At 44.5% G+C, this 119,527-nt stretch overlaps 3 protein-coding genes, 2 long non-coding RNA genes and 5 other non-coding genes across 12 annotated transcripts; 7 read left to right on the top strand and 3 right to left on the bottom strand.

Annotated features, from left to right (window-relative positions):
- Positions 1 to 24,749: 24,749 nt before the first annotated feature.
- On the bottom strand, positions 24,750 to 39,519 carry BRI3BP (BRI3 binding protein). Its single transcript, XM_072600711.1, has 3 exons — positions 39,195 to 39,519; positions 32,449 to 32,551; positions 24,750 to 29,649 (listed from the first exon to the last, which is right to left on the bottom strand). Exons 1-3 carry the CDS (start codon positions 39,396 to 39,398, stop codon positions 29,192 to 29,194), a joined length of 765 nt encoding a protein of 254 aa, XP_072456812.1. The 5' UTR covers positions 39,399 to 39,519; the 3' UTR covers positions 24,750 to 29,191.
- On the top strand, positions 32,886 to 37,760 carry LOC140499377 (uncharacterized). Its single transcript, XR_011965422.1, has 3 exons — positions 32,886 to 33,871; positions 36,229 to 36,393; positions 37,602 to 37,760. It is a non-coding gene; the product is annotated as an uncharacterized lncRNA (long non-coding RNA).
- A 9,611-nt stretch (positions 39,520 to 49,130) lies between the features above and the next one.
- Positions 49,131 to 91,255, top strand: DHX37 (DEAH-box helicase 37). 2 transcript variants are annotated; one of them, XM_072600709.1, is made up of 27 exons: positions 49,131 to 49,368; positions 52,135 to 52,304; positions 53,229 to 53,341; positions 54,919 to 55,261; positions 60,001 to 60,149; positions 62,079 to 62,168; positions 63,268 to 63,364; positions 65,304 to 65,417; positions 68,427 to 68,528; positions 69,027 to 69,141; positions 69,972 to 70,067; positions 70,313 to 70,386; positions 72,202 to 72,346; positions 73,517 to 73,593; positions 74,841 to 75,073; positions 76,184 to 76,295; positions 77,985 to 78,091; positions 78,481 to 78,669; positions 81,422 to 81,546; positions 81,669 to 81,785; positions 82,744 to 82,919; positions 85,242 to 85,356; positions 85,577 to 85,714; positions 85,886 to 85,980; positions 86,100 to 86,173; positions 87,326 to 87,423; positions 90,704 to 91,255. In XM_072600709.1, the coding sequence occupies exons 1-27, from the start codon at positions 49,260 to 49,262 to the stop codon at positions 90,766 to 90,768; spliced, it is 3,438 nt and encodes a 1,145-aa protein (XP_072456810.1). In that variant the 5' UTR covers positions 49,131 to 49,259; the 3' UTR covers positions 90,769 to 91,255. The 2 variants fall into 2 exon arrangements, with proteins under 2 accessions (XP_072456810.1, XP_072456811.1); XM_072600710.1 differs by lacking the exon at positions 90,704 to 91,255 and adding an exon at positions 88,156 to 89,514 and having other exon boundaries at positions 49,154 to 49,368.
- Positions 75,042 to 76,185, bottom strand: LOC140499375 (uncharacterized). The gene is made up of 2 exons (XR_011965421.1): positions 75,970 to 76,185; positions 75,042 to 75,821 (listed from the first exon to the last, which is right to left on the bottom strand). It is a non-coding gene; the product is annotated as an uncharacterized lncRNA (long non-coding RNA).
- Positions 90,558 to 90,629, bottom strand: TRNAA-UGC (transfer RNA alanine (anticodon UGC)). Its single transcript has one exon. It is a non-coding gene; the product is annotated as a tRNA-Ala (tRNA).
- TRNAD-GUC (transfer RNA aspartic acid (anticodon GUC)) lies at positions 90,906 to 90,977 on the top strand. Its single transcript has one exon. It is a non-coding gene; the product is annotated as a tRNA-Asp (tRNA).
- A 3,663-nt stretch (positions 91,256 to 94,918) lies between the features above and the next one.
- TRNAF-GAA (transfer RNA phenylalanine (anticodon GAA)) lies at positions 94,919 to 94,991 on the top strand. The gene has a single exon. It is a non-coding gene; the product is annotated as a tRNA-Phe (tRNA).
- A 417-nt stretch (positions 94,992 to 95,408) lies between these two features.
- TRNAD-GUC (transfer RNA aspartic acid (anticodon GUC)) lies at positions 95,409 to 95,480 on the top strand. Its single transcript has one exon. It is a non-coding gene; the product is annotated as a tRNA-Asp (tRNA).
- Positions 95,481 to 104,451: 8,971 nt separating this feature from the next.
- TRNAA-UGC (transfer RNA alanine (anticodon UGC)) lies at positions 104,452 to 104,523 on the top strand. Its single transcript has one exon. It is a non-coding gene; the product is annotated as a tRNA-Ala (tRNA).
- Positions 104,524 to 114,330: 9,807 nt separating this feature from the next.
- On the top strand, positions 114,331 to 117,329 carry UBC (ubiquitin C). Of its 2 annotated transcripts, none has more exons than XM_072600707.1 (2): positions 114,331 to 114,421; positions 115,876 to 117,329. In XM_072600707.1, exon 2 carries the CDS (start codon positions 115,879 to 115,881, stop codon positions 117,250 to 117,252), a length of 1,374 nt encoding a protein of 457 aa, XP_072456808.1. In that variant the 5' UTR covers positions 114,331 to 114,421; positions 115,876 to 115,878; the 3' UTR covers positions 117,253 to 117,329. The 2 variants fall into 2 exon arrangements, with proteins under 2 accessions (XP_072456808.1, XP_072456809.1); XM_072600708.1 differs by lacking the exon at positions 114,331 to 114,421 and adding an exon at positions 114,892 to 115,141.
- The last annotated feature ends 2,198 nt before the right edge of the window (positions 117,330 to 119,527 follow it).

The following is a 119,527-nucleotide window of genomic DNA, read 5'->3' as shown; positions in this document are numbered from 1 at the left end:
AAAACAATCCTACCAGGATTGAAGAAACAATGGCGGTGGACTGGAGGTTCAAAGGTAAAGGGGTTCAGGGAGTTCAGTTTGGGCAGATGGACCCAGCAGTAGCTGGGGGTTAGACTTTTTCTAATTTTCCACTAAGGCTGAACTCCTTACACATCAGTCATTGTTAGAAGGATGCTACAACTTCTTTTTAGCCAACTTGAGGTTCTCTTTTGTTCTTTGGGTCATCTGTAATTTTGATTCTTCAGAGATTGTGATGCTCTAAGAGTTAAAACCATACAGTTTTACCAGAAATATGCTTTTGTTTAAAAAAAAAAAAAAGGTGGTCCAAGGAAGTAGCTTGAGATTCTAAATCACTGTGGAATTTCCCAAACGCTACTGAGATCACTTTCTTTTTATTATTCAATTTTGGGTTCAATTCTTCCATCTACAATTCCTGCTCCAGCTCCAGGTAAAGATATACAATAACTCCATGGACTGTATATTCAACCATATGTCATAGTTTGGACTAGGGGTGGGGAACCTGTGACCTTAGGGCCCTCTAGGTCCTCAAGTTCAGTCCCCTGCTTGAATCCAGACTTCACAGAACAAATCCCCTTAATTGTTCTGTGAAGTTTGGTTTAATTCAAAGTATGGTTTTTGAGGACTCAGAGGGCCACATGAGGCCTCAAAACTGCAGGTTCCCCACCCCTAGTTTGGAGAATACACATTTTATCCATTTAGTTTTTTCATACTAAGCTGATCTCCATGAAACTCATTGAAGAGGCTCTGCAATCTTTGAGGTCTTGATATAATCAACATGATGACATCAACTGACTGGGCCATCTCCATTCATCCTGATGAATATCTGGTCACTAGATCCAGATGGCTCAGGAGGAGAAAGTGACCTTTCTGGTGACCGTGCACAGCCTTCCCTCCCTCAAAACAAAGTCAAGTGCAAGTTATGTCGTCATTACTCTGATGTCATGGTCTTCCTCTAAAACGAAGGATGAATATAACCTGTCCATTGACCAAGCTGTCTGAGTAGGGACTCAGGTAGCTGGGTAACCCAGCTCATCCTCTCCCTTCTGTCCCCCTCTCCCTTTCCTTTAGGGTATACTGGCTAGATGTCTTCCCTTCCTCCCTTCCTCCCTTCCTTCCTTCCTTCCTCCCTTCATTCCTTCCTTCCTTCCTTTCTTCCTTCCTTCCTTCCTTGTCATTCCCCAAACCTTAAACCCAGTGCACTCTGAAGGCCATGGGTTGGACATAGGTCCCTGCCCAAGCTCCACTTAATGGCTGCCTTAGAGTGATTGTCAATAGTAATAGTCTCTTTTTCCTTCCCAGCATGATTTGGTTATTTTTTTTATTTTGCTCATTAAAAGGGCCATTCCCTGACTACTTCTTCAAGAGACCTATTCACTCAATAGGCATTACCTCCCTCTAAGTGACTACCTGAAAAGGCCAAGGTCTACCTTTGCATCCTGGGCCATCTCCAGTCATCATGATGAATAACTAGTCACTGGATCCAGATGGCTCAGGAGGAGAGAATGAGGCTGGTGACATGCACAGCCCTCCCTCACTCAAAACAAATTCAAGTGCAAATCATGTCATCATTTCTCTGATGTCATGGTCATCTTCCAAAATGAAGACAGTGTATGGAGGACCTTATCATTCATGAGAAATCTCTCTCCCATCTAAATTTTATGCAAATGATCCTGCATGACAGTGGAAAACACCTTTGGTGAACATAATGCTTTCAATTTTGTCTTGACACTAATCAATGGTATTACATGTGGTAGCCATGTCCTTCCACACTGGCAAAGAGACAGAATGTTTACTGGACAGCAAATGTTCTCACCTTTATTTGGATTATTGTAATAGCCTCCTAACTGGGTTCCTGACCTCAAGTCTGTCCTTTCTCCATTCAAACTCCACTTGGAGGCCAAAGTGGAAGCACAACTCTGTCCATGTTATCCCCCTAATCAATAAATTCCACTGACTCCCTCTTACCTGTAGTATGAACTAGCATTTAAAGTTCTCAATCTGATTCCATTTTCCCTTTCCAACCTTATTATATAGTATTGCCTTTCACACATGCTACAGTCCAGCCAACTTGGCCTTGTTGGTTTTCCTGAAACATTATACTTCGTCTACCATTTCCATGTCTTTGCCCAATTTGGTTCCCATGCCAAAAATGTACTTTCTTTACATCTTCAACCTCTTAGTTTCCTTCAAGGATAAAATCAAATACTACCTTTTACATGGGGCATTTTTGAATCTCTTCAATTTCTAGTGTCTTCCCCCCTTTAATTACTATGTACAGATTTATATGTGTACTACTCTGTTAAAATAATATCATATAAAATAATATAATATAATAAAATGGCCTCTAAGATTCACTTGGTGCCTTCCTCTTCAACACATCTTAGGTATTGATTTTTGATGAAAAGTTCTGAATTCCAATCACTCTGAGCCCCTAGTTAGGAAAATTCCTAAAACTTAGGCTTTCTGCCTAACCTTACATTTCTTTCTATTACTAGTTAACCTCTGACCTTTGGCAAAATTCATTTTACCATTCACATTTGGGTAATAGAACAGATTATATTAAAGTGTCTCTGGCTAGACAGACATTGGAAGAGGTTAGGGAAAGACTTGACCTTGTCTTGGGACTTTCCTCAACCTGGAGTCTCTTCTCTGAGATTCCTATAATGCCAATGTCTCTCTCTCACATTTCCCTTCTCTGTTGTTACTCATTCTTCCCTTTGATCTTGAATTCAGACACCCAGAATCCCTTTTCTCCCTCAAATCTGAAATAACTCCTCCCCTTTTATACAAAGTGATTATGGCAAGCCCCAGTGGCTCACACAATGGCTTTGATTGATTCAAGGAGGTGTACAGGCCCTGTTCACACTGGCTCTGATCATTTGATTCAATCAAAAAATGTCATCTACCTAGTCAAGTCAGCTTAACCAGATAGGGTGGTTTTAATCCCATTCTTACCTACATGTACATTTTGTTTCCTCCTATAGAATATAAGCTCCTTGAGGGTAGGCACTATTTAATTTATTACTTTGTATCCCTATTGCCTAACATATAGTAAGTGCTTTATAAATGCTTGTTGGTTTGTTCTCTAATAGCCAACCTACTGATAATAAGTCCTTCTGTACTTAGCTAGAACAGTGCTTAGACAAGAAATGTCCATCACCGGTACTGTTTTTCCAGTCTTCTTACACATTTCACCTTTCCCCACTCACTCCTCCACACCCTTGTGTATTCTGTGATCCAGTGACACTGGTCTCTTTGTCTTCTTTGCAGATGTTACATAAATTAATCATACCTTTCTCACCAAAAGAAAATACGTCCAAATATACCTGACCATTACTTAATTAATTTAACAAGTTGTGCAATATTTTGAAAAGAATGATAAAGGTCAGCTAAACTGAATGACTGTTGACCTAAAAAAACCACCAGTGAATGTATCTACAATCCAAGCAACATTATGCAACTGGAATGCCCACCCATACACGAGGTGAGTAGTAACTATTTTTAGCCAATTTAGGGCATCTCTAAAAGAGAGCCTAGATGAACAGAAATTATTAGGTTTTATTCTTAAATTTGATAACCAAGAAATCTGTGTTGTCCATTTGTCTGATTACTGAGTTGGTCAAATGTAGCTATATCATGTTCGCAAAAATCTTGAGCCTAATTCCAATTAGGGCTCATGGTTACCTGAGTTGAGGTATTCTGAAGGTAGGAAAATGTTCAAGAGAGAAATCAGAGCTATGGTCCTTGAATATTTGACATTTAAAACACATGGTAAAGTCTCTTGTATCCAGAATGTTTGGGAAATAAGATATTCTGTTTAAATGAATGAGTCATTATATTTACTATAAAATATTTTGTCAAATACACAATAACATATAGAGTTTAACACATGTTCAACATGCCATCAAATTGATTCTTCTTGAGAATATAGAAGGTCTTGGTAGACCATGCAGTATATACCCTGGTGCCATCATTACATGCTCAAACATCACTCGTCAGTTGTGGTTTGTCCTTCATTCTTGAAAAGGACCATGACATCAGGAAGATGATGTCACGACTTGCAGGCGAACTAGATTTAAATGAGGCAGGGCTGTGCAAAGTCACCAGCCTCACTTTCTCCTCTGGAGTTATCTGGGTCCAGAGGTAAGATATAGATCTGGATAACTAGAGATGGCCCCCCCAAAGACAGTAGGACATTTACGAAAGAAAGATTGATGAGAGGAGCAACTGATCAATTTGATGAGTTCCCCCAATCAGTTTGAAATTACAGGGCAATGGTTTTTATTGAAGAGCATTTTCTATGAGATACCTTTTCATCCCTCTTCAAACCTCCCATGACTTTCCCTCCCTCCATTCTCTTAGCTGAGAACCTTGCCTCATATTTTACAGAAAAAATGAAGACCATTTGTGGTGAATTCCCTTTTCTCCCCTCTTCCTCAATCTCCTATCACTCAGGTGCCTTCCACCACTCTCTCCTTGACCCCTGGTTTCACATGATGAAGTGACCTTCCTCCTTACCAATGCTAATTTGTTCAAGTGATCTCATTCCATGCTATCTCCTCCAGGTAATTGCCCCTTTCTATTATCCTCCCCCCCTCACTTATCTCTCCTTTTCTACTGACTCATCTCCTACTGTCTACAAATATGCTCATCTCTCCTCCATCCTGAAAAAAACCCTCACTTGATCCTTCCTTCTCAGCTAACTATGTCCCTAAATCTCTCCTACCCTTTGTAGTCATACTCTGCAAAAAGGCCATTTACAATAGGTGCCTCCACTTTCTCTCCTCTCATTCCCTTCTTAACCCATTACAATCTGGCCTCTGACCTTATCATTCCACCCAAAGTTACCAATGGTCTCTTAGTGGTCAAAGCCTTTTCTGAATCATCATTCTCCTTGACTTCTCTGCAGCCTCTGACAATGTTGAACCACCTCTTCTCCTTGATTCTCTCTTTTCTCCGGGTTTTTAGGACACCACTGTCTCTTACTTATCTGAGCTTTCTTTTTTAGTCTTGTTTGCTGGATTTTCCTCCAGATCATGGCCAATAACCACAGATGTTCCTCACGGTTGTATACAGGGCCCTCTTCTCTTCTCCCTCCATACTACTGCACATGGTGATCTCATCAGCTCTCATGGATTTAATTACCATCTCTGTGCTGATGATTCTCAAATCTGCCTTTACTGCCCCAATCTTTCTGCTAATTTCCAATCTCACATTTCTAACTGCCTTTCAGACATCTTAAACTCAGTATGTTCAAAACAAAACTTATTATCTTCCTCCCCTTTCTACCTTCCCTGTTACTTTAGTGGGCAACACCATCCTCCCAGTATCTCAGGTTCACAATTTTGAAGTCATCCTGGATTCTTCACTGTCTTTCACTCATCTGCCCTCCCACTATATCCAAGCTCAAGGATGATCAAAGTTTGAAGGAAAAGCTTGATTTATCCATTTATCCAACATATCCATGTGGTAGACTATCAGAGACAATGATGTGAAAATAAATGTCTATGGCTAGAAGTGTTTATGCCCCGAACACCATTTTCCCCATAAGCTCTATTAGGTTTTTAATTGTGCAATTTTGCATAGCTCAGTGATTTTTAGGATTATATATGTTTTGAGAGAAATATCTTGATTTTGAGTTTGTGTGGTAGGTTACTGTTGCCTAAAGAAACTGACCACAACATAAACGTTATAGAGGTAAAAGTCTCGGTTTTATCAAGCTTAAGCACAGGTTAAAGATTCCAAAAAATAACCCTGATCCTTGAATAGAGGTTCTGATAACTTTTCTAACAAGAAATTACATCAGAGAGACAGAAATAATTTTTCTCATATTGTAATCTCATACATTCTTTTAGGGTATAAAAAAAATATAAAAATAATTCTATGCTTCCTTCAATGTCATAAAAGTGGAACAGGTTTAAACAGAACCAAAATAAACTTAAATAGCCTCTATAAGTAAACTAAGTCATGTTACAGATTAAACTATGTTTAGAAGATTCACAATGAGGGGGAGAGATTTACATGCTTCAAAGTTAACTACAGTCAGAACCAGTAGAATTCTTTCAGTTAGCTAAGTCACCTTGGGAAGGAAGCTCAAATGTCCCCTTTTAATAAAAATTAAAAATATATTTAAAATAACATTAAAACAAATAAATATATTTTAAAGTGTATTATAATGAAAAACTTATCATCACACCTATGTTGCATTACAGCAGAACTAACTTACTTCAGTAACTGGTATAGACTACTAAAAAATGACTTGTTGGCTCCATTAAGAGTTGCTGTGGCCAAAAACAGCATCACCTGAACATTACCCTGGGGAGGAATCTCTCTGAATTCAGCTCGGGTCTTTAGGTGAAAGATACTCAGTTCTTTGCCAATTCCATACTCAAAACCTTTCCAATTTTATAGGAGGTGTCTGAGCTTGAACTTACTTCACTGGTATGACCTTTGAGAATGTAGGCTATGCCATCAAAATACATAGCTATACGCCATGGGGAGATATCACAGTAGGTCTTTAATAGAAGGTGCAGTATAGTACTGTGAAGAAATTGTTTCTTTAAATTTTCTGTATAAGTAGGGGACAGCCAGGTGGAGCAGTAGATAGAGTGCCAGGCCTGGAGACAGGAAGACTCATCTTCCTGAGTTCAAATAGCTTTAATAGTTTAATAGCTGTGTGACCCTGGGCAAGTCACTTAACCTAACCCTATTTGCCTCAGTTTCCTCATCTGTAAAATGAGCTGGAAAAGGAAATGGCAAACCACTCCAGTATCTTTGGGGTCACAAAAAGTCGAGCACAACTGAAACAAGTGAACAAGACCCTGGATAAATCACTTAACCCCATATGCCTCAGTTTCCTCATCAGGAAAATGAACTAGAAAAAGAAATAGCAAAGTATTTGCCAAGAAAACCCCAAATGGGGTCATGAAGAGTTGGATATGATTGAATAGCAAGCATAATAGGATTTTATAGTAATTGTTTCAACCTTATCAGCAAAGTAATAGCTTATTCACAAATTTCAAAAGTCTCAGCATAGAGACCTTAAGGAGAAAGAAAGATTTTTATCTTCTTTATGTTATCCCCTGTGGAGACTCATGTCCCCTCTATTGGTTTTGCCACATTGTCATTCTTTTTGCCCTTTTGTTTCATTAAATAGCTCTTCTGGTTAATAAACCTTGCTATTATCACAGCCAGATATGAGAAGAAAATTTGATTATTCACCTTTTAGTTTGTCCTTTTGCCTTTAGCAAATAGCTTGCAGGTGCATGAAAGAGAATTATTATAAACAGCAGCTATCAAGAATATTCACCCCAAATCACAATGAGATAACTGAATGCCATGTAGTACATTTTGGATTATGTCAACCAACTATCCAAGGCCTAGGCAAATTTGGGGCCATGGGCCATTAGAGCCAGACATTCAAAGCTTTGTCGATGACACAGGGCATGACACAAAGCACTGAATGTAGAGTCAGAGAATGAAGGTTCAAAATCTTGCCTTAGAGGAAGTCACACCATTTCTCCATAAAATCCATGGGTTAGGTTGTTGTTCAGTCATTCAGTCTGGTCTGATTCTTTATGACCCTATGGACCATGGTACACCAACACTGTCCATGGGGTTTTCTTGGCAAAGATACTGGAGTGATAAACCTTCTTCAGGTTTAATGGGTTGGATTGGATCACCTCCAAATTCCCCAATGTGGATGATACTACTCTCCAGGGAGGCACTGGAATAATGGGGGCGTGTGGTGTGGTAGTAGCTTCAGTGTAATTGGAAGATGTTGAATACAAATAAGGGGCCGGTGGAAGCATAAGGAAAGATGAGAAGAAAGTTTTGAAAAACTGTACGTTTACTCTGTTGTGTAACAGAGTTAAAATCATAGTGATCACATTATTTTCCAAATAAACATATACAATGCAATTTATAACTGATCAGTGGTCAAGTCTGTTGACAAGTCTTAACAAGCAAGTGCTGGTAGGTGAGCATGTAGCACATTGTTGGGAAGTCCAACATGCATCAGCAGGAATATGGGCCTGTAACAACTTATTTATAATATGATACTACATGGTTACATGAAGCAATATTTCATCATCAAAATTTCAATGCAGGGAAAAAACCCACAAATTTACAATAAATTATTAAATTTAAGATGCATCATTTTTAAAAAATTGTTTTTTGAAATGATGCAAATGTCAAAAAAACACCGGACCTGTTAAAAGGTTAAAGAAAGTAGATTTCCAGGGGGGTGCTGAGTAATTTTTTTTCAAAGGGCGTTGTGGGGTCAAATAAGTTTAGGAACCTCTGCCCTAAACCCTATCAGCAAATCTAAAATCGCTAATCATGGCAGAGGGGGAAATACAGTTTATATCTACTGTTATCCAGCCTTGGACACCACGGAACCAGAATCTGATGGTTTTTAACCAACATACTGTGGACAGTCAACAAGCATTAATTTAGCACCTACCATGTGCTATGTGCACTGAGGATTCAAAGACAAAAAAATTAAACCATCCCTGCCTTCAAGGGGTTTATATTCTAGCAGAGGAAGCAACCTGTCCATATATAAGTAGATACAAAATACATACCAAGTATATAAATGGTTATTTTGGAAGGGGAGTTGGGGAGGCCCTAGCTAGAGGCCTCAGGCTCGTTCTTTCTTCCAAAATGAAGGACAAACTACAACTATAAGGATAATAATAGGAAATGTTATTTGAGCTGAACTTTGAAAGAAACTAGGAGTTCCAAGAGATCAGATTGAGTAAAACAATATGCTAAGAATGTAAACACTAGTAAAAAGAAAATCCTTTCTTGCCTTCAAGGAGATTACATTCTAATGGGGAAACTGAAATTGAGGCCTGGGGGAAGAGAAAGGGTCTTTTGCCTAGCAAGGTTGAGAAGTTATCTGCCAAGTGAGCCAGGTTCGGAGGCTGTTGTTCCGTAGCGTCTGACTCTTAGACACCCCATGTGGAGTTTCCTTGGCAAAGATACTGGAGTGGCTTCTCATTTCCTTCTCCAGCTCATTTTACAAATGAGGAAACTGAGGCAAAGAGGAAGTGACTTGCCCAGGGTCACACAGCTAGCGAGTGTCTGAAACCCGATTTGAATTCAGATCTTCCTTCTCCAGGCCTGGTGCTCTATCCTCTACACCACTTAGCTGCCCCAACTGTATTCCAGGCATGGAAGATATCCACAGAGGTAGAGATAGCAGATAGACTGTCAAGGATGAGAAAGAAAGGAAACAGGCTATTATTAAGTACTTATTACATGTGCTTTACAAATATCATCTCATTTACTCCTCATACACATGGGATCTATATCCACATCTTACACTTGAGGAAACTAAGGTAGACAGTTATTAAGTGTCTGAGGCAGGATTTGAATGCAGATCCTTTGGGGCTATGTCCATTGGTTCTAGGCTGAGAGTCAGCAAACAGGGTGGTTTGGCTGTGACAGAGAATGTATGATAGGGGATAATGTGCAATATGGTGGAAAAGATTGCAAGCTGGATTTTAAAGGACTTTCAGTACCAAACAGAGCAGTTTGTATGGTCCTAGAGGAATGGAGCCCCCCACAGGACATTTTGTGGTCAGACATGTGCTTTAGCAATGTCTGCTTGGCAGCTATGTCAAGAATGGAGAGGTGAAAGATTTGAGGCAACAAAACCGATTTGGGAGGCTATATAGTCCAGGAGAGAAGTGATGTGCGCCATCTTGGTGTGATGACTGTGAGAATGAGGAGAAGGTGGTAGAGGCAGAATGCATGGTAAAGACAGAAGGAATAAGATTGGGTGACTTGATTGCTAGGTGGGATAAAAGAGAAAGAAAAAAGAAGGGTGACTGTAAAGACTCTGGCACCCTAAACAGAAATAGCAAGTAAGGAAGTAGGGTGGGTTTAGAGGGAAGGAAAATTCATTTGTGCTAAATATGGTGAGTTTCGGATAACTATGGGACATCCAGTTGGTGATGTAAAAAAGAGACTAGGGTAGGATCATAAGTATACATAACACATTTTATTACTTGGGGAAAATTTTTCTTAAGGTGTGAGTAATGATTACTTACACCTCTACTTTATTCCAGTCAATATTAATCATTTTAGAGTAATTCCATAGGGGTGGTAATTATTAATATTGTTGTTTATCATTTGTTATTTTTTTTAAACATTTTAAATTAATTAATTTATTTTTAGTTTTCAACATTCACTTCCCTAAGATTTTGACTTCTAAATTTTCTCACCCTCTCTTCTCTCCCTGTTCCCCCAAGATGGTGTGCAATCTGATACAGGCTCTATGTAAACATCCATATTAAATATATTTTCACATTAGTCATGTTGTATAGAAGAATCAGAACCAAAGGGAGAAACCATGAGAAAAAAGAAACCAAAAAAAGAGAGAGTAAATAATATGCTTTGATCTGCATTCAGATTCCATAGGTCTTTCTCTGGTTGTCCAGATGGCATTTTCCATCATGAGTCTTTTGGAATTGTCTTTGCATCACTAAGATCATCGTTTGATCTTGAAGAGGACTGGTGACATCATGAGGGTGATGTCTTGACTTGTGAGTGAATTGGATTTAAGTGAGGGAGAGCTACGCAAAGTCATCAGCCTCACTGTCTCCTCCAGAGTCATCAAAGTCCAGCGCCAAGACATAAATCAAGACAATAATAATAATAGGGAGATGGTCCCTATTAGTATTATACTTATCTATCAATGATTAGTGTAAGAATTACATATATTAACACATATTTTGCATATAGATTATAAATTCACTTGCTTGTTGTGAACCTCACTTGCTTAACCACAAGACTCTGACTAGAGGATCTCCACCCTTTTGTCCTAATGAGTAAGTGGCCAAGCCCAGCATAATGGAGATGACTCAAGGATATGGAAAATCTCTCAGTTATTTTTGATTGTCCCTCCACCCTTATTGTCCCTTTGCCAGGGAAACGGATCTATAGGCACTTGACCAACAGTACTCAACCAATGAGTAACCCTGTCTTCAAATTGCTAGCGCTGCCTATGACTCCATTACCCAACATGGGGCTACAGAATGGCCATTAGCTCTGCCCATATTTAGACATCCTCTAGTGGTCATTGACCATAAGTATGATCTGAAGTTTCTCCTGGGAGGTCAAGGTATAGGTCCTCAATCGGTGAGACCCTGTATTTTACTTTGCCTCTTCCATATCATCTATGTATCAAGCACTATAAAACTAAGGCCCTGGAGGAAGGGAGCATCTCAGATCGTGAGGCTGAGGTCTCATTCATTAAAGTGAGTCATGTCCTTTTAATAAATGATTATCGGCTCAGAGCTCTGCCTCAGTGGTTTTTCTTGCAGATTTGATGTTTTCACAACCCATAAAGGTTACCATTTATTGAATGTTGATCATAAAGAATATTTTAATCATCAAATTAAAGAAACTTTTAAAACAATTTTTCTCTTTTCAAAGTTTTTTTGGGGAAGACAATTGGGGTTAAGTGACTTGCCCAGGGTCATACAATTAAAAAGTGTCTGAGACCACACTTGAACTCATGTCCTCCTGACTCTAGGGCTAGTGCTCTATCCACTGTGTCACTTAGCTTCCCTCTTTTTTTCCTCTCTTTTTAAAAGTTGTATTGATGCCTTTTTTTTTTTAAACAACATTTCTGGATCTACACACATAAACACCACCACTTCCACCCCCTCCCCACCCCCACACTCCATTCCCAAAAGGATATCCTTCCTCAGAAAAAGATACAATTAACCAAAACCAACTGATTCAATGACCCTGAATACAATTAACTGTGGGAAAGCAAAATGGATGGAGCATTGGAACTGGAGGAAGTGCTGGAACTCAGTAAGGCCTGAGTTCAAATTTGACCCTAGAAATTTACCAGCTATGTGACCTGGCAAGTCACTTGACCCATATCTCAATGTCCTCATCGGTGAACTTGGGATAATAATATTATCTACTTCTCATGGTTATTATGAGGATCAAATGAGTTTTAACATCTGTAAAACATTTTGCAAACCTTAAGGTGTTATATAAATCAGAAATGAGATAACAATACAAAATTTCTTTTGAGACATTAGAATATGTCCCTGTATGTTCACCTATGAATTTGATAGATAAATCTGGAAGCTATTTGCATAATGAACTCATGGCAGCTGATGAAGTCACCAAGAGAGGAGACAGAGAGAGAAGAGGGCTCAGGACAGAGCTTTAGAGGACAGTTTGAGGGTGGGACATGAGTGGTCTTCCAGCAGAGTTGTACTCAGTGACCTTCAAGGTCCCTTCTTGCTCTAAAACTACAATCTTATGCAAAGAGACCAAGCAGATAGATGCTTAAGGTCCCTTTTGGCTCTAAATCTTGTGATTCTTTCATCAGGATCAGAGGTCTCATTTCTAAAAGAGTTTAGGAACATTTGAGGAGAAGATTCATTTTGTATTGTATTGTATCATTTTTCAGGGGTACACCTGGAAAATTGAAATTCTATTCCTGGCTCAAAGGGACCTAGCCAATAAGGAACCCAATCCTGGGAGCATGGGCATCTGGTGCTTCTGAAAATTCATGATGACTTGGAATGGAAGGACCCAGGTCTCCATTTTGAATTAGATCTGATAATGTTTAATATAAAATTTTGGAATAATCTCTTTGTTCTCTCTGAAGCAAACTCAGAGAATGCCTTTCCTATGTCAGCAAAAACCAGCCAAGGCTGACTCTACATTCCTTAAGGAGACCTTTAACCTAAGACACTATCTTGAATAATGGGACGTTTTCCATATCTTAATATTTGTAGACCTACACTATGTTATGGCATGTTAATGGTAAAGAAAACACAGACATCTTAGGTCGTAATTTCTATTGAACTTTGTTTACCCTTTCCTATGTCAGTTATCTGTTTAGGGCAGGAAGCCTACCACTTACTAGTGGTGGGATTTCCGAGACATATGTTTACCCAGCTTGGAATCCCAAGGCCTGAGCAATATTGCTTTGTTAATTGTCCTGTCTTACTGAATTTATGATTTGTTCAACTAGGAGAGTTCTTTTCTCACAGCAAAATGTATATAGGCCAGAAGATTTCTGCACTGGGTAGCCAGAACATTTCTGGCTCCATAATGCATTATGTTACTGTTGTCTTTAATAGGGAATTGATGAATTAATTAATTAAATCATAAAATGTATGCATTTAGCCATGTTGCCTTTTCTTAAACAAGTTTTCAGGTCAACAGATCCCAAGCGTACATACAGAAGACTCCAACAACTTTGACTCGCTCTTTTCTTCTTCGACTTTGAGTGAGAATTATAATAAGGGAGAGTTCAGATAAAGAGGAGCAGAGCCACAGAAGGAGGGTACTTAAAACTTTATTATCACTCACAAAGAGAGGAGGAGGAGAGATGCCAAGAGAGAACAGAGATAAAGTCTAGATGCCATTGTTAGCAAAAAAGAAGCCTACAGTGATCACAGTGGCTTCCTGAGGAGGAACCATGAACAATGGTTTCCCCACTCCATTAAGAGGTCAAAAGACCCTCAAGGCTCAAACTTATATAGAATTTTAGGTAAAGAACCAGAATTCAAGCAATAGAGTTCTCTGTGATCTGAAGTCAAGCCCAGTGAAATAAGGATATTTTCTAAATTATGTACAAGGCATAAGGACATAAGTGTGATGAATGAAAAGTTTGAGAGACAATTTCTAGTCAATTAGCTATCATTCTATTAATTATGATTAGCAAATAATTGATAAAATGATGTCATTTGGTTTTCTGTAGTAAATCAAAGTCTCCTCATAGCAGCTTCTTGACATTTATATACCCTTGTTCCTGACTGGCAGCAATCAACACTGATTGGTTAACAATTAATAAGAGGATGAATATTATTTTGAGAGGTGGTCTTGACGAGGTTTTGAGGTGATAGTAACCCCAAAATACCAACAGTTCGGGTCGTGCTCGAATAAATTCAACTCAAGCCTTCTGATAATGTTTAATATAAAATTTTGGAATAATCTCTTTGTTCTCTCTGAAGTAAACTCAGAGAGTGCCTCTTCCTATGTCAGCAAAGCCAGCCAAGGCTGACTCTACACTCCTTAAGGAGACCTTTAATCTAAGACACTATATCTTGAATAATGAGACTTTCCTTTTGTTAATATTTAATATAAATTTTAGACTTTAATAAGGGCCAAAGTTTGAATTAAGAAGAGTCTGGACCTAATAGTCTCCTTTGTTTAGAGGATGCCTTTTGATGTCAAGCAAATGGGACTCCCTTACTCGCTTATCAGACTCTTCTTCTAGCATCCTAGTGTGAAGAGAGAAAAACACAGATACCTTGGGTTGTAACTTCAGCTTTTGTCAAACTCTGTTAAGATAACAACTTCAAAGGCCTGTTTAGGACAGGAAGCCTGGTGGGATTTTCTTACCCAGCTGGAATCCCAAGGCCTGACCAACATTACTTTGTTAATTGTCCTGTCTTACTGAATTTATGGTTTGCTTAACTAGGAGAGTTACTTTCTCACAGCAAAATGTATATAAGCCAGAAGATTTCTGCACTGGGTAGCCAGAACATTTCTGGCTCCATAATGCATTATGTTACCGTTTTCTTTAATAGGGAATTGATTAATTAATTAAATCATAAAATGTATGCATTCAGCCTGTTGCCTTTTCTTAACCAAGTTTTCAGGTCAACACTTTTATTATCTATAGACATATACTATGTTATGGCATATTAATGGTAAAGAAAATATAGACATCTTAGGTCGTAATTTCTATTGAACTTTGTTTACCCTTTCCTGTGTCAGCTATTTCGAGTACCTGTTTAGGACAGGAAGCCTGGTGGGATTTTCTTATTATATGTCACAGAGACATATGTTTACACAGCCTGGAATCGCAAGGCCCAACCGACATTACTTTGTTAATTGTCTTGTCTTACTATTATGATTTGTTCAACTAGGAGAGTTCCTTTCTCATGGCAAAATGTATATAAGCCAGAAGATTTCTGCACTGGGTAGCCAGAACATTTCTGGCTCCATAATGCATTATGTTACCATTATCTTTAATAGGGAATTGATTAATTAATTAATTAAATCATAAAATGTATGCATTTAGCCTGTTGCCTTTTCTTAACAAAATTTTCAGGTTAACACTTCTTAAAGCCAAAGAAAACAAAGTTTATTAAAGATTCAACAAATTGGGTTGCCTCTTAAGGAGCCTAAGCATTTGTGATGCTTGGATTCACAAGCGGGCCAGATAGAATCCCAGCTAGACAGAGTCTGAGCTGGATTGAATCTGAGCACCTTCATGGAGGCAAGATGGAACTTAAAAACAGAATAGAGTATAGGAGGGATCTGGGGGGTGGTCTGGTAGTCCTGGGTGATGGGAGGAGGAATTTAGGAAGGGTCTTGAGGAAAAATCCAAGGAGGGAATCCAAGGAGGGTCAAAGACTGGAAACAGCTGGAGGCTATCAGGAGATATCAGACAATGGAGGGTTTGGGTGAGAAGCAGGTGGGGCAATCCTGAGATCTTGATAGGGGCAGTATGGGAATGGATACAGAGCTTAATGGGAGTGGTCGGCAGCCTGGGTAATGGGGTTTTGATGGGATCAAGAGTTGGGGGGGGTGCAACAGAGACCTGAGTAGAATGATAATGAAAAGCCCATGGGCTTCCTGAAACTGCTGGAACAAATGGGAAGATTAGATTTGAGTAAGAAAGGCCAGATTAAGTGGGAAGATTCAAGGGGAGCTCAAGGAGGCTCCCAGAGTCTGAACCCCATCAGGCTTATATGTGCCTCTGATCATGTCACTCATGGACAAAGAGACTCATAGCAAACCAGATTATTCCTGCCTCAGGCAATCTATACAAAATTATCTATCCTCAACCCAATCAGTGAACAATAAAGGATGGCAGGTTAAGAATTCCACCTTGTAAGACCTTCTAGTTGGGCGGGGTAAGAAGCGTGTACCCATAGGATTTAGACAGTCTTATCTATCAACAATATCTTTCACAAGGCCTGGCTATATAACCTACAGGGGTTTATTTCTGAATGAGGAAATAGGAAAGAGAAAATCTTAATCTCAATTAATAACTGGTTATTAATATAAGAGAGAAATAATAAATCATCTCATAAGGAATAAAGGGCAGGGATGGAGGGAACTTAATTCTAGCTATACCATTCAGCAAGAGGATTGGTGAAGGGGAGGAGAGGGGAGGTGGCCCAATCTCTGGGTTTATTAGCCTTAGTATTCATGCCCCCTGAGGGGGGTGAGACTATGCTAGTCACAAACTCTTTCACAAGAAAGAACTGCTTTGAGACTCTGCTTGGGGACTGAGGGTGGGTGAATACTTTCTCATCTGGAGCCACCATGAAGCTTGTGATAAAATGTATCTTATTAAACAAAAAAATTCCTTGAAAATGAATTTCACTCCTGGAAAGACTTATATGAATTGATGAAAAGTGAAATGAGCAGAACCACTGGAAGAATTTATATAATAATAGCAATATTGTAAAGACAAGCATTTTTGAAAGACTGGGGAACTCTAATCAGCACAATAACCAACCACAGTTCCAAAGGACTCAAGATGAAACATGCTATCCTCCTCCATATAAAGAAGTGAGGAAATGAGAGAATGAATTGAGATATTTTGGGGGGAACATAGCCAAAGCAGCGATTTGTTTTGCTTGTTTATACAAGTCTATGTCAGGAGTTTTGTTTTTCTTGCTTTCTCAGCTAATAGAGGTATGTGTAAGAAAGAGCAAAAATAGATCTGAAAATAAAATAAAATTTAAGTTTTAAAAAGTTTTAAAATGAAATTGAAAATTACATTATAAATGAAATGAGAGAGATAAAGGAAAGAATTGGAAAAGAAATAAAAGATATGGAGCAGAGAGACTTAAAAAGACAATTGTTTAACACAAGGTTCAAAATCTTACACAATAACAGACTCCCTAAAAATGGAAATAGCCTAAATAGAAGTTAATGATTCCAGGAGACATGAAATATTAAAACAAAGTTGAAAGATAGAAAAAAATAGAAAAAAATGTAAGGTGTCTAATGTCAAAAACAACTGACTTGGGAAACAGATTGGGCAGAAATAACTTAAGAATCATTATGATCTCTGAAATCCATAACCAAAAAAAAAAAAGAACCTGTATATGATATTTTTAAAATCATGAAAGAAGTATGCCTTTTTTTTTAGCATGCCTAAACATGCTAAAAACAAGAGGGAAAAGTGAAAGTGAAAAGAATACACCGATCAGCTCCTGAAAGAAATCCCCAAATGAAAACGCTCAGGAATGTCATTGACAAAATCCAAATCTTCCAGATCAAGTAAAAATAATGCAATCAGTCAAAAGAAAAATTCAAATATCAAGGAACCACAATTAGAATAATAGAAGACTTAACCTCTACCACTTTAAAGGAGTGGATAGCATGGAATAAGATATTCCAAAAAACTAGATAAAGATCTCCAACCAATAATGACTTTTACACAGAAAAACTGAGATAATCCTACAAGGGGAAAAAATGGATCTTCAATGAAATAGATTTTTAAGCATTCTTGATGAAAAGATCAAAAGCTGAAAAGGAAATTTTTAAAATACAGAGGAATCAAAAGAAATCTAAAAAGTTACTAAGTGAACAACTGGAAAGGATTTCATAAGGATGGACTGTTTGCATTTAATAGGAAGATGCCAACTAAGGTTCCTTTCAGAGCCTTAATGTCATAGGGATCATAGAAGAAATCAAATGAGATCAAAAGCCCAGGAAAGGTTTATTTTCCTCTGATAATGTTGAGAAAAGAAAGGAGAGGTGAAGGATACACTAAAGAATAAGGGGGAGAAAAGATAGCAGAACATATTATCTCACATAATTGAAGTATACAAGCAAAAGTCTATCCAAATGTAGACAGAGTGGGAGAGCAGCGTTAGTTGAACTGATCTAAACAGGACTGAACACACATGGGCATACACAAATACACATACACAGAGTTTAGTGTAGAAATACATTTGACAAGGAGACAGAAAGAAAAACAGATCTCAGGAAAGTAAGGGAAAACAGGGACAATAGATTCTGGAAAGTTTTAGTCATAGTAAGACAAATCCTAAGAGGGAAGGGGATTATGAAGAGAAGGTTGAAAGGACAGAAATTAAGAAAGAAGAGAAGGAAGAAGGGAAGGAAGCAAAAAGCAGGAAGGAAAAGGAGAGGAAGGAAGAAAGAAAGAAAGAGAGAAAGAAAGGAAGAAAGGAAGAGAAAAGAAGAAGCCTATAATAAAAAGGAGATAGGGAACAAAGATAAAATTATGATTTAAGTATAGTTTCAGTAAAGTTATAGGCTATAAAATAAACCCTCAAGAAACAGCAGTATTGCTTAAAATCCAAGAAAGGAAATCACAAATATTTTTAAACTATTTTCCTCCATTTGTCTCCAATATTGGCTTTTTCAAGTTATGATTTTTCCCCTCTTCTGCTACAAACACAGTACTAAGTTTTCTGACACTCTCTCCTCTCTGATTTTCCCTGGGGCTAGATTTCAAAGCATCTTAGCCTCTCTTCATAGTTCACCAGTTTAGGTCTCTACCCCACGTGAGAGTGGTTGGGGGCAGAGCTGGCTCCAGCTGAATTCAGGGTTTTTTTTTCCCTGAGGCTTAGTGAAGTGCTGCATAGCCCCTCTGCCCAGCCTAGTGTCCTTTCCTCTCATCCCATCCCACACTCTGTTCCTCAGTTCTCTGGCCCAGCACCAGAAGTTCAGAGCACTGCCATGCTGGTGCCATGGGATTGATTTTCTATAGTTTGGGTCACAGAAGCTCTGGGAATGGGGGAGGTCAGAGTGTGGGGTTGATCTCTACTTCAAAGCCAGACATGGGCCTGCCATTTATCTTTCTGTTCTTGTACTCTACTGCAGAGATATGTGGCACAGAATATTGCTGCTGCCAGGCTATCTTGACCTCAGGCAAATTCTGCACCCTAGAACCTGGATTTCCACAGCACAGAAAAGAGAGAGGGTAGACTGGAGTGTGGGAGTACGTTTTGTTTCAAACCCATGGATCAGGTTCCTGAGTCACCTAGGAAGGGTCTTCTGAGGAAACTCAAGGTAGGCATCAGTTCATGGTTTGGTGGTTCTTATTTTTAACCTTCTTTTGCATAGGTTCCTAAAGTGAGCAATACCGCCCCCTGTGGGGCACTGGAATGATCCTGGGGGTAGTGGCATTGAGTACAATTGTGAAGCATTGAATATAAATAAGGGGGCGGTGGAAGTATGAGGAAAGAAAAGAAGATAAAATTTTGTAAAACATTTCACACATGTTTTATCTGTTGTGTAACAGACAAAGTCATAGTGATTTCATTATTTTCCAAATAAACACACAAAATGCAAGTTATAATTGATCAGTTGTCAAATCCATCAACAGGTCTTAACAAGCAAGTGTTGGCAGGCAAGAATATAGCACATGGTTGGGAATGTATTGGCAGGAATATGAGCATGTAATCGCTTCTTCTCCCTCTCCCCTTTCCCTCTGATTTCCCTTCTGAATGAAATGTATTTCTTTATCCAACTTTGTGTGTTTGTGTGTGCGTGTGTATTCTTCTCTCCTTTGACCAATTCAGATGACAGTGAGGTTTAAGTGTCAGCTGCCTTCTCCCATGCCCTCAGCAAGTAGAGACATTTACTTGATAACCCAGATTATGTGAAATAATTTTTTTCTAACCTTCCTTTCCCTTCCCTACCTCTTCCCTTCTCATTTTTTTTCTTTGTAGAATTATATTGTTTTTCTGAGTAAGTTATTTTTGGCTACAAATCTATATCCTTTGCCTTCCAGAATATCATATTTCAACCTCTTCACTCCTTCACAGTGGTAGCTACTACATTATGTGTGATTCTGACTATGGCTCTCTAGTACTTAAAATTCTTTTTTCTGGCTTCTTGCAGTACTTTTTTCTTTGACCTGGAAGCTCTGGATTTTGGCTATAATGTCCGTGGGAGTTTTCATTTTGAGGTTTCTCTCAAGAGATAACCAGTAAATTCTTCCTGTTTCCATTTTGCCCTCTAAGAGATATAGACAGCTTTCTGTTTAGATTTCTTGAAATATGATATCTAAGCTTTTGTTTGGTTGTAGCATTCAGACAGTCCAATGATTCATTTTTTTTCCTCAGTCTGTTTTCCAGGGCAGTTGTTTTTACTATGAGATACATTACATTTTCTTCTATTTTTCCCAGTTATCCCAGTCTAAGCTCTACAAATTCCTGACTGCATTTGAGTCTGGGCAATAATATACTGCTACTTGTCTCAGCTATTATCGGCCAGCTGGAATGATCTGCTCGCTCAGAGTGAAGCAGCAAGTTTGCTTTTGGTTTGGGATTACTGCCTTCATTATTTCTCTGCAGGCTTCCATCTGAGATAGAATCTGAAATTGAGACCCAGCTCCGCCCCTGGGGTCTGAGTCACACCTGCCCTCTGCCCCCTTTCTCAGTATATTGCTCAGGACTCTTCTACCCAAGAATGCCATTCCCAGGGACAGGAATTTGACAGTCTGCTCTGGATCTGTGACTTGGAACTGTGTAGTAGATAAGTTGACACCTGTACCTTGGAAGGCAGGCTAGTTGTAATTTTGCAATATTCATTTTAATTGTTTTATGCTTTGATTTTTTTCCCCCATTTTCATTATCATGGTAATTGTGTATATTGTTTTCTCGGCTCTAATTACTTCATTCTGTATGTATGTATACATGTACATGTATGTATGCATATATGTACATATGTGATGAATATCCATCATATTCATTATTTTTTACAGCACAGAAATATTCCATTATCATCATGTACTGAAATCTGTTTAACTACTCCTAATCAATTTGTGTTCTTTATTCATGTCCAATTTTAGTCATGTCCAATTCTTTATGACGCCATTTGGGGTTTTCTTGGCAAAGACACTGGAGTGGTTTACTATTTTCCAGGTGCCATTTTCCAGTTCATTTTCCAAATGAGGAAACTAAGGTAAACAGGGTTAAGTGACTTGGCCAGTATTACATAGCTAGTATGTGTCAGAAGCCACCTTTGAATTCAGATCTTCCTGACTCTAGGTTCGGCACTGTAACCACTGTGCCACCTAGTTGCCCTTCCTAATCATTAGGCATCTACTTTGTTTCCAATTATTTGTTAGTGTTGATATATATACATATATATATATATATATATATATATATAGTCCCATGTATAGATATATACATACATATATACATACACATATATATGTACATATATATGTGTGTGTATATATATATATATATATATATGTAGGTATATATGAGACTATCCCAAGGAAGAGGAGTTGTAATAAAGCTGTAATCTCTATGTAAAAAGATATGAACATTTTAGCCATTTTATTTGCATAATTCCAAGTCAGTTTCTAAAATGGTTGTACTGATTCATAGCTCCACCAACAATGTACAATAGAGCCTCAGTTTACAAATTTAATTCGTTCTGAGATTCTGTCCATCATGCGATTTGTTCATATTGCAAAGAGAATTTTCCCACAGGAATTATGTAAAGTCAGATGATCAGTACCACATCCCCAAAAATATTCATATAAAAATAATTCTTTATAATTTTAAGTGTTTTTGTCCCTAATGCGCCTGAAATGCAATAGCAATGACAAGTATACCATATAAAGCAAAAATAAAATAAATTAACCTACATTTTACCTTTGAGAAGAGTCATGGCTGGTGTGAGGGAGATGAGAGGGAGGAGGAGGAGGAAGGATTATTGCTTGGAAGGAAAATCTTCTTCTATGAGAACACTGGGGATTTCAACTTTGGGAGTGTTCTCTCTTAGGAGCCTAACATCACTGCCTTCACTTACTTTTCTTTTTTTAGAATCATTTTCATGTTTTGACTCACTGATTTTTTTTCTTCTTTACATTCACTTCTGACTAGGAATCTAACAACACTTGTTTTTGACGTTTTTTCAGAATGTCATGGAAACGTGACATTGCATTACTGTCAAAAAATATTCGTAGCTCTCATTGCTAAAGCCTTATCTAGGTGATGTTTTTCAATAAAATTTTTTTGTTTGTACTGTGAATTTTTGTTCGTGCTGCAAGACAAATTTTGCAAGTTTTCTTTGTCCAGCAAAGCATATATAAACCAGGTTACTCATAAACCGAGGTTTTACTGCACTAGTGTGCGTATCTTCTCATAAGCCCTCCAACACTGACCATTCCCATCTTCTGTTATCTTTGCCTATTTATATGGTACGAGATGAAACCTCGGGGCTGTTTTGATTTGCATTTCTCCTATTTTTAGTGACTTGGAACATTCTTTCATATAATTGTGAATAGAGGGCAATTCTTTTGGTAAGTTCATATATTTTCCTGCATAGACCTTGGCCTAAAGGGGCCAAGGTCTCCCATTGCATCCTGGGTCATCTCCAGTCATCCTGAGGAATATCTGGTCACTGGATTCAGATGGCTCTGGAGGAGAAGTGAGGCTGGTGACCTGCACAGCCCTCCCTCACTCAAAGCAAAGTCAAGTTCAAGTCATGTCATTATTTCTCTGACGGCGCGGTCTTCTTCAGCAACAAAGGACGAACACAATACTTTGATCACTTACAGGGAATGGTTTTTGGTTATGTATACATAGATATTTGTGTGTGCATGTGCACTCTCATAGATTTTTTTATGTGTGTGTATACAAAGGTTTTTATTTCAATTATACCACTTCCCTACTTATTTTAAGTATGTAAATTTTATTTGTGCAAAAGTTTTTCAGTTTCAAGTAATCAAAGTCATCTATTTTATCTTTCATAATTGTCTCTATCCCTTGTTTGGTTAAGAATATATCACCCCCCCCCCAAAAAAACAAGAATACGTCACTCAATCAAAATACATACGATTTGTTTCTCTTCTAATTTTTAAATGTTGAATTTTGATGTTGAGGTCACATATGCAGTTAGAATTTATAGCAGAATATGGTGTAAGGTGTTAGTAAGACTAATTTCTGGCATGTTGCTTTCCAGTTTCCCCAGCAGTTTTTATCAAATAGGGAGTTCTTTTCAGGTCTATGTTCTCTAACTGTAGCACCTTCACCCCCTCCCTCCCTATCAACTTCGTTTATCCTTATCATTTTCAAATTAATTTTGGTATCTGGCTTGCAGTTCACCCTCATCGCTTGTCAGTAACAACCTTTCCCCCTTCAAGTCTCATTTGTCTTACAGTTTTCTAATGTTTTGTGTAACGGTGCCTTAGAGCCATCTGCATAGATTTCCTGTTCTTTTACGAGACCAGGGGTGGGGAGCCTTATTCAGCTGAGTTTGGATTGAGTCAAAGGGCTGCACCTGAGGACCTAGAGGGCCACGTGTCCTCAAGGCCACAGGTTTCTGCCCCACAACCCCAGACTATAAGCTCCCTGATGGCAGAAATGTTTTTATCTCAATATTTATTTCCCAGCAAACCTAGAGCAGTGCTTGTCACAGAATAGTTAAAAATAGGAGTTTTCACCACCATCCTGAAACAGAATTGAACTACAGATTCATGCATGGCTACCATTTGCACGATTAAGTATTAAGGGTGATACAATCCAGCAAGACACTTTATTAAGTGTCTCCTTGAAATCCTCCAATTCTAGTGTTAAGTTCCTACTATAATAATTTAAAAGGCCCCTAAACCTATGACTTTTGAAGAAAAATCTTGAGAATCAGAATTTGTGGGGAGAAGTGCTAAGTCTAAGATTTGGCCCTGATGAATTTGACGTAAGCCATAACAGCTTCTACGGAAGTCTATTGGACAGCAAGTTAACATCTATCCCATTAGCTACAGCTTTAGTGTTTTCAGGTGTGGTTGAGTAAATGCTTAACAGAAAGCCGAATGAAGCACCGAAATCTGAGATTCCTAAAACGCCTTCTTAGCAAACTAGCAGGCAAGTAAGATAAGATCTTCAAGTCATTTAGAGCCTAGCTTCTAGTCTCCATCTTCTGATTTTCATGTCCCATTCCTAGCTATGAAAAAATAGCTGCAGGAGTGATGGAATACATTGATGCTGATGTCCACCCACCCTGTTTCCCTACTCTTTCTTCTATCACTGTACAGGAGGGAGATCTCATACAGTAAAATAAATCATCTAAGACATGATGAATCCTCACCCAAAGCTGTCAAAACTGATGCTTGGGGGCTTCAAAAATAATCATTGCTGAACCACCTCCTCCACTTGAATGAAATATGCAAGACTTCTGGGTTATGTTAATGTATCCTTATAAAACAAAAATGTTCCCTCTTTGTTACTAAAAAGGAGTGATCCTTTCATCCACAAGAGGAGAGGAGAAATACCACACACACACACGCACACAAACACACACAAATGGGTTGTGCCACAACCACCCTATGCCAGTAATATACAAGGAGACTGGAGCAGGTGGCCAAAAGGGAATGGGGACTGAAATGTGATGGAGTAGACAGCTTGGGTAGAAATTAGATGGGAGTTGGCAGCAGTATAGAGGATTGGGGCAGTATTTAGAGTCCCAAAATATTTAATAGACACTTCTCACATTTAAGGACCCTTCTGTCTTCTTAAATGTTGGTTAGAATTTGGACTGGAAATCCCACACCTGAGGACAATCATTACATTTGATGTACTTCAAAAAAAGAACTGATAGAACTTCTCACCATTCGATCAGTTACAGTGTGTAAAAGAACCCAAGGTCCCCAAGGACAAACTCATGGAAATGCTGCAGGCTTCCAGTCAAGCAAAGCCATTTAAAAAATCCTTACAAGAGACTTACGGTAAACATTTATTAAGCTTTAATTTTCACAATATCTTATTTCAATTCTGAAATCAGCCTACAAATATTTCACTACATTAACATCAATCTGGTGATCATTTAATAAATAAAGGAATGTATATATACCTTTGTAAAAATAAGTTTGATATATTGAGAATTCCCAACAATGACAGTAGTAGACCTGATTCCCCAAGGGTCACATGCCTTGAGTCTTACACACATCACTAGCAACAAATCAAGTTGTTTTACAGAAAGAAGAAACAAAAACAAAAAAACTTCACAACTTTTACAAACTTAAATACTATCTAAATCTGCAATCTGGTGTAGGAAACAATATGAAATCACTAATATCAGTGCTGACAAGTGGTGTCATACTGAAAGACACGATTTCCAGTTAAGAATAGGGCAAACGAGGATGATCGTTTCATTGGATGTGGAAGGGTGCTAATCAACATTACCATCACAAGAATTCAATGAAACACTGGATTCAAGAGATTTAACACATGCGGTTAATTAAGGTGACATTACAGTAAAACCTTTATATTTTTAAAAATAGACATTTGATGTATGGTCAATAACTCCATTAGCTGCCAAATACAGAGAACTGGTATGGAATGCAAACCACAGTCAGAAACACAGCCTTCGAAAAGTCTAAATTAGTACCAGTCTATATTCCACAGGACAGGGCATCGACAAGGCATTTATTTAATAATAAAACAATCAGAAGAAAGCAATATTGAGGCTGATTTATATCAGATACTATACAGCGTACTGATTGACACCCAAAACCAATTAAAAGCACTGTATCACATCCGGAAAAAGAGAATTCCATAATCTATAAAGAAGAGGCGGAGCTCTGAAATTTACAAACTGCCCTAGAACTAGGTACTTTTGTACAACTGTGATGCATTATGATGCACACCCATAGCATAGGAGTTTTGACATCTTAAGCTTTTAACCCTAACACTTCGTAAGATGACAGCTGAATTTATAGTGAGATCAGCCAGTTTCAAAATCCACCAACAAGTATGAATCAGCAAGAGAGATATCCTTTTTCTCAAGGTCTGTTTAAGTAGGGGTGGGGAACTGAGGGGCAGGGGAGTGTCAGGCTGAGCAGAAATGAAGCAATTAAAGTTTACCCCTGACTGTTCTGGGGGCAAGGCAAAGCTTTTGAGAAATCCTGTTGCGAGAAGGCAGGTTTACTACTCCCCAACCACACCAATGGGACTGGAGTTGGAACCTAAAGCAGAAACAATGTGGGAGATGGGGAAGAGGGGGAAGGAGACAGACAGCAACAGAACTTTGTATGGAAAAATATATTTCAACATATTAAGGGGATGAACTCAGACATCATGTGCATACAATGGGACAAGCCAAAATTTGCACTGATGAAAAAAATTTCTCCCAAACACACATGGCAACTTAAGAGTTTATCAAGATGAACAGTTTGCATTTTATCTTGTTCAAAATTGCTACCCTTAGTAAACAGCCATCATGATATTGATAGAGTGGGGAAATTAATACTGATTAATTTAAAGTGGTCAGTTTCTACTTATAATAGCATCATAGTAATTCATTAGAACCTATCATGAGTATAATTTTTCGGTATTATTATCCTACGGCATTTAAGATATACAAAACATTGTTCAAGGTATGAGACACATGGTACAAAAATATATTTTTCCACATACAAAAGGGTGAGCTCAAAAGAAAAGTCTGGATGCAAGGGGCAGAGGGGAGTGGCTGTATAATGTCAGCTTTCATCCCGCTGGAGATCTTCTCCACAAAAGCCCCCTAGTAGATGAAAACAAGCCTGGGCCAAATGTCAAAGGTTTATATGCAGTATCTTCAACGTTCCTGTCATTAGTATCCAGGATTCTGATCGGTTTTAAAACCTTGGCAACCCTTTAAGAATGTTATCACGAGTTGAAGATTCTTCATTTAAAAAGAGAAAAGCACCTCCCTACTTGTATATTAAACAGCATAAAACTATACACAGATAAGCTTCCATAGAAAAATCCAACATAAACCTCATACTTCTTGCTCCTCAGAGGAATGGTGCCTATTACAGACTTGTGGTTTTTAGCCCCGGGTTCCATTTTCAGGGCATTTTCTGTCACACTCAGACACGCTTGTTCCCATATATGTACATGTACACACACACACACATCTAGCCCTGGGCTCCATTTTCAGGGCATTTTCTGTCACACTCAGACACGCTTGTTCCCATATATGTACATGTACACACACACAGACATCTAGCCCTGGGCTCCATTTTCACTCACACAGCCAAGCTTGTTCCCATGTATGTATGTGTATGTGTACACACACACACACACACACACACACACTCACCCCCTCCCTGAATCCTTCAAATTTACTAAAAAGTCAACTTCTTTTTCTTTCCTCATCTTGCTCTTTGTTCAGGAAGATACTTCTCATGAATTTTACTTCTGAAAAATGAAAAATACAGAAACTAATTCCACTGCAGAAAAAAAAAGTAAAGCACAGGAACCAACTAAAAAAAAAGTTAAAACTCAAGATATTTTGTAAATGACATAGCACATCCACATGTTCTAGGATAAGGAGGAAACCGAAAAGCGGTGAAGTATCTAAAGAATCAACAATAATTCCAAAAAGTAATTTGGGGAGGGTCTTGAAACCTAAGCAATGAATGAAAATGACTTCCCTTTCCTTCCCCTGAGCCCAACTCCCAGAGGGGCTGAAAAGACATGAGCAAGTAGGCTTGAGCAACAACCAGAACCATTTCAGTTCAGAAAATGTGTTTCTACCAAAACCCATAAAGATCAACTGAACTGAATCTAAATGAACACTTCCTGAACTGACAGGAAGCCAATCAAAGCAGCTTTGTGTTGCATTATGTGCAACTTAAAAATAGCAGTTTCATAAAATTCTCCAAAATGGTTTTCCCAAATGTTTGCAAAGAAAAAAAAAATCCCAGGAAGGATCACGTGAGGTTGTTCAATTCTGGATTCTCCAAATCATGACCTACTGCTCTGGACAGGACAGGTCTCTGCTTCTACCAGCTCCCCCCCTTCCCCAAGTCAGATTTCCACTTAGTGGTTTGATAGGGAAACAGCACTCTGGTAGTCAGGGAGGAAATCAGTAGGGGAACCACCAGCACCTTAGGGCACCTGGGGAAGCATCCACCGGGCCCCAAGATCTGGGGGAGCTTCTGTGCATACTTCCCTGAGGTTTTGTCTTTGTTCCAGTGAATTTTACTCAAGCTGATAGGGAGTCATAAGCCTGGGATGTACCAACTGGCAAACCAGAACACACTGGTGACTCCCCTACCAAATGAAGCACCCTCATATCCTCCTATGATTCCAACCTATCACCCTGTGGTAGCTTCTCCAGGGATCACCAAAAATGAGGACACCACAGACTTCAGGCAAAAAGCACCTAGAGATTCTACTATTAAGATGTTAAGAATAAAACTCGAAGAGCGCCTATTGCTGTCCAGTGGTCCTGAGGATACTTAAACAACTTGCAAGTTGTGTTACCTGCTGGGGTATTTTCCTCCTTTCGGAGGTCCTACGCAGGTCTGGATCAACCCAAAGCTTCCTAACAAGGCAGCCCTTAAAACCCAGACCTGCCTGTTGAGAACAACAACGTGAGCGCCATCTTGCTATTAAAACTTCCATCTCCAAGCTCCAAAACATTTCTTGGCCTGGTCCATGGATTTTTACTTTCTAAAACCCTTTGGAGGAAAATCCCCAGTTTCAAGTATGACAAAATACAGAGCAAATCCCAGATCTGCTTGCAAAAAGGAATTCTTCATTTAAAGGAGACTTAAGAAAAATGTAAATAATTTTTTTTTTCAAAAAGAGACTTGAATGGGGCAATGACAGTTCTAATAATTATGTCTGTTGGCCTGAACTCAAAGTTTTCTATTTGTTCATACATCGGTTGACAGCTGATAAACCAATTGTGGGCCCCCTCCCCCAAAGCTTACAATTTATGAGAACGGAAACACCTCATATGTGGAACCCATGGTGTCTTTTTAGAGCTGTGAAAGCAAATGTTTGAAATTGAGCTTCTCTAAAATGCCAAATTCACATAATCTTCTCCCCACTTTAAAGTTTTAATAGACTTGACTCGATCTGCCTTTATAAAAACCTTACAAAATATGTCTTTAAACACTTGAAAAAAGTAATTGTATGTTCTATGCATGGATAAATTTTTTAGTATACAGCTAATGTGGGTTTTATCATTTGAAAAAATAATTTTTTTTTACACAACTAATGGATCTCAGGGTGTCTCGGTGTTCTATGTTATTTTAAAATTCTTCTCAGCCTAAAGTTGTAATGTGGTCCAATAACCTCACAATGTGCTGTTTCGTTGCTTTGTAACTTTTAGTAAGATAGTGCTTTTTGATTTTCCAAGAGCTGGTGAAAAGTGATTAACCTGGCTTGTCTCATTTGTCACTGTCTCGATCAATGCCTTCGAGCACCCGGGAGAGGCGGATGTTGAGTAGTCTGATCTGGCTATCAAGATGGTCAATCTTCTCCTCCAGACTGTGACTGCCCAGGCTGAGGTTCGATCCGCCGCCGCCACCGCCAGTGCCACCGCTCCTCCAGTAGAAGCCCACAGGGCCCGTCATAAAATAAACGGCGACCACCAAGCAGAGGGGCAAGACTGCCTGTTCAGGCTCTCCTTCATACTTTTGCAGGATGTAGACACAGGAGAGGGCAAACAGGGTGACCCTCACAACCCAGAAAAAGCGACCAAACAGGACGTGCAAGAGATAGAAGAGAAATCCCAGGAAGAGAGACAAGAACCAGTAGGCTAGGAGGACAGCACCAACCAACAGCAGAGCACGGGTGGGGTTGTTCGCCACGGCTGCGGGGCTAAAATAATGCGTCAGATTGGAGGCTGAAAAACAGGCAAGAGGAGAAAAAAGGACTGAATGACCTGCAAGGGATGGGTAGGCTCCCCAAATTCAAATGCAGACACCAACAAGATGGGGCCAACCCCCTCCCCGGGAACTACCCACTCCCCTCGCCTAGACTGTGAGCTCCATGGGGGTGGACATGGAATCTCAGTCTCAAAGGCAGGTGTCTGATGGTGCCTAGTCTGACCCCTCCTCATGGTGAGAGGTCACTCTGGGCTATGCCGAGGAAAGTCCAACCTTGTTATTAACCCCATTTTACTGATTAGTAAGCAGTCACAGAGAGGAAGTTTCATGACCATGGCATGTAGTTAGAGACCTTCTCCAGGAAGTCCTTCTCCATCTTGATAATTTCCTATTTATCCCATCTGCAACTTGTTTGTGATATAGCTGATTGTGAGCTCCTTGAGGGCAGAGACTGTCTTTTACCTTTCTTTGTATCAACAGTGCCTGGCACACAGTAGGTGCTTAATAAATGCTTACTGACTGAAAGTATTAGAGGAAGAATTCAAACCAGGTCTTTCTGATTTAATTCCAGGACCAGCACTCTATCCACCATGCCACACTCCCATAATCCATTAGGCTGACATCTATCTTTCACCATATGAGGAAATATGAGCTATCTTGTAACACAGCCAATCGCAGTGTGATATAAAAACCATACACATACATATTGTGTATGTGTATGTAGATATATACATATATATATATATATACATATATATATATATATATATATATATATATATATACACATGCATATGTACATATGGCGGCTATGTGGCGCCATCATGGACAGAGCACAGGGCCTGGGATCAGCCTCATCTTCCTGAGTTCAAATCTGGCCTCAGATACCTACTAGCTGGGTGACTCTGGGCAAGTCACTTCACTCTGTTTACCTCAGTTTCCTCATCTGTAAAATAAGCTGAAGAAATGGCAAACCACTCCAGTATCTTTGCCAAGAAAACCCCAAATGGGTCATGAAGTGTTGGATACAACTGAACAATTATACAGACACACACACATATACATACACAATACGTGTGTGTGTGTGTGTGTGTGTGTGTGTGTGTGTGTGTGTGTGTGTGTGTGCTGTTAAACCATACTTGGCTGTTTCCTCATCTACAAAATGGGAATAATAACTTAGAGAACTGACCAGAAAGAGTTGTTGGGAGGATGACACGCCGCAATATAAATAATGCCCCTTGAAAACTTAAAAGACAATGTACGTTAGCCACCACTTTCATTAACTGGGATTCCCTGAGCACAAAATGACAGCATTGTAGGGAGCAGACAACAAGAGGACAGGAGCAAAATGGCTTAGAATGAAAACTCTGTACTCCAGAGAACCATCCCAACCAGAGAGTCGAGGTCTCTGTGCCTAGCATTTTGACCGCTGCTGACCCCCTTCCCTTTCCCATTTATTGACCATCCTCTAACATCTGAGTGAGAGGGCAAAAGGGGCTGGTGTACCACTGTTTCCATTTTACAAGTGTGAAAACTAAAGCCCAGGGAGGAATGAGTGGGGGGACAGCCCCTAGGCTTCTTTGGGGTCTGGTAAGTGATTTATCACTGGCTGCTCAGTAAGGAAGCAGATGCAGTTCCCTTAAGGTTCACGTAGCTGCTCCCTTGTCCCATGCAATCTCCTGTAATCAGGTTCAACTCTTCAGGGTTTGCTGGAAGGGATTTCATAATCTGAGAAGATGGTAAACACAGAATCTACATGGGATTGCAGGGAATTGCTTTATCTGGGTTGTCTCCCAAGAGCAGCTATTAAAGGTCTGAGGGGAAAAGAGAAGGCCAAAAGTAATCCCTGAATGAGCCAGACCGCTCTCCTCAGGGCATACCAGTGACCTGACTCTGAGGGACAGGGTCAGAACCCAGTTCTATCTGTCAGACCCACTGAGCAGCAAAACCTCAGAGTCATTCACTGACCGTTCTACAATTATTAAGCCCCTCTATTAAGCACCAGGAACCAGAGGCACAAAGACAGGAAGGAAACCCTGAAAAAGCCTACGTCCTACACCTATGTGGAGATAAGTCAGTAAAAGTAAATTTTTATAGGGGTACGCCAGGGAGGGCGAGCACTGTAACAACTCAGCTGAGCTGAGCTGAACCATGAAGGTAGCTAGCAATTCCAGGAGATGATAAGGGAGAGTGTTATAGTCAGGTACAAGGAAAAGCAAGTATTAGAGAGCATGCAAAGAGGAGAAGGGTGAGATCTGTGTGGACAGGCAGACTGGCACCAACAAGAGGAGGCTGTCTTTTGTACAGAGGAATAGATAACCAACTAGGCTTCTTGAGTACAGGAATGATATCCAGGCTTTGGGAAAAAGCAATACGCTCCATCCTGTGTGGAAGGAGAGGGAAGTGTGTGCAGGTGGGAAGGCTAATTAAAGGCAACTACTGCACAAATCCAAGTGAGAGGTAATGAGGGTCTGAAGACTCCCCCCACCCCGCTTTGTCCATCCCCGCCCCCACGAGCCCAAAGCAAATAGAGATACCAGCTACATATAGACAGATGGCAAAATGGAAGGGGCTGCTCATCAGGACACCCCCTTCCCAAGCCTGTCCATCAACTCAAGTCTCTGCTTCTACCACTAAAAAAAGCAAACCACAATACCACCTATCACTCAGTGGAAGTGATATAACCCATAGGTGATGAACAAGCTGTGGAATGTGATCAGAGGGAGTCAATGCTCCAGAATACTGGGACCTATTTCAGACTCTCCCTGATCCAATCAAATATGGCCAGTTATTAGAAAAGCTGGCATTCTACCTACCATCAATTCCAAGAACATCCAGCAGATCAGTCCAGAGTCTCCACAGCGTCTCCACTAAGATGTCCACTCCATTTACAAATCTCTCGGTTGACCTGGAAAAAAACTACAAAGACCAAGAAATAAAGAAAGAGTTAAAAAAAGAGTTCTGTAAATTCACTCCTCCAATTTCTCCCATCACAGGTCAGAGGGTGGACTGTATGCGAACTTCTGTTTCCTGCCCAAGATAAAAATGAGTTTTGGAAATGGTTGGGGGGAAAGGGGAAAACATAGACTGAGGACAGTCTTGTGGAGGGCAAGGCCAGAAGTAAACCCCTGACTCAAACAACATGGGAGGCAGGGAGGGGGAGAGGAGGGAGGAAGAGGTTATTCTCCAATGTGTCCTTCAGAGAAAGGTTACCTGTCCAAAGCTAAACTATGAACTTAAGGCTACTTAACGATTTTGAAGTAATCCGTTTCCTTCCCCTAACATCCTGTTTTGCTTCTTGTGTGGACCATGAGCTGGTTCACCTGGAGGATGTAATAATAAGACAGGGGTGTTGAAGGATTCCGAGTTCTTATGCTAAATAAAGACAAGGGGTTGACATCATTATCAATCCAATATGCTAGGTGGGCTATGCTCTTATGGGGAAGGAAGAAAGGAAGGAGAAAAGAGGAAAAAAGGAGGTACTTTGAAGGAACCCAAGGACCCTTTGAAACCACATTCAGAACAATCCAGCCACTGAAGCATGTCATCTTATCATCTTCAAATAAATCAGGTCTATCTCAAGAACTCATCTGAGACTACATGAAAAATCCAAGATGGGCCGATGAGCTGACACCCTGATAGCCAAAAACAGATTGGGGGGGTGGGGGGAGAGGAGGACGATGACTAAGTAGCCAGGAAGAATCCAAGAGGCTCACCACCTTATTGCCAGGAGTGAGAGACAACTCTTGCAGTGATGCACTGAGCTCAACCAAACCAGGAGTAAGGAGAAAACATGTCTCCTCAGCAAGGACTTTAGAGGAAAAGGGCTGGCAAAAAAGGCCAACTCAGCACGGAGAAAACAAAGGGTCCTTCAAATATCTAAAAGGTTGCTCCCTGTGTGGAGGAGGAGCTAGATTTCTTCTGTTTCACCAAGAAGACTGAAGAGAAAGGGAGGATCATCAGAAAGGGAAGAATTAGAGGAGACCACTGAGCTATGAGAAATACTATGAAGAATTCAGAGAAGCACTGAAAGACCTATATGGACAGATGCAAGATGAGGTGAGCAGAACAGCCGTAACTGTAACATAGATGGAAAGAAAAAACGAACTGAGTTCTTCCAACTATAATGAACAAGCCTGGCCCCAAAAGATGTGAAAATGCACCTCCCTTCCCTTCTTTGCCAAGGCAGAAGAACAACAGGCATTGGATTCTGTGTCTACCATCAGACTCAACTGATGTGTAAGTGAGTTTTTGCTGATTTGTATTTTATATTTTTTCAAATTCTCTCCCTCCCTCCAACCCCGTCTATCATCCACTGTGAAGGCAAGAAATATAATATTCATTATTATATATATGAAAACCTGTCTTTAGAAAAAGCTACTAACAGCACTTGCATAGTGCTTTAAGGTTTATCAGGCACTTATCAGTATGGGGGGAGGTAGGGAGAGAAAACCATTAATGTGGTCTCAGAGTAGACTATCAGCTGCCTCAGAAGGCAGTGAACAGTTTTCCCTCACTGGAAGGCTCTCAAGCAAATGAGGGAGAAGCACCTGTTAGGAATGCTGCAGAACACATTCCTGTTCAAATTTGGGTTGAACTAAAATAGTCTGTGAGATCTGAATTCTGAAATCCCTTTTGGGGGGTAGGGGTAGAATGAGGATGGGATTTTAAGGGAAAATCTCAAGAAATTCCCCATCCCACTACTCATATTCATTATGGATTCTATAGGCTTTGCTGTGTTATTAATACAGTAAAAAAATTCTAAACCAGCTACTTCCAATCTGATAGCTGAGGGAAATTTGCCTGGTCCAAAGCCCAAAGTACCAGTTAGCAACCTATTATACCCTTAGGGAAGAAAGGAAACTAATTAGGATCTTTTACTGAAAAGGAATGGTGGCCCAGACCCTGGACAAATCAACCTCTTTGGGTCTGAGTTCCCTCACCTATAAAATGATTAAGGTGGGATTTGCTGATCTTGAAGGACTGTTTCAAGCTCTAAAATTAGGCCACTTAAGTTGAGAAACTGCCCATACAGGGGTGGGGAACCTGTGCCCTAAGGCCACATGTGGCCCTTTAGGTTTTCAAGTTCAGCCCTCTAAGGTCCTGGAGGTTCCCCACCCCTGGAACTTAGCAAAAAAAAAAAAAAAAGTTTAAGGTCATTTGTCTTTTCAAGAAATACAGTTAGGGAAAAAAAAGCAAAGAAAAAAACCCACCGTTCCCAGTGGACTTTGGCTAGGGGTTGTTTTCTTATTAAACTTCTTGAGAATACTGGGATTTTCTGGTGAACACTGAGATCTTCAAAGGGATCAAGGGGACAGTCTGGGCCTGGTGTAATCAACCATCTAGATCTGGAACCTAAAGCAACCTAGCTCGTCGAGTCACTGCCAAGGTGAGAGCCAGGTTCCCAACCTGCTGTCTGACTCACGACAGTCATCTTGCCACCTTGGGCCCTTGTAATGCTGGGAGGGCTGGCACCATCTCTCCCTCTCCCCAACTCTTCTGAAAAATATTTAAGTACTCTCAAAGAAAACTGAGCTGTGGCCCAAAAAAAGTTTCACCACAAAGGGATAATGAGCCACAGAAGGGAGGTCCATCTCTGCCAGCCATGAAGGCAAACCTACCCTATGAACTTGGGAAGGACCAGCCAGATATTTGCTGTTATCTCTGCTGCTCACATAGAGGCAAGCCCAGGGCAGGCAAAGCCCTCCCCTCCCCTCCCCTCCCTCTCCCAAGGATTTTGCTCCATTAAAGACTCCTGTCCTGGAGAAGAAGCAGATTTTCATGACCATCTACTTACAATACTCTTTCCTTACAAATAAAGAAACCCAGATTTGGAAAGGGAAGTGTCTTGTTCAAGGTCACTAAGCCAAGTTAGCAGCAAATTCACTCTCTATCCATCTAACCTGAACCAACTGTCATGGGCTCCCAGTTCATGTCCTGTTCATTCCCCTTTCACGCCCACTGCCCGAGATGCCCAGTTTGCCCCCCTCTAACTCCCTTTTTCAGATTTCAGGGCCCCTTCAGGGAACCCTCGGATTTCTTAGGGCCATGTCTCCTTCTCCTGCACCTGGTCTCCTCCAGCACTGTGTCCCACTTCTTTGTCTCACTTGGCATGCGGTGCCTTGCAGGGCCATTTAAATGTTTCATGTGAACATGTGGGCTCTCTAACTAGATCACAAGCTCTGAGAGCATGGAACCCAGGGATAGGCTTGTTTGTACTACCCTTATCTATACCAGCAGCTAAAATCTACATATCATTTACTATACGCTAGGCACTGTGTTAAGCTTTTCACAAGTATTATCTCATAACAACCCTGTAAAGTAGATGTTATTCTTATCCACACTTTACAGATGAGAAACTGAGGCAAACAGCAGTGAAGTGACTTGCCCAGGTTCATAGATTTGAACTCAGGTCTTCCTGACTACAGGTCCACAGCTCTATCCACTGCCCTAAGCAGATGTTAAGCTCTCATTACACAGCAGTCTGGTATTGTACCTCGATGTCCTTTAGGCAGGTCCAAGGAATTCCCAAGATCGTACTCCTAGAGCTAGATGGAAGTTCAGAGGTCACTTAGTCTAAACCCTTCTTTTTACAGATGATAAAAGTGAGGCTCAGGCAAGTTAGGGGACTTGCACAAGGTCATACAGGCAAATAAGCATCAAAGGTGGGAGGTCACGTTTGCCAGCAAGGTCAACCATCTATCTTCCAAAAAAAGTCAGAAATCTTCCAAAGAAAGAAGTTTGCTGCCACCTCAAACAAAGTAAGTCAATTAATTCACCAGATTTCCAAGGGAGACATTTCTGCCCAATTCTTACAACTGGACATAGAGATACATCTCTTAAAAGTAAATATGTAACAGTACTCTTCCCCTGCAAGGCCAGTTCCATGACTCTAGACCAAACAGGAAGACAGAATGTTCCTATCAGACACACAGCTACACACACACAAAATGGCCGTGTATTTATAAGGTGTTCTGCAAACAAAGCACTTTACATACATTATCCCCTTAGAGAGTCTCATCAGACAGTTATCCCCATATAAAAGGGAAGTTAAGTGATTTGCTCATCTCAGTTTAAAGCATAGGATTTGAACTTGGGTCCAGCACACTTTATCAATTTCCAACCACCACGCAGCTACCTCCGGGGTTAACCAAAGCAATCCTAGTAAAGACCCACTAAATGAGCCTTAGTGGAGAGCTCAGGATCTACCACCATCCACTTTTTTTTAAGATTCAAAAATAAATGCATGTTCTGCCAAATGAGGTCATTACTGGAAAGTCAAAACAGCGCAAAGTGGGACTTTCTTTGTCCCGAACTTATTTTGACTTCAGAGACGTTATGGCCTAAAGTGGCAGCCCTGAGCCACAAGGACCTGAGTTCAAATCTCACCTCTTGACACATACTCACTGTGGACACAGGGGTAAAGTCACTGAACCTCTCAGGGTTTTGGAAAAGGTGCCAAGAATCACCAACAAACGGTGTTTCTCATACCAATGAAATCACAGGACAAGTTAAAGACAAAAACAAACTCTCCATTCCCTCTAGATTTGGAATCAAGGGATGCAGATTCAAATTCCAACCCTCCTATTTGCTAGGTGTTTAACCTTGGGCAAGCTGCTTCCACTCAGTCTCAATTTCCTCATCACAATAAGAGGGAATTGTACTTAATGCTCTCTAAAGATCCCTCCTATTCAATCAATCAGTAAATATTTATTAAGAGCTACGATCTGCCAGACACTGTGCTAAGCAAAAAGAAGCAAAAGACAGTGCCTGTGCTCAAGGAGTTTATAATCCAAATAATCTTTGTTATACTATGATACCTTCTACAAGCTTCAAAGCCTCCTTTCCCTTTCTGGTGAAGAAATTAACACCTAGTTCCACTGACTAGATACAAATTCTTTTGTGAAACAAACTAATGTTTTGAAGGATACAAACTGTTCATTTTCTCTGTATTGTTTTGATCCCTTAGGTTGTAAATCCAAAGACTGTATCATACTTCAGAGATGAAACTGGAAACCCAAAGACAGTATTATACTTCAGAGGTAAAAAGCAAGTCCTATCCTTAGGATAAGATTGCTAAGTGAAAGCTGCAAAAAATTCATACTCCCAACAAGGTCATTTGTTAAAAGGCTAACAGTAATGCACTTAGGGTCCTGGGAGGGGAGGGCTTCTAGAGATCCAGCTTCCCCCTCCCTGCCTCCCTCCATCTCTGGGGTCAGGGCTGAGAATGAAGGGCACTTTGGCCCTCAGGTACTTTGGGCTCCTCTCTGGTAAAGGTTAACAAAGTTGAGGGTTTGGTTTGGAGTTCCCCTGGTTGTCTACCTCTCTAAAAGGAAACCTCTGACCCACATGCCGCTCTCCCCAATCCTTCCAGAGTTAGAATGCTCCAATTCCTTTTCTTCAGGAATTCAAAGGTACCAGTCAATAACTTTAGTTCTTAGAACTGGTCTAAGTACCTACCATTTAGGGAAGAATAAATTGCACAGCCCTTAGAAGAGGTAGAACAGGATTGAGAAAGATGGACAAGGGTCATTACTTCTGGGAACTCTGCCAGTATCAGCAAGGGCCTCAACTGTCGAGGACAGATCCTAATCAGTGCCCCCTGCCCTGCCCCATAAACCTACTGCTGGAGGCCACTGGGGCCACTGTCAAGGCAACAACTTGTACCTTCCCTAGCTCTGTTCAGTGAGGAGATAATAGGGTTGGAAGACAGCAGCCTGTCACAACCTCTAAACCAAATGGTTAAGTTTTATAAGGAAAGAATTAAGAGAAAGAAAGCCACCTGTGGGGGCAACTCAAAAGAGTTGAGTCAGAAAGGAATGCCAAGGGCACTTTGTGCCCAAGCTCTGCTGGATTTTCTTAAAGAGGATAATGTACTGTTAACTTTCCTCAGAGAAGTGGGTTGAAGCTCAGTCGTGGTAGGGTGAAAAATCCTAAGACTAAACTAGGTGGTATTTACATGAGGTACCGTAAATTGGGGGCGGTGGTGATGGGGGTGGTGACTTAAAGAGAAATCTTTTTTCAATTCTTGGTTGAGGTGAGGGCTGTGGGGGCCACTCAAGCCCCATCCTGAGTCCCAGCCTCCCTAGAGGGTTCAGCTAAGGCCAGCCCTCCCATCCCCCGCCTTGAAGCAGCCTGAGAAAGGGACGGCTGGGAGCCCTGGGGAGTCCCCCGAGGCCAGGGCCCCGGGCAGCTCAGCACAGTCCCCAAGGAGAAAATCTAGGGTGCGGTGGGATTTTTAAGACTGCAGGCTGACCAGAGAGGGAGCCCAAGGTACCCACGGGCCAAAGTGTCCTTCGTTCTCAGCCCCGGCCCCAGAGATGGGGGGACCGGGAGGGGGGAAGCTGGATCTCGATTAGCCCTCCCCTCCCAGGACCCTGAGCGCGTCACAAATGCCCCTGGACCACGCCGCCCCCGCGAGACTGGGGGGCTCCCCCACCCCTGAGGGGCCCCGGCTGACCCCCGCCGCGTCCCCAGCCCGCCTGCCCGGGCGAGGATGCCCGGGGGCAAGGTGACCCCGGCGGCGAGGCGCTCGGGCCGGGGCGCACGGGGGGCGCCCCACCTTCTGCACGGCTCGCACGTTGTCCTCCCCGCACAGGCTGCTCACGCTCTGGTAGACGCCGCTGGCCGCCCGGCGGAACGTGTTCTGCTTGTCGGCGCCGCGACCCCGCGCAGCCTGCGCGCCGGGCCCCAGCAGCTCGAGCAGCAGCAGCAGCAGAGGCAGCAGCGCGGAGAGCTGCGCAGGGGGCCCGGCGCGCGTCCCCATCGTCCGTCCCGTCAGCTCGGCCAGCCCCGAGGGCCCCGGCGCGGCCTCCTGCGCGTCCCGCACGGTCTGCCCCGGCGCCCGCCTGCGCCTTCGCCGCCGCCGCGCTGCTCCTGCTGCGCTCCTTCCGCTTCCGCAGCCCCGCGCAGCGCCCCCGGCGGCCGCCGCCGCTCCACGCCACGCCGCGCGGGCCGATCCCGCCCCTGGCCCGCCCCCGCGAGCCCCCGCGGCGTGGAGCTGGAGGAGAGGACCCGACCCGAACGTGGCGCGGGATCCGGCCCGGGGCTCTCCAGCTCCGCGCGCGCGCTCACAGCCCCGGGCCCTCCTCCGGCTGCGCAGTCCCCTCGCCCCCCACGCACGCATCCATCCTTCTATCCTTCCATCCATCCATCCATCCATCCATCCATCCATCCATCCATCCATCCTTCCTTCCTTCCACCCATCCATCCATTCATCCATCCATCCATCCTTCTATCCTTCCTTCCACCCTTCCATCTGTCCTTCTTTCTTTCTTTCCATCTATCCTTCTTCCACCCTTCCTTTCATCCTTCTTTCCTTCCATTCAACCATCCATTAAAGGGTTTAGTGGAAAGGGGATGCAAACAATGCCAATAATTTTCATACCTTGATGCCAGTACTTTCCCTCTAAGATTTGTCTCCAATTTCTCCTGTTCATATTGATTTGCTTAGGTGTCTCTTCCTCCCCCCACCCCCATTAGAGTGTGAACTTTGTGAGGGAATGAGCTTTTCTTCTTTCTTTGTAGCCCCAGTACTTAGCACAGTGCTTGGCACACAGTAGGTGCCTAATGAATGCTTGTTGATTTGACATACACCTGTACAGGCAGCTTTTCCCAACCTTTCTTCATTCCAGTGCCTTCCCTCTGTCCTGTATGTGGCTTGCTTTATATAGGTGTGTTTGCATGCTGTCTTCTCCATTAGAGTAAGCTCCATGAAGGCAGGGATTGACTTTTACCTCTTTTTGTATTCCCACATTTAGCCCAGTACTTGGCACATGATAGGCATTTAAAAAAATGTTTATTATTGATAGTAAGTGCTTAATAAATAACAAAAATAATTATTGAGTTCATGATTTAAGAACCATTGAGGTAAAGCTTGAAGGGATCTTAGGGATCATGTATGTAGTTCAATCCCTTCTTTCCATCTGAAGACGTTAAGGCCCAGAAAATGAAGGGACTTGCCCAAGGTCACACAGGCAGTAAGTGATGAAATTGGAATTCAAACCCAGGTTCTCTGAAACCCCTAACTAATGGGACCCAAACCTAGTGAGTTCCCCAGAAGTTTCTCCCTAGGAGTTTCATTCATTCAACAAACATTTCTCCAGTGCCTGATTTGCAGTGTGATGGGAGAAGTACCAACTTTAGAATGGACAGGGGCCCTGCCCACTTGGTTCTTGTGAGTGGAAAGTTAAGACACAAGCCAAGAGTCTAGTATGGAAATAGGTTTTGCGTTATTTCACTTGTATAATATATTGCTTACCTTCTCAAGGAGTGGTGAGGGACAGGAGGGAGAGAATATGGAATTCAAAATTTTTAAAAAATGTTAAAAAATTTTCTAAATGTAGATGAGAAATATCTAATGAAGCAAATAATTTTTTAAAAAAATAGAAATACAACCATAATCTCACTCAATAATAACTGATTAGTCAAAACCTCCACTAAAAAATTCTCCTCCAATGTCTTTTGTCCTTGGTTTTATTTCATATTGTTCCCCTTTATATGCTTTCTGTTCCAGTCAAAATGACCTGATAGATGTTCCCCGCACAGAATATTCCTGGGCCTTTGGGCAGGTTGTCTGCCATGTTTGGAATGCTCTCCCTCCCCTCCTCCACCCAGTAGAATTCTTAGCTTCTTTCAGAAACAACCAAGGTGCCACCTCCTCCAGAGGGAGCCTTTCCTGATGTGCTTTGCGCTCTCTTCCCACAAGAGAATTCTGTATTTATTTTGTAGATATTTATCTGCATGTTTTATATCCCACCCTGGACCCTAAAACAAGCTCTGTGAAGATGGAAGTTGTTTTATTTTTGCCTTGGTATGCCCAGCCTGACACAATTCCCTGCACACAATAGGTAGTGATTTAATAAGAGCTTTTAATTAAATCACAGGCTATGCCAGGAGCACACAAATTCTGGTTGGTTCTGTCAAGCTAGAAATCATAGATCATAGATCTAGGGCTTGGAGGAACCCCAGGGGTAACTCTAGTCCAATGGAGGTGCAGAAAGGTGAAATAACTTGGCCAGATTGTAGACATAGATAGGACTTGAACCCAGGCCCTTTGACTTCAGGTGCACTGTTCTTTCCAGCGTACCACACACTACACTGGCTGCTGCTAAGCAACAGACAATCTCATTAAGACCAGAGAAGCTTCTTGCCAACCTGGCTAGATTGATGCATTGATGAGGAATGAAAGGCTCAGGGGGCTCAGATCTGGGCTGATGGAAGGAGTTTCCACACTGATGAAATCACCAATCCTTGGAATATTGAAATATAAATGCATTATTATCTCTCTCCTGACCGAGAGGTGATGAGCTCCATTTACAGAAGAAGAAACACATTTGAGGACAGGATCAATGCGAACATTTGTTTTGCTTGATTATGCATGTTTGTTACAAAGGTTCTATTTTTGTTTTTGTATTTTTTCCTGGGGCTTGGAGACGAATGGGAGAGAAAATAAAAGCTGATTCATTGAAAAGAATTAATTAAAAAATGCAAGTGCATTAGAGGATTGCAATGTGCAGCCGGAGGGTATTGTGTGGGGAGAGATTCAGAAAGGCTGTATTTGAACTGAGCTTTAAATGATGTATAAGGACAATAGAGGTAGGGAGGGATGAGTGGAGGAATGACCATAGAGGCTAAGAGAAGAGCTTAGCAAAGACCGAGGTGGGAGAGCACACAAACAGAATGCTGTGTTGCAGCACAGAGTTTATGGTAGGGATTGGGGGGAGGAGAGAGGAATGACATGGAATCAGACTTGGAAGGGTGGAAAGCTCCAGATCCGGGAGCTAAGGGGTTTCAATTCTACTTGAGCTACATAGCTAGATCCTTGGGTAAAATTATTTAGGCAGCAACACAAAGGAGAGAAGAAAGGGAAGAGAGTGGAAGCACAGGATGATGGTATGGGAAGGCTTTTGCAAAAATCCAGATGAGTGGTAATGGGGGCCCATACCAGGGTGTAGCTCCCTCTGATCCTAGAGCCATCCTTCAATGGAGAACCCTAATAAATTACCAGTCAGCAAGCATTTGTTAACATGCTGCCCACCTCCTGATAGAAGGGTGAGCTTGGAACACACAAGACACATTTTTCTGGCTATGGCCAATGTGGACATTTCTTTTAATTGACTGTGTATGTTGGTAAGGGTTTTGTGTCTAGTGTTTCTCGTGGGATAAGAGAGAGAGCATGAGAAGGCAGAGCTTGATTGATTGAAACAATTAGAATATTTAAAAACCAAACAAGAATCTGTTAAATGCCCAAGTTCTGGCACTGTGGCAAACTGGGGACATGAAGACCAAAGTGGAACATTCCCCGCCCCCAGGGAAGTTTATATTTTATGCCAGGAGACAAACATGCATGTGTCTAAGTAGATGCACATAAATTTCTAGGCATAGAAATACAAGGTAATTTAGGAAGGCACTAAGGGAGGAGGAGGTGGGGGGGGGGACGACACACGGGACATTAGGAAAGGTCCCTGCTTGGCAATTGAATGAGCTTTGAAGGAAACCAGGAACTCCAACAGGTCATCTGAAAAGGAAATCTATTTCAGGCCTGTGGAATGACTTGTGCAAAGAATGGAGGCAAGAAACTGGTGGTTGTGTGTCAGGGGCAGCAAGAAGGCCCATTGGCTGGACCAGGGGTAGAGAGCCTGTGGCCTCGAGGCCACACGTGGCCCTCTAGGTCCTCAAGTACAGCCCTTTGACTGAATCCAAACTTCACAAAACAAATTCCCTTAATAAAAGGATTTGTTCTGCCAAACTTGGACTCAGTCAAAAGGATACATCCAAAGCTAAAGGTTCCCTACCCCTAGACTGGACCACAAAGTTCATGATGCAATATATTTATTGTTGCTGTTTAGTTGTGTCTGACCTTATTGGGGATTTCTTGGCAGAGATACTAGAGAGGTTTGTCTGTTCCTTCTTCAGCTCAATTTGCAGATGAGGAAACTGAGGCAAACTAGACTAAGTTGTTGAGGAGAGAGATGGGAAAGCTGGTTCAGATGTGAATGAATTCACTTAGACCTTCTCTGTAGCCATTGGGAGCTTTATTGATGCAAAAGCAGCATGGATCTCCTAGCAAGAAAGCTAAGTGAGACCCTGATATTTGGGGGAGCTTTGCTTACTTAGAGCTTTCAGGACAGTGATGTAACTCTAGAGATTTTTATGGAGGTTAAAGATCAGGGACAGGATGAGGAAGATGGATGAAGGATAGGAAACACAAGATAAGGGAGATGGGAAATTTTATGACCCAGGATGAAGGAAGATAAGGCCAGGATAAGGGAGAAGTTTTATAGTTTAAGGATTTAAGGATAAGGCAGGAGGACCCAGGTTAAAGATTAAAGGACTTGGGGAACACAGCATAAGGGAGACAAAAGCAATTCTTTTGGTACAGGTTCAAGATAAGGGGGGAAAGGACTTTAGGGCCCCTTCAGGTTACCCAATAAACTAAGGGCTTCACAAAGTCAACCCTTAATACTATTTTTGACTCTTAGGACACTGTTTGTATCCATATCAAAGTGACTTGTCCAAAGTTGCAAAGGTAATAAGCATTAGAAATGGGATTTGAACCCACTCCACAGGAGTTAGTGCTCTTTTCACTGTACGGAAGATAGGTCAGAAAAGGTACAGACAAGTCAAGGAGGGAGACTTTTTTAAAAAATTAAATCAAATTATTTATTCTTCATTTTTAGCATTCACTTTTATAAGATTTTGAGTTTTAAATTTTCCCCCCTCCCAGGGAGGGAGACTTTTGCAATAGTCCAGGTGAGAGGGGATGAAAGGTGAGCTTGAGTGGAGAAGAGACATGTGGAGGCAGCATCAACAAGACTTAACAACTGAGTAGATGGGAGAGATGAGGGAGACTTAAGGAGTGATAATCGTTTAATATCATTTTTTGATCTTAATAAGGGCCAGAGCCTGCATTAATCAACCAGAAATAAAGCTGGACCTAACAGTCTCTTTATTCTGTGAGTAAACTCAGAGAATATCTCTTCCTATGTCAACAAAGCCAGATGGGCTTATTTTCTCTGTCTAGGAGCCCTTTAACCCGAGACACTATCTGGAATAATAGCACTTTTTCTATATCTTTATATTTTGTGGATATATACTACATCATGGCATGTTAGAAAACACAGATGTCCTGGGTCATAATTTCAGTTGACACTTTGTCAATTCCCTTATCTCATTGTATTTACCACTTATTCAATTAAGAAAGTTCCTTTCTCATAATATGGTTAATTATATATGGAGATCATAAATGTGAGTGACACAGACATGCTGAGTTGAGATTGTTCTAAAATGTATTTAAGCCTGGTCATTCTTGTCTCAAACAGTCAGAACTTACATTTTGTCTCTTTGTACATACAAGCTCATTAGCTTAGACTAACTTTAAGGGAATAAACTATAAATTTACATATCACCTAATTTGTTTGCCTCCTTTAACCAAACTTTCAGGTCAAGAGGAGGCAGAGTCAAAAATGACTTACTTAAGTGACTAGAAGCATAGTGATACTCCTGTCAAAATAAGGAAGTTCAGGAGAGAAATGCATCCTGGGACGAAGATAGTAAATTTTGTTTTGGGGACATAGGATAATAGGTTGGGAGTTGAAAGGAACCTCACAGATTATCTTATCCAACTCCTTCACTTAACAGAAGAATAAATAGAGGCTTCAAAACATCATGTGACTTGCCAGAAACCACAGAGGCATCATCCCTGGTGGTATTTTGAGAAAGACCTTACTAAGTCCCAGGTCTCAGTTCTCTATTCATGATACCACCTTGTTGCTGTCTGGTTGTTGAGCTGTGTCCCTCTTCCTGACCGGATGGATGATATCATGACAACATTGTCCATGGGGGTTGTTGGTAAAGATACCAGAGTGGTTTGTAATTTCCGTTTCCAGTATTACACCACCTAGCTGCCTTCAAAATCAGAGTTCAAAATACCTTTGGGTGTCCCCTTACCCTAGCTGTGCCCATTCAAAGCAAACTCAACTGCATACTGGAGATCGTTGCCTGCCTGGCCTCCTGGTGAAATGTTAAAATCTTCCAATACTTTGCTAGATAGAAGAGGAATCAGGAAATCTGGGTCCTGAACCTGTTATCCTTTCTATTAATCCAGTTTCCTCTTCCTCTTGTAAGACAGTGAGTTCCTTTCACTTTTTTTAAAGGAGGTAGGGGCCAGTAAGGTCCCTAAGGTGGAATGGGTCTGGACCCTGTGATTTTACATATTTTACACCAGGAAACTCTGGGTATGAAACATCCTCCTACCCCCTAGCAGATCTGCAACTCATCTGAATTCTTCAAGAGAGTTGCCTGAGGCATCCGAGGTTAGATGGCTTGCCAGTGGTTTGAGCTAGAATGTATCCAAGATGAAATTGATTCATTCTATCTCAAATGAGAGATTGTGTGCAAAACATTTTATGAACCTTGGAGGTTTATATACAAACTAATGTTCTCATACTGCTTAATAAATGTAGAATCGAAAAAATGGAAACAAAACCTGCCTATTCTCTGTCACAGTTGTTTTGAGAATCAAGTAACATTTTTTTTTCAGGAGGAAGAGATGATAAGAATAATTGTTTCATTTTACAGATAGGGAAACTGAAGTCTTGAAAGGATTCTGGGGATGGAAGCCAAAGACAAATTGCAAACCATTGTCCTTAGTGGAGAGAGGTCAACAGATATGGATTGAATCCCCTGCCCTGTGTGACTTTGGGCTAGTGACCTAACCTCTCTGGGACTCATTTTCCTTCCTGAAGACTACATGGTTTCCAAGGTCACTTCCCCTGCCCTTTTTTTTTTTTTAATTTTTATCTTGTTTTTTAATTAACCAGCATTACTTTTTCTCTATCCTGTCCGAAAAATAGTTAAAAAAAAAAAACAACAACCCTCCTAAGTATCTATGGTGAAGCAAAACAAATTCCCATGTCTAAAAATTTATCTATTCTACATTTTGAAGCCTCTCTGTCAAGACATTGGTAGCATGCTTCATCATCAGTTCTCTGGAATCAGTTTTCATTGCCTTGATGTTGTTATTTTGTAAATTGGCTTCTGCTCACTTCACTTCATCAGTTTATACAAATCTTCTTAGGTTTCTCTGAAACCCTAGAATGTCCCTCAGGGTGAAATGATATTCCATTATATTCATATACCATAATTTGTTAGCCATTTCTCTAATTGATGGGCAGCTAGGTGGCACAGTGGGTAGAGTGCTGGGCCTGGAGTCATCTTCCTGAGTTCAAATCTGGTGTCAGACATTTAGTGGCTGTGTGATCCTGGGCAAATCATTTAGCCCTGGTTGCCTCAGTTTCCTCATCTGTAAAAGGATTTGGAGAAGGAAATGGCAAATCACTCCAGTATCTCTGCCAAGAAAACCCCAAATGGGGTCACAAATAGTTGAACATAGTAATTGATGGGCACCCCTCTCCCCCTAGTTTCTAGTCCTTTGCCTCTACAAAAAAAGAGCCACCATAAATATATTTACACATTTACAGCCACTAACTCCTGCTTTGATTTCTTTGAGTGTATAGGCCTAGTAGTGATATAGCTGGGTCAATCAATCAACATTTAAGTGCCTACTATGTAACCCAGCTCACACTCTCCCTTCTGTCTCCCTCTTCTTTTCCTTTGGGTTTAGTGGCCAGATGTCTCTCCCTTCCTCCCTTCCTTCCTTCCTACCTTCCTTCCTTCCTTCCTTTTCTGCCAAACCTTAAACCCAGTGCATTTGGAAGCCCATAGGTTCCACAACAATAGGTCCCTGCCCAAGCTCCACTTAATGGTGGGCTTAAGAGTGATTATCAATAGTAACAGGTTCTGTTTCCCTCCCAGTTACTTTTTCTTTCCCTCATTACAAGGGTCATTCCCTGACCACTTCTTAAAGAGGCCTATCTACTCAATGGGTCTTACCTCCCCCCAAGTAAATACTGAAAAGGCCCAGCCTAAAAAAGTCAAGGTCTCCCATTGTATACTGGGCTGTCTCCAGTCATCCGGATGAATCACTGGATTCAGATGGCTCTGGAGGAGAAGTGAGGCTGGTGACCTGCACAGTCCTCCCTCACTCAAAACAAAGTCAAGTGCAAGTCATGTCATCATTTCTCTGATGGCGTGGTCTTCTTGGAAAACGAAGGATGAACACAGTGCTAGAAGGAGAAAGAAATGGCAAACCAGTCCAGCATCTTTGATAAGAAACTTTAAATGGGATCATGAAGAGCTGGCTAAGACTGAAACTACAGAAAAACAAATATGCTCCAAGAATTGTGCTAGATATACAAAACAAGGCAAAAGCCCAGCCTGCCCTCAAGAAACCAACAATCTAACAAGAAAACATATATATGTATGTATGTATGTATGTATGTATGTATGTATGTATGTGTATATATGTATATGTGTGTATATATGTATATGTGTGTATATATGTATATATGTGTGTATATATGTATATGTGTGTGTATATATGTATATGTGTGTATATATACGTATATATATGTGTGTATATATGTATATGTGTGTATATATGTATATGTGTGTATATATACGTATATATATGTGTATATATACGTATATATATGTGTGTATATATGTATATGTGTGTATATATGTATATGTGTGTATATATGTATATGTGTGTATATATACGTATATGTGTGTATATATGTATATGTGTGTATATATGTATATGTGTGTATATATACGTATATATATGTGTGTATATATGTATATGTGTGTATATATATACATATATATGTGTGTATATATGTATATGTGTGTATATATATACGTATATATACGTATATATATGTGTGTATATATGTATATGTGTGTATATATACGTATATATGTGTGTGTATATATGTATATGTGTGTATATATGTATATGTGTGTATATATATACGTATATATGTGTGTATATATGTATATGTGTGTATATATGTATATGCGTGTATATATACGTATATATATGTGTGTATATATGTATATGTGTGTATATATACGTATATATGTGTGTATATATGTATATGTGTGTATATATGTATATGTGTGTATATATATGTATATATATGTGTGTATATATGTATATGTGTGTATATATACGTATATATGTGTGTATATATATATGTGTGTATATATGTATATGTGTGTATATATACATATATATGTGTGTGTGTATACACACACACACACACACACACACACACACACACACACACAGCAAGTATATCACGGTGAGGTCATTTTGGTCCTCTTCGAGAACCAAGGACAACAACCAACCAATAAGTAATGAGCAGAAGGAAGGCACTGGAATGAAGAAGCTTGGGAAAGGCTTCCTGCACGGTTAGAACTTAAAGGCAGCCCCCCAGGGGGCCTGTTTTCCCCTCCTCCCTGGGCCCGGGTGCATTCCTGAGTGTTCGTCCCGCCCCCAGCCCTTCACGCTCCTCCCTCCCCTCCCTTCCTCGTCAGTTTCCACCTGGAGTTTAGGCACCGCCCCTTCTCCTCCTCCCACCCCCTCCAGGCGGCTCTCGCGAGATCTGGAGGCGGAAGTCTCGTGCGCTCCGGGGCCAGCACCGCCCGCACGTGCGTGGTCTCCGCGGCTGTTGTGTCTGCCGCGGCCGCCGGGGCTGCGGGTCTGAGAGCCGGCGCCATGGGGAGGCTGCGGCGGCGATACAACGTCAAAGGGCGGCAGCAGCCGCAGCCGCCGGCGGGGTCCGAGCCGGAGCGGCCGGGGGTGCAGGTGCAGCTGGAGCTGGACGGTAAGGGCCTTCCCTTCTCCGAACCTCGGGCTTCCAGGAGCAGCCCTCCCCTCCCAGCCTCCGGTTGTTCAATCATGATTAATGGGTTAAAAAAAAAGGCCTCTCTAACCAGCAGCCACCCAGCCTCGGCTTACCCCGCTTCCCTTCTCCGGGCCTCCGTTTACTGACCTGCAGAATGGGGCTCCGGAGCCCGTGTCCCGAGGCTGGCCTCAGGCTGCTCCTCTGTGAGATGGGGGTGCGGATGCTCAGCTGTCTGTCCTGCCTGGAGGGGTGGGGGTGGGGGGTGAGGGCTGTCGGTATTTGCTATCAGCTCCTTGTGACCCTGGACCAGTCCCCTCTCCGAGCCACCCTGACCATCCCAGTGACCACTTAGGTGTCCACACGGCTTTGGGCTCCCAGAATCACGAATTCTCAGAGTTGGAGGAGATCCTGGGATCGTAGCTTTAGATCTAGAAGACGTCTTAGAGGTCATGGATCCAGCCCTGTCATTTGACAGATGAGGAAACTGAGGCCAGAGAGGTGAGGTGGGCTTGCCCAGAATACAGAAGTGGCCCTGCTGGGGTTTGAATCTAAGTCCTGAGGCCAGATCTGATATTCTTTAGGCTGTCAGCATGGGATGTCTTTTGGCTTTCCTTGTATTCCCCAATACCTGGTACATAGTAGGCACTTAAATGGTAGTTAATTGACTAAAGGACTTTCCATTGAGCCCCGGTGCCCCCCCCCCATCCCAGTTAGTTCAGGAATCTCTTTGTACAACATACAAGACCGGCTCTGAGCAGCCTCTACCATGAGGCACTCACAGTTTTCCCCCTTTTTAAGCCCAGATGTTTGTCTCTGCATCTTTCTCTCATTCCTTCCAGGACCAGACAAAACAAGTCTTCCTTCATTCCCCTCCTAAACAACCTTGGAGGTTTGCTGTCACAAATCCCTTCATTACTGTCTCTCCCCCTTCCTCTCTTCTCCCCCTAGTCTTTTCTCCTTGTTCAACAGAATCTTTTGCCTCCCCTAGGTCCAAGATTCTGGTCTGAACATTGTCCCAGCCCCTCTTCCTGTGGTCACCACTGTCCCCAAAGTGAGGTACCTAGAATGGACCACCTTGCTCTAGATCAGCCTCACCAGACAGAGAACAGAGATCGTTCTCCTCTATCAGTTTGTGGTCCTGGCCTCATAAGGTAGCCTGAGATGGCCATCCTGGAGTGCTGATCAGCCTCACACAGCTGGCTTGACTGTGCACCTATACACCCTGAAAATCTCATTTTGTCTTACTCAAATTGTTCTCCTAATATTTTTCCCTGTCCCATACTTGTGTGAGGGTTATTTCTGAACCTGAAGCCTGTATTTGAAGATGTATGTATATTTGTATGCATATTTGCATACATGTATACATGTGCCTGCATATATGAGGGCGTGTATTGTGCATACTGTACAGATGCATACACATGTATATACACATGCACATGTGTGCTTGCATATATTATATGTGTGCGTATATACACACATGTCTCAGCAGATAGGTCACTGGGCCTGGAGTCAGGAAGACCTGAGTTCATGTCCACCATCAGACACTAGCTGTGTGAGCCTGGACAAGTCACTTTAACCTGTTTGCTCCGTTTCCTCATCCTTCAAATCAGCTGGAAAAGGAAATGGCAAAACACTCCAGAATCTTTGCCAAGAAAATCCCAAATGGGGTTATGAAGAATCAGACACAGACTGAAACAATAGCAGAAGAATGTATACACACAGATAGGTGCTTTTGTATATGTATGGAGGTAGCGCAGTGGATGGAATGCTGGGTTTGAAAAGGCTGAGTCCAAATCTGGCCTCTGACACAGTAGCTGTGCGACTGAGCACACCATTTAACCTCTGCCTACCTCAGTTTCTTCAGGTGTAAATGAGGATAATGAAAGCACCTGCATCCCAGAATTGTGAGGATCAGATGAGATCCTTGTGAAGGGCTGTGCAAACCTTAAGGCTCTGTGTTATAAAGGTGAATGAGGTGCACTGATCTCAGAGGTCACAATCAATCCACAGAAATTTATTAAGCACCTACTATGTGCCATGCCAAGTACTGGGTTACGCAAAAAGCAGCCCCCTGCCCTCAAGCTGCTCTTAGTTGAAGTCCTAAAAATGGTGATGTTCTGAGGGGCTGTTGTCCTAGAGAGGCTATTGAAGGCTTCCTCCTTCCTAAGGGCAATGTGGCAAAGCTACAACTTCTTCCCCCTTTCCCAGAATCCTCTCCACCTTACGTGCCTTAGGGATCCTCCACCTAGAGCTGGTAGGGCCCATTTATGGATGAAGGGCTGATACTAGAGGGACCCAAGGGTAAATGGGTAGGAGGCGTCAGAGGTGGGATTCCTCCCATTAATGGCCCCCAGGTGAGCCCAGCCCTTCAGCAAATCCCAAGTCCCCAAGTCCTCCTAAGTGTGTGGTGTCTCCCAGCTCACCCCTCTCCTTTTTTCCATGAGCTGCTTTATCTGAGGCTTTGCCAAAGTCTAGGTCAACCCCAGCTCCAGCATTCCCTTGGTCTCTCTGCCCAGTTAGTTGCTCCATCAAAACAAGAAAATAAGGTTGTCCTGGTATAATTGGATGATTGATTTTTCTCATATAAAATCCTTCCTGATATTCACGTCTTTGCTGTCTGCATGCTTGGGCTCCTGGGGCAACACTGGACTCTGGCTCTTCTCATCCTGTGCCTGTTCATGCTGGCCCGCTCGATCTTGGAGATCTCTGTGGTCTGGGAGGACTCAGGCATGGGTGTCCTTCCAGACAGGGGCCTTTGGAAAGGAGTGGATGAGAGCAACGTGCTTGTCCTGCCTGGACGGAAGGAGAAGAAGAAGAAGGCCACACCCACTGTCAAGAAGGAGAAGAAACCCCTGACCAAGAAGGAGAAGAAGCTCCTCCAGAAGGTGTTGGAGCAAAAGAAAAAAAAGACCGAGGTATGGGCCCCCCCATCAGGGAGGGAGCAGCTCGGTGCGGCACCAGGAATGGGGGAGAGGTGGCCCTTCCAGGCCTTTAAAAGTGCTGTCTAAATGTGGCTCTGGTTCTGGTAGTGGTGATTTTAACATCTCACACTTTTCAATTTTGATGGGTTTCATATAAAATGGTCCTGGGGCAAGTTGCTGTCCTGCTACATTCTTTTAATAGTTTGTGTTCTGTAGTCTGACACATAGGTGTATAAAGTAATGACTTTTCATAATTGAATGCAAGTAATAATTGTAATTGAATGAAAAGATATAGGTTCATTTTATGTATTTATCTTAAGATATCATATTATCATAAGATATCATCTTATATCATCTTCCATCATCTTCTTGACTAGCAGTGGGCAGAATGAAAGGGACAGTGTTTATTCACCTAGCAGGGTGCTTCTCTGCTCTAGGTAGGTGATGAATAAGTCTTTGGATGAGTAAATGGATTGAACAATCCTATGAGAGTGATCCAATGAATGAATGAACAAATACATCCCAAGCTATTGAGTATGAGGCCCTGTGCTTGGGCTCACTCTTGTCAAGGCTCTGGCTCTGGGTACCTTGACTTGATGTCTTGCACGCAGGACTTGAGAGCCATCCCTTGCCTCTGGGAGCGGGGCAGGTGGCTGGCTGTCTGGACCCCTCTTCCCTGGGCATGGAGGCTACTAATTCCAAAAAGCCATCTCCCCAGATGGCCTAGGCCCTTCCAAACCCATCTAGAAGGAGAACCATTCCCAGTCCTGGCTCTCCCACTTTGTTAGAATGTTTCCCTGACCATCTCTCTGAAGTTTTTGCTCTGTCTCTTTTTCTTTCCCACTCACCTGAAGGGGTAGGGAAGGACAATAGCCTCATGTGGATGACCCCCTCATTTCTCTACCTCCTCTCCTCCAGCGAGCAGAATTACTGCAGAAACTGAGTGAAGTCCAGGCTTCTGAGGCGGAAATGCGGCTTCTGTATACCACCTCCAAGTTGGGGACTGGTGAGCGAATGTACTGCAGCAAAAGGTGAGGTTCCCTCTGGCCTGACTTCAGGAGAGTCCTCTTGAACCAGAGGATGGGTGGCATACCAGGCATTCCTGGAGCTCACCTGGTCGAATTTGTTTGCAGATGCTCTAAGGGAGAACTCTCCATGGGACTCCTGTTGGGAATCATGTGTATATCTGTGATTGTGTGTGCATAGGCGTGTGTTTGTATTGCAGAGTGGACGGATGGGTGGATAGTTGTATTGCTTTATGTGTGTAATGAAGTTTTTCCGCAAATCTAAGAAAAGCTTCAGGGCTGATGAAAAGAATACTGGCCTTGGACTCGGGAGACTTGGGTTTGAATTCTGCCGGTGACTTTTATAGCTGTCTTCTTACCTTCTCATGAGCCTCAGTTTCCTCATTATGGGTCATCTTTATCTTGTTTCCTTCCATGTATTACCTTATGTTGAGTTGCACCCCAGCCTCGGGGCTCTTCATTTTACAGAGAAGTAAAGAGACGCTTGTTAGCTGTCAGAGTGGGAACTTAGTGAATGCTTGTTGATTAGAAAACCCAGGTGACTCAGTAGCCTTTGTGTGGTGCTTTCAAGCTTACAAAATACTTCACAAGTATTTCATTTGATCCTGAACTCATGTGGTAGGTGTTACTATTATCCCATTTCACAGTTGAGGAAACTGAGGCAGATAGGTTAAGTGATTTACACAGCTAGTAAGTATCTGAAGCTGGATTTGAACTCAGGTCCTCCTGACTCCAGGCCCAGCATTCTTCACAACTGTGCCACCAACTGTCATGTCCAGAGTTACCTGGATGGCCAGAGTCTGGGCCCTGAAGCAGGATTCAGACATGTTTCTTGACTCCACGCCTGGCACTCTACCCAGCAGCACAACCTGTAACCAGCCAATAATCAATGTCAATTATTTTTATTAATAATAATAGTTTGAGTATCAATAATAGTATGAATACAATGGATAATTTAATTATTAAGCACAACAATAACCTTTTCTTAACTTCTACATAAATGATCTTCTGGGAACAAATGTATACTCACTGTTGAGATACTAGCACTGGGCAAGAAGAAGCAAAAGGATGCTGGCTCCCTGCAGAGGTTTGCCATCCAGGCAGCATAGCCTGATAGAGAGAGAAGCAGGAAGACCTGGGTTGAGTGGTGCCTCTCACATTTGCCAGACACATCACTTAAATCTGTGCCTCAGTTTCCTCATCCGTAAGATGAGGTGGTTAGACTTGAATTCTAGGCTCCCTTCCAACTCTAAATCAGACATCCTGTGATCCCACGCCCTATACCTCATTTCATTTATTTTTAATATCTGGGGAGTGTGTGTTTGTGTGTTTGTTGCCCTCAGTGCTGGGGCATATGGAGGAGGAGTGAGTGGGAGGAATGTTTCGGTGGTGGTCTTGGTCCATAGGACCACCCTGATCATGTAGCTGCAGGGCGAGTCCCTGCCTTTCACACTAGAGAACCACAGTATGTTAACCACATAGCTAAGTATTTTCTAAGGCAAGTTTCGAATTCAGTGCTCTTTGACTTGAATCCACCTGGCTGTACTCTGTAATCCCTGTGATTTATCTGCCTGCCCCTCTAGGAAGACAGAAGAGGCTGGACCTGGGGGTCCGGAGAAGATTAGCAGCCTCAGTGGTGCTCACAAAAAAAGACGAAGGCAGCCGTCAGAGGAGGAGTCCGAGTCCTCCAGTGAGGCTGAGACAGGGAGTGAGGCTGAGGACTTGGAAGTCCCAGCACCGGTTGAGGTTGGAGCAGTGACAGAGATGACCGTGACTGTGAATCCTATTGAGCCTGTTGCCAAGGACGAGAGCTCTCCCTCTGGCCACCTGCTGACCCCCACGCTGGCACCTGCTCCCCCCACTTCCCAGGCGCCATCTGCAAAGCCAGCCATTTTCATCCCAGTGGACCGCTCTCCTGAGATCCAGGTTGGTCTCTGCTCATTTCTGGCTTCTGCTCTAAAATGAACACATTGGATGAGATGATCTTAAAGGTCATTGTCAAACCAAATGCTGTGATCCTGCTTGGAAACCATCTCAGTGATGGTTATGATGTTGGTTTATATGGCACTGGAAGATTTGCAAAGCCCTTCACACATTAGCTCTTCTGATCTTCACAGCCACTCTGTAGAGCAGGTGCTGCTTATCATTTTTTACAGATGAGGAAACTGAGGCCTTGCCCATGGTCAGCAGCTATGAGTATCCCAGGCAGATTCAAGCTCAAGTCTTTCTGACTCTCAGGTTCAGTCAGCTCTCCCTAGGCCTCTAAGTGACTGACATTTATTGAGGGCCCACGTGGAGACCCTTAATAAGTGACTGTTGGCAATCAGAGCTAGTACACTCCTAGAGAACATACCTCTATGGGGAAAGGAGAGGAGCCGTGTACCACTGTCTAGAAACAAGAAAGCAGAGGTGCATTAGGTTGCCTTTTGTGGCCAAATCTAGATTCTTCCCATGAGGCTTCTGCTTTGTCACTTCCCCAGAATCCACAAGAATTCCATGAGAGGGTTCCCTGACAGAACTAAGTCTCTTCCTCCCATCCAGTCAGCATTTGTGCTGAAGGAACGGGACCTTTCCCAGGTAGTGCACAATACTGACAAAAACTAAAGAGTATTGGTAATGATGTCATATGGCATTGATAGAGCACATTAAATTCTGTAAAGTCCTTACATGGGCCATCTCATTTTGAGTACCTCAATATTTTATTTTCCTTATTTTATGCCACAGCAGTAGCTTCAGAGATGAAAGGATCTATTGATAGTCAGCCAGCTAGTGAGTGTCACAGCAAGCTCCTAGAGCTCCAGAAATTCTGTTATAGAAGGGACCTAGTCCAACCCTTCCCTAGAAAAGCATCTCTACTATGTCATAACCAGGGAGGAGTCATCCAGAGTAGCGCGAGGCAATGCGTTCTACTTTGGGATTGTTCAGTTTTTCTTGATGTCAAGCAAAATCTGCCTTGTACAGCCGTCATCTGTCACTCTTGCATCTTACCTCTGGGGCCAAAGAGGAATCAGTAAACATATATCGAATACCTACTAAATATCAAGCACTGTGCTAAGCCCTGGGGGCATAAAGAGAAGCAAAAAAATAGTCCCTGCTCTCTAGGAGATCACAGTGTAAAGGAGACCACATGCTCCCAATTATGTGCAAACTAGGTAGATGCATGATATGTATACACAATCTATAAACTGGAGATAATCACTCTTGGAAGACCAAGACCAACCTATATCTCAAATGACAGAATTTCAGATGATTGAAAAAAGCTGTCATGTTCCCCCTGAGCTCTCTCTTCTTCCTTTTCACATCCCACTGCTTTCCATGGCCTAAACTAAGTCCCCTTTGCCATACGGGTTGTTCTCGTTGGAACTGCAGCTTATCAATGTCTTTTCTGAAATGGAGTGCCCAGAACTAAATACAAGACTGTAGATGCAGTCTGATCGTGTGAAGTGAAAATGGATCATCACCTCCTAGAAATTGGGCCCCTCTTTTTTTTTTCTCTTTTAGTTATCATGGGTTTTAATAGTTAGAAAATGCTGTTTCATGCACACATACACACTGACACTGCAACCTCTCTACAGAAAGTTCAGAGGGAAAGTAAGTTGAGAAATAGCCAGATAAAATCTAACAGGAATCGGAGTTCTAGACTAATGTTTCAGTCTTTTGACCTCAACCCCATCAGCCTCCATTTTCTTCCTTTTCTCAGTAATTGCACTGATCTTTTCCCACTGTCGGTCAGGCTCTGCCTTGTCATTTGTTTCTTTGAAACATCTAGTTTTATGATCTTCTGACACATTTTGATGTCATCCTGGAACACAGCTTTGGGCAAAGCCTCTTTGTTGTCCATACACTCTCTATATTCTTCCATTGACCCAACGATCTTTTCTTGTTACCCTGGTGCCTTTTGCTGTAATCCACCTCCTCATCACTGTCCACAGCCATGTCATCCATCGTGGCTGGACGACACTCTACATAACTGGTGTTCATGCCAAAGAAATCTCCCAGATGCTGCTTCTTGTTTCTTCACTGATTCGCCACCTTTGCAACCAGCGAACTTTTCATTGATGGACTTAATCGACTCCTTGACGGATGCAGGACTTTTGTCAGTGGCGATGGGCTCATCATCCACTTTGGGTTTCTCAGATTAGCTGTGTGGCTTCTCTTCTCTTTCCTGATCCTGCTCTCTTTCTCGATCCTGCTCTTTCTCTCGGTCCTGCTCCCTGTCCCGTTCTCTCTCTCTCTGCTGTTCTTGGTCTTGGTCCTGATCTCACCTTTGTTCACAGTACCGCTCCCTTTCTTTTCCCCTGGGAACCTTAGTTCTTCTTGGCCCTTAATGTACCCCAGGAATCTAATGAGATAAAATTTAATGGGGATACCCTCTGGTGGGTATGTTACAGAGGAATGGGTTGAATTTTTTAAACTCTTCTTTTAAAAAATATATTTTGTTAAATACTTGCCAATTACATTAAAAAAATTTTTTAACATTCATTTTTTAAAATTTTGAATTCCAAATTCTTTCCTTCCCTCACACCCTTCTCTTACCTGTCGAGAAAGGAAGCAATATGGTATTAGTCATACATGTGAAGTCATGTAAAATATTTCCATGTTAGTCATGTTGCAAAAAAAAACAAAGAAAAAATCTGCACTCAGACTCCATCAGTTCTCCCTCTGAAGTATTTTTCATAATATATCTGTTGGAATTGTCTTTAATCATTTTCTTGATCAGAATAGCTAAGTCTTTTGGAGTTGTCATCATTACAGTGCTACTGTAACTGTAAGCAGTGATCTTGTGTTTCTGTTCACTTCACTTTGTATTAGTTCATATAAGTCTTCCTAGGTTTTCCTGAAACCATCCCCCTCATCGTTTCTTTTAGCACCACAATATTCCATCACGATCTTAGACCACAACTTGTTCGGCCATTTCTCATTTTGGTCATCCCCTTAATTTATAATTTTTTGCCACCATTTGTAGCTGCTATAAATATTTTTGTTCAAATAGATCCTTTTCTTAGATTTCTTTGTATTAGAGACCTAGTAGTGGTATTTCTGGGTCAAAGGATTTGCAGAGTTTTATAGCCCTATGGACATAGTTCCAAATTGTTCTCCAGAATGGTCAGAATGGTGAAATTCACAGTTCTACCAACAATCCATTAGTCTCCCTCTTTTTCCATACCCCTTCTAGCATGTATTATTTTCCTTTTCTGTCATGTTAGCCAATCTGACAGGTGTGGAGTAGTACCTCAGAATTGTTTTAATTTGCATTTCTCTGATCAGTGATTTAGAACATTTTTTCATGTGACTATTGATAGCTTTAATTTTTTTCTTCTGAAAACCGCTTCTTCATATCCTTTGACCTGTTTGTTAGCCCTTGGTGAATGACTCTTATTTTTATAAATTTGGCTCTCTTCCCTATATTTGAAAAGTGAGGCCTTTATCAGAGAAGTTTTCTGTAAAAAATTTTCCATTTTTCTACTTTCTTTCTAATTTTGGCTGCATTGGTTTTGTTTGTACAAAACCTGTTTAATTTCACATAATCAAAATTATCCATTTTGCTTTATGTGATTTTCTCAATCTCATCTGGTCATAAATTCTTCTCTCATCCATAAATCTGAGAGGTAAATTTTTCCCTGCTTCCTCACTTACTTATGATATCACCCTTTCGTCCAAATCATTTATCCAGAATGGGTTGAATTTGAATTAGATGGATGACCAGGTTCCTTCCAATTCTGAAATCCTGTTATTGTCTCCAACTAGTCACTGAGGTGACCAGTAACAGAAATATCAAGGCCAATGCCCTGGAATTCCTAGAGTGGATGGCTAGTAGTCTTGCTTTATTTTGAAGGGAAAAAATGGTGACATTCTGGAAAATCAGTAAAGAAAGAAAATAGCATTTTTGCAGAGTAGATCTCATTTTCTCATTTACATCTGTAATTTCAGAACAACTCTCGGTTTCTGATTGATCTTTGGCCCTAGCTTCTAATATTATATCCCTAAGGTCAAGGAAGGTAGAGGTCATTCATGCCAACACCTTCATTTAATATGTAAAGAAACTGGGCCTCTGAGAGGGGAAGCGCATGACAGAGGCAGGATTTTAATTCAGGTCCTGCGCTTCCAAAGCCAGTACACTCCGATCTCTTACCTGCCTGACGGTGGTGTCCCTGTTTACAGGTTAAAGCATTCTTCCTCAACACAAAGGATGGTCCTTTGATTTGTCTGCTTTACACATTCAAATTCAGCAACTTGGTGTGTCTTTTCTTAAAATGGGGGCCTGCCTTTACAGTTTGGGTCCTACTTTGGGGAACCTCTGTTGGGGGAGGATGCTGGCATATTGTGTACCCAGCCCTTGCACAGGAGGAAAGCCTAGAGGAGGAGACAGTGTGCCATAGTGAGTAGGCAAGGGAACATGGAATCAGGAAGACCTCAGATCCTGAAGGAATGTCAGTTTCTCCGGGCCTGTTTCCTCATCTGTCAAATGAGGGGGTTGACTCACTGCTTCTAAAGCTCTCCCTGGTATAGATGTAGGATCCTGTGATATTCATGTGCCTTGGTTTCCTCATCTTCAAAGTGGGCCTGGGAGGTAGACCTAGTGACCCCTGAGAGTCCTTCCAGCTCCATATTGGTCCTTCATGAGCCTTGTGAATCTCCTGATCTTGATGCTGTTTCTTTGGCAGGAAGCCCGGCTCAAGCTCCCCATCCTTTCAGAAGAGCAAGTGATCATGGAGGCTGTTGCTGAGAACCCCACTGTCATCATATGTGGGGAGACAGGGAGCGGGAAGACCACCCAGGTGCCCCAGTTTCTGTATGAAGCTGGGTGTAGCAGGTATGTGCCAGATGACATTCTTACAGAACTTCCCCCTCCCTGGCTTCTTGGGCTCCAGTGTTACCGTTAGAAGCTGTTCCCGGAGCCACATTCTGTCTTTTCAAGGCTTTGTAGATACATTCACACAAAGAGGATTTGTTCCCAGGTGGGACCTGTATATCCCAGCTTTCTGGGTCCTTGCTACAGGAGAAGTGCATCATGGCAGTGGTGGCTGCTTGATGCCCACTGCAGAGTAAGTATGGGTAGCCTCAACACTCACACCTGGCACCATCTGCTCATGCCTTCTCCTGGCGTGGAGGGGCACCAGGTTCTCAAGGACTGCTCCGTGGATGAGTGAATCTGGGAGGTCCTACCCAGCTAGAAAGATGTAGAGGACAGGCCTAGCCTTCTAGTTGTGTCTAAAGGTCACCTAGGAAGTTCAGAGAGGCTCACATCTCCACAGGGGGCTTTCCCAGGATGAAGTCTTCTGGCCACCCAAGCTTATGAAGACCCTTTACCAAGGCATAGATGGGACAGGATAACCTGTGTCTGTGCAGGGAGGGTTCCTGTAGATCATTAGAGATTTCAAAGAAGCACCATTGTCATAACTTCTACAGAACTTGTGTCCTGACTCAGAAATGGTGTCATGTTGGAGGGAGTGGAAATTAGCACTTTCTAATTATTATGTCATTTGATCCTCACAACAACCCTGGGAGGGGGCGCAATTATTATCATCCCTATTTTAGAGATGGGTAAACTGAGGCAGGCAGAAGCAAGGTGACTTTCCCAGGTCTTCCTGACTTAGGCCTAGTGCTCTACCCAGCGGTGCCCTGGCTGCCTCAGCTACTACTGAGCTGCTGTATAATGAGGGGCGTCTGTAGCTCCCATCAGAATGGGAGCTCCTCGAGGGCAGAGTCTTCTGCCTTTTCCTGTATTTATCATTTAGCACCATATGGGATTCATAAATGAATGTTGTTGTAGCATGATTAGACAAAATGAAAGACTCTGATATAAAAAAATTCAGATTTTAAATAAGTTTTTCTTGTTCTTTGTTTTCACATCTCCTTTTCTTCTCTCCATATTCCTCTCCCCTCCTCCTCCTGGGGGGCCTTGTTGTCCTTTATGATCGTGTTGTTTTCTTAAAGGGGAAGAAAAAAATAGTTCTGCAGAACTAATCCAGTATATCACAAAATCTGACATTATATGCAGTATTCCACACCCCTGGTCCCTCACTTCTCATCCCTTTGGGGCCAGGTTTGGTCAGTAGAACAAGCACTTATTAAGTGTTCTCATGCTGAAGATGTAGAAACTAAAATACCGTCTTCCAGCAGAATGAGCTTCTTGAGGGCAGGGGGATGGTTTTGTCTTTGTATTCCTAGCACCTTGCTCAGTGCTTGGCACACAGTAGGCACTTAATAATTGCATCTTGCAATGAATTGAATGGAGCAAATCCTTTTTTCCAGTGGATGTCTTAGGCCGTGACTTTTTCATATAATCTACTCTAGGTTATCTGTGCTAACAAAAAAGAATAAGGCGTAGATCATCCGTAACTCTAGAATACATCCTCCTTTAATGCAACCACTTGTCCCTTAATTCTGTCTTGGTTGGGCTAATGATAAACTAGGTTTTCATTCTGTAGTCACGTGCCAGTCTGGAGAGGGGAGGGGTATATGCTGACTCTCCTGCCACAATGTATACTTTTTGAGGACAGGGACCTGTCATTTTTGTTTCTGTATCTCCAGTGCCTGGCATATAGTTGGCATTTAGTAAATGCTTGTTTCTTGATTGATTGGGAGGCAAAGAAAGCCCCTTGGGGTCTCTCATTTGCCATAGCTATGCCACATGTGGTTAATGGAGAGACTGTGTGTTACAGCATTTGTGGCATACTTGCTGTTTTTGTTGAAGAGGAGCCACCAGCTTAGAACTAATTCTTTCCCCTTCACTGAGCAGTGAAGGCCTCATCGGGATCACTGAGCCTCGCCGAGTGGCTGCCGTGGCCATGTCCCAGCGGGTGGCCAAGGAGATGAACCTTTCCCAAAGGTGAGAGTGAAAGCATGGCTTCTTCCTGGCCTTGTAGGAGCATTAAACTAGAGTCTGGGGAGTGGATGGATAGAGATCAGAGCTTGAGTCTGTCATGAGAAAAGTTAGGAAGCTGTCTCTAGTTCATGGCCTAAGTTCATGTAGCATTAACACAGCCTTCATTAGAACAGTGATCTCGCACTTCTCCAGGCTTAGCACTGGGCTAGGCCCCTGGCAGGAGTCACAGAAGTCCATAGCCCAGCCTGTAGCATGCTAAGATGCCCCAGTGAGTCATGTAGCAGCCAGAAAATCTAGTGGAATGTTGGGCTGCATGAACCGAGGCACAACAGCTTGGGACAAGGAGGCAAGAGTCTACCAGACCCTCAAGCCACATCATGACGATGGCCTCTGGATTTGGGTCCACAGTTTAGAAAAGTCATAGTTGAGCTAGCATGCCTCTGGAGAATGGCAACCAAATGGTGAATGGCTAACAAAGATTGGGGCCAAGAGAAGGGAAGGAGGCAGGATGGGGAGGGGGCTGGGGGCTTCTCAGGATGTCCTGTGACAGACTTTGTGTACCACGAAGCCAGAACCAGGGGAGAGGGGTCCAAGTATTTGGACTTGATAACAAGAAAAAACTTGTAACGAATTGAAGTGAATTCTTCCTTATTGGAAGACTTCAAGCAGAAGCCACTTCCAGAATTTCAGAATTGCCTGGGTCCTGCGAACCCATCCCCATCACAACACATCCACCCAGTGGGATTTCAGCCTTTGCCTGAAGATACATAGCCAAGAGGGAGCCTGCCCTCAAAAGGTGGACACTATTGGGGGAGACATGGGACAGGCATGCTGAAGCTAGAGAAAATGATAAAGTAACATGGAAGGGAGAAAAGAAGCAGGGATTGTTAGGAGATGACCTCGGGCTCCTTGGAGAGGATTTTTGAGTGAGGCTCAGAGGAGCTGAGCGGCCTCCTGGGCTATCCAGCTGGCCATGAGCTAAAGACCCTCTCTGACTTGGGACTTGGGGTACACCTTCCCCCTGGTCTCTGGCTGGTTCTTTGGGAACTGTGATTGCCCAGTGGCATCTGCTGAACAGTGAGTACAGATGTTTTCCACACAGGGTGGTTTCCTACCAAATCCGATATGAAGGGAATGTGACTGAGGATACCCAGATCAAGTTCATGACTGATGGAGTCTTACTCCGGGAGATCCAGAAGGTAGGCTGCTTACCATGCATTCTGTCTCCTGGTGTGGCTGATCATTCACATTTCTAGAGTGCTTTGAGCTTCACAGAGTTCTCTCCTGGTGTACATATTGTCTCCTCCTGGTAGAATCTAAGCTTCCAGGGGGTGGGGAATGTTGGGGTTCTTTGTCTTTATGCTGCCCATGCCAAAAGCAGTGCTCAGCACACATTAGACATTTAATTAATGCTTATTAAATTGAATTGTTGAAATTCTAAGAAGAGAACTATGTATGGGGAGGAGGAATTGCTTGGGAGTGGGTATTGTACCCAAGAAGATGCCTCTTGGTTGCTGCCCATGGGAATTCTTTCAAAGAGAAGGTGTTACTCTTCTCCCTTTAGACAAAATGTATCTTTTCTGGGATCATGAGTGACTGATAGCTCCTAGCATGGTTGTGTGGCTACAGAGTTCTTTGACATGAGGTTTTTCCTGGGTTCCAGAGCCCAGGTTGGGTTTGGAGGCATGAGTATGGGCTTGGCTGAGGTTCTGGCTGCCTCCTCCATTCTGAGCACCAGGTTCCAGGCATGGATGTCTTACCATTGTATTGAAAGCTATTGTCTGCCATCAGGATCCAGTCCTATAACCCTTCATCCTGGCCTTAACCTAGACCACCAAGGGCATAGCAGGGACATGAGGAACCCTGGGGTTCAAACTGCATCTCCAGCCCTTACGGTACTATGTGTGTGATGCTGAGCAAACCACTCGACCTCTCTCTGAACTCCAGTTTCCTAATCTGTAAAATGGGGATACTAATACCCATATTACCGACCTCCTGCGGTTGTGAAGCCCAGATGAGAAACATTGGATATGAAGCACTTCAGAAACTTCAGAGTGCTATAGAAATGGCCATGTTTTAAAATCAGTGTTATTAATATCAGGTGCAGGGGCGTGGGGAGAGGCAGACCACCTGGGATAGCTCTATCTGAACTCTGTGTCCTCAGCAGAGTGGGAGGCCTGGGCTTCCCCATGGGCATTTCACCCTGTGAAAGGTAGGATGGATTTCAGGTGAAGAGGCTGGCTTGGAGGCCTGGGCTTGAGCCCCATCTCCAGGACTGCCCTCCCACTAGAATGATGTCAGTGCAAGGCTTGTCCGTACATATTGCGTCTCCATTTTTCTCTGTACAAATGGGAAGATCCTTTCTATTTCACACGTAGGTCATAGAATCATGGGAAGGACCAGAGAGGCCTTCATGTCCAGTTCCCTTGTTTCATGGAGGATGAAACTGAGCCTCTCAGAGGCTCCTTGCGCAGGGTCACACAGCTATTGTCGGAGGTGGGATCTGACCCCAGGGCAGAACATACACCCTTTGAGAAGGTGCTGTTTTCATTTCAGATATTTATTATCAGTTTATTTTCAAAATCAAGACTTTTTTCCAGTAAATTTTAATCCTCACACTTTTGTAGCTTGGTTGAAGCTGGTGAAAGCTTAAAATTGCTTATAACCCACCACGCGTGCAGTACTGGGCACATTTGTTGTTCAGTCTTTCAGTTGTGTCCAATTCTTGGTGATCCCATGAGCCATGGCACTTCAGTGCTATCCATAGGGTTTTCTTGGTAAAGATCCTGGAGTGGTTTGCCATTTCCTTCTCTAGTGAATTAAGGAAAACAGAGGTCAAGTGGCTTGCCCACAAGTGACTAGTGACACAGCTAGTGAGTGTCTGAGGCAGGATTTAAACTCAGGTCTTCCTGACTCCAAGTCCAGCGCTCTATCCACTGAACCACTTAGCTTCAACCTGATACATAGTAAATGGTTAATAAATGCTTGTTGATTGATTGGTTGATAAGTGATCAGCCAGGTATGGCACAGTGGCCTGTCGCTGAGCTTGGAAGATGGCATCAGGGCCATTGGGACAGGGCCTCCCTGCCTACAGATCTCATGCACCCTTGACTGTTTTGTCTTCTGTTTCTTTTCCAGGATTTCTTACTCTCCAAGTACAAAGTGGTTATCATTGATGAGGCCCACGAGAGAAGCGTCTACACGGACATTCTGATTGGCCTCTTGTCTCGAATCGTGTCTCTTCGGGCAAAGGTATGAGTGCCAGGACAGGGTGCAGGGGAGGAGGTGCTGGTCCTAGGGGCTCTTCTCCTGGGGCTTTCTGAGGGCTTCCTTCCTAAGGAACATGGTGATAATGGCGCTTCAGAGCTCACCCAGCACTTTACTCACAGCTACCAGCTTTGGTTTGGTTTTTTAATGCAAGATTTCATTTGATAAACAGCATTGCATAGTGAGTTAAAGAGTTGGCCTCAAGTGTAAGGAAGACCTAGGTTCATATGCTATATCTGGCCCACCCAGACTGTGTGACCCTGGATAAATCACTTTACCTGCAGTCACAGATCACGGACTCTTCCATTTGGAGCTGGGAAACCTTGCAGACCATTGGATTCCCCCTTCATTTTATGGAGGAAATAGGCCCATTGGTGTAAGTGACTTGCCTAGTGTATGAAGTGGGATTCAAACCCAGATTTTCTTGCCTTTAAGTCTAACACCATCATGTTCGTTATGCAGGGCTGCCGTTCTAGTTCCAGAAGCTGGAAGGGACTTTATTTTACAGAAAAGAAAACTGAGGTGCAAGGAGTATTCAGGCAAAATTAGAACCCAGGTCTGCCGACTCCAGAAGAAATCTTTAAAAGAATTCTCAGTGACTTTGGTCTGTTGCCTGGTATCAGGTAGCTCTCCTGCCCCTGCTCCTTTCCCTCATTCTCACGTTTCTTTGTGACAAAGAAAAACAGTTGAAACAAAACCAGCCGACAATGCTTGCAACCTTTGTTTCCTGTATACCCCCTCATCTCCACCCAAGAGAATGGAAGTACTTTAGTTAAGATCCATGTTTATGAAAACCTAGTAATCATCCGTAGAAAATGTACAGACAGAGAAAATAAGAAACACAGTCCCCTACAAGAGCATCTCTGTAAGCTGCGTCCACCTGACTGAAGGGGGAGCTGTGGCCTCTCCCTGGCTCCTCAGGTGTGGTTTGGGTTTTCTCTTTCCTGACGGTGATGACTGACTTCTTCAGGCACTGTCTCCATGTTGGGTGTGTGTTGCTCTGCTTTCTCTTGACTCTCTTGCGTCCATTGGCTTTAGGCAGCCTTTCTCAAGGGCCCCTGTGGACAGAGCCCTGCCTGGGGCCCTCCGTCCTGATGGTTAGTTGGAGGCGGGCGATGGCTTTCCCCCAACACATTCAGGTCCCTTTGTTCAGGGTGTGAGTTTCTGATTTCAGCAATGGGCAGGGATGCCTGGTCCTGAACCACTGGAGCTCAGCAGTTGCTGTGTAATTGAGCCACATTCTCTGGCCTAGCAGGACTCCCACTTGTTCCCCTGTTGACTGCTTTGTGGTGCACAGAAGCCTGAGAAGGCAAGGGCTGCTGGGCAGTGGAGGAGAGAGCTTGGTAGCCATGCTGCTTTCTTCCCTTATAAATTTCATTAAAAGGGGAGGAAACTGTTGTAGCTGACTTCCACAGCTACAGCATTGGTTGGAATCCCTGTGGGGACTTGGGAGCATCTGGATTTGCTAAACTATTTCTAGATGCATGCATTACAAGGTAACTATTGAGCAGTCACTGTATGCCAAGCTTTATGCTAAGGGTTAGGGTTGCAGATAGAGAAGCAAAAACAGCCCTTGCCCTCAAGAAGCTTATACTATTTTGAAAATACAGGTTTTTGTTTATTTGTTTTGTTTTCACATTAATTAGTTCTCCTTTTCCTAATATAGCCATTCCTTATTTTTTTTTCTTGAATTAATTTATCTTTAATTTTCCACATTTACTTCCGTAAGATTTTGAGTTTCACATTTTCTCCCCCTCCCCACGGTGGCATGTAGTCTGATATAGGCTCCACTTACGCATTCATATTAAACGTATTTTCACATTAGTCATGATATAAAGAAGAATTCAGTCCAATGGGAGGAACCATGAGAAAGAAGAAACAAAATAAAACAGGAAAAGAAAAGGAGAGCAAGGAGTCTGCTTCCATCCACATTCAGACTCCTTAGTTCTTTCTCTGTGTGGATAGACATGACTCTTTTGGAGTTGAAAGAGCCATTCTTTGTAATAAACAATTTTTAAGAGAGAGTGAGAGAAATTCATCAACACATTGTGCCACATCCAGTGTTCACATCTGGGAGTGGGGGCCACCCCTCTGCAGAGGAGCCTCGGGTGGGGGGGGGCTCTGCTCATGTCTCTTATTTGGGACCAAGCTGGTTCTTTTTCATTTTGTATTTCCTAGTCTTGTTTATTTTGTGCGCATGATTCGTTCCATATCCATTGTTGCTTTCCTGGTTCTGCTGACCTGGTACTTCACTTTCCATCAGTTCAAGTACAGCTTCCTATACTCTTTATTCCTAAGGAGTTTACATGCTAAGGGGCACAGACCCTAGAGGGAAGTGATGGCTGGGTAGGGAGGGGGTCTTTCCATTTGGGAAGTCATTGGGGCTTTCTTTTCATTTTGTTTCCAGAATGGGGCGGTGGTGTGGAAGGGGAGAACTTGAGGAATATGGCTGATTGCTTAGAAGGAATCTGGCCAGGGAAGAGAGTGTAGCGCAGCTGAGTCTGAGCTGGAGGCCCCATCAGGTCCTCCCTAATCAGGACGTTGGGCCCTAGAGTTCTTGAGTCGGAGGGGCTTGGTCTCTGGTCTTGGTGGCATGACAGTGACTGCCTATCCAAGAGACGTCTGCTAGTAGTTAGAACAAAACTCAGCCCTTGGTTGTCTGTCCCTAAAATCCTGGGTTCCAGTCTTGCCACTGACCCATTCTGCCTGTGTGATTCTGGGAAAATTACTTCACCTCTCTGTGCTCTCTAAGGCTATAAATTGCAGGGGAAGTGCTAACCTTCATTGGTTGAAAGTTTCCTCATCTACAACTTCCTCACACCAGTGAAGTCGCTGGTCCAGCCCCTATGCGCCTTCCATGGACCCTGTAAACATTGACTGAGTTGTATAATGAGGACCAGCTTCCCAAAGCCTGTGTGGGGCCTCCCTCGCTCACTCAGCCATGTACCCTGGTGCTAGCCCCAGTGTGACAGTGGTGGGTATGTGTCTCTGCAGAAGCAGCAGCCCCTGAAACTGCTTATCATGTCAGCCACTCTCCGCGTGGAGGACTTCACCCAGAACTCCCGGCTCTTCTCGGTGCCTCCCCCTGTTGTAAAGGTAAGCCACCTCCCTGCTGTGCCAGTACCTATGGTAGACCCTGCTCTAGGGGCTGGTTCTGTCTGGGAAGGAAGCAGGGGAGAGCCTTGGGCTGGAGCCCCCAGGAACATTCCACTCTGACCATCCAAGAAAAACAGGGCTTTGTTTGCATTTGGTTACTGGCTGACCCTGGGCAAGACACTTAGGCCCACCTTCTCTGGGCCTCAGTTTCTCCACTGTAAAATGAGGGACTCTACCATGTTGACCTTTAAGGTCCTTTCAGTTCAAATATCTGTGTTCTATGACCTTTCCTTGGTAGTAAATTGAAAGCCCAGAGAAACATGCATTGCCACCCACATTATTGTCTTGGAGAAGACAGGGACCTCAGAGCTTGCCCGCCCTACCCTGTACAAGGATGCCCCCAAGTAGCTGTGGAGCTCCTGCTTGGAGACTGATCCCTCTTGATGCTGCCCTGCCACGTTGGTCTGTGCCCCCTTCATGCCTGCTGCTTGTTGATAGGTGGATGCCAGGCAGTTCCCTGTGACTGTCCACTTTAACAAGAGGACACCACTTCATGACTACAGCAGTGAGTGCTTCCGGAAAGTCTGTAAGATCCACCGAATGTTACCTCCAGGTGAGGCCACCAGCCGGTGAGGCCACCAGCCCACGAGGCAGCCTGCACAGCTGCTTCACTGTCTTTTGAAGCTATTGCTGTAGAGAGGGGCCGGGGAGGGTGGTTTGGTCATCAGGTGACCGTGTGACTCCAGGCATGTCACTTACCTTCCATTCCCTTAATCACAGAATGCCTTTCCCTGCACCACACTTTTCTCCTCTGTAAAATGGGGTGATGGTACATATTCTATGTGTATATTCTAGATATCTAGATTCTAGATGTCTATATTCTAGATGATCACAGAACCTCAGAGCATACCTGAGTAAGAATTCCCTTCTAGAAGGGTAGCAGCCGGGTGACACAGAGGATAGTCAGGAGGACCTGAGTTCACATCCAGCCTCAGATACTTCACACTTAATAGCTGTGTGACGCTAGGCAAGTCACTAATCCCAATTGCCTTAAAAAATAGAAACAAGAGACCTCTAGTGAGGGGGAGTTGCGCCCTCTGATCTGGCGCACCCCTGCTGTGTCAGACTTCCATTTGCCTCTGTGCCCCTTCCCTCTGTGGCCTCTTGTTATGTCCTCTTTGGCCAAACAGAGTCTGGGTGAAGCCTTTCAGGTACGTGAGCCTTTGTGGCTTATCGTTCCTCCCCTTCCCCCCCCCCCCCCCCCCCAGAATGTTCTCTTCAGCCACGAAGCTATGGGGGTAAAAGTGCTTTGGAAAAACCAGAGTACTCTGCAGTACTCTGGTCCAGCTGGGCTCCTGGGCCTCCTTACCTGGCACCAGCTGAGCTCACATGTTGTGACCTTTGGATTTTGAGATCATTAGCTCCTAGTCTTTTTTTCTCTAGGAGGTATTTTGGTATTCCTGACGGGGCAGGCCGAGGTGCACTCTCTCTGCCGAAGACTTCGGAGGGCCTTCCCTTGCCATAGAGGCAGCACTAGAGGTATGCCAGCTGCTGGGAAGTAGGGAGGAGAGAGCAGCTCTGCCTCAGGTGCCTGTTGGGGTATTGGTATGGGCCACAGTGGATGTTGGGAAGCAGGGCATTTGTTCCCAGCCCGTGCCTCCAGGGCCACCATGACCAAGGCTGGGTAGGGGGTGGGAATGGGTGTGAAAGGCTGCCTAGGTAATTGAAGATTGCACTCAAGAATGGAGTTCAGGCTCACTTTTTTTTCCTTTTCTTTTTTTAAGGAATGGAAGAAAAGGAGGATTCTGTGGAAGAGATGAGAAAATTCAAGAAGTCGCGAGGCAAGAAGGCTCCTGCGGTATGTCAGCAGCTCTGGAGGTGGTCAGGGTGGGACCTGGGCTGTGCCTCCTTGGTGCCCCCACTTCTCTGTGCCCTTGCCCTGCCTGTGCAGCCTTGTGGGGAAACCTTTCTCGAGCATAGAAACCAAGACCTGTCCTGGGACTTTCTCCTCACCTTGGCCAGGAGCCTTGGCCTGCCTTCGGCCTGGACTTAACTCATGGAACCCCAGGCCCTTTTGCCAGCGCCCAGCCTGGGGTCACCCCAGAAGCCAAAGCGCTTGGTCTGGCTCTTGCCCTGTGCTGCTCACAGCCTCCTGCTTGCACCACTTTCCAAAACAGCTTCATTCAATTCAGTTCATTTTACCTAACAACATGGTCCAGTAGAAGAAGCTCAGACTCTGAACATAGAGGGTTCAGCTCCCACCTCTGATGCTTAATACCTTTGTGACCTTGTTCAAGTCACTTGACCTTTGTGGACCTCAGTTTCCTCACCTGTAAAATGGGAGGAAGTTGGTCTAACTGGCCTCTGGGGCTCCAGCTCCAGTTCTCTGATCCTCTTGAGGGGCTACTATGTGTTAGGCACTGGAAATTCAAATTCACCTGAAGTTGGCCTTGTTTTCGAGGAGCTTACATCATGCCTGATGGGGATAGGGATGAGTACATGCACAGACTCTACACATCCTGCACCTGCTCCCATCTGTAACCCTGGACAGGCCCCTGTCTTAATCCCCTGCCCAGATCTGTCCTGCAAGCCACGTTCCCAGGTGCAGTCATTATTTCTAGTTTGTAATGAAAATCAGATCTAAGTGCTTGGAAAGCCTGTAAACCGTTTATGAGCCTATTACTTTTTGGAACAGGTCATTGAACATCCCTGGCATGGAGGACAGACCCTTGGGAGGTTCGTTCTCCCTCCCAAGTAAGGACCAGACTTTCCAGATCCTGTCGTGCCAGTGGGAGTCCAGTGACTGGGTGCCTTCACTGAGCAGGATGCTGGCTGAAGAGTGCCCCAGTGTCCCCAACCATGAGGAACAGTAGGCACCTCCATGCCGAGCACTAATGCAGAAGACATTAATACTTAATATGTAGAGAAGCACCTCTGGTCTGCTAACTGTGAGAGCTGCCCTCTGCAGTCTGTGCCAGAGACAAAAGCAGTCTGGGCTTCCCTTAAGTGGATAGTTCACGGATAAGAGGGTTGCCAGGCCAGCAAGGCATTAGAAAGAGAAAGCCTTTCCTTTATCCGCAGATGATGGGAAGTCCAGCAGATTCTCACATACCCTTAAAGTCACATGGAGTTTTTTACCTGGAGGAGGTATTTGGGCCTCATGGGGGTATCAGATGCTGAGGGTGAGAAGACACAGACATTCAAGGCTTTGTGGTTCTTAACCTGGGCTCCACAGATTTATGTGAGGAAAGAACATTCCATCTTTAGCTCTAATTTTGAAGGCTCTCCATCTGTGTCCTGGGCAGCATCTAGTGAAGCCCATGGGTCCCTTCTCAGAACGTGGTTTTAAATGCACAAAGTAAAAGTTCAGAGTCTAGGGCAACCTCCCTGGCGTGGATGGGTGGACCTGTGGAGGGCCAAGCTGGAAGCCAAGTCCATTTGTGATTGTCTGATTGACCGATGATGAAGGCAACCAGTTATGGTGAAATAGAGTTATCTACATGTGTTTGGTTTAAAAAAAAAAAAGAAAGAAAAGGAAGTTCACAGACCCAGGTTAAGATCTGCTCAAACTGAGAGTTAACATTTGCTTCAGTTATTTCACAGCTTTATTCTGAGAAGGGCTCTTAAGAAACCTTTTTACAGCAAATGGTATTGGTCTCTCTCTTCCCCTTAGGCGCTGCCCAGAATTGATCTGGATAATTACTCAGTGATGCCTGTGGATGAAGGGGACGAAGACAGGGAGTCAGAAATGGATGAGGAAGAGGATGTTGTGGGATCTGATCTCGACCTAGACTTGGGAGATGGGGAAGCTGAAGAAGGTTGAACTAAACAGGATTTTCTCTCTGAAATCCCCCTCGGCAGTCGCCCTACTGTCCTAACCCTAAATGCCCTTGGCCTCCACAGTGGGCTGGTTTCTCCACTGCTCCCTATGTCTGTGTATGCTGTGGTAGTTAGAGCTCCGGACTGTGGGTCAGCAGGGAGCTGGGTTAGAATCCCCTCCACAGACGCTTCTTAGCTACGTGACCTTAGGGAAACGACACAACCTCTTTGAGTGTCGATTTTCTTATCAGTAAAGTGGCAGCAGTAGCACCCTCTCTCCCAAGATCATTGTGAGCATGGGGTGAGGTAAGATCCACAAAGTATTTCATTTGCAAGCCTTCATTTAATATGGTTTAGTAGCTAGAGCTCCTGGGCCTGGACTCAGAACTCGAGTTCAAATTCTGCCTCAGCTGCTTATTAGATGCATGGCCCTAGGTAAGTCCCCCTAGTCATTTAACCTTTCTGTGCCTCGATTTCCCTCATCTGTAAAATGGAGATAATAATAGACCTACTGTTGTTGTAAGGATCAAATATGATAGTGTTCGCACAGTGCTTTGCAAACCTATGTCTGTAAATACTGGGAGTTGTTACTGTGGCATCCCCATACATGCAGTTAGAGCTCTTCGTCCTTCAGCCCTCACCGCCACTTTTAGATGGACCACCCCTAGCTCTGTTCCTCCTAATGCCAGAATCATCATGAAACATCCACACTGATTGCCGAGGCTGACGCTGAGCAAAGAGAAACCTGGTCCCTCTCACAGTCCCTTCCCTCGAGGCATTGAGAGTCTAGGGCTGCCTCTCTGGCACACGTGGGTGGACCTGTGGAGGACTGAGCCAGAAGCCCAAGTACCCACACAATCGCCCGGTTGTCGACACATTGGTGCTGGTCCTTGGCCAGAGGCCTCCCTGCCTCCTCGTGGACGTGTCGCTGAGCAGAGAACGTCCTTTTCTATTGAAGGCCAATGTTATTAGTCTTAATGGTAATTAGTATTAGTGCTGATCATTAATGCCAATAAATAAATAATAGTCTTAATCATAATTGATATTCACAGTGATATTAATAACCATAGTCTTCAGCATGCAGTCTCTGGGACCTGGACCCTGAGACCTGTTGGGATTCCCAGCGCGCTCCTTTGTCCTGACCTCAGCTCGTTTGTTTTCTGTTACAGATGAGAAGCCAGATGCCTCCCTCCCCCTTCACGTCCTGCCCCTCTATTCACTGCTGGCTCCAGAGAAGCAAGCCCAGGTAAGACTGCTCACACCCATGGCCAGGGTTGTCCACTCTGAGGACCGCTCACTTCCTCCTGGTGGCCGCTCCAGGGATTGCAGTGAACCAAGGCACAGGAACCTCTCACTTTGCACTCTCGAGGCTGGGCAAGAAGGCTCTCTGCACCAAGATTTCGTGTTTGGCAGAAGTTAAGCTCAATGCTTTATCTTGGCATGATGGGATCTCTGTTTAGAGACTGGAACATACTTGTCCCTTTGCTTTTCAGAGGCAGGGACGGGCTAGCTCAGCTGTAGAGGTCTCTGCCAGCATCATCTGTGGGCACAGGCCAGTGTGGGATTGCAAGGGCTTTGTTCGCCCTTTTTGGAGAGGGAGGAGAAGCAGCCAAAAATGCTTGTTATTTGGGGTTAAGTGGCCTGAGCTCCAATCCTAGTTCTGTCATTTAGTGGATGGGTGGCCATGCGCTGCCCATTTTCCCTCTTGACCTCGGTTTCCTCCTCTGTAAAATTAGAGGCTTAGATTAGATGGACGACCTTGAAGCTCCCTCCTCTCTCTAAATGTATGAGCATGTCAAATGAGATGGGGAGCTTGAGTCTGAATCTTGGGCCCTGAGGTCAGAACCAAAGTGGTGGGTGGACATGGCTAGAGGCAGGTTAGGCTGGACGTATGGCTCCAGAGTGGCCCAGACCGCTTGACCAAGTGGTGCCTTCTCCCTTGATGGAGGGCATCAAACAGCCAGTAGTCAGGAGGCATTTATTAAATACCTCCTTTGTACCAGGCACAGACTGAATGCTGGGCATACAGAAAAGTCACAAGACAGTCCCTGTTGTTAACGACCTTGGGCTCTACTGGGAGAGACCACTCTGGACAAACCAGATACAACCAGGATAAACTGGTGTTGGTCTCAGAGCAAAGTCACAGGCGTTAGGGCATTGGGAAAGATGTGGTTTTAAATAAGCCTCAAAGGGGCCAGACCAGGCTATTGTTGTTGGAGTCTCTTTGGATGTGGGTCAGACTAGAAAGTTTCTGAGGGCCTAGGAAATTCTGTGGTCTGAGATGGTGCCTGTGTGGCCTTGGCAAGGGCCATCCTCCAAACCTTATCTTCTGGAAAATGTGGGGTTTGCATTCAGTGCCCTCTGAGGTTCCTTCCATTTCTGCAGTGCTGTGGCCTTAAGTCATTTCCCACTTGGAGGTTGCTGGGGTATAGCTCACCCTCCTAAAGTGCTGGTCCCACTCATACACCAGGGCTTTGCTTTTCCTTCCCGTAGGTGTTCAGACCTCCCCCGGAGGGATGCAGACTGTGTGTGGTAGCCACCAATGTGGCTGAGACGTCCCTGACCATCCCTGGCATCAAATATGTCGTTGACTGCGGCAAAGTCAAAAAGAGGTTTTATGACAAAGTGACTGGCGTGTCCTCTTTCCGAGTAACCTGGGTGTCACAGGCATCAGCTGATCAGCGGGCAGGGAGAGCTGGGAGGACAGAGCCAGGCCACTGCTACAGGTAGGCTGTGGGAGAGCAGCCTGCCAGGACTAGACAGTGGGGGAAGGAGACTGAGAAGTACAGGGGGTGATGGCAGAGGGGATTAGAGTGTTTGGAAAGAGCCTGAGGACCTGGGTTCAGATCCTGCTTCTGTCACTGACTAACTGTGTGACCTTGGACAAGTCTCCTAACCCTGCACCTCCCACTTCCTGAAGAGTTTGAACTGGAGGCCCTCTGAGATCCTTCTCAGCCCTACATCTAGGCTCTTTGGATTTCCCCCAGGGCTGTGCTCAGAGAACCTCATTCTTCATCTGGCTTAACCAGCTGTGACATAGCACTTTAAGGCTGTTTGATCCCTGTAACCGCTCCATGAAGAAGCACTATTGGCCCCATTTGATAGATGAGACAGCTGAAGCAGACACAGAGGTTAAGTGACTCGCCCGAGGTCCCATAAGCAGCAGGTGGCTGAGCTGGCATTGGCTGCCTGACTCTCACGGCCAACTGACATTTACATAAGTGAATAGCGGGAACATGGAGAATTGTTTTATTATTATCTTTTATTGTTATCTCGGTAAACACGAACATTGCCGTCTTCAAAGAAGAATAAAAAAGTTTCTCTGTGAAATGATGAATTTGGATCACGTGGGGCTTGGGTTTTTGTTAGCATATATTAAATTTAACACAATAGTAGTGATCCTGCCTCTCTCGCGTCTGTGCGCTTCTTAAATGTTTCATTGATGCTTCTGACGCCCCCGTAGTTCCTTCCTCCCTGAAGAAAAAATAACAAGTAAGAGCAGTCAAGCAAAAGCTACTGTGGAGAAGCTCCCAAGACCCTTCTCTTTGGTAGCCTGTCCCAGTGCTTAGAGTGCTGGATTTGGAGTCAGAAAGACCCAGGTTGGAATCCCACTAATACTTACGGACTGTGTAAGCCTCAGTTTCCTCATCTGTAAGAGGGAGAGAATGCTTTCATGAGGCCCACGTGCAATAATTCACATAAACCTGCTGTTGTGTGAGGAGGATTCTAGAAGCTTCTTAGGACTGATCCTAGAGTTCTCTGCATAATGAAGGGGATACGTGGCAGAAAGAAGCATTTGAGTCCCCTCAGAATCTCGAGCGTTTCTGTCCCCACAGGCTATACTCGTCGGCCGTTTTCAGTGACTTTGAGAAGTTTTCTCCTCCTGAAATCACCCAGCGGCCCGTTGAGGATCTGGTCCTTCAGATGAAAGCTTTGAACATAGAAAAGGTGGGGGGGGCGGGCGGGGGCATGTGTGTCCGTGGGTAGCGGGGTTGCAGGAGAGAAGGTGGAATGCCTCAAAACAGAAGAGAAAGCACATGGGGCATCCCCAGCTTCATTCTCTCTTTCTCCCAGGCTGATTTCCTGGAGGGAAAAGAGCCTTCTTCGGGTAGGAGGTCAGTCTGGAAGGAGATGCTTCAGGCATCTATGTCCAAGTCTTCTTGGTTAAAGGAAGGGAGGGCATGCGTACTTTTCACATCTGGAGATTCTGTGTAGTTGGGGAAGGTGGCTAAATGTTCTGGGTCGGAGAGACCTTGGAATGATGGGCTGAGCCTAATAGAGGCACATTTACTAGGCAAGGATGGCACATTTTCTGTGTGGGTTCAAAAAATTAAAGCACATGGGCATTCGTTTTATTCTTTGAAGTTTACTCTGCAGGCCTTTGCCCCCCTGGTGCCAATCAGGTAGTAGGTGATTATTAAACTGTTGATTGGCTGATCAGTTTCTTAATGCCAACCAGGGATGTAGGGAGCACTGGTAGAGAGAGGGCTTTGGGCTTGGAAGAAGGAAGGAAGAAGCTCATTCATAATTAGAATTATCTCAAAGTTAAAGGGGAGTGATAGGAGAGCCAGGGGAGAGTGCTGCCAGGAAAACCCAGGTCAGGGAGGGGGGAGGCAAGCCATGCCAGGAGCTGTAGAAAGCTGCAGAAGGATGAGGGAGAACTGAGCAAAGTCATCAGAGCAGGGGAGCACCATTGCCTTTGGAGAGAAAGCTGCATTACATAAGGTTAAGGAGTAAGAGGCAGTAGAGACAACAGGTGTAGACAGAGGCAAGGCCTAGCTCAAGGGGATGGGAGAAGGGTGTATGTGGAGAAGGCAGTAGGGAAGGGAGCAGCTAGGGAGAGATGGAGAGTTAGGGAAGCAAAATAGCAGCTAAGGTTCTGCTGGGTTTCCTAAATGACTGCGTAGCAAGGCTGTGCTGGGAATGCTTTCTGATGCCCCCCTCTGTCCCTGGTGAGTACCACTCATCTGGCCCGGAGCCTCAACTCAGTGACTTGCCCAATTCTTACAGAGTATCACAGAAGTCCTTCTCATGTGGGAAGTGATGGAGGGTGTGCTTGTGTGGAAAGGAAGGGGGGTTCCACACCTACTACTGGCCACTTAATTGCCTGGGTCCCCACTGGTGTGATTCCCATTTACACAGCAGCATTGTAGGGGTATTGGCTGCAACCCAGCCTGGGCATCCTTGGCTTCAGCCAGACACTGTTTCCCATTTGGCATACCTATTTCTTGATGCTATCAGCCAACAAAGATAATGTCAAGTCAGTGAGCCTCTGTTAAGAACCTACTATGTGTCAGGCACTGCCTAGAGCTAAGGATACAAAGACACAAAGCAGTCTTTACCCTCAAAGAGCCCAGTCTAATGGGGGAAACAATTTGCAAATGATCATGTCCACACAGGGTGGAAATGGGATAACTTGGTGATAATCACCAAAGGGATGCGTTAGCATTAAGGGATAGCCTTGTGTCTTTATGGCATAGACTGTATCATCCACAAGAACCTCAGATGGCCCCTGGTATGTGGTGGGAGCTGGAGGTGGGCTCTGGGTCCCTGGCCTTGAACCTGACGCAGACTTTCTGGCTGTTTCCTGCTTTCATTCTCATCGCTTTTCTTACCCTCGACAAATCCCTTTCCTAGGTTGTCAACTTTCCGTTTCCATCCCCTCCCCCCATGGAGGCCCTGGTCGCTGCAGAGGAGTTGTTGACGGCGCTTGGAGCTTTGCAGGAGCCTCTGCAGAGGGGACGGTATGCTGGGCCGGGGTCTGCTGGGACTCTAGAGGAGGCAGGGCTCCGTGAGGTGAGCAGGAACACGAGGAATCCCACCCTAGCTGGACTTGTGGCTGCTCTCCTCATTCCAATTCTCAAGCATCTCCTACATCAGACACATGAAGTCAGTGTCACAAGTTGAATTAAGATCCAGGGTGACCTGGGTTCAGATCCTAGCTGGGCAAGTCACCCCTCTGCCTTGGTTTCTTTGTTCGTCCAATAAGGAGGTTGGACTCCCGTAGTCTCCAATTTCCTTTCCAGCTCTAACTCTATGATCCTGTGATGGCCCCTCTCCCTCCACCTTCTTCTCTTGCCCTTCCTAAAGCCAGGAGTCAGCCATGGCCTCTTCTCTTCATTTCTGTCCCCAGGCTGAAACAGCTGCAGGAGGCTAAGCTGAGCTGCCCAATCAGCCCTTTGGGCAGAACGATGGCTGTCTTTCCAGTGGCGCCCCGCTATGCCAAGATGCTGGCCCTCAGCCAGCAGCATCAATGCTTGCCCTACGTCATCACCATTGTGGCTGCCATGACAATCCGAGAGCTGTTTGAGGAACTAGACAGGTGGGTGGGGAGGGGCTCGTGGTGGGGAGGGGGCTGCCACAGGTGGTCTGGATGGAGCAATGGGCAGCAGTCTGCTTGGCCCCAGAGGAGCAGATCTGGTGTTAAGACAACAAGAGACTTCCCACAAGAGGTGGGAACCTATGGGGTCTCCTTCACAGTCTTTCAACAAAGCCTAGAAGGCCACACCTGCACTTGTAGAAGGGATTCTGGGTCACATTCAGGGGGCTGGGCATCAGACTGGGCTAGGCGGCTCCTGCCTAGCCAACACTGGGCATGGATGAGGCCGGGGGTCAGGAACCTTGATTCTTGTGCTGCTGCTGACTAGGTGTGTGTCTTCTGCTGACTCACTCGACAGAATCCTTCTTAGGGATAGGTAGAAAGCCCCTTGACAACACGGGTCTCTGCCAATTACAGTCTTAGCCTGGGGCACCTTGAGGTTCAGTGATTTGCCCAGGGTCACACGGACAACCTTTGTTAGAGGCAGAACTGCCTGACCCCAAGGCTGGCTCTGTTCCCAGGGTGGCTGGAGAACTCATATGAGACAAACCTTGGGAATTGTGTTAGAAGGCTGGATATCTCAGGCTGCAGGAGGAAGGCCTTCCTGCGGGGCAGCACCAATGGTGATCACAAGCTGAGCTAGCATCTCCATGGGGCTTTAGGTTTTACAATTATTATCTCATTTGGTCCTCAAAACAACCTGGGGAGGTGGGGGCTCATATCGTCCCCGTTTTACAGATGAGGAAACTAAGACAGGCAGAGGTGAAGTGACCTGCATAGGTTCACACAGCTAGTAAGTGTCTCAGGTGAGATTTGAACACAGATCTTTCTGACTCCAGGGCTGGGGCTCTATCCATTGTACCACCCTGCTGCCTCAGATGCTACACCAGATCCCTTACCGCAACTGCACCTGGAGTGTGCCTTGGGGGTGGTGTGGGCCCTCTTTGCCACATTTGGGGAAATGTAGATGTGAGCTCTCCCTAAGTTTTATTGGAGATTTTTCTCTGATTAACTGTAGAGGGGCATAGCAAGCCAAAGAGAGAAGCTGACTGTGAGGCCCCAGTTCCGGGGTCACGTCTGGTAGGAGTGAGCCCAGCGTCCTCAGGGAAGCCCTGAGGCCCAGAGTACCTTTTTTGCCAGTGTGTTTTTGGTGTTGGAGTGTGGGCCTGTTACCTCTAGGCCAGGGGCTTTTAACTGAGGTCCATCATTTTACTCATTTAAAAACATGGTTCTGATAAGGGGCGCATGGACTACTCCAGCCTGCCTGAAGGCTTCACACATGGTGAAGAACTTCTCTCAAGAAATGCAAAACCCTTCCCAGTCTGGCTGCACCTCGACCTTCTAGACTGAAATCATATTACTGCCTCTCCCACACATTTTCCAGCCTCCTCCTTCTTTTACCCATTTCCCATCTTTGAGCCTTTGAACTAAGCCTGCCTAGAATGTCTTCCTGCCTCACTTCACGTCTTGGAGCCCCGCTCCCACCTTCGAGGCTCAGCTCAACTGCCACACCTTTGACGGGGCTATTTGTAATCCCCCCAGTTATTAGAGCCCCACCTTGCCTTCCAAACCTCCAAAAAAAATTATGTTATGTATACGTATGTATTTGTAGTTCTTTATCTTTGAATATGCTACAAATCCTCCAGTAGAAGGAAAGCTGCTTCTTTGCGTTCTCACTTTGTCTAGCACGTAGTAGGTACTTAAAAAATGCTTGTTGGATTGACCTGAATGCAAATGTAAATTCAAGCCCATCGCCTCTGCCTGGCTGGCGAGGTGAGTTCCACCCTTGTTACGCAAGCCCTTCAATTTCAGTGATTTCAGCAAGCCTTTTTAAAGCACCTACTGTGCGTCTGCAAAGCACGGTGGCAGGTGCCGGGGAGGAGGGGACAGAACAATGACGAGTTCTTGGCCCCCTTCCTGGGCTGCTGGTCATCTCTGCTTACACAGAGAAATCAGGCACTTTGGAAACGTTTCTCTATGAGTGGAGACGTGTGTATGCCCACAGAGAAAGAAGATGGCTAAACTCATACATATTTCTAGTATATACACATGGATGTGTACATGTACACACATGTATACGTAAACACAAGGTGCATGTGTAGAGATGCATGTGCAACTTTAAAATTTAAATAAGAACACTGAAACTTATATTTTATCCATGTTTATGTACATATTGTGTGTGTATAAATGGATTGTTATGTATCTGGGCACATGCATGGCTACACATCAATTGAGATGTCTAAACTATATACATACAGTGTGTATGTATAAATATACAATGCTGTGTGGGTATATATACTTGCAGATGTGTATGTATGGATCTTCTATGTGCACACGTGTGTGTGTGTGTGACACAGGTGGGATAGGAAGGGGAGAGGAAATGGTCTCTCTGAGAAAGGGGGCCACCCTGAAGCAGAGCCTTAAGGTGGGCTTGGGGTTGCTAGTAGCCAGGATGATGGGGGATGGCATTGCAGGCATGGGGGGCAGACAGCCCGTGTGCAGAATGGAACACTGCGTCTCAAGGAGTATAAAGAAGCTTGTGGGGCGTGAGCGCCCAGTGCCTAAGAAGGAGCATGCAGAGCCCAGTAGCAGGGAGCTTCCATCACCAACTAGAGGAGCCTGCCTTTCCTCCTTGAGGTGATGAGGAGCCCCTGGAGGGTAGAGTCAGTCTGCTGCTTTCTGCTCTCTTGCTGTCATCTCCCCACCACCCTGGGAGGTAGGTCACTTATTAAAGCTTGTGCTTGTGTGCTCACAGACCAGCTGCCAGCGAGGAGGAGCAGGCGCAGCTGAAGGGGAAGAAGGCGCGCGTGTCCCAGATGCAGAGACTGTGGGCCGGCCAGGGACCCTCGCTCAAGCTGGGTGACATGATGGTGCTTCTCAGTATGTGTGTCCCTTACCCTCCTGGGCCAGGCCAGGGGGGCATGCCTGGTGCATGTGGGTGAAATTGGTGGATAAGGCCTGGCACAGGTGTGGCCCCAGCCCTGCTCTTCCTTGTCCTCCAGGTGCAGTGGGGGCCTGTGAGTACTCAGGCTGCACGCCTCGCTTCTGCGAGGCCAACGGACTGCGGTACAAGGCCATGATGGAGGTGCGGCGGCTTCGGGGACAGCTGACCACAGCAGGTACCTCCCCCTGTGACCTGGAGGGTGCCAGCCTCTCACAGAGTCTTCTCACGTTCCTGTGCCCCTTCTACAGGGCTCACTGCCCCTGCCTTTTCAGGGGGTTAGGCTTCCTTTGTTCCCGGAGATCCTGGGGGCTGGGGTTGGGGACAGAGCAGATGAGGAGCCTGCTGAGGCTTCCAGAGGTGCCCTTTGAGGTACAGATGGAGATGCTGAGGTGCAGAGAGGCTTGGGGCTCCTCCATGGTCACCCCTCTGGGGAAGGAAGGCTGAATCAGGACCCTTCAGCCTCTGGCTCTCACTGGCTGGGTCACCCTGGGAGAGCTTAGAGCCTCTCTTTCCTCATCAAGAAGAGGAGAGAAGAGATCGCAGTGGACATAGCCAAGGTGTAGTGGACAGAACCAGCCTGGGAGTCAGCAAGAACTGGTTATGAATCTTGGCCCTGTCACTCTGGGCCAGTCACTGGCTAAGACAGTGATGCTCACATGAGTGTTCTTGCTGGGACTTTCAGAGCCCTGGGCCTGGAGGCAGAAAGGGCTAAGTTCAGATGTGGCCTCAGACAGTTACGCAACTAGCTAACATCTCCCTACTGCTTACTCTGTGCAGGCACCATGCTAAGTGCTTGACACTTTTTATCCCATCTGATCCTCACAGCAGCCCTGGGAGGTCAGTGCTGTTATGATCCCTATTTTACAGTTGAGGAAACTGAGGCAGACAGTTGAAGTGATTTGCCCAGAGTCGCAGGGCTAGGAAGTGTGTGAGGCCATCGGGATCACACAGGTGACGCCTGAGGTGGGCTTGCCTCCTGACCCAAGTCCAGCTCTTGTAGCCCAGTGGAAAGCAGACAGGTGGCACTGAGAGGCTGGGTGAGACCCTCAGACTGGAGGCAAGAGGCAAAGACCCTCGCTGTTTCCCCCAGCCTCAGGAGTCTTTCCCTCTTTATCTTGGGCTTTTCTCTCCAGTGACCTCCGTCAGTGAGCACGCCACAGGCCTCTTTGTGGATCCCAAAATGAAGCCCCCAGATGAATACCAGGTGAATTTTCTGCGGCAGATGGTGCTGGCTGGCTTGGGCGATCACGTTGCCAGGCGCATCCAGAGCGAGGAGCTACTTGATGAGAAGTGGAGGAATGGCTACAAGGTAGGTGTCCACCCCTCACCCTTGCTTTCACCCGCAAGGGGTCTCCCCTCCTCCAGTCTCCCTGGCTTGTGTCACTGTTCCTGGCATCCCCTGGACCAAGGGAGCACTGGCTGAGGCAGAGAGAGGCCTGCCTGCTGCCTTGGTTTTTTTTTCTGTTGATTTTAAAAAATAAATCGATTGTTTCATTAAAAACATCAATGTGGCCAGTGACCCTTGGCTGCCCTTTGCACTTGTCACTTAGTTTCATCTCGTGAGGCTGCAGAGCCAGTGTCTGCCCCTCCTCTCTAAGGCCCTCTCAGCATCGTTGGTCCTCTCACTGGATTTCCTTTCCTCCCGCCGTTGCAGTGAGCATGGCCTCCGTTCTCACAGTTCTGTGGTGATGGATGTTCGTTGTTTCCTTGGGTCCCTCTGGGTCCCACTCAGACTCTTCCGTCTTTATGGCATGGTTGTGATATTGCCCCTACTGATGTCCTTTTTGAATAACTCCCTCTCCCCTTCCCTCCCCTTTGAGTCTCCTGATGAAAGAATGAAAGAATAAAACTCGTATGAAAGAGTAAAACCCAAGCGGCAAGAAGAGTGTATGGGAAAGGCACAAGAACTCGGAGGGACCCAAGTTTCTGGATCACAGTTCTAGGAGACCCCTTGGAGTCAGGGGGCCATCCTGGAAGTGGCCTGTGCAGGCCTGTGTTCTTACTGTATGTGTTCATAACTGGGATTTTGTGTTTCTTTCTCAGTGGAGGATGGGGAGAGAAATTAGATTTTCAGGGACTGAAAAAATACTAACAATTAAAAAGAAATTTTTAAAAAATCAGTTCTACCACCAGCCTAGACATCACGAGTGTCCAGTGGTATGTGTGGTGCTGCATGCCCAGGCCTTCTGCATCGATCAGTCATTTAGCCACCATTTATTCAGCCATTCTGCTGCGGGTGGATGTTTTAAGTTGTCTCTGGTCCTTGGTAACCCACCGTTAGGCTGCGGTGAGAATCTTGGAGCGACAGCCCTTTTGTTGGTGAGGGTAGGACTTTGAGGAGAGATTTCCCCACAGTATTATTTTTGTCACTTTTACTCAATGCCACCGGATTGCTCTCCCAAAGGATCCACGAGCAGTGAATGAGTGTGTGTGCTCCGTGTTCTTAGGTACTTGTTCACTAGATGTCCAGGGCATAGAACAGGGGACCTGAGTTCAAATCCAGTCTCAGATACTTGCTGTTACCTGCCTGGTCCAGTTTCCTTAGTTGTTAAATGGGGATAATAATGGCACCAACCTCCCAGGGTTGTTGTTAGGGTTAAATGAGATAATTTTTGTAAAGCTCTTAGAACAGTGCCTGACACATAGTAGGCCCTTTATACTTGTTCCCCTTCCTCCTCCAGCCCCCCTTTATGGAGTGCTGCCCAGTCATGGGTGTATCCAGTGGATCGTTTCAGGGTTTTCATTCTGCCCCATTGGCACCCTGATTATGGTAAGATGTTGGCATAAAGGGCACAAACCGCCCACCCTCCATTGTTAGTTGGTGGCCTCCCATCTAGGAAAAGTTTCCATTTTCCCTAGATTACGTATTTGGAGCTAACAGAGACTTTGTGGTCACCCAGTCTGCCCTTTCTACGTTACAGGTGAGGAAACTGAGAGCTGGAGAGCTTAGGTGGGTAGTGAGGTCTGAGGCAGGATGTGACCTCAGGCTCATTGACTCCCAGGCCAGTGCTCTCACACTGTAGTGCAGGTCCCAGATCGGTCCTGTCCTGGCTAGACCAGGGTCCCCCCTTTTTGTGCTGAGGCACCATCATTCCCAGATCTGCCAGGGACAAACGGACACATTCATAGCTGCGTCCTGAGCCAGCTGGGGGCAGAGGGACAGATAGACAAGTTTATAGCTGCATTCTGAGCTGGCTAGAGGCAGAGGGACAGATGGACATGTCTGTAGTTGTGTCCTGAGCCAGCTGAACACAACGGGTCAGTGCCCAGGCTATTTCCTCTAGTGGTAGGCTCTGCCTGGGTCCCAGATGGTCTGGGTGTGCACCCACAAGCTTAGACTCACTGAGGAGTTTGTCCAGGGTCACTCAGCCATCCAGCACTGAGCTGGGATTCTCTGGGAAGCTACTTGGGACAGTGAAAGGGTGTGTGTGTGCTGGATCTGGCATAAGAAGATCCGACTTCAAATGCTGCTTTTGCCATGCGCCCTCTGTGTGTCCTTGACCAAGTCAGCTTCCTCATCTGTAAAATGAGGGAACTGGACTCAATGACCTTTAAGGATCCTTCTGCCTCTCAGCCTGGGCCTTGGAATTGGAGTGTCTACTGCTGATTTCCTGTGCCCATCTCTCTGTAGACCCCTCTGCTCGATGATCCTGTCTTCATCCACCCCAGCTCAGTTCTTTTCAAAGAACTCCCCGAGTTTGTGGTCTATCAGGAGATTGTGGAAACCACCAAGATGTACATGAGAGGTAGGGGGTTGAGCCCTGCCTGGGCAATGAGGGATAGAGGGAGGGAGCTGGTGGCCTCCCAGCAGTGAGCACTGAGCCCTGGTGACTCCAGCCTAAGGCTTCTCCTTTCTGCTGGCCTTTGAGCTATCTGTGCATCAGTTTCTTCTCAGGTGAAAGGAGGGCATAGGCTTTCATGGAATGCCAGCAGCCAGGTGCTATTTGTGTCTCTTGTGTTCTACAGGGGTCTCAGCAGTTGAGGCTGCCTGGATCCCAGTCCTGCTGCCCTCTTACTGCCACTTTGAAAAGCCCCTCGAGGACCCTCCACCATCCTACTGCTCCAAGACTGGCCGCGTTGTGTGTCATCGGGCCAGCACCTTCTGTGAGTGTTGGAGGAGGCAGGTGGGCCCCTGTCTCTCCAGTGACTGTCTCCACAGGAGCCCCAGGGTTATGGGGATGGTGGCTCCCAATGGGACACTTGTTGCCTGGGCCCCCTTGCTCTCCTGCCAAGTGTGGTAACCTGCTAACAGAGGTGTGTGCCCCCACCTTACAGATCGTGTGGGCTGGCAGCTCCCTGCTGTACAGGTGGAATACCCTGAGGGGCTTGAACGCTACAAGTACTTTGCCAAGTTTTTCCTGGAAGGAGAGGTAAATACCCCCTTTTCCTTGGAAGGCGGGGAAGTGTTTGGGGTCAGGGCCTGGGATGACAACAGGAGAGAGGGGGAGTAAACCCTCCTCACCAGACCGGCTCCTTCCCCCCCATTCAGGTATTTAAAAAGCTCGCCCGGCACAGAAGCTGCTTGTTGTCCAGCCCAAGCACCATGCTCAAGACTTGGGCCAAGTAAGTTGCATTTGTGTGGAGACTAGCATTGGAGGAGGGCAGGGCCCAGGAGGAAGGGCCAGGCTCTTCAATCAGGCATTGAGTGTCATATCCAGGCCCCGACCCTGGACACCCGTTGGTCTTTGCTGTTTTCTCCCTCGCCTTTCCTTTCCTCTTTTGCCCTCTCTCACCCCCGGACCTTGCTTAGTCTTGATCCAAGGATGTGGAGATTCCAGAGCCTGCGCCAAGTGTGGTGTAGTGAATAGAGCTTTTGGGGAGACCTGAGTTGGAATCACACCTCTTACTAGCAGTGTGATTTCAGGCGAGTCACTTAACCTCTGTTTGCCTAAGTTTCCTCATCTGTAAAATAGGGGTAATGAGCACCGCCATCCCCAGGATTGTTTCGATGTTTGTAAAGCCCTGTGTAAATGTGCTCTGTTAGCTGAACCACTTTGGGGACCCTGCGCTCAGCCACCATGGAGTTGCCCAGAGGGGCCTGCTATTGAGGATCTTCTGGCCAAGCAGTGTGCAAATGTGTGCATGTGCGTACACATGCGCGCGCGCACACACACACACACACACACACACACACACACACAAAAAGCATTTAGGGCTACAAGGGACCTTGGAGAAGGTTTTGTAGGCAATAAACTAACAGAATCAGGATTTGAACTCAGGTTGTCTGGCCTCAACTCCAGTCCCCCTTTTTTTGAGTCAGTCAGGGTTAAGTGACTTGCCCAGGGTCACACAGCTATTAAGTGTCAGAGACTGGATTTGAACTCAGGTCCTCCTGACTCCAGGTCCAGTGCTCTGCCCACTGCACCACTGAGCTGCCCTGCAGCACCCTTTCCCCTCCATATAGTACAACATGGGGGCTAAGGAATGACCCCACACGTTCCCCTCCCTTTTTCCTTCAGTGGGAGTGGGAAGCATCCGTCTCATTTGCCAGAGGCCTGAGGGGCAACTTGCTGGGCCTAGACAACAGAGCTCCTTGGGCCTGTGGGCCTCAGCCTCTGGGTGACTTCCTTTTGAACCCAGGGACTGACCAGGGGAAGGTCAGTGACACAGTCAGGCTGGCTTGGATCTGGGGGGTGAGGATGAGCAGGGGTCTCTGCCTGGGGTCACTTTCTGGACTGACTGGTGTATGGGGGGGGGGTGCCTCTTGACCTTCAGGCTCCAGCCCAGGACAGAGAGCCTCTTGAAAGGCCTGGTTTCAAAGACAGCAGATTGCCGGGATGCTTTACAGGAGGCCTGGAAGCAGGAGCCCAAGTGTGAGTATCAGACCGGCCCTGAGTGTCCCAGCTGAGCCAGGGTCTGGGCAGGGGGATGCACCTCCCAGCTCTGTGGCCCTTCAGCTCCTGAGCCAAAGCCTGGCTCTCACTTTAAAAAGAATAAAGGAGGTTACTAAACGGCTCAGTGATGGAATGCTGGAGCTGGAGTCAGGAAGTGCTGAGTGCAGATCCCACCTCGGACACTTCAGGCAGCAGGTTTCGGTGGAAGATCCCTGGACACAGTGTCAGGAGATTATGGGCTTGAATCCCACCTCTCGCAGCCTCAGTTTTCTCATCTGTCAAATGAGGACAAAAAGAGAACCTGCCTCCCAGGGTTGTTGTGAGACTCAAGTTAGAGCATCTGTGTAAAGTGCTTGCTCTGTCAGTGCTGGCTCTTGTCCAAGGCTATGTCAGAAGGATCAATTCCCTCCAGATAGCATCCGCAGCTACATTTACCACACACTTCACCCTGTGAGCACGATTGTGTAAGAGTTGTTAGGGCCCCATTTTCCAGATAAGGAAACTGAGGCTGAGAATGGTGAAATGACATGCCCTGGTCATGCAGAGGTGGGATGCAGACCCTAGCTCCTGACACCCAAGTCCAGGGCTCTTTGCACTGAGTCCTGATGCCTTGTCCCCTCCCCAGACTTCTAGGGACATCTGTCCTGTCTTGGAGAGCTGGCGAGGGTTGTGGTGGGCAGGACAGCTAACTGATCCCCGATCTCTTTTCAGATCTGCTGTCTGAGTATTGTGAGTGGCTCCCCCAGGTCATGCACAACGAAGTCTCCAAACTTTGGCCCCCCTGCAGACCCTGAGCTTGCAGAATCCCCACCAGCTCTTCTGGCTTTTCCCACAGCAATGGACCTTTCACTGGTCCAGGCACCCGACTTCTTCCTGAAGGACTTGGACAGGGCCCATCCCCCCAGCCCAGAGCATGAGTCCTGTTGGGTGGCCCTGGTGTGCTCCAATGAGGCAGATTGTAGTCCTGTAAAGCTGAGTTCCCTCTCCTGTGTGTGTGACAGCCCGCAGTAGTCCTGGATTATCTAGTCTGACTTTTGTGTCATTATGGCCTCTTAGGCTGAGCTAAGCAGATTGGGTCACCTCCTTAGCTCTCCTTTCTCGCCTCTTGCCTTCCTGGCTGCTCTCCCCCCCTCACCCGGCTGTCCTTTCCCTGTCTGCCATAGGGCTCTTCCTAATGCCCAGATCTGTGCAGGTCACTCTCCTCAGGAAGCACTGGGCTCCCCATGGGCAGTAAGAGAGACAGATGCCTTTGTTTGCCATTTAAGACCTTGACAGACTGTGTGTCCAGACTGGTGACCTGATTGGACTCTTCCCAGCAGTACATGCTGTCTGACTTCTGACAAGAACCCCCCACCCCCACCCCCACCCCCTACCCCTACCCCATTCCCAGAATGCTCCTCCTTTACCTTCTTTGACAGCCCCTGGGTCTTATCAAGGCTCCCAGAGACCTTTCCTAATTCACTGGGTTTTAGTCCAGTCCTGTCCTGCCCACTCCCCCGCTTCACTATGGATTTTGTGTTTACCCCTCAGGTGGGCTGTGAGCCTCTCAGGTGGACTGTAAGCCCGGTGAGAACAGGGACTACCTCACTTTTATACTTAGACCTTCAGGACCTAGCATAGTGTCTGTCTTGAACTAAAACTCTTTTTCTTATTAAATTATTTTTTTAAATTGCCAAACTTAAACAAAATGAGCATTTCTATCTCCCTTCCTGACTTCATGGGACTGAATACTCCTCTCCTCTCCCCTTTCCCATTCCCTTAGATCTGAACTTTGAGGACTAGGGATACATCTCATACTTTCTTGGATTCCTGGGTCCCTTGCACAGACAGGCCCTGCACAAATCTTTATTTAGCTGATCTCCCACATCCACCAAGTACCAGCCTTCCCTCACTGGATAGAAGAGGGCCTAGGAGAGGGACTGGTCTCCCCCTTTCCCTTGTACTGCACCCCTAATCACCACGCATCAGGAATGAATACCAAGAACTAGGTTATTCCTGAGAAAGGAAATCCTCTTCTTATGCTATCTGATGTAAATAGACGTTTGGTTGAAATAAATATATTTAACTCACCTTCTGGATCTTGGTGTTAATGCTAGTTTTAGAGGCCACTGGTACAATGGAAAATGCTCAGGCTTTGGAGTCAGCCTGGCTCTGCCATTCACTGACGTTGGGCAAATCACTTGACCTCTCTAGACCTCAGTTTCTTCATCTGTGAAAGGAAAATATTAAACTAGTTGACTTCTCGAGTTGTTTGTGTGGCCTGGGGATGGGTGGGGGGCAGGTAGAGCAATAAATTCGGCCCTGGCAAGGATATTATCCAGCCTGCCCATCTTGTCTGAGTCTGCTCGTTTATAGACATGCCATCCATCTCTACCTTCCGCTATAGAGAAGGTGGCTAGAATTGGGATTTAAAGGGAATTCCCTCGACCACTTCAAGGCAGCCTTCTGGGCTGTCTTACTGGCCCAGACCAGGGGCTCTTAGCATCTTTGTGCCCTGGCAGTGTGGCAAAATCCATGGACTCCTTGGGATAATGTTTTTAAGCGCAAAAATAGGAAGGTAAAATACTTCAAAAATTAGTTGATGATTTGCAATATAGTCGATTGTCTTTGTATTCGTGTAACCTCGTGCCCATACACTTACGTATGTAGAGACGGCAAAATATTCTTTTCAAAGTTCCTAGGCCAGCCAGAAATGTAAAACCCCAATATTTAGAGTTAGAGAGCTTCGGAAGCAACGCCCATGGAGGGGTCAGCGGCCAGTCCTCCTTCCCCTCCCCTGCCCATTCTCCAGGTAGATGGTAGGTCAGTATTGATGGCAGGAGCTCAGCAGTATTGGGATGCAGCACCAGAAAGGGGTGGTGGCCTCCCTGCTGAGCCGTCCCACGGGGATCAGAGACCCCTGGAGGTCAGGCAGGTACCAGGCCCAGGGCTGGGAGGGAGGGAGGGAGAGGACAGGAGAGGAGAGCGTGCGGGCCTGCCGCCTCTGGCCGCTGGGGGGAGCCGGAGGGCAGCGGATCCCCGCCGTCAGCCTTGCCAGGGCAAGGCTGGGGAGGCTCTTCTGAGTCAGAGCGGCCCCTCCCCCAGTGTAAGAGACCAAAAAGGAAGCCTAGCCCTGGAGATGCCGGGGATTGAACCCGGGGCCTCATACATGCAAAGCATGCGCTCTACCACTGAGCTACATCCCCACGCTGGGGAGCTCCTTTCTGCCGAGGCTGGTGTAGGAAGAGACTGCTCTTTTTTTTTTTTTCTGCACAAACAGGGGGAGCTTCTACAGGTAGGAAGGAGCATCGTCGTAAGTGGAGAGCGGAGGTCCGGCTGGGGTGAATTCCAAGTGCCCCGAGGAGTCGTCTGAGCTCCCTTCTGCTCACACAGACGTCCAGGGACTGTAGGCACACATGGCGGGGAAGGGCCGAGGCATGTGGTAATACATGGGAGCTCGTGATGGCAGCAGAACAAGCACTTCCTCGTTAGTATAGTGGTAAGTATCCCCGCCTGTCACGCGGGAGACCGGGGTTCGATTCCCCGACGGGGAGGCTGCCATGGCTCTTTTTTCCCAGCAAAACCATAGTCACCAAATTGAGGTGGGGGAGAGAAATCCTGAAAGAGACCCGATTGAGGTTTAGAAATCTGGCTTTGGGGAAAAAAAGTATGCACTGCAGATTTCCTCTTTTTCTTTCCTTTTCGAAAATGTACTTTTGCGTTAATGACAGTTTTCACATGTCTATTTCATGTAATACATTGCCTTTGTTACATAATTGCTACATTATGTATAATCAACAGCATGATTGTGTAGTACATAATACATTCATTCCACAACCTTGGCCAATTCACTTTCCTCTTGAGTCTCATTTTATTCAAATAGAAAATGGGGGGTGGGGTGGGGACTATTGGACCCCAAAGGACCCTTTCCTATCTATGATCCCATGGTCACTGACACTTCAGAACTGGGAAAACTATAAAAAAATCACTGCAGCCTTCTTAAGTGGCACTTAACCAGTCTGACCTTGGTGTAAATACTTGGCCCTGGGGAACACGTCAGAAAAATTCACCTGCTTCCCTTCTTGCCAGAGGTGTGGAGCTACGGGTTTGCAATACTGCATACAAAGTCAGACAGAGTTAGTCTGTTGGCTGGTTTTGCTGAACTCCTGTGGGTTTTTGTTTTTTGTTTTTGGTAGCAAGGGAGGGCTTATTGACGAGGAAACTTGGGAGGGAGTAGATACATTCAGAAATGGTCACCAAAAAAAGATAAAAAAAATTAAATGTGGTGTGTTTATGATAAGGCTTTCCTAGCCAACGCTTTTTACATGAGTTAGTTCATTTAGCCTCAAAGCAGACTTGTGAGGTAGATGCTGCGGGGATTATTGATAAGGATCAAGTGAGTTACATAGTGCTAGGGGTTATTGTTAGCTATTACATTTTACAGATGGGGAAACTAAGGGTCATCCAGCTCGTAAATGTCAAAGGCAGGATTGGAACTCGTGTCTCCGAGTCAATCAGTTAACATGTCCTTATTAAGTGCCTACTATGTGCCTGGCAGTGTCCTGAGTTCTTTCTGGGGTGCAAAGACAAAAGGGAACCAGTCCCTGACCCCAAGGAGCGTGGTTTCCAACAGTGGAGACAGCACCCTCCTGGACTCTCTGTCTTTCCACTGCTTCAGACACCTCACTGTCCTGGTTCTCTAACCCTAAATCTGCCTGCCTTGCCAAGGGCTCTTTCTGACTGTGGATCCTCTTACCGACCACCTCCCATGCTCGCTCCATACCAGTGCCCTCCTTCTGTCGATCATCTCCAGCCTCTCCTGTATAAAACCTGTATAAACCGCTCCTGTATAAAAGTCCACAGTTGTCTGCATGCTGTCCCCCCATTAGACTGGGACATGACAATGCTTAGATTATTGACTGTGGGCTGGTTCATATGGTACATTGTTTATTATATAATTGATACATTATGTATAACTTCATTCCACGACCTTGGCCAAGTCACTTTCCCTCTTGAGCCGTTTGAGGACAAGCACTCTCCTTTGCCTTTCTTTGTATCCCCAACCCTTAGCACAGTGCCTGGCACACAGTAGGTGCTTATTAAATGCTTGTTGACCTCATTTGCTGTTCCTCAAGGTTTCACCCTTGACCATCCTCCTTACCAATTTCCTTAGCTCCCATAACCTCTGAAGACGACTCCTGAATTTCTATTTCCATTTCTAATTATTCTCCCAAAGCTCTAACCCCACATCTCCAGGGTTTTCAGGACTAGGTTTAACCAGCCAGTAGAATATAAGTTCCTTCAGGTCAGGGACTGTTTTTCCTTTTCAAATACTTAGTGCTTAGCATACTTTGGCACAACCAAAGGATCAATCATCAAGCATTTATGAAGCACCTGTGCCAAGGGCTGTTGGGGATAGAGTATAAGATAAAAATGGGATATTCCTCGTCCCCAGGAAGTCTGTTTAGGAAAAGATAATATGCCTACATAGGAGTATATGTATATATATATGTGTGTGTGTATGTGTATATATGCATATATAAACACACACACATACATTCATCTATGCACATTTAGATACTCCCATGTACTCCCATGGCCCCCTCAGTTGGGTGACTCACTGAATAAGGCTAGACCTGGATTCAAAATAGAGGAGGGATTCCAATCCAGCCACCGACTGTATGCTACTGCCTTTTCCTTCTTTAATAATGAATTAAAAACACATTTGGGAGTCTCAAATTAAGGAACATTTGCAAAGTGCTTTTTGTTCATATAAATGCAGCAGAGAAACAGTGTCAACGGAAGGGATCATGAAAGGTCTTGATAAAAATGGTTATTGAATTTAATTGAACTGCATGTTCCACAGGTATTTTCAAAGGTATGATGTCTAGCATTCAGTTCAGTTATTTTCCTCACAAAACTCTGTCATGACACTTCCATTTACTCTCTCTCCCCTAATGGAAACTTTCCATCAGTTTACCTAGATGAGATAACGTTTATAAAGTAATTCTGAAACCTCAAAGTATGGTATAAAAATGCCAGCTCTTGGATATTAGACCTGCCCAGTCCAGACCACCCCTTCTCCCAAGATCTATGCCCTCCCTTCTCACTCACCTGGTCTGTAGCAACTGTCTCCCCAAAAGCTCTGGTCCTCTTTCATTCAACTGCAAAAATGTTACTCCTTATACACTGGCCAGTTGCTCTCCCTTAAAAGTCATCAAGAGCTCCCAGTTGTCTATTAATCAATCAATAAACACCTACTATGTGTCAGGCACTTTGCTAGGGAGTCAGGAAGACCCAAGTTCAGATCCAGCCTCATACCCTTGCTAAATGTGTGACTCTGGGCAAGTCACTTAAATGGAGATAATAACTATTTACCTCCTGGAGTGGCTGTGAAGATCAAGGGAGATAAAAATCTATCTTGTGTTCTATAAATGCTAGCTAGCATTATTTATTATTAGCATTTACAAAAATACAAAGTAAGCAATTATTTCTCTCCAAGCACTTCCACTCTGAGTAGGGGTGGAGGGCAGAAACCATACATAAATATGTGCACTTGGATCAAATTCCTTAACCAGCCTCAGTTTATCCAGCTGTTAAATCTGTCCCATGTTCCCACGTTAGCCAACCTCTGAGGGTCCCTCCAGGTGTAGATTCATAATCCGAAGTAGGAGGTGACTGGAGGGAGTTAGGGAAGCCCTCCCCTTAGTCCTTTGCCTGGCATTCAAGACCCTCCTCTACTGAGCACTAGACTGACTTTCCATGGTTAAGGACCTGGAGAAGTACCGGGAATTCTCTCCTTAAAACCTGCCCCCCCTCAGACTCTGCTCGATCGCATCGGGGACCCCGATAGGCCCGGCTCAGAACTGGGATTAGGGAAGTCACCACCATTACTAACCTCCATGAACTTCACTAGGGAAAATTGCACCTAGTGAGACAGAATTGAATTGATTTGATTAATTTAATTGATTTAATTAATTGACTAATTAATTAAAGTACTTGCAATGGATAAACAAACAACCAAAACAAAACCCAGTTCCTGCCCTACATTCTAATGGCGGAGACCTCCTATAAAATAAGGATGTCTGTAGCAGATTCGGAGGAGGTGGATGGGAGAGGAAGGGATCAGAAGCTGGGGGAACCGGGAAAGTCTCCTGCGGGACGTGAGTGTTGTAGGAGCCAAGGAAACTAAGAGATGACGGTGTGCATTCCGGACTTGGGTACAGCTGGTGCAAAGGCACAGAGGCAGGAGATGCAAAGTCATGGAATCCCCCGGATAGTTCTGAGCACTTTTTGCAGGGTGGGGCTGTTCCTCGCTCCTACGGTGCAAAGCGTGGAGCGGGGAGAGCGGGGCACCGAGAGCCAGGGATTCCGCCCAAGAAAGCAAAGGCTCGGGGAGCAGAAACGGCTCGCCCAGCGGGGAGCCTGAGAAAGTTTAGGAAAGGCTGCGCGAGGAAGAGGTAGTAGCGAGGTCTCGTCGATCGTCACCGCAGCGGCCGAAATAGCTCAGTTGGGAGAGCGTTAGACTGAAGATCTAAAGGTCCCTGGTTCGATCCCGGGTTTCGGCAGGAGCGAACTTTTTACCTCTGCACCCTCCGTTTACTTGTAAAACTCACTTCTTTTACTTTGATCCCCGCGGGGCCCGCCCTTGGTGTCCCCGAAATCACAGACAGGACACCCCGCGGGCTCGGGGGCTAACTCTGGCTTCCTCTCCCTCGGAGCGGGGAGGCCGCGAGCAGCTCGTCAGTGCTCTGAGCCAAGGCCAAGCCGCTCTGGGTCTCGGTCTTGACCCTGACCTTGACCGCGAGTCACTTAAAAAAAAAAAAAAAATTGGAGGAGGGCCAGGGGAGGCTCCCGGACCCTGGGAAGCTCCAGCGGCTGCGACGCGCATGAGCAGCAGTGCACGGAACACGTGGCTATTGGCCGGAGCGCTCGAGCCCGCGCTGCCTTAAAGAGACAGATGGCAGCGTCTTGCTCCAGACCAGTCCTCGTTAGTATAGTGGTAAGTATCCCCGCCTGTCACGCGGGAGACCGGGGTTCGATTCCCCGACGGGGAGGGTGCGAGCTTTTAGAACTTCCTTCAAAAAAAAAGTTCTTCCGTTCAAAGAACATCCTACTTTTCCATTCGGATTAAGGTGACGGTGTGTTATCCTAAATTAGAGTCCTTCACAGGTGATTTAAAAAAAAAGCTGACCATGCATTTCGGAAGTAAACAGACCTCTTTTCTTATGATTTTTAATGTATCCGTATTAACATGATTTTTATCCGAACCAAGGCTAGACTTGCCTCTTCTCTCTGATTATACATATGTAATGCATATATAACAAACCCACATAATGCATATATAGCATGCATGCATGCATTCATACATGTGTTACACATGTACATGTTATCTTCCATCTATTGTACATCTATAACGCACACATAACGCACACATACCATATGTATAACATTACCTCCCACCTTGTGTATATGTGTACATACACAATGTGTATGCATATCTGTGCATATATAGCACATGCATGTACACACATATGCTGTACACACATAAATAACACATATAGACATGCGTGACCTATATAAACATGTTACCTCCCATCTATTCCAGATACACACATGATGTGTGTATATATAATTTCATCTATCTGTATTTAACTATTTAATGTATATGTAACATGTATGCATATATAAGATAGAACTTGCCACCAATTACATATACACATGTATAATCATGTATGACATGTATATTGCCTACCACGTTTTTATATAATAGTACCATATATAATCATATATAAAAATGGGAAGTGATGTGTTATATGTGTGTGTGTGTGTATATATACATTTACATATGTGGGTATCTACCTAATTATTTATATGCTATTTCCCCCATTAGGATGTAAGCACCCTGAGTGCAGGCATTGCTTTTGCCTTTCTTTGTATCCCCAGCACTTGGTTCATGATAGATCATTCGTAAATGTTTGTTCCCTGACAGTATCTCTCTCTCCCTCACGGTGGGAAGGAGAGACAATACTGGTTCTAACTCTCTCTCTCTCTCTCTCTCTCTCTCTCTCTCTCTCTCTCTCTCTCTCTCTCTCTCTCTTTTCCCCCTATGAACCTGCCACCTAGTACAGAAATGTGCAAACATTGCTTGTGATATGTGCTGAGGACAGGTCAAACCGGGTGGTGAAAGAAATTCCAGGGGGAACAATTATTTCCCCCCAGGGGAGACCAAGAAGAAAATTTCCTGAAGGTTGTTTTTCTTGTAAATTCCTTGAGGGTAGGGCTTCTTTCCATTTTTCCTTTCTATTTCTAGTCCGGCATAGTGCCTAGTACGTGGTAAGTACTTATAAGATGATGCCTGTGGCTGGCTGGCTGGTTGCCTGGATGGATGGAGAAGATGGTACAGGTATTGATGCTCAGTAAAAGAAGAGAAACATTTCAAAAGCTAAGATGGGAGGGAATATTGGATGGACTGTTAATGTCAAACTATTTCAATCCAAGAGAATGCCTGTTGTGTGTAAGATTTCATGTTTGGCCATTGGAGACACAAAGACACAATGCTTGACCTCAATTATTTGTTCTGGTTGAAATGGTCCTTTAAGGTTTACCAAGGGCCTTTTTTTCCACCGTGCTATGAGGAGGGTTATGGAAATATTACTTTCATTTTATAGATGAGAAAATTGAATCTCAATGAAATTAAGATTGTTTGCTATTCAACAGGGGGAAATGGCTATATGTGAATAATTATAATAGGAAAAGATAGAAAAAGGATGAATGAAAAAGCACTTATTAAATGTTTGCGGTGCCAAGCATTTTGCTAACTGTTGGGGATAAAAACTCAAAAGGGAAAAATTCTCTGGACCCAAGGAGGAAGGGAATATAAACAGAGAAACCAGAATTCTTTTTTCTTGAAAGAGAACATTTTAAAATTTATTTATTTTTAGTTTTCAACATCCACTTTTTTTAAATAAGATTTTAAGTTCTAAAATTTTCCCTCTCCTTTCCCTCCACCTTCCCCAAGATGGCATGCAATCTGATATAGGGTATACATGCACAATCATATTAAACATATTTCCACATTAGTCATGTTGTTAAGCAAGAATCAGAACAAAATGGAGAAACCACAAGAAAGAAAAAAAAGAGAAAAATAGTATGCTTTTCTGAATTTTTAAAATTAATCTTATTTATAATTCATTGATTTTGTCCTGTAACTGTCATGGTTCTTTGTCTCTAAACTTAGTGCAGAAATTTAGCTGACCTGGAATGAATTAAGTTTAGAAACCCACCTCTCCTGCTAATCACTATCCTATTCTTGCCTCAAGAAAATCTGTTAATCCTTGTGGGGTTCAGGGAGTCTGGTCTAGTACCTTTACACTACCAACCTGTCCATCAAGGCTGTCTGGGTGCTGTCCAAAGAAGTCTGGTCCACCATCTCTGACTTTGCAGGTGGATTCAAACAGTGAGCTTTTCTTAGTCACAAAATGGAAGGAGGGGCTGCTACTAGATCCTCATTTCCTAATTTCAAATCAATCCTATTGTCCCCCACACCTCGACTCTGACATTGTCCTCACTCCCAGCCCTGTATTTCTCTATGACTCCTATAATTCTGCCAACCTTGTAACCAATTATATTCTTTCCCTGCCTTTGAAGTTCTGTTCTTTGTAAGAGGCTCCTCAAAAGCTAAAAAAGGGGAACTGTCCTGCTCATTGCTAAACTGAAGCAAATCGTTGACCCATTCTATGGGCAGGGAGTGTCCCTATTGATAAAATGTTATATTGCTCAGAAAGAATGTGCCTTAGCCTACCTGTGTGGAATTTTACTCACTGTGATAACTGATGAAGTTGAAATTAGAAGGGAAACAGGTGATTGGGAGGATGGGGGGGGGAGGGTCTTTGCAACAAGTTTCTCTGTTTTATAGATGAAGAAAGTGAGGTTAATGAAAATTGTTACTTTTCCAAGGTCACATAGCTAAGTAAATGTTGGAGGATGTTAGTGCTTTCATGGTGGAGCTATGAATTGGTTCAGCCGTTCTACAAAAAAAAAAAAAATTAAAAAAAACTGGAACTATGACCAAAAAGGTGCTAAGTTATACATAACTCTTTGAGTCAGCTATACCACTATTAGATCTATATTCTATACAGAGATCAAAAAAGAGGAAAAGGACCAATATGTACAGAAAACATCATTGTGACTTTTTTCATAATAGCCCCAAAACTAGAAGCTAAAGGTGGGGGGCAGGGTCCACCTTCTGGGGAATGGCCAGATAAGTTGTGGTATATGAATGAAATGCAATATTACTGTGCCATAAGAAACAATGAAATGGACAGTACCAGAAGAAATGGGGAAAATCCCTATGAACTGATGTACAGCGAAGTGAGCAGAACTAGGAGAACAATATATACAACGATAACATTATAGAGAAGAACATCCTTTAAAGACTTCAGAACTTTGACTGATGCCATGATCCAGTCCAGAGGTCTGAAGCTGAAACGTGCCACCCAGCTCCTGCCAGGGAAGTGATAAACTTAAAATGAGACAAACTTTTTTTGATTTGACTAATTTGTTTTGCTGAATTGTGCATATTTGTTTTGAGTGGTTCTGCTTTTGTTTTTTTTTTTTTATTATTCACTTGGGAGAGCAATTGGACTGGGAGATGGATGAATAAAATCATTAATTAATATTTTTAAGTGTAGAGGTGATGAGAGGAGGGTTTAGTGAAGTGTAGTTTGGAGATTTATCATCCAATGACTGATCCCTATTCTCTCCCCCTCTCCTCAATCCTGTTTCCCACCTGTCACTTCCCCCAGCCTCCTACTCAAAAGCTACCCAGTCCTTCCACTATGCTGTCTGGAATGCTTATTTCATTGGAAGCAAACTGGATTTCATCTGAAATGTTTTCCATTCTTGCTTCTTCCATCTTTTGGAAGTCGCTGAGATCTGTCTCCCTCTGATGACAGTCTCCCTGGCATCCCTTTCTAGCACTAATCTGTATTTTCACTCATTCCTCCCAACTCTCCCTCTCCCTCCATCCCTTTGTAACCAAACATGCCCACATCTACTCCATCCTCAAAAAGTCTTTGCTTAACTCACCCATCCCTGCTAGCTATGGTTCTATATCTCTTCTACCCTTTCTGGCTAAACCCTTTGAAAAGCCTGTCTGTGATAAGTGCCTTCACTTTCTTTCCTCTCAGTTTCTTCTTAACTCTTTGCTGTCAGGCTTCTTACCTTATCATTCACATTAACCTGCCCTCTCCAAAGTTACCAACGATCTTTTAATTGACAGATTTAATGACCTTTTCTCAGTCTTCATCCTTGACTTCTCTGCAGTCTTTGACAGAGTCAATTGCTTTCTTAATATTGGCATCTTTCTAGATTTTCAAGGACACTGTTCTCTTTTCCTGGCCATCTGACTGCTCCTTCTCTTTCTCCTTTGTTGGAACTTCATCCCAGTCATGACTGGTGGGGATCTCCCAAGACTCTGACCTGGACCCTCTTCTCTCTTCCCTCCATTCCAATTTACTGGGTGATATTGTCTTCCATGGTTTCAATGATCATCTCTGAGCAGATGAGTCTCAGATCTACTTCTCCAGCCTTAACCTCTCTGCTGTCCTCCACGTATGCATCTCTAGCTTCCTATCTCAAAATGGATGTCCCATAAGCATCTTAAACTCAACATGTCCAAAACTAAGTGCATTCTCTTCTCCCTCCAAAACCTCCCCCTTTTCCTAATTTCCCTATTAATGTAGAAGTACAACCATCGTCCCAGGCTATCTAACTTAGCTATCATCCTTGAAACCTTCTTATCTCTCATCCCCCCATCCAATCATTGGTCAAGCCCTGCCATTTTGTCCTTAGCATCTCCTGCATACACCCCCTTCTCTCCTCTGCATCTCACTTCCAGACTACTGGAATAGGCGGCTAGCTGGTCTCCCTGCCCCAAGTCTCTCCTGTCTCCAATCAACTCCTCCAATCTTTTGTCAGATTCATCCTTTGCTGAAACTCATGTCTGACCACATCACCTTCATTTGATCTCTATTACATTCAGGATAGAATAAAAAACCCTCTGTTTGACTTTCAAAACTGGCATCTGCCAACCTTTCCAGTCTTCTTACTCCAATCCTGTACTCCACAATCTGAATAATAGAGGCCTCCTTTGTTGTTGTTCAGTCACTTTTCAGTCTTGTCTGACTCTCTGTGACCCCATTTTCTTGGCAAAGATACTAGAGTCATTTGCCATTTCCTTCTCCAACTCATATTACAGATGAGGAAACTGAGGCAAACAGGGTGAAGTGACTTACCCAGGGTCACACAGCTACCTCCTTGCTGTTCCTCAAACAAGACACTCCCATCTCCCAGCTCTGAGCATTTTCTCTGGCTGTCCAACAGGCCTGGAATGAACCCCCTCCTCATCTCCACCTCCTAGCTTCCTTGAGGTCCAAGCCTTAGCTAAAGTGCTATCTTTTGCAATAATGCTGTCCTGATCAGCCTTAATTTTCCTGCCTGCCTTCTGAGAACACCCTCAATTTGATAACTGAATAGATGAAGGGAAGATGAGTGGAATAAGGTTGGTAAAGTAGGTGGGTTCCTAAATGCCCTGCTAAGTAATTTGTAAGACCAGAGACTGATCTTATTGCACTGTTTTGGGAACTCCCCTAGAGAGGAAACTCCTTCCACCAGAGAAGGTCAGCACCTCCTCTGCAATGCATATTTTTAAAAGTTGTCTAGAACACAAAAGGGCTAAATTCTGGCCTGGGGTCATACAGGATGTAGGTGTCCAAGGTAGGACTTGAAGAGCCGGTGATTATGGGCTTGGTGGTGGTCCATTCAATCTCACTGCTTCTCTAGGTGGTATGGGTTATAGTGGATAATACAAAAATATTTTCTCTTTGTCTTCTGGCCTCTTCAGTGGTAGTTTTATAGTGTCAGGCACAAAGTAAGTGCTTAGTAAATGCACTATTCAAACCAATCCAGTGAAATAATATACGTAAAGCACTTTGCAAACCTTTAACTATGTAAATGCCTGTTATTATTACTGATAATGGTGTACTTATTCTGTTATCATAATTACCTCTCACATCCAGAGTATGTATTTACTCAGGTGTATGGAAAGAAAGAACCCTCTTCTGGTCATTCTTCCTTTTTTAACCTTTTAACCCTCTTCTGCCTCAGTTTCCTTATCTGTAAAATGGGAATAATAATAGCATCTACCTTCCATTGTGAGGATCAAATAAGATGGTATTTGCAAAGCACTTAGCTGTGTCTAGCACATAGTAGGCTATTAATAAATTCTTGTTTCTTTCCTCTCCTTGGGTTTATTTTTCACTTTAAATGGATCATGTTAATCAATCAAACAACCAGCATTTATTAAGCACTAAGCTAGATGCTGAGAATTCAAGGACAAAAGTGAGACAGTTCCTTGTCCTCAAGGAGCTTACTTCTAATAAGGAGTTTAAGGCAACTAATTTCTATAGATTCCAATCTTACCTTCACTCCAGGCCACATCTGGGGAGCTGGCTTGGAGTCTGAGGATCTGGGTTAAAATCTTCGCTTCACCATTTAGCCTGGGCTAATCACTTAAGATCAGTTTGTTTGTGTATAAAATGAAGGAAGTGGACTAGAAGAGGTTTTCTTAAACTCTTAGGGGGTCATGGATTCTTTTTTTTGTTTGTTTTGTTTTTTGTTTTTTTTATTTTTTAGTGGTTTACAATCGCTTCCATAAAATGAAGATTTTATCCCCCCCACACCTCCCCCTCAATACCCCCCTCCCCCCCCATGGGGGTCATGGATTCTTTTGACAATCTAAGGAGACCTATGACCCCCTTCTTTTAAAAACAAAACTAAATGGAAGGGAATGCTATATTTCAGTTAGAGGTTAGGGCAAAGAAAGTTGAAATTTTTTTCCCATCCAAAGTCAAGGACTCCCTGACATCTATGGGATCTGTGAACCCTAGGATGAGAATTCCTAGACTGGATGATTCCTAGGGGTCCTTCCGCTCTAAATCTATGATCCTTCGCTAGGTTGATTGGTGGTGAAGGGACCTTCCAGGTGGGTAACCTCCATGTCAAGAAGAGGCATCAGAGTATGACTTCTGGGGAGGGTGATTATGAAAATTCATTTAATTCTGAAGATGACACTGTTCTGATTTTAGCCAGGTTTGGAATACCACAGGGTCCCTTCCAGGAGCTCCAAGGCCACTCAAAAGAAATCAACCTAGTAACTCAGACCAGACATGCAAAGTAGATTTTACCTCAGTGACATTTAATGTGAGTAAAGGATGACAAATGGATGCAGCACTTTTGGGTTGTCTTGTTATTTGTGAAACATTAAAAGACCAAGAGCAAGCACAATGTGGGACTCTGGAGAAGAGTCAGAAGGTCTGGGAATCTTGCTTCCATCACATGCTAGCTTTGTGATCATGAGCAAGTCACTCAATCTCCCTCTGGTCTCATCTGGAAAACAAGGAGGCTGGGTCTGATGACTTGAAAATCCTCTCTGTCTTTAAATCTACTATTAAGGAAGTTCATTGGAATAGTTGTGAAAACTATCTAGCAAGGATTATACAAGGCACATCTAAGTCACCCTCTGTATCAGTAAAGGGAATACTCATATCCATGAAATGACCTGTGTATCAAAGTCCATGTTTGGTGGAGTCTATCACTTAACTTTTCATGGTCCCATTCTGTCTGGGCAGAGGTCCTTAACCTCACCTCCAAAACTTGTTTGTTTATTTTAAACTATTTTGATAGCTTCCTTGTAATCCTATGTCTTTTATTTTATGCATTTAAAAATATGCATGTATATTCCAAGGAGGTCAAAACCAGAAAATAATGTTCAATATATACCAAAATATTCATAGGGTTACTTTATGGTAGCAAAGAATAGGAAATGATGTAGATTCTCATCACTTCTGAAATGACTGAACAAATTCGTAAAGGAAATAACCCAATATTATTGAAGAGTAAGTAATGATGAATACGAAGAATTTGGAGAAACATAGGAAGTTTTGTAGGAAGGAATGCAGGATGAAATAAGCAGAATGAAATGAAGAATATTCAAGACTATATCAGTGGAGATGGAAAGATGACTAAAAGGAAACTGAATTCATATACCAGGATCCCCAGTGATGGATGGTTGGGGAGATTATGTAATGAATCTTGCTTCAGAGATGTAGAAAGACCACAGAGCTGAATGTTGGGTGCAATGTCGTTTAATGACTCTTGTCTATTGCTTGATTTTCTTTTCTTTTTTGGGGTGGAAAATTACAAGGGAAGGTTTAATCTGTAGGAATTAGGGAGTGAAAAGGACTGTGATGCAAAGACAAAAGTTATTAATAAAATGTGTTTTTAAAAAATAGGTAAATAACTATGAGAGGAAGCCTTTGGTTTTCTTCCTTCCTTCCTTTCCTTCCTTCTTTCTTCTTTCTTCCTTTCTTCTTTCTTCCTTTCTTCTTTCTTTCTTTCTTTCTTCTTTCTTCTTTCTTTCTTCTTTCTTTCTTTCTTTCTTTCTTTCTTTCTTTCTTTCTTTCTTTCTTTCTTTCTTTCTTTCTTTCTTTCTTTCTTTCTTTCTTTCTTTCTTTCTTTCTTCCTTCCTTCCTTCCTTCCTTCCTTCCTTCCTTCCTTCCTTCCTTCCTTCCTTTCTTTCCTTTCTTTCTTTTTTTCCTTCCCTCCCTTCCTCTCCTTTCTCTCTCTCTCTCCCTCCTCCTCTCCTTCTTCCCGAATCACAATAGGAAACTTAGGAAAATAGGAACTTGCAAACAAAAGAATCTATAAACACTTTGGCAAGAAAGATGTGTCCAGTCTTTTCTGTAATTACAATAAGCTGAATTAAGGAAAAGTCCAGATTCCTTCTTTTTTTTTTTTTAATTTAGATTCTTTTCCTGTTGATTGCTTTACTATATAACCAGAAAATGAAATTTTTTGGAAATATGTGACTCTCACTTAATTTTAGAGGAACACTTCTCTTAAGGAAAGCCTACCAGGAGACCCATCCTTTTTAGGGTTTTCTCATGAAACCCAAAAGAGGAGGCTGGGGATGTAGCTCAGTGGTAGAGCGCATGCTTTGCATGTATGAGGCCCCGGGTTCAATCCCCGGCATCTCCAAGTGTCCTTTTCGCATTTGCACTTTTTTCCCAGGTGTGCCCCAAATAACCGAAACCCCTACCTGGACAGGTACCATTACATCTCTTCAAACAGCATAGATCTTTCTGTTTGTAAAATTTAGAGGAGCTCGTTGTTTTTCTAACCAATCTGCATCCATTCCAGCTATTTAAATGACACCTCTGTTTTTCAACAATCATTGGCTATGATACAATACAACCTCTGGTATTTTCCAATTTTAGAGAAGGGGTTCTCCATCTTTTCTGTGCTCTCTCCCCAGCTTGGGCAATGGGGTGGAGTCCTTGAACCCTCTGCTCAGAATCATGTTGTTAAATGAATAAAAGACACAGGAATAGGAAGGAAATTGATTATATTGAAACACAGTTTTCAAAATATCTTACAATACAGAGGTCATAGACCTAGGTTAAGAACCTCCTTTTGAGAGCCTGACCCTAAACTTGACTGTGCAATCCCCAATGCCACCCCCCAACACTTCTCCTGTGGTACCTGCTACAGTCTACCTCATTATTTTGGGTAATTGTGAAACTGCTCCCCTTTTGCTTAGACTGAAAACTTCTGGGAGGTCAAGGATGGGGCTTGCTGGCACACATAGTCTGCACGAAGTCATTCAAAAGTTTGCTTTAAATGAATAAAGTCCAAACCAGGATGAGAGAGTACTACACTTGTAGCTAAAACGTAGGAAGTTCATCTTCAGGAGCTCATTTCAAATATGAAATAATTCCTTCCCTTTAAAACTCTTTAAAAACTGTTTTTATTGATATCTTTTGCATTTAAAGAACCCTTCTTTCAGAAGGTATCCCTTCTCTCCCCCATCCAGCAAGCCATCTCCAGTAACAGAACAGCAACAGCTAAAAAAGGAAGGAGGAGGAGGAAGGAGGGAAACAATTCAGCAATTGTTTGATAGACGTTAACTGAGATTGAGAGTAAGCAGTGTTCCACACCCTTCCTCACCTCTGTGGATCAGCTGGGGACATGCATTTAGAAATGATTTCCCCATCTCTATCATGACAAAATGAAGCCATTTCCTAATTTCACTTTGCATTTAACACACCCCCAAATACTAGTAGTTGACTCAGTTTGTAATCCAACTTGTGTAAATTTTTCCAAGGACTAAGTAATCCTGTTCAATCCTTTTTTAAAAATTATTGTTTTTGTTTTAAAGACGCCAATGGATTACTCAACCACAAGGCAAATGACTTGAACTAAGATGCTGAAACTGATCGAGTTAATAACATGAGGAGCTTCGTTGAGGTTATTTAATGGATTTTGATGGATTTATTTGTGGAGTATCTGTAATGTGTTTATCAACAAGTCAATCAATAAACATTATTATATTCCTGGCACTGTGGGTAAGGGCTGAAGATGTAAAGAAAGACAAAAACTATCCCTGCCTTCAAGGAGATGACAGTCTAATGGGAGAGACCACATGCAAACAACTAGGTATAGACAGGGTATTGTGGAAATAATAGCAATAGTGAACATTTGTATAATGCTTGGGACAGCTAGATCGGTGGATAGAGAACTGGGTCTAGAGTCAAGGAAGACCTAAATTCAAATCCTGCCTCAGATACTTACTAGCCAGTCACTTAACCCTGTTTGCCTCAGTTTCCTCAACTGGAAAATGAAATGGCAGACCGCTCCAGTATCTTTCCCAGGAGAACAGAGTGCCAGGTGCTGAGCATAGGGTTTACACATATTGACTCATTTAGAGTGAAGGCCCTAGAATGAAAAGGCTTTTTGCAGAGAATGAGATTTCATTTGGCTGGTTTTGTCTTTAGAAACAGTAAGAATATGCTTCTTTGAAAGGAAGGGCCTTGTAATTGGGAGTCTTGGGGTCATTCTTCAGACTCCAGGAATGTTCAATCGTAATGACAGTGGGACCCAGGTTTCCAGTAAATTTCCATTGGTGCAATGAAATCTTCCTGCCCTCATTATGCATCAAGATAAAGAGGATACTTGAAGCTGCTTTAGTCTGAGATTGCTTAGGGTGGGAAAAGCCCTTCCTTAGAAAAGCGGTGAGTGTGCAATTGAATTATTTGCAACCGGTTGCTTAATGAAGCTGGGACCAAGCCAGGCAGGGATAACCAACAAAGAAGCCCCTTTGGCTGGTGGATTAGCTGCAGAGTCGCCTCCTCACATCCTTAAAGATCAAATCACTTAGAAAACCAAGGGGTGCGCCCCGACCCTAGGAACCTAGGCTTTCCAGGCTCCTCCTCTCCTCTTTCCTTTGGAAGCATCCTTTGTTTGCTCAGCATGGAGCTACCAGGATTTTCCTAAAGCAGAATTAATTGATAAAAAGATGTAAATGAAAATTAAGTAACTCTCCTGGGGATGTTCTCTGCAGGGAGGAAGGAAGAATGAGAAAAAAGCTGGGAGAGAAGGCTCTCTTCCCTCTCCATGCTCCCCACCCTACAAACCCCTTTGTGAGCTGGGGAGCAATCGTGCATGCGCTCACTTCCCCACCAATCAAGGAGTTGTTGCTGGGGCCTGCTCTGTGTTCCATTGGCTTAAGTCTTACCTAAGACTCCTTCTCTCCCACCCCTGCTCTGGGGCACCTCTACCCACTGGGTGGTGCATGCAAAGGAAGGATTCTCTGGGGGGTAGCATGGATTGAACTTGTCACTGTTCCCAGGGTGGAGGATGCCCATTCTAGCCAAGGCTGACCCAAGGAGAGATGCCCACTAGTTCCCCAAAGGGGCATCTGTCACTAGGGCCAGCCCAGCCTTTTGCTTAGAAAGCAAAGCAGTAAGAAACCCTTCCCCCCAAGTGACCCAGAGAACCTACTCTCCCATTCCTAATTGTTACCTGTCTTACCGAGTATTTCCCCCCATCCCCAGACCCTTGACCTTGAGACAAATCCCCTTGAACATTGGGCACTGTCCCTGGATTTCCAGGTATTCATAGCAACTTCTTATCATAAGGTCTTCATTTAAAAAATACATTTTTATTGATATATTTAGCTTTTGCATCCTTCCCTCAGAGAGCCAAAGCAATTATTATATTTAAAAATCTGAAAGTACAGGCAATGTTCCACCCCCAACATTGGCAAAGGATTTGTCCCTTCCCCTCACCTCCTAAATCTGAGTCATCAGCAGCCCCTGCCTCTCTACTAACAGCTGTTTTCCCTCCTAGTCTTTCAAAACTTGTGACCCAACTGATTGGTGTACATTAATCATCAGCCTTACTGCACACAAACAAAAAATGCAAAAGCAGGGTGTGGTTTTTACTTGAAACTAGGTCAGCCTGAAAGAAAACGTGGCTTCCTCCCAGCCTGTGCTTAAACAGAAAAAATAAATGGGGGGAGGGGAGTCTTATAAATCTCCATGGTACATTTCACTTTCAGTAATATGGATGTCAGTGTTGTGCTAAAAGGTTGTATTTTAAATAATTGAAAATAGTTTAAAGTGTGTAAAGATTTATATAAGTAAAAGCCAGAAAGGGAAATATTTTTCTGACTGCAGAGATTTAAAACATATATTAGAAAATAAATTCATAGAAATAGTTTTATATAACATTAATGTAATTTATCACATTAAATAATTTATAATAAAATATTATTTATATTTGTTATAATATAATATTTATAATAATATAATAACTTATTTTAATTAATAATTAATTTATTAATTATTTTTAATAAGATATAACCAACTTTGTATAAATTAATTGATTAAAAGCTAAGTATATGAAATATAACAGAAATTAAATATAGAAGACATTTAAGTATATCAAATATATTGTTGTTGATTTGTCTTTCATTTTCAGAAAGGACCATGACCTCAGGAAGGTGATACCAAGACTTGCATATGAATTGGATTTATGTGAGGGAGGGCTGTGTAAAGTAACCAGCCTCACTTTCTCCTCTGTAGCCATCTGAGTTCAGGTTAGAAAGACTGGAGACTGGAGATAGGAACCTCACAGTCTTTTAAACTGGAGATGGTTTTTCCTTTTAAAGCTAAGGTCTTTAAGAAGTCTCAGTTTGAATGAAGCAACGCCCATTCAGTGATTAAAGCTAGGCAAGAAGTGAGGCAAAGAATGGTCTCTTTCACCTCGTCAAAAAAGAAAAAAAAATTGAGGTGAGAGAAGACCCTCAATATTTCTGACCAAAACAGAAACAATTGCTATTTATTTTCACTCTGAGCCATCAGGGCCCAAACAATGACCGCTAAGTGGGGACTGGTCTGGGACCTATTGTTGTCTAGTCAGTGTAAGCCAGAGTGAATTGGGTTCAAGGCTTGGTCCTTAAGAAATCTAGCCAGTAAACCTCAAGATATCTTGCGAGATTTAAGCATCAAAATTTAAGTTTCTTTGGGCAGGGCACCCAAAGGTCCAAGGGTGTGATACCCTATATGGACAGAGGAAGAGGAGAGAGGGAGAAAGGAAAGTTGGAGGGAAAGGGAAAGGAGGGAAAGGGAAGGGAGGGGCTGTGTTGCTCTAGTGGAACTGCTCAGTTTTAAATCCAATTCATTTGCAAGTCAGGCATCACCTTTTTGAAGTCATGGTGCTCTTCAAGAATGAAAGACAAAAATAATAAAATATTTGTATATATTTGTATGTATATATACATATATAATTTTTTTGTTGTTGTTGTTTTATGTTTCTTCTGTTTTGACTTTCAGCCAGTCATTGGGTTTCTTTCTGTAGCTATAAGATAAGGGTATTGGACTTAAAGGACCTAAAAGACTCTTCCAACCCCAAACTCCTATCTGTAGTCAAAAAACTGAATAACTGAAAGTCTGAATAGCTGACACCTTAAATTCAGTTAGGGAACTGACAGATACAGCAATGTAGGTTATTAAGAAATGGAATTATTGTGATTATAAATAAATAGTCAATTCAATCAACTCTAACTTGTAGCCATTTATTTATAGCTTTCTTTTCCTTTTCTCAAGTGGAACCTCCCTACTCCTGTGGAAATCAATTCATTCTTACATGGTTTGCCAACAATTTTCTCTATGGCAGGTTTTCATCAAATGACAACATAAGTACTTTGCTGACATCATAAAGCACTCTGGCCTCTTGGGAGGGATTTCTGAGCTAATGTCAATGAGGTTTATTTTTAATGTCCTCTAGGTAGAGATTTTGCATCTAAAAATTGCAAGGGGAAAAAAAATAACAGAACTTATAGGGGTAAAATGTAGTTCAGAGTGGAAAATGTTGTTGACCTTGCTGAGTTTGCCTTTAAAAAGTATTAGGGGTCTCTGCTTTCTTTTATGTGTATTTTTGATATAGTTCATGCATTTGTCAAAATTATACAGGATTTCTTGGAAGACAGAACAGAGACAGCCTGTTTTACTGTCCTCTTGATTAGTAATGTTAACTAGTGCATAAAATAGGGAGATCTATACTTGGGGTTTGCCTGAGTCCATATGGAGAAGACATTCTACATATGAAGTCTTCCAAATGTTTCTGTCCAAATGTGGACTTGAAGGTGTATGGGTAGAAAAAGGCCCAGGAACCTTAAATGAGATCCATACCATTCAAAGACTTCAGGTTTTACTATTCACACTTGGAAAACCAAGTGGATAAAAATGTTTGGATGTTTATTGTTCAGACTAGAATAGGCAGTAGAGTGCTGGACACTCTATAGAAATCATCCATCGTGGTCCAGAGTTGAGTAGGAGGAAACTGGCAGACTGGACTGCTACTGGAAAAGGGCAAAGTTGCTTTAATGATTCCTAGTTTGTCCCCGAACAAAGGCCCATATTTAATACCAGTATTTCATTCTGATGCCAAATGACTTTTAATACTAGACTTACATTCCTTGAGGCACTGAAAGACAGAATTGCATGAAGGGCAAGGTGGAGGTGAATGGGACAGATGAACAGACTGGCGCACATTAGAAATGAGGAAGTATGACATCAAAGAAAATAATTAGTGAAAAAGCTGTGCCGGCCATTTAGGGGAGAGTAAAGAATAGGTAGATCTTGTGTTCCTCCAGCAGCCTAGGGACTTCACAGGAGAACTCAAGGAAAGCCCCTAGCCCGTTGGGAGGATGCCCAGTGGTAAACACAGGGGAGTGGGAGGTAAAGGTCTGTTTGAATGCAGGAAAGGCCACATGGATGAGATCACAGATATGGGGGTAGATTTGGTTTGGGGCTTTTTTGCTAGTTGGAAAAGGACCTTGTTGAACAGAGAACCCTAGATCTAGAGTTAGAAGGGTCCTTGGGGCTTATCTTGCCCAATCCCTTGGTTTTAGAGATGAGGAAACTGAGGCCCAGTGAAATGACATAACACTCTGAGGTTTTGATATGTACAGGACAACAACTTGTCCCATCCAAGACATCAAACTGCAGTTCTTGTCCAAGAATCCAGTGGACATTTGCTAGCCTTGCTGTGAGAGCTGGTTAATGATCTTTATTAACTATCTTTACTAGTCTTTGGGTCAAGTCAGCCAGTCTTTACTGTGTGTACCAGGCGCTGTTAAGGCTGGGGGATGCCAACAGGGGCAGAGGGCAGTCTTTGGGTCAAGTCAGCCAGTCTTTACTGTGTGTACCGGGCGCTGTTAAGGCTGGGGGATGCCAACAGGGGCAGAGGGCAGTCTTTGGGTCAAGTCAGCCAGTCTTTACTATGTGTACCGGGCGCTGTTAAGGCTGGGGGATGCCAACAGGGGCAGAGGCAGAATTTGGGTCAAGTCAGCCAGTCTTTACTGTGTGTACCGGGCGCTGTTAAGGCTGGGGGATGCCAACAGGGGCAGAGGGCAGTCTTTGGGTCAAGTCAGCCAGTCTTTACTGTGTGTACCGGGCGCTGTTAAGGCTGGGGGATGCCAACAGGGGCAGAGGCAGAATTTGGGTCAAGTCAGCCAGTCTTTACTGTGTGTACCGGGCGCTGTTAAGGCTGGGGGATGCCAACAGGGGCAGAGGCAGAATTTGGGTCAAGTCAGCCAGTCTTTACTGTGTGTACCGGGCGCTGTTAAGGCTGGGGGATGCCAACAGGGGCAGAGGCAGAATTTGGGTCAAGTCAGCCAGTCTTTACTGTGTGTACCGGGCGCTGTTAAGGCTGGGGGATGCCAACAGGGGCAGAGGGCAGTCTTTGGGTCAAGTCAGCCAGTCTTTACTGTGTGTACCGGGCGCTGTTAAGGCTGGGGGATGCCAACAGGGGCAGAGGGCAGAATTTGGGTCGTCAGCCAGTCTTTACTGTGTGTACCGGGCGCTGTTAAGGCTGGGGGATGCCAACAGGGGCAGAGGGCAGAATTTGGGTCAAGTCAGCCAGTCTTTACTGTGTGTACCGGGCGCTGTTAAGGCTGGGGGATGCCAACAGCGGCAGAGGGCAGAATTTGGGTCAAGTCAGCCAGTCTTTACTGTGTGTACCGGGCGCTGTTAAGGCTGGGGGATGCCAACAGCGGCAGAGGGCAGTCTTTGGGTCAAGTCAGCCAGTCTTTACTGTGTGTACCGGGCGCTGTTAAGGCTGGGGGATGCCAACAGGGGCAGAGGGCAGTCTTTGGGTCAAGTCAGCCAGTCTTTACTGTGTGTACCGGGCGCTGTTAAGGCTGGGGGATGCCAACAGGGGCAGAGGGCAGAATTTGGGTCAAGTCAGCCAGTCTTTACTGTGTGTACCGGGCGCTGTTAAGGCTGGGGGATGCCAACAGGGGCAGAGGGCAGAATTTGGGTCAAGTCAGCCAGTCTTTACTGTGTGTACCGGGCGCTGTTAAGGCTGGGGGATGCCAACAGCGGCAGAGGGCAGAATTTGGGTCAAGTCAGCCAGTCTTTACTGTGTGTACCGGGCGCTGTTAAGGCTGGGGGATGCCAACAGGGGCAGAGGGCAGAATTTGGGTCAAGTCAGCCAGTCTTTACTGTGTGTACCGGGCGCTGTTAAGGCTGGGGGATGCCAACAGCGGCAGAGGGCAGTCTTTGGGTCAAGTCAGCCAGTCTTTACTGTGTGTACCGGGCGCTGTTAAGGCTGGGGGATGCCAACAGGGGCAGAGGGCAGAATTTGGGTCAAGTCAGCCAGTCTTTACTGTGTGTACCGGGCGCTGTTAAGGCTGGGGGATGCCAACAGCGGCAGAGGGCAGTCTTTGGGTCAAGTCAGCCAGTCTTTACTGTGTGTACCGGGCGCTGTTAAGGCTGGGGGATGCCAACAGGGGCAGAGGGCAGAATTTGGGTCAAGTCAGCCAGTCTTTACTGTGTGTACCGGGCGCTGTTAAGGCTGGGGGATGCCAACAGCGGCAGAGGGCAGAATTTGGGTCAAGTCAGCCAGTCTTTACTGTGTGTACCAGGCGCTGTTAAGGCTGGGGGATGCCAACAGCGGCAGAGGGCAGAATTTGGGTCAAGTCAGCCAGTCTTTACTGTGTGTACCGGGCGCTGTTAAGGCTGGGGGATGCCAACAGCGGCAGAGGGCAGAATTTGGGTCAAGTCAGCCAGTCTTTACTGTGTGTACCGGGCGCTGTTAAGGCTGGGGGATGCCAACAGCGGCAGAGGGCAGAATTTGGGTCAAGTCAGCCAGTCTTTACTGTGTGTACCAGGCGCTGTTAAGGCTGGGGGATGCCAACAGCGGCAGAGGGCAGAATTTGGGTCAAGTCAGCCAGTCTTTACTGTGTGTACCAGGCGCTGTTAAGGCTGGGGGATGCCAACAGCGGCAGAGGGCAGAATTTGGGTCAAGTCAGCCAGTCTTTACTGTGTGTACCGGGCGCTGTTAAGGCTGGGGGATGCCAACAGCGGCAGAGGGCAGAATTTGGGTCAAGTCAGCCAGTCTTTACTGTGTGTACCGGGCGCTGTTAAGGCTGGGGGATGCCAACAGCGGCAGAGGGCAGAATTTGGGTCAAGTCAGCCAGTCTTTACTGTGTGTACCGGGCGCTGTTAAGGCTGGGGGATGCCAACAGCGGCAGAGGGCAGCCTTGGGCTCAGGGATCCCAGTCCAAAGGGGACAAACGCCAACAACTATAAATAACCAAGGTCTACACAGATCTGGAGGTGATCCAGAGGGAAGCTGGCATGGAGGGGGTGGGCAGCTGGGAGCCCGGAGTCCGGGCAGATGACCTCCCCACCCCCCTGGCTTCCTCAGCCCCCCAGCACTCGGCGGACTCTCATAGTCAGTAAAACAAGCATTTATTAGGCGCCTGCTGGGGAGGACAAGCCCCTCCCCCGGGAGGTCGCTGTTCGGCCCTAGCTCCGTGGGGGGAGGGCACTGAAGGGGGTACTTTGGGAACCCCAGGGCACTTGGGGCCGGGGAGGGGAGGGCTCCCCGGGGGCTGCCGTCTTTGGAAGCGGGGGCCGGCTCCCTGGTGGGACAGATGAGGAAACTGCGGCCCAGAGAAGGGATGCGTATGGGGGCGGGGCCTCGAGTCCCATCACGGTGGAGGCCGTTGGGGGAGGGGCGGCCCCTCCGGAGGAAGCCTTCCACATCCCTGGCTTGTCCGACACCCCCCACCCCGCCCCCCCATCCCGCGGCCTGGGCGTTGGGTCCAACGGACGAGCCCCGCGGGGAGTGGGGGGAAGGGGAGGGTGGGGGTGGGGACGCCCGTTCCACCGGCCCTAGCCGGATTTTGGCGCCAGCCGAGCCTCCACCGCCCACCCCGCCCCCTCCACGTAGGTCGCTTGTCGAAGCACTCCTTTCGAACGTTCCGAATCCCTCCGCTCACGGTACGGCCCTCCCCCCACCCCTTTCTGGGCTGCTCTTTCACTAGTCTCTTAAACCAGCGGGGGGAATTCCGTGAGAAGAAGCCATCGATGTGAGGGCAGTTGGGGCGCGGAGAGCAGCAGCCTGTTCTTCTACCTTGGAAGTGGAAGAAATAGTCCCTTCTCGGCGTTTCCGCGGATGAATCTCTCGTAGAACCGTCACTCCGCGTCCCTATATAAGGGCGCGCCGGGTGTGGCGCAGTTAGATCCGCCGAGGACAGGAGCTGACTGTTGTTCAGTGTGTGCGTTGCCGTTGCCGCCGCTTGGTGAGAGGGGGAGGGGACGCTATGGAGCGTGGACCCCCCGGAGGGATGGGGTGGACCTTGTGGCCCCGGGCTACGGGGGTGGGCGAGTTTGGGGGGGGTGGCGCGAGCCTGAGGGGACGGCTTGTTTTGGACCCAAGTAGCCGACAGGCTGGTCGTGGGGGGTTGGGGGGGAAGGGAGGAAGGTAGAGGCCCACAAGATGGCGGCCGGCGGCGAGGCCTGACGAGAGGAAGCCCCCGCGAGGGCGGGAGGCCAGGTCTCAGGACCGCGGGGGAGCCGGGAGCGAGGGCTCGGGGGTCCTTAGCGTAGGAGGGCGGTAGGGGGGGCGGGGAGGGGAGCGTTTTCATCCGGGTCCTGTATGAGAGGAAGAATGCGCGCCCCCTGCTGGACAGGGAAGGCCGGGTAAGCCAGGACTAGCGGGGGCGGGGCGGGAACTAAATAAAGGAAGCGGCGGTGCGTGGGCCTGCGCGCCGGGGTGGGGCGGCGTCAGGAGGAAGTACGCGGCGCGTCGAGGGGTGGGGGAGTGGCCCCTCTGTCCGCTCATCGCATCACGTGACAGCCCCTCCCTGCTCTGTCCGCTCATCCGAGATAGAGGCCGGTGGGCAGCCTGGCTCGAGATGGGCTTTCTTTCGCCAGTCAAGGGGCATTGTCAGGTGGGGGCCGGGGTGGACACTGCAGGACTTAAGTCAGGAGAAGGGACAGGGGCCTTGGCATAAAAAAAAGTAAGTCTTCGTGTTTGAGCTTACGTTTGGTTAAACATTAGAAGCATCGAGCTGCATCAGCTTTTTTTTTTCTGTTCCAGAAAGCTAAGGAAACAGACGCGCCTTGGAAAATTTCAAAAGAAAGTAGTGACTTTTACATGGGTTGCTTGGTCCTTCTAGGGCTTTAAACTTTAACGTTTGATTTTTTTTTAGGTATGGAGAGTGTAGAGACACTAAAATTGTGTTGTTTTTTTTTTATCCTCACCTATAAGGCAAAGGAACATTTTCAAATTTTAAGGTTACTTTTTTATATCAGTTGATTGATCCTTTACAGCATTAAAAATTTTTTTTAACTATTTGGTATTTTAGGTATGAAGGCTACACAAGCACTAATGGGTTAAATTTCTCTCCTTAATCTCATCCTCACCTGTAAGGCAAAGAAAATAGGATGAGCTTTTTCAACTTGAAAAGTAAAATATTACTATTTTTTAAATCAGTTGCTTGGTGTCCATTATAGCTTTTACTTTTTTCCTTAAGGTTTGGTTTTTAAGTATAAAGGGTGCAGAAGCCTTAAGATTGAGCAATTTCCTCTCATCCTCACTCTAAACTGAGGTGCCCCCATTAATTGCTAAACTTGGGGGATTTTTTTCCTCAAATTTACTTTCAGGGTTTCTAGAGGGACTGAATTGACCCTTAAGGATAAGGGCAGCAACAATTACAGTGTTTTAAATTATTTTTTTTTTCTGTTTTAACAGACAATGCAGATCTTTGTGAAGACCTTGACTGGCAAGACCATCACCCTTGAAGTAGAGCCCAGTGACACCATTGAGAATGTCAAGGCCAAAATTCAGGACAAGGAAGGCATCCCTCCAGACCAGCAGAGATTGATTTTTGCCGGGAAGCAGCTGGAAGATGGTCGCACCCTATCTGACTACAACATCCAGAAAGAATCCACCCTGCACTTGGTCCTTCGTCTCAGAGGTGGGATGCAGATCTTTGTGAAGACCTTGACTGGCAAGACCATCACCCTTGAAGTAGAGCCCAGTGACACCATTGAGAATGTGAAAGCAAAGATTCAAGACAAAGAAGGCATCCCCCCAGATCAGCAGAGGTTGATCTTTGCTGGAAAGCAGCTGGAAGATGGTCGCACCCTATCTGACTACAACATCCAGAAAGAATCCACCCTGCACTTGGTCCTTCGTCTCAGAGGTGGGATGCAGATCTTTGTGAAGACCTTGACTGGCAAGACCATCACCCTTGAAGTAGAGCCCAGTGACACCATTGAGAATGTGAAGGCAAAGATCCAAGACAAAGAAGGCATCCCCCCAGACCAGCAGAGATTGATCTTTGCTGGAAAGCAGCTAGAAGATGGGCGTACCCTGTCTGACTACAACATCCAGAAAGAATCAACTCTTCACTTGGTCCTTCGTCTCAGAGGTGGGATGCAGATTTTCGTGAAGACCTTGACTGGCAAGACCATCACCCTTGAAGTGGAGCCCAGTGACACCATTGAGAACGTGAAGGCAAAGATCCAAGACAAAGAAGGCATCCCCCCAGACCAGCAGAGATTGATCTTTGCTGGAAAGCAGCTGGAAGATGGTCGCACCCTATCTGACTACAACATCCAGAAAGAATCCACCCTGCACTTGGTCCTTCGTCTCAGAGGTGGGATGCAGATCTTTGTGAAGACCTTGACTGGCAAGACCATCACCCTTGAAGTAGAGCCCAGTGACACCATTGAGAACGTGAAGGCAAAGATCCAAGACAAAGAAGGCATCCCCCCAGACCAGCAGAGACTGATCTTTGCCGGGAAGCAGCTGGAAGATGGTCGCACCCTATCTGACTACAACATCCAGAAAGAATCCACCCTGCACTTGGTCCTTCGTCTCAGAGGTGGGATGCAGATCTTTGTGAAGACCTTGACTGGCAAGACCATCACCCTTGAAGTAGAGCCCAGTGACACCATTGAGAATGTCAAGGCAAAGATTCAAGACAAAGAAGGCATCCCCCCGGATCAGCAGAGGCTGATCTTTGCTGGAAAGCAGCTGGAAGATGGGCGTACCCTGTCTGACTACAACATCCAGAAAGAATCCACCCTGCACTTGGTCCTGCGCTTGAGGGGAGGTGTCTAAATTCCCTCAAGTTTCTTTCAAGCTTTTGAGTAATTTCACTGCACTTTTCTTTCAATAAAGTTGTTGCATTCCCAAAATGTTTGTTTTTCTATCTTTAAGTCTTTTTAGTTGTTTAAAATAAGATCTCAAGTAGTGGGATATTTTTAGGTTGTTAAGGACTCAGTGTTTATTGATGTGACACTGAATTTTGGAGCAATTAGTAAAACAATTATTCTGAAATTTATCTAGTTTCAGCCATTAAACTTGGAAGAAAATCTAATGTAAGCATAGAAAAAAAAGGTTATCTGTAGGGGTTGCTAATTTAAACTAATTCATTTTTGCTTCACTAAAGCTAATAGATTTTAAAGGGATACAGGTTAGCAGCATATAAATGAAGAGGCATAAAAACCATATGAGAGGAAGCTCTGAAAGGATGACCCAAGGCTATGAGTAGGTCTGAAAACATCCTTGAACTCCCAAAGAGAACAAAAATGAGGTAATGAGGACCAATTACTTTAAAGGCAGAGGAGTACTATTACTATCATGCTTCAAAGTATGTTAAGTCTAAATGGTGGGAATGGTTTTAAGTCTTTTCAGATTGCTAAAATGCTCTAGTTTGTAGGTAAGCTAGAAGAAAGTAATTGGCATTTTCTTTACATGCATTCTTGAGGGTGAAGGATCATTCTAAAAGTAACAGCAAAGGGAGCAGGTAACCCTAGGTTCATTGTCTAGAAATGTATTATGTTAGGGGTCTGGTGACCAATCCATTTAGAGTTTACTAATTTACATTCATACGTAAATCTTTGAAGTTGCCCCTTTTTACTTGTGTGGTATAGGCCTATGTTGGATTTAGACATAAAGGTGAGAACTCTTGATTAATATTGTGCTGTATTGCTTAGCAAATTGGAGACAGTGGAACTGGTAAAAAAAAAAAAAAAGAAAGTGACCAAATGATGAGGGCATTTGATTTAAACAATTGCTGCCTTGGTTTAACTGTCAGAAATGATCTTAAAACTGAATAAACTTGTCATTCCCAAGAGTAGAGGAAGATTCAAAGTAAAATTCTGTAAGGTATGTATTAGGAGTGAGTATAGGTACAGACAACAATGCGTAAGTGCAAGTAACAAAAGGTTTGAATCTATTAAGTGTACACATTTGTAGTATGTGCATTTTAAAGGTACCCTAATCACATTTAATTACACATGAACAGGTTACCCCATATACGTCCATGCAGAATGACGGCTTGTTTTTTAAGATTTCTGCTAGACTAATCAGGTTTATCAGAGATTTTCTTTAGGCAGCAGTCACTCACCTGAATATAATGTATCAGCTACTTGTTTTGCGTTTAGAGTCAATTACATTACATATTTTAAATATTACTAGAATTATCCGAGGAATTCAAAGAAGGCAAACACTAAAAGATTTGGTCAGGTTGCATTTCTCTGACGACATGGTGGTATTAGAAAATGAAGGAGAAAACAACCATATTTGTACTTAACCTTGAATAGGATTGTATGACCTTGGAAAAGATTTAGGAATGCAGTCCATCTGCAATAAATTTACCATGAACACGTTATAAAATAGTAACTCACGTTGGGTAAGTACTAAGCATTAGCACGTTGTATGAGCTCTTGATTGGGAAGTAGGTGCTCCTGATCTTCATATTTAAGATTTAGAAGAGGTGCTTTTGCCCAGAGGCAGAATAAATTGAGTAAATGAGGAAGAAGTTGAGCCCAATCTTCTGGACTTGTCTAACCCCTTCTCTGTGACAGGGAAGTGAAAGACCTGTTACTGTTCCTGCAAAGGATTTTATTATCCAGAAACATCTGCTTAAAGTTCCAAAGTACGCTGAAAACAGTAACATGCAGCTTGTCCCATTTCAATCTGCCCTATTTTCTGTTTTCTGTTAAATTTAGGCTCAGCAGTTTAAGGGAAACATTTAGGAACCCAGTGATGTATTTCCAGCCAATTTTCAGTGAGCAAGAATTGTGCGCAGCAGGCCTAGTACAAAAAAGCTACCAGGAGAGGGAGCTTTTGTCTTACAGGTGTTGGCATTTGCAGGTTTCCTGTGCTTTCTTGACAAAGCTAGTTGATTTTCTGGTTTGCAGAAACAGTGCTGAGGGCCAACTAAATTCTTTCCCACGCTTAGCCTGTGACAAGGCTTTTTCTTATGAAAGGTTTTTTTTTCTATAAAGCTGTTCACTGAGTGAAGCCTTTGCCACACCAGCTATATTGATAGGAAAATGTCTGTGACCAATTTTTCTTTTTCAAACGTGAGATGCTGTTTATGTTGTTA

The sequence above is a fragment of the Notamacropus eugenii genome, chromosome 4, assembly GCF_028372415.1.
Source record: "Notamacropus eugenii isolate mMacEug1 chromosome 4, mMacEug1.pri_v2, whole genome shotgun sequence".
NCBI classification, from domain to species: Eukaryota; Metazoa; Chordata; class Mammalia; order Diprotodontia; family Macropodidae; genus Notamacropus; species Notamacropus eugenii.
Note: the sequence above shows the minus strand (reverse complement) of the source record. Positions and strands in the feature narration are given on the sequence as shown.

What these genes read in the sequence shown, in the direction of transcription:
- BRI3BP (XM_072600711.1), bottom strand. Translation starts at nt 39,398, where the DNA reads ATGGGGACGCGCGCCGGGCCCCCTGCGCAGCTCTCCGCGCTGCTGCCT. An exon ending in ACGTGCGAGCCGTGCAGAAG is followed by an intron (nt 32,552 to 39,194) that starts GTGGGGCGCCCC and finishes TGGTCTTTGTAG; the next exon opens with TTTTTTTCCAGGTCAACCGA. An exon ending in GGATGTTCTTGGAATTGATG is followed by an intron (nt 29,650 to 32,448) that starts GTAGGTAGAATG and finishes CCTGTTTTTCAG; the next exon opens with CCTCCAATCTGACGCATTAT.
- DHX37 (XM_072600710.1), top strand. Translation starts at nt 49,260, where the DNA reads ATGGGGAGGCTGCGGCGGCGATACAACGTCAAAGGGCGGCAGCAGCCG. An exon ending in GAGCCAGGCCACTGCTACAG is followed by an intron (nt 75,074 to 76,183) that starts GTAGGCTGTGGG and finishes CTGTCCCCACAG; the next exon opens with GCTATACTCGTCGGCCGTTT. An exon ending in CACCAAGATGTACATGAGAG is followed by an intron (nt 85,357 to 85,576) that starts GTAGGGGGTTGA and finishes TGTGTTCTACAG; the next exon opens with GGGTCTCAGCAGTTGAGGCT.
- UBC (XM_072600707.1), top strand. Translation starts at nt 115,879, where the DNA reads ATGCAGATCTTTGTGAAGACCTTGACTGGCAAGACCATCACCCTTGAA.